The sequence below is a fragment of the Lissotriton helveticus genome, chromosome 1_1 (assembly GCF_964261635.1).
Source record: "Lissotriton helveticus chromosome 1_1, aLisHel1.1, whole genome shotgun sequence".
Taxonomy (NCBI): Eukaryota; Metazoa; Chordata; class Amphibia; order Caudata; family Salamandridae; genus Lissotriton; species Lissotriton helveticus.
Genome location: NC_136057.1, coordinates 1128375755 through 1128519933, shown reverse-complemented (window position 1 = coordinate 1128519933; position 144179 = coordinate 1128375755). Strand labels below are relative to the sequence as shown.

Below are 144179 nucleotides of genomic sequence, written 5' to 3'. Positions count from 1 at the left end.
TTGCCACGCACGCTGCTTGTATTTTTAAAATTGAAGAATCTTTCCCGACCTGAGAACTTGATCTGTCTCACTTTTTAAAACTGTAACGATTTAATTTGAATCACCTCGCTTCACTGAAATTCATTGCTGGCCGACTCACTTCCTGTTAGACACGCCATTGCAGAGCGCCAATCAGGGAGAGGGGGGAGGAGCCAAGGCTGCCTACGGCTACTAATGCCAGTAGCAGCGCGGGAGCGCAGCGGACGCGCGCAGCGGGCGGGCCAAAGGCAAGCCCGTCTGTGCCCGTCCGCGGCCGGCAGGGGCAAGTCACTATGACAAAATCACAACTTACTCCTCGGCTGAACTAAAAAAACTTCTTTCAAACGAGTTGCCAGTTAACAACCTCACGCTAACCAGACTAAGCATGTATGGGATAAGGAAATCTAGATCTTTCTTCCCAGAATTTAACCGGCCCACGACTTCCATGGAACATATTGTCCCTCAAGCTCGGAAAGAAGAAAAAAGCTCTCTCGATTTTATACTGAAACACCCGCTCCCTGCCCAAACACCAACTTGACATAAATAACCTGCTAACGTCAGAAAAACCAGATATCCTACTATTAACTGAAACTTGGCTAACACAGAAATCTGCTCCCGATATCTTGGCCGCACTACCTGACGAGTACTATATCATCCAAGCTAACCGTCCACAGGGTAAAAAGGGAGGGGGAGTAGCAGCCATTGTGCATCACAAACTTACCTTCACGCCACTCACTCCCCTAGACCTACCCCAAACAGACAATTTAGTACTAAAATTAGAATCCGACCTTACCCCGCTGGTCTGCATGTTACTCTACAGACCGCCACAAAACATGCCGCAGTTCCCAAAGAACCTGAGTGAACAAAAATCACAACTTGTAACTAATCATGCTAAAACACTGATGGTCGGCGACTTCAACTACTGGGCCAATGACTCAGCAGGAGGACCGCACTCACTCGAACTAACGGACATACTTACAGGGCTCAACCTGTGCCAACTGATACCCACGGCGATCCACATTAAAGGGCACATATTAGACCAGGTATGGTCTGACAACCTGTCTAACAACCTGTCTATAACCAATTAGATGTCACCCCGTGCTTATGGTCCGATCACTATCTTATTAAATTTACCATAAATATCATTACCCACTCCAAAACATCTCATCACAAGTCAGGCCTACGTAGGAGCTGGAACTCCACCAATGAAGACCAATTCATAGAGTCACTGACCAACATTATCCCCACCGCCCACTCATCTATTAGTCAAAGCGAGAAAGACCTTGCAGACTGGCTAACAACAGCCAGCAACAAACACGCCCCCCTCAAGAAATTGCACCATGTTCGCCGACACGATGCCCAAAGATGGTTCTCGCCTGAGCTAAAAAAACTGAAACTTGACTTACGGCACGCAGAGAGAAGTGAAGAAATAAATACTCACCCGACGACAAAAGCACTTACTTAGAAGTACGAGGCACTTACAAAAAGGCAATAATGACTACTAAGGCCAAATACTTCTCGTACAAAATTATTAACTCCACAAACTGCTCCAAAGACATCTTCTCTATCATTAACGAACTATCCAACCCAGATAGGGTAACTATGAAACCCACACCCTCTCAATCCTTATGTGAATCCTCAAATAACTTTTTTATTGAAAAACATCAAAAATAGTATCCCCAACTGCCCGAGTCGGGCATGCCCTACTAAACCCAAGAGCTCTCAAAAGTTAGAGCAATTTCCATTAATAAGCCAAGAAACATTCACAGATCTGTTAGCTAAAGTAAAATCGGACTCTCCGAGGGATTGCTGTCCCCCTTGGGTCCTTAAGGAAGCATTCAAGGCCTGCCCAGGTCCAGCCGTGACCCTCTTAAATGAGTCCCTGATCCAGGGTCAGTTACCAGAGACCTTTAAAGAGGCCATAATCATTCCCCTGATAAAGAAGCCAGGAGCTGACCCAAAAACACTCACCAACTACCGTCCGATCTCATTGCTTCCCTACCTAGCTAAACTGATAGAAGCCCATGTAGCTAAATGCTTATCCACTTTTCTGGAGCAATCGGAATATCTAGATACACACCAAGCAGACTTCTGTCCAGTCCATTATCAGTATTGGATACGCTGAAAGAAAAAGCAGACAAGGGCCTCGCTCAAGCCCTGGTGCTACTTGACCTCTCAGCCGCCTTTGAAATGGTCGATCATAACATCCTGATCAACCGTGTCAGGGATGCAATTATCGAAGGGCCAGCTCTCGAATGGACCAGATCATTCCTTACTAATCGAGCCCAATCAGTCCAACTTGGCGGTTTCATGACCCCCATGATTAAAACTACAAGCGTAGTCCCCCAGCGATCCTCACTTTCACCTCACTTATTCAACCTCTACCTCCTCCCTCTGATCCACGTGCTAAAACAAAGGAACATTCAAACCTTCAACTATGCAGATGATTTCCAATTAGTCTTCCCTATTGATAACTCCCCGACCTCCATCCACGAATTTCAGTCAACAAAGCTGTTCATCCGTGATTAGATGAACAGTAATCAACTGAAATTGAACCCAGACAAAACAGAACTGATTCTCACGGGTGGCCAACTCAACCCTTGGAACTCTCAATTCTGGCCTAAAGAACTGGGGAAAACACTGACTCCATCTACTCATGCTAAGACTCTGGAAGTAGTGATCAACAACGACCTCACCATGAAATCTCAAATGGGCTCTGTCACCTCTTCCTGCTTCTTCCAACTAAGGAAAATAATGAAAATCAGTAGGTTCCTAACTCAGGAAGCCAAACTTCAGGCAGTCTTATCCATGGTGATCTCACATCTCGACTATGCCAACTCCCTCTACTATGGCATCCCGGCATACCTCACCCACCGTCTCCAACTGATACAGAACCAAGCGGCCATATTGATCTTACAGGAAAAAAAACGCCAACATGTCTCACCCCTCCTGAAAAAACTCCACTGGCACCCTATAACACAGAGATGCGCCTTCAAGCTAGGATGTATTATCTTTAAATCACTGAATGGCAGTAACCCCAAATTTATTAACTGTATGATCAACAGACATATCCCCACCCGCAATCTGAGATCCGCCCATTTGCATCTCCTGACAGCACCCTCCTTCAAAGAGAAACGATATGGGGGATCAAGATTCTCCACACTGGGCCCAAGATACTGGAACTCCATGCCCCTGGAAATCAGATCATGAACAGACCTCATGACCTTTCACAAACTCCCAAAAACATGCTGTTTAGACAGGCATTCGAGTAATCACGCAAATGAATTCACCCCATCTCCCTTCCAGGCAGCGCCAAGAAACCAACCCGGTGAACGTGCGCTATATAAGTTAGCTATAACATAACATATAACATAACATAATGTTCCCCTGCACAGGCTTGTGGACTGCGGTGAAGGAAGGATCCTGAAATGTTCTGAAGAAGGAGCTTGTATCCTGTCAATGATGGAGCCTTTGGGGTGCAATTGAAGAAGCCAGTAAATTGGCCAAGAAGCAGTGAGGCATTGACTAGGGAACATATGAGGATCTGTGCATAAACATAAGTTGAAAAGAGCCTGTGGGGTACAGGTGAATGTTCTCCTTAGGTGTTGAAGGAGGAATAAGCTTGTAAACTGTTAGAGAAGGACCTTGTGAACTGGTGAAGATCCTGTTCTGCTCCGGCAACCTCTCCAGAGGGGCAAGATGTGTCCGAACTTTATTTACCACATGTGCTTACCTTACAAGAAAGCAGCGCCTCTCACCAGTACTTTTCAAGATGTAGTCACCATACTAGGCACCTGGGCACCCAGCTTTCCATTTCTCAGTGGCCTCCAGTTCCTGATTGTTCCAGCCTGATCCAGTTGCCATCTTTAGACCAAGTGGCACTTATGCTTCCCGGGTTCTTGCACAAGGGTTTTCCGCTCACCATTTTTCCTGCCAACAGAAGCCCCACACACCCAAGCACCTACATAATGCAGGCTGCAGTGCATCCACATTATTAGGCGCCTGGTCACCCAGTTTGCCATTTGCCAGTGACCTCCATTTCCTACTTGTTCCAGCCTGATCCAGTTGCCACCTTTTGACCAAATTACACTGTGCTTCCTGCGTTTTCCCGCTAGGGTTTTCTTGCTCACCGTTCTTCCCACCAACAGAAGCGCCACCCACACTAGGACCTCCTTAATGCAGGCTGCAGCATAGCCGCATTAGTAGGCACCTGGGCACCTAGCTTGTCACTTGCCTATAGCCTCCAGTTCCTGCCTGTTCCGGCCTGATCCAGTAGCCTTCTTTTGACAAAGTGACACTGCTGCTTCCCCTGTTTTCCCGCTCACAGTTTTTCCTACCAACAGAAACCCCACCTACCCATACACCTACTTCATGCAGATTGCAGCACAGCTGCATTAGTAAGCAAGCACCTGGGTACCCAGCTTGTCGCATGCTGGTGGGCTCCAGTTCCTGCTTGTTTTAGCCTGATCCAGTTGCCACTTTTGACCAAGTGACATTGCTGCTGCCCAGGTCTTCATGCCTGGGTTTTCCTGCCCCTCGTATGTCTGTGTCATCTCCCACCACAAAGTCAGACACAAAACCCTTGAGTATGTTGACCCTCCTGTTAGAGGGCACTGAAGAATTGCTGAGACTACTGGACTCTACTTGCATAGCCTTTATGTCTAGTTCAGAAGCCAATTGCTCCAAAGCAAGCCTCGCCTCAATGGCCAGTTTGTTTTCGTCAAAAACCCTAATATATTCCTCTTCCTCCATGGCCAGTCTTTCCTCCTCTAAGGCTTTCTCTTACTCCAGTTTGAGCTTGGCCATCTCCAATTTCAATCAATTTTCTTTCCTCCATCTTGCCATCCAGCTCCTTTGGGAAAGGCCTCCAGATGACACAAAGCTCCCTGCCCTAGTGGGGACCACTGCTCCAGGCAGGACATTGCCCTCCTGTCCCAAAGGCAATCCCAGATCCTCCAGTGAGTCCGGATCCAGCTCCTCATCCTCATCCAGTATCTCCTCCTCCTCCTCTGTGGTCACAGGTGCTGCATCATGACCTTCTATCTAGGCCCTCAGCACATTTTGCAGTTCATCCTTCCTGGTGAAGCCTTTTGTAGAAAGCTCAAACCCCTTGCAGACATTCTTGTGCAGTGTAATTGTCAAGTTTGGACAGCTCAAAAATCTATTTTTGCAGTTGCAGGTGCAAATGCAGAACCTTCAGTCAGAGACATGATTGTAGGAAATATAAAAAATGCTAATCAAGCAAATAAAGAAAACTGGAAAACACAAATCAGCAAGAAATGGGGAAAAACAAAAAAATACACTCAATGAATTAACTCATATTGGGTCTTAGATGTAAATGATTGTGTACACCAAATTACTGTAAGGTACTGTACAAACACAAGTCCTATCCTCACCAGTAAACACCAATTTTAGAAATTGGGTCTCTAGTTGGCAGAAGTAGGGACCACAATCCTAGTTAGGTTAAGTCAGTTACACACCCTAAATTAACTTGTGCTCACCCTCTGATAGCTTGACACAGAGCAGTCAAGTTTAACTTAAGAGGCAATGTGCAGAGTACCTGTGCAACTACAAACAGTAAAACTGTGAAAACACCACACAAAAATAATCCACACCATGTTAGAATAATAGAGCTTAAATTAATGAACGGAAAAAGACCACAAAGACAAAAATCTAATAAGTAGAACCGGAGTTATGAGTTTTTAAATAATATCTTGTAATATAGGGCTTAGGGCCATATGTATCACACAAAATAGCATTCGCAAAGGCCGAAATTCGCAGACTTTCGGCCTTTGCGAATGCTAATTTGCTAAATGGAATGTATGAAACATTTTCGCAGCAAAATAAGGAATCGCAAAATTTGCCATTCCTTATTTTGTGATTGCACTTAAGGAATCGCAAATTGTGCGATTCCTTAAATGCAATGTATCAAATAAAAATTAATGCAAAAATGCCCATAAGGATTCGCAAATTACCACCAACTTCTAGTTGGTGGTAAGTTGCGAATTCTTTTGAAAAAGCTATTCATTTAAAATCCAAAGGTGGCATATGACGCTCATAAATGCCCTTAGGGCATGTATGTGCGCCATATGCCAACACATATCATTTTCAGGGGTGCAGCAGGGTGTTCTTGTGACACCCCTGCACCCTTGAAAAAATTCCTAAATTGCGATTAGCAAATTGCTAATCGCAAATTTCCCCTTCATTCCTATGGGCCTCCTGGCCCATAGAAATGAATGGGAAATTTGCGATTAGCAATTTGCTAATCGCAATTTAGGAATGTTAAGGAATCGCTAAAAAGAAGAGATTTCCTACATACATACCGTTTTGCGATTTCTAAATAGCGATTCCTTACAAATCGCTATTTAGAAATCGCAAATGGTGAGGATGATACATATGGCCCTAAGAAACATAAATCTCAAACCGGGGATATCTAGTTGCGCTTTGCCTGGGGTAAGTCCAAAAGTTTAGGCCGACCGCGATGGAGCTCAGGCTGGATACAGGGACCAACTTGTCCCACTGAAAAAGTACTTTTGGATTGAGGATGCGTCGATGTTGAAGATTTGATGCGCAAAGCAGAGGAGATAATGCGTTGGTGTTGCTCCCTTCAGATGTAGGTTATGTGCTGGCTCCGATTCATGCAGTTGGAGATGCATCAGCAGTGTACCCTTGACGATAAAGTCGTCATCAAGCCAGGCAGGTGGTGAATCGATGTCCTCATCCAAAGCAGCTATGAGTTGGAGCAGAGTAGAGATATGTCAGTTCTGACTGGTGCAACAACGGCGATGCATAGATTTTGTAGGGAAACAGCCAGAAAAACATACTTCCAAGGGCACAGGACTGGATTGGCACCACTTAGCAAGGCAGACTCACAGAGGCTGTAGAAGAGTTGTTGAAAGTCTATGATATCCCTGACACTTCAGAACAGGGGTTGTGTAGTTTCCACTAATCAGTAGGAACTGCGTGTTTGTGAAATGCATAAACTTGGGCTCACCAGACTTATTCTATGCACCCCGCAGCATATGTAGCTCCTTTGACCAGCTATCTCACAGTGCCACCGGTAACCCCCCTAAGCTTAGGTAGGGAGCAAACAGTTCTGGCAACTACTGAAAATGACAACGCTGTTCCCTCAGGAATTGAGGTGACGGACCTCAAAACTTTTAGCTGAGTCACTCGTACTCTCTTTCCTTCAGAGAAATATACAAAGAATACACCAAGGGACGTTTTTCAATATTTATTGAACCATAGTGATTTTTGTATAGAAGATATGTGCGCAATGATTAATAGACAGAAGAAAACAAAAGTTATAATGATGTCAAAAAAGTGAATAAAACAAAGAGTTCCACCATCTGGTTGAGACAGCTTATACATGCATACATGGTTACTGAGATGGGTGGCAGACTCTGGGCTTTAATGCTACTGTGGTCTGGGCCCAATGTTGAAGGTGACAAGCCTCACAAAAGGCTACACCCAAGAGCCATTACGGAGTACAAGTTTAGGTAGTTGGCGGTGGATGTGCCTTCTTAGTGAGTTTCTCGTAGGTTGGAATTAATTTCAGAATTCATTGGTTGGTTCCAAACATAGGGGTCGATTCCGATTCGGGAACAACCGCTCCGAATAGCCGTTTGGAGCGTTTTTCCTGTACGAATCGTACCCTGCAATGTCCCGCGTGCGTACGTCGAAGTACGATTCGTACCAGATTCGTACCAGGACCATACAACTCGAATCCCCGTACGAGTCTCCGTCGGAACCCGCTATACGCGAGATCTGTACGGCTCGCGGCTGGTTTATACGACCCAGCAAGTACGATACGTGTCGGGTACGCACCGTACGACCCTTTTTTACGGGAGCTGAAAACAGCCGTAAAAGCAGAGTCCACACCGAAACAGGTACGTAACGGCCCCCCCGGGTACGGTGCGTACCCCCCATGATCGCAGGGGTACGCCCCGTACACCCAGCGTACATGGTGTACGGGGCGTACCCCCCATGATCTCAGGGGTACGCACCGTACCCCATGTACGCTGGGTGTATGGGGCGTACCCCTGCGATCATGGGGGGTACACACCGTACGGTGTGTATGTGATTGTGCGCTTTTCCATACGAATCGCCCTTACCTGACGTGGACTGTACGGATCCTGTCCTGATGCCCCAGTCCGGATCGAACTCGTTGGGTCGTACGGCGTGTGTACGAGTCGTATGGAGAGGGCTCCGGATACGATTCGTACGGACGTTTTTTTTACCGGATCGGAATCGACCCCATAGTATGTTTATTCAAATTTTTCACTGTCTTTTGTTTGATGTGTGAAAAATTTGAATAAACACACTATGTTTGTAACCAACCAATGAATTCTGGAATTAATTCCAACCTATGAGAAACTCACTAAGAATGCACAGTCCTCCTACAACTACCTAAATATATATGCATACATGTACAGTAGTTATAACATTGTAGCATATGATGCAAACCCTAACATACATGTCTAGGGTTTGAATGTATGGTCTGCCAAGAAACCCCTTTTTTAGATGAACCAACACATTTACCTGGTGGATAAGAAATGTAGGACCACGTCTTGGTCATGTACTAGACACCCGTCACAGAGATATCAGTCAGCTGCTAGGCAAAAGCTTCAGATTGGAAGGACCCCTCGAAGTCAGCAGAAGTGTCTTCTAGAAAAGGGCATCCGTGCCTCTGTCAGTGATTGTGTTCATGCCACCTAATGTTTGTAATCCACAGATAGCTGTTTCGCCATATGGACTTAATATTAAGCATTTGTATTATGCACATGAATACCGTGCACATAATGTCAAGGCAGTATGATAGTGTCCACACAAAGTTCTTTTGTGTAAGCAAGGTCAGTGTTTCTTGGAAATCGAACTCAAAGCATTGTAAACACAAATGTGTGTCTAAAGTCAATGTGACAAAGGGAAGGCGACTTTAGGAAAGAACTGTGTACATGTAAGTTGGTACTATTTCATACCAGGCCTAACTCGGACACATGACACAGGAGGCAAGCCAGCAAGCTGTTTGAGTAACTCTGGTTCTGGCGACAGGAAACCTATTGTCCAGGCCTCCCCTGCCGGAGTTTCGGTCAGCAGCAGGAGGCCAGACTCATGTCTGTGGCTGCAGCATCCATTTTGTGATGCCAGGGCTCTTTTAAACTATTACCGGTTAGACCAGTGTGGACATGTCTCTCCCTCTAGAAGGGTGGAATTCTACTGGCAGGACTGGTGGGGGGGTAGGATTCCAAAGTGTTTTGACACCAAAGACGACATGTTTTCATGCAGCCATTCCAAAGTTAGCATCTACCACGAGGTTATAATACACTTAAGAGTATATGTTCTGGCTGCATAACAGAACTCAGAGAATAGGCTCTGAATGCTGCAGAGGGGCCCAGCTCATGCATGGGCACCCTCTCACACAAAACCAAGCACTCTGCCTTCAGGATTAATAAGGTCTGCAATAGGAGTGGCTGATAGGTTTATATGTGTCAGTGATTAAAGGTAGATATAACAGTAGCCTATTTCTTAGTAAGGGGTGTATGCACCACCTTACCCAAGCTGCAGTAGCAGTCCTCCTGTGGTGTCATTTTGGAAGGCTTCCCAGGGGTGGCATAATACATGCTGCAGCCCATGGTAGGTCTCTGGGGTACCTATTCCCTTAGTACTTAGTGTACCATATACTATGGACTCACAAGGGTACCCCAGTAACCAAACTGGACTGTACCTAAAGTACATGCAATCAATTTAGAGAGGAAGCAGCTAGGCTAGAGTCCTGGATAGCAAGACCCCAGCCAGACTAAAGTCGAAAAACAGTGAAACACCAGCAAAAAGTGGGAGTAACCTTAGTAAGCAGATCCTACTCTCCTACACACTGCACCCCCTCCACGGACTCGGACACGTCATGGAACACCACCACTTCAACATATGAATGGACTACACTGCCACCCTTAAGGGAACCCACTCCCACTGCACCCCAGACCCCTGAATGGAATTCTCTGACCACATTGCAGACTTCATTGCTCCCTTCTCCATTGGATCAACCAACTACATCCTCCTCTGGGACCTTAATTTCCACCTGGAAGACATTACAGACCCTAACAGCCTGATTCATGAAAAACGGGATTTGCGAGTCTCAAATAGCGAAAAATTGCGAATCGCTATAGAGAAATCGCAAATCGGAATTCATGAAGATTACCGATAATAAAATGCGATTCGCACGCGGGCGCAAATTCCGTTAGCGATTAACGATAATCGCAGAAAAATCGGTATTTCCGGCTACTCGCGTCGGGATTGCGAGATCGCTAATACACGTGATCGGGAAAACGGGAAGTCGCTTTTCGAGCACAGTGATGACATCACAACCAGGAAGCAGCCAGTTCCCACCCCCATTCACCACAGTGAGGCAGACCTCGAGTCAGCAACTGTGAGAGCTCCTGCTATCCCATTTTTGATTCCTACTCTGCAACAACAGTGCTGCCATGTCTGAGGAAGCTGTCCCTGGCCCCTGCAACACCACAGGACGGAAGAGGAAACTGAAATTCTCAGAACAGGAGCTGGAGCATCTGATAGAAGGGGTGGTGGCCAACCACTCCAAACTCTTTGGCAAGGACTCCAGGAGGGTGCCGGAGCAGGAAAAAAGGAGGATCTGGCAGGGAATAGCGTCCACCGTCAACTCCGTGGGTGTGGCCGATAGGTCACTGGACGAACTGAAAAAAAGATGGTACGACCTCCGAGGTCGTGCCAAAGAGAAGGTGGCGGAGCGCCTTGGAGAGGCATCGGGCACTGGAGGGGGAGGACCTACAGTCCCTCCAAACACAGCCTTGGAGGACCAAGTGGAAGACACGCTTGAGAGGGAGGTGTGCATTGGATTCACGCGTCTGGACTCATCCCGCCCCACCCAAGACACCCAAGGTAAGTGGCATGCGACTGCGACCCTGTCCCCTATGAATGTCCATGACCATATAGGCTCCCATAATCTTCCATAGTCATGCCATTGTTGCACATCAGGTAATGCCCTGAAGCATTGTGGGACATGTAGTGTGGCCACAATGTAGTAGTACGACAATGCAGCCAGGCAGGTTCCAAAGTACGCAAAGCCATAGCCAGTCAGGGAATGTCACCCAGCATGCATGTAGCAACTGCACGTCTGACAGATACATGCAACTAATGATCGTCCACTTACCCTCACAGGTGGAGCTGAAAGCAGCGACAGCGAAAGGCTGCTAATTGCTGAGGAGGCCCATGATGATGAGGAGGTGCCGCCACAAACACAGGCACCAGCCCCTGCCGCAGCAACAACACCAGCAGCCAGGTCCACGACTAGTGTGCCCCCAGCCTCAGCCGCACCAACTGCAGCCGCAGCCAGGCCCACGACTAGTGTGCCCCCAGCCTCAGCCGCACCAACTGCAGCCGCAGCCAGGCCCACGACTAGTGTGCCCCCAGCCTCAGCCGCACCAACTGCAGCCGCAGCCAGGCCCACGACTAGTGTGCCCCCAGCCTCAGCCGCACCAACTGCAGCCGCAGCCAGGCCCACGACTAGTGTGCCTCCAGTCCCTGCCGCACCAGCAACGCCTGCTGTGACACCACCAGCAGCTGCTGCGACTACATCAGGGCCCGCGACAGCGGCAACACAGTGGCCAGCCACTGTGTCAGGCCAGCAGAGCAGGCCTGGCAGGTCTCGCCAGCACACCAATGCAGCAATCAGCAGGAGGGGCAATGGACAGCGGCTGGCGCGAATGAGCGTCGAAAGACGCATGCTGCGTATTCATCAGCGGCAGGCACGGCAGCAAGGTGCCATACAGCTACAGCTGTACAACATTGGGCGCAATGTGGCCGGAGTGGGGGACCGCATGGACCGCATGACGGCGGCCATGGCAGGTGTGGGGGAGGGAATGGCCCGCATGACTGCAGCCATGGAGGCCAACACTGCAGCGATGACAACTCAGCGCAAAGCAGCACGCCGGCGCCACCATCAGATTTTGAGCCGGCTGGCGGCCTACACCAGGTCCAATTATGTTGCAGCCAATGCCACATCACAGTTGTCGCGGCGGTCCCTTGCACAGCAGCACCAACTCATCCAGTGCTGTGAGGATATGACCAGGGTCCTGGAGCACCTGACCACGGCGGTGACAGCACTACACCCTCCTGCTCTATCTACCACTGTTGGGGGTGATGATGTCAGTGAGGGGACATCGAGCATGAGCAGCCACTCAGCCACACAAGTAGGGTCACTCAGGCGCAGCACCAGGCCAACGGCAGGAACACGTGCCTTGGAAGAGGATGAGCCTCATAGGCGCTTGGGTGGTACGCGCAGGAGGCGCAATTGACAACATATGACTATTACAGGCACAGGCTGAGTATAAGCCTGCCCTGTCCTTTCACACAGCAGTATGCAGTAATACTGTTCGCAATGACGTTATTCAAAGTGGTACCATTATTGTGAAAGAAACAATAATATATGTTTTTGCAGCACACATTGGCGTTGTGTCTTTATTACATTTTGCATGCATTTGTGATTTGTGGGGTGAGGGAAGAGGGTGCACTAGAAACTGTTCACTGTGATGTGGTTGCGACGTCTGTGGCCTTCAGCTGGGTTCTCCCCGTGTGCATGGTGCGCATGTGCAGGTGGCCGGTCGTCCCCTTCAGATTCACTGCCAGAGATGTCGACAGGTATCCGGCGCTTGGTTGCAATGTTATGTAGTATTGCGCAGACAGCCACAATGCGGCAGCACACTGCAGGACTGTAATACATGGCCCCACCTGTCTTGTGCAGTATGCGGAACCTGCTCTTGAGCAGCCCAAATGTCCTTTCTATGCAATTCCTTGTCCGTATGTGCGCAACATTGTAGCGCCGTTGCTGGGGTGTAGCAGGGTTGAGGTATGGGGTGAGGAGGTATTCACTGAGGGCGTAGCCACTGTCACCTGAATGAGAGGAGCAGAGGGTGAGTGCCTGTGCTGCGCTGCTACTTCATAGCAATGTGACATTGTCGACAAAGTGTACTTACCAAGTAGGTGTCCTTCCCCAAAGTCTCCCCTGGCCAGTCGTGTGTGGATGCCGCTGTGCCGGAATATGAAGGAGTCATGGGTACTCCCTGGGTACTGGGCAACAATGTCAGTGATGTATGTCTTAGCATTGCAGACCATCTGTATGTTGAGGGAGTGGTAGGACTTCCGATTGCGGAACATATACTCCGTGGCAGCTGGAGGGCAGATGGCGATGTGGGTACAGTCTATGCATCCGAGGACATGTGGAAAATGGGCTACATTGTAGAATTGTAGCTTGGTCAAGTCCAATTCCTTTTGGCTGGTGGGAAATTTGATGTGTCGGTGTAGCTGGGTAAGCATGGCGTCAACAAAACTCTTGAGGCAGCGTGACATGGTGGGCTGGGAGATCCCCCCAGCAACCGCTACTATCCCCTGGAAGCTCCCGGAGGCCAGGAGGTGCAGGCTACACAATACCTGCACATGTGTAGGCACCGCATTGGTACGCCTTGTTGGGTGCTGCATCAGGGGGTCAAGGTCCTGTATTAGCTGGATTATCATTTCCCCATTCAGCCTGTATTTTGCATATATCTGCTCTCTGGTTTGGCCCAGCAAGGTGACCCGCTGGCGGAATATCCTGCCCTGGATCCTGCGTCTCCTCCGTGCTGCTCGCTGTAGCCTTCGCCGCCTGACCACCATGTACATTCCTGGCATTGTGGAACTCCTAATGCTGCTGCTGAATGTCCTTATGTGTGATTGGTCAGGCCTGAACCTGTTACTGATTGGCCAACGGTTTTTTGAAAGCAATTTTGTAATGGCTTTTATGGTTACCACCTGCTTTGAGTTGTCCTTAATTTGCGCCGCGCAAACTGCGATTTTTGGGTTTTTCGCTATTTTCGATTTTTCATGATTACCGATTGCGATTGTTTAACGAATTCGCAATTTATTTCGCAGAATCCGTGAATTGTCGCATTTTCCGATTCGCTAATGCTCTCCTCCCGGGATTCTGCGAATATTATTGCGATTTCGCTATTATGTGTTTGTGATTTCGCTATTTTCGTGTTGAATGCCGATTACGGACATTGCGCCCGCAATTGCATTTTCGCAGCGATTGCGGGCGCAATTTTGCTTCATGAATCAGGCGGTAACTCCCTTATCCTCCTCAACAGCCTCATCAAACTTGGACTCACCCAGATCATCAAAAGACCAACCCACACAGCAGGTTATATCCTCTACTCTATTGTTTCCTCCAACAAAAGCAACACCACCACCCCCATGACCATCTGACATGATCTGACTACTACACCATATATTTCAAGATACCCGCCCACCACGCCAACTCACCTAAAATACCATCAAGACACTGATCAAAATATTCATAAAAAAACAAGACCAAGATCCTAAAGAAATGCCCAACCAACCAAATTGGGAACCTCAATGTCGACACCAAGCTCTTCAATAAATGACTCAATGACTGCACCAATGGCACCGCTCCCACCAGAAACAAGACCTATAAAACCAACAAATGTCCCAGCTGGTACACGAGCGACCTCACAGAGTCAAGTGCTACTAAAAACAACTTAAGAGGAAATGGAAACTTGACAAAAACACCACCGCAAGATCCACACACAAAAGAGAAGCAAAGAAATAATTGTAAAGGACTATTCACCATTGCCAAGGATTTTTCCAGTCCTGCAGCTGCCAACAAATACATCATCGCATCCCAAGCACTTTGCAATGGACTCTCAAACTTCTTTGAACAGAAGATTGATAGGATCTACAACACATTCAACCAACAGAATACAGATAGGAACTCCGCTGACCAGCCGGACACCTCTTCACAGTCAAACAGCAGCTAGAAGTTCCGCTCAAAGATCCCACCGCCCTGATGAATACCATCCACTCAGAAGACCCTCAAACCCATGATCCCACTTCATGCGCAACCTTGGAAGAACCATCATCTCCACCACCATCATCAATATAATCTACACCTCCATAAGCACCCCCACCTTCTTGTCTTTCTGAAAAAATGCAGAAGTCAATGTCAAATGGAAGAAGCCAACAGAGGACCCCAGCACCCTCAGCAGCTACAAACCCATATTGCTCCTGCCTTTTCCAGCTAAAGTCATGGTGAAAACCATGATTAGACCACCAAGAACTCCATACCCTTGTAGATAGCTCTCAATCACAATATTGCACCGACCTCAGCACAGACACAGCCCTCATTACAGCCCCGATGACATCAGAAACATCCTCAACCAAGGAGAACCGGCCTCACTCATTGACCTATCCACTGCTTTCGATACAGCGTCCCACAAGCCACTCATCAAAAAGCTCCAACGCTTTGATATCTGCAGAATGATATCCTCCTTTCTCACAGACAATCTCAATGAGTTAGACTACCACTCTACACTTCAGAATCCAATAAACGTATCTGTGGAGTCCCTTAAGAATCGCCTTTCACCGCAGCACTCTTCAACATCTACATGAAGCCTCTCATGGATATCATCAGAGCCCACGACATCAACATAGTATCCTAGGGTGTGGTCTGGCCATGAACTAAGATGGCTGCTTGATTCAGGAGCTTTGCGCTGAGACGGGCCCTGGACGATGGCAGCACCCTTAACATGTCTGGGGCTCTGTAACAAGCCCTCACACCATATTGGCTGCAAGAGTCCTGCCATTTCAGCTGCTTATACCGGCGCTTGGCTGCACCAGTTTTTCTAGGCCGGTCCTGTGTTGAGGTGGGGTCATTCATTGGGCCTGGAGCATGATGGAGAGCCACGGCCTAAACAAGACAATGCACCGACCTCCTCAGCCTGCAGGGTGGGCCCTCACACCGGCTTGCATCTGCCACATGTAAGTGGTGTCTGCAGCACGGCGGAAGCCCTGCAACCTGTCTCACCATCACACTTGTTGTGTTTCCAGCTGACTCCTGCTCTCTGGCCGCCACTGGCAGCTATGCATACGAGAGCAGCCCTTCCACACTGGAAGCTTGATACACCTGACCCTGCTGTCCCTGACTGCCCCCACCACTGCTGTGGCCGCACCAGCCCTCCCACCTCCGTCTGGACTGGCACCGAGGTGGAGCGCTGGGCCAGAGATCCGATGGAGTGCTGCGGCCCACAACATGACGACTCGCCTGATCCATATAACCTGCAATGGGGGCCCTCGCCCCGGCTGATATCTGTCCCATTGAGGCGGTGCTAGCGATACAGTGGGGGCCCTGGGATCTACTCCCCTGCCACCTTGCTGTGTCCTCTGCCCGATTCCTGCTCTTTAGCCGACATCTATTTTACATAAACAAGGGAACCCAATTTAATGGTCAGGGAACTTGGGAACAAATTATTTTTCAGACACAATGGTCCCTCGCTACACAAGAAATGAGGGCTGAAATTCAAATAGAGATACAATGAAGGCTATTTTTATCTGTCCAACTGGACGTAACCATTTAATGTGAACAATTGTAAGAATGACATATAAAACGACAGTATACAACTGGAAAGAAGGGCATTTGAAGTAGTGAGGCCTGAAATGCAGTACAATATTTAGGCCAACGAAAATACATCGTAGCACCATAGCACATATTAATAATAAAGGGTTTAATATAGTGTCAAGGTGCAAGAAGTCGACCACATTTCGATCCCTTTAGCAAAATACGGGGATCATCTACAGGGCATATCAATTGATGTCTGAGACGGATGCCAAGGTAGGGTAGTAGGCCCAATCAAGCACGGAGGGGTGGAGGCAAATGTCTGGTATGGGAGCTCCGGAAGTTTCCTGAGGGGCAGTAGAATAAAAGGTAATCAAGGTATGGTTGCCGATGTTGTGGAGAAATATGCAGGGTCTGGTCAGATGTAAGCAATGGCTCATGGGCAATGGAGCAGTTACCCCAGTTGTGAGCTGTGATCTTCTGTGTTAGTGTTAATGCTGGCACGCTGAAATTCACATTAATGGCAGATTAATCTGCATCAGGGGCCTCCACCCCGGCCGGCATCTGACTGCAACTCACTTGGCCGTCAGACTGTGACTCGACTGTGACTGGACTGATCAGTCTGGCCAGAACATCACCTACTGCGTGGGGTCCCAGTGTGTGTAGCCCCTCTCCCCTGCAGACTGTGCTTCACCCCTCTGTACCAGACTGCCTTCCGCGACCTTCGCGGCAATGCTGGCTCCTTCCGGCCAGGTTTAGAGGGGAGATTGTTGAGCATGTGGACACATGAACTGCCTTGGCCCCTGCATTGTGCCCTGCCAGCTGATCCCCTGTGACGGGGTGCGGTAGTCTAGTCATTGGGACTGCTTAGTAATGGTCTGGCCACAGATGCATACGAGTTGCCCCCTTGGAGTTGCTGCTCCCTGGCCTCATCGTCACTGGAGGACTGCTGTCCCCCCACACTGGCCTCCCCTAGCAGCCGTTGTGCTGCACAGCTAAACAGAGGACCACATGCATTGACACCTCTCTGGCCACAGATCCCTGAGGCCTCTCACTTCGCCAATCCCTTGATATCCGCTGGGTGGTTCTCACACACCGCAGCCATACAGGGCCCTCTTCCCACACACAAGGAACCAGGGCTGCAGCTGGAGATGTCTCCTGGCAAAAGCACTGCAAAACCCACACTGCAGCTTCTTCATTGAATCCCCCAACCAACCCCTCTCCATGGCTAACTAGAAGGTTGACTCCTTCAGGGCCCAGGCATCCCCAACCAACCACGGGCAGCTCTCATGAAGTCACCATGGAGCGTATCCTCCAGGAAATCAGTGGTGTGAGTCGTCGACTGGAGGGAATGGATAAGTCTATTTCCACACTCGCAGTTGAGACCAAGTCTATGCGTTTGCACATTGCAGGCTTTCAGACCCATGTGGATCGCTTGGACCAACAAGTTGCCATGATGGATGAACGTCGCAACACCTAACTGAAGTGTGACCAAGAACGCCTATTTCTGCGCAGCAAGGTCATCGACCTGGAGGACCGCAGTCAATGTCCTTTTTTTGGCTTTCCAAATTCTGCGGAGGGGACTGATGCACAGTCCTTCCTCAGGGACGTCCTCCTGAAACTCACGGGCTCATATTTGACCCCACCCGTTGGAGATGCAGCAGGCCCAATGCATCAGTCCACCATGACAGGAGACCTCTACATGCCACGGCCCCTCATTGCCTGCTTCCTCCTGCATGAGCAGGCCTGGCAAATGCTATCTGCAGCTCACATTCACGGTCCATATGCTTATGACGGCCACAAGGTCAGGATGGTGGCGGACTTCTCCAGGGAGACCAATGACCGCTGTACAGCTTTTGTTTCTCTCATACATCAACTCTGCTGGTTAGACATCAAATATGGCCTCTTCGAACCTGACCACCTGCGGATCACCAAGGATGGAAGCTTGAAAGAATCCTTCAACCAGGAGGAACTCTGTACCAATTCCCAGATGGCCATTCCATGCAAGACATGGACACCGCCTTTCCCGCAGCTGCAAAGGAGCACCCCACTGCGTTGGCGGTTCTAATCACAGGTGCAGCAACCCTGAGAGGTTGGTGCGCTCCCAGGACGATAAGTCTGAAGTCCTCCAGGGCAGAGACAAGTTGAGCTCTCCCCTGCAACCCACCTCCACTGCAGATTGACTGCCCTGGGAACTGCCAAGCTGTGTTGAAAGCATTGTGGCTGAGGTGCTACAGCAGGATCAATGTGACCAACAATTGCTGGACAGCTGAGTATCGCAATGCATGTATTTGTGTTAACTGTTATGCTTGTAATCATTGTGTGCTATGTGCACTGCGAGTCGCTTTGCCCCGGCTCGCCAGTGGCTGTTGTGTTATCCCCATGGCTTGAGGTGGCTTGATGGTACCACCTTCCTCCTTACCCCCTCCCACACTCGCAGGCATGGTTGCTTTGTTGTTGTTGGCCACCCATCCACACTGCTGTTTTGCCCCCCAGCAGGTGTGAAAATACCTGCCCCTCTCCACTGTTTTACTGTTCTACTGCTACGTTCTGCCTGGGGTCGCATAAGGTGTGGGCACTGCCACCCTCCCTCCCTTGCCCTCCCCACCTGGGACCGCTCCCTTGTGCCAACCTCTGCCCCCACATCATGTCCTCCTGACGGGGGTGGTGGGCCTGTGACGCTCCTGTGACGCCTTGGGCCCGTTGACGTTCATCCACCCTTCCCCCTCCCTCCGCTGGGCCATCAGGGCGTGTTTCTACTTACCCTCAGCCTCCACTTGTCCTCCTCCACTAATAGATCCCACAGCACATTCTCTGAACCCGCACCATCACATCATGTTCACCCACTGTTAGAAATGGTGGTCTATACTTGGCAAAGGTTGGTACCTTTGTCCAAAAAGGGACCCTTGCTTCTAGTCAGGGTAAGGGAGTTCCACACTTTACATAACCCCTGCTCACCCCCTGATTAGCTTGGCACGAGCAGACAGACTTATCCCGAAGGCAATGTGTAAAGTATTTCTACTCAATACACACAGTAATACAGTGATAAGACCACAAAAGGACACAACACCAGTTTAGGGTAAAATAAAGTATCTTTATCTAAATTCAACAAGTCTAAAACGGAAAAAAACCAACATGCATGTAATAAAAATATGACTTTTCAGAAAGTTTCAAGTAACTGGGTCCATAGAAAACTATGGATGCATGATTCTACACAAAGTACCTGTAGATGCATCAAAATTTACAAGGCCAAACAGCCACAGAGATGGAAAGCGTTCAGAAACAAAGAGATGCATCAGTTCCTTAGACCTTGGGGAGACAATGCGACAGTTCTGCTGAATGCAGGAGAAGTGAATCATCGGATCCGGTCTGCAGGGGGAAGTGATGCTTTGACTCCAAGACAATTCTGGTCTGCAGGGGATGCATGGGAAACACTTGCCGCACAGGTACAATACATGGAAATCTGGGATGCGTCGGTGATCGATGTAGCAGCATCGAGCAGACTTGCTTTGGTTTCTTCAGCCGCGATCCCAGGATGCGTCCGTTTTTGCAGCCATGACAGGTGCTGCGTCAGTTCTGCAGCGGCACAGTGATGCGTGGAGCTTCTTCTCACACAGCGAAGCTGCGTCAGAAAAACAGCTGCAAGAAGAGCGATGCATCAATTTCTTCAGTACTTCTTTTCTTCCAGCTCCCAGTAGCAGAGGCAACCTCCAGAGGCCCAGAACTGGAATAGACACCTCCTGGCAGGTCAAAGCACTCAGCAGCAGAGTACAGGGGAGCTGGGGGTGAAGTTATTGTGTCCCTGAGACGTCAGAACAGGAGGCCATCACACACAGACTTTGGAGATCTTCTTTAAGCAGGTTCACAGTTCCAGTCTTTGTCCTTTCCTTGGCAGAAACAGAAACTGCAGGCCAACCCCACACAGCACAGAGCAAAGGGGCAGCACTCCTCCTCACAGCACTTCAGATCTTCTCCTTGGCAAAGGTTCCTCCTGAGTCCAGAAGTAATCTAAAGTTCTGGCATTTACGGTCTACTACTTATACCTCACCTTGTCTTTGTTCTCTTTGTGCAAGGGTCTCTGAGCCCAGTCCCAACCAGTTCTTTATTTATTTTTTTGCAGAGTTTCATATAGTGCAAACTAGACCCAAACCGAATCGGGTATCAGAGCGCTTTACATAGCACCAGTTACATGAGGACACACATTCATTTTTATGCACGGGGAGATTAAGTGATTTTTCCAGAATCACAGGAGGTTTTTGGCATTGTTACCGAGACTCGAACCCAGTTCTCCAGGTCTGAGGTCGAGCGCCCTAGCCGTTAAGCCAACTCCTCACTGGTGCAGTATGACCACAGGGAGTGGAGACAACATTGTGGAAGGGGGAGAGGAGATGGTGGGTGTGGGACAGGGTGTGGGAGGGATAGGAAGGGAGGGGGAAGGCCATGTCAGGCAGAGGGGACTGGGGTTACAAAAAGAGGGGTGGGACGGAACAGTATGTGGGTGGTGTGGTAGGTGTGGCTTGATGTGAAAACTCTCATGGAGGCACCCAGAGTCATCGGCATGGCACCAAGTGAGCTTGTCCCAGCGCACCAGTTGAGTAACAGATGAGGGGGCAAGGTTAATATCTCCTGCCTCATGGGCCATCCTTCCCGTAGGGAGGGGGCCCATGTCTGCATGAACACTTCAGCCTTTTCCTGAAAGTTATAAATTACACACTCATGCATCACTGTCTGTATCATTGCTACTGTCCAATCTTCCTGTAAGGGGGCATGGGTGACTTACAGTGCCGAAGGATACAGATCTTGGCTATGGCAAGAGCCATTTGGATGATGTAGCGCTGAGTGCGCTGCAGGCGAGAGAGTTCTGCGGATTCTCCAATATCGTGGAGGAGGTTGACGGGTGGGGTAAGAGGAAGTGGCAGTGGCATGCAGGCTCTCAAGGTGTCGCAGACATGAGACTAAAAGGGCCAGGTCGAGGAGCGTTTGCAAAGAATGTGGGTGAGGTCACAATGGGTGTCTGAACTTCTTCAGCAGTTCATGTGGGGGGAGAAGGCCAGCCCTAGACAGTTTTGTCAGGGTCCAGTGCCCCTTGTGAAGTGTTTTGATGAGGCAGAATTTCAACCAGGCTGTCCTGGTGTGTTAAAGTTTGCAGGAATTGCTGTTAGCATGAGCAGAAGCCATGTGCTTATGTGGCAGCCATCTTAGTTAGCCACGTAGTCACCATGTGCTTTCTCCCTCTTCCAGAGCCTTGCACAAGCTCAGAAAGACCTGCAGCTGCCAGAATGCACCTGCTCTTAGTGTATAACTGTCAGGCTGTTCTCACTGATGTAAGGAGAAAAGTCTCCCCTCACACTTTGCTGAGCAAGCACATTTTGTTCACCCATATTAGTCAATACGTATTCTTGTATGTGGCAGGACCTCATATAAAATGTCCCTGTTCTCTGTACTCCTTAGACTGTCTCATACAGCGGCCTGAGGGTACTGTATGATGCAGTCTCCCTCATGTGAGGTAAATAAAAACTTATTTTGATATTGCAGCTTCTGTGCTAATCTCTTCTTTGTTGGTTTAAGGACCAGGTGTATCAGTGAACCCCTAAAAAGGTTTTTATTTCTACAGGTGCACCTGTCCAGGGCCTCCAGGATGTCCACCCAGTCCTCCTCTTTGATGTGAGTATGCATGCGGTCCTGCCACTTGGTGCAGATGCTCTGAAGGATGGGTTGGGAGTAAAGAGGACTAGTGAGTGTGCTATAGAGTCTCAACATCACACCGTTCTGGCGGCCCCATATGACTAGATAGGTTACCACTGGGGTAGATTGTAGGAACCACAGCTGCAAAGTCGTCACTAACTTCAAATAGAATGGTAAAGAGTGGTGGAGGTCCATGAGGGTGAGCAGGACATCATTGGCACAGAGGTATATTTTGGTGAGACTGCCCATGAGGGGCACACCTGCAATGTGCAGTGAGTGGCAGATGACAGGGGCAAGGGATTCCATGGCCAGGAACCCCCCACTATTGATTCGAGCTGTTGGGCAATCATACAGCAGCCTTACTTTAGCAATGAATTGGTCTCAAACCGTTTCATGGCAGCGAAGAGGTACCCCTACTCAATGCGGTCAGATGCCTTCTCAGTGTCTAGGGACAGGGTCACTGTATCGACCGGCAAGTCCTTGGCAGCCCAGAGGTTGTCCACGCTCTCCAAAAAAGGTGTTGACTCATTCTGAACTGGCCTGTGCCTCTGGCGTGTACAGTGTTGTGTAGAATGACGTGAACTCATTAATTATATCCTGGGGGTGAGTGAGTACCTCCCGGCTTGCTGAGTGTATGGCAGGGATGGCCATGACAGCCTCATGTTGCTGCAGTTGGCCCGCCAGTATAGGGCCCGCCCTCTCCCCCTGTTCATAGTGTCTCCCCTTCAGGCGTTAGAGGGCATATTTAGCTTTGGATGTAAAAAGGCTGCTGCGAGCCATTTGTGCCTCTTCTAAATGTCGATGGTTGAGCAGTGTGGGGTGGGAGGAGTAGAGTTGAGAGAGGGAGGCCACTTGGTCCTCCAGTTCTGTCCGACAGAGAGTTGCTATTTATTAGATATGACAGCATCCCCCATGAGCTGAGCCCTTATGGTAGCCTTCGCAGCCACCCAAAGCACTCTGTGGGAGTCCACCAAATTGTTATTGTCTAAGATGTATGTAGACAAGTGGGCCTTCAGTCAGAACTTACCCTCGGAGGATCGATACCGCTGCACATTCAGCTGACATGGTTTGTGACCAAGGGAGGCACGGCCCATGTCGAGGGACAGTAGGACTGGAGAGTGGCGAGAGAGGGTGGCTTCCAGAATGTGTCATTCACCAACTATGGCCACCGTGGACTGGGAGATGAGAAAGTAATCCAGCAGGGATTGAGTACCCTGGGCTGGGGAGGGGAAGGTGTATTCCTTGTTTGACGCATGGCAGAGACACTGGTGGTCTATCAGGCCTTGGTACAAGGTCACGTCTCCACACAGAGCCCTGTTTGCATCATCTAGAGGGCCAGTTCCATCCACAATTGCATTCCGGGCAAGGTTCTAGTCCACGCGAATTACATACTGTGACACTCCTATCTCTATGAGGAGGTGGTTCAGCTGAAAAAGGAAAGAGCATTTCTTCCCCGTCGGGGCACACACCGATCCCATGGAGAGGGATCTCTCTCCCAGCTATAGTTTGGCAAATGCGTATCTGCCATCCTGGTTGGACCATGTTTTTACTACAGTAACAGGCAGTGGTTCCAGAATAAAGAATTGTCACTCCACACTTGCGGAGTGTCCCTCACTCGGCTGGTAGCAGTTACGAGATGCTGCAATGAATCACCCTACCCACTCAGTTTCAGCGCAATTTGTCAGATCCTAGTCCATCAGGTGTGTCTCTTGTAGGAGGGCCATATCTGCCCTCTTTGCCTGAAGGTACAACAATAACACCTTTTTTGGTTTGTGTCAGGATATTAACGTTCCATGATAGGACACAATGAGGGTGGAGGGGCATGTATCTGGAGCAGGCAGGGTCGCTCAGGGGACCTGCAGTGGCTCCTGTCACTTGGGAGGGTGCAGGTGGTGAGGACCAGGCACTGAGGGGGGGCATGATAGGAAGGCATCCAGTGTCGCAGTAGATAGTGTAGCCGACGAGGCGACATTGTCAGTCAGAGAACCGTGCGAAAAAGACTGGGAGGCAAGGGGAGAGCCGGCCCAGGTGAGAGGGTAGGATTGGAGGGAGAAGCTGGCATGATAGGTGGGAAAAAAGGGAAAAGAGCGAGGGTGGAAAAGGTTGGGCATCCCTTAGAGGGTGAAGTGGGAAGGGGGATGGAAGAAAACGTGGGCAAAATGTGGACACGCAAGAGGAGTGCCGCCCAACAGACTCGTAACCGATGTAGGGCGCGGGCTACCAGGGGGCACCTAATGGCTTACAATAAAGAGAAGAGAGAGAGAATGGGGGAGCAAAGAGGGTAGCATCAGGGTAGGCATGAAAAGGACAGCGTGGGGGCAATGAACTGGGTACCTTCATGCATAGGCTTGCAGAGGCTGTGCATTGAGGGGACCCCTTCCGTGAAGCAGTGCAGTCCGAAGAATGGGTGTAAGAACTTGCATCTTTGGTATGGTTTCCCCTGACGTTTTGCCTCTACCTCCTGTATTTTTGATGCTGTGCTGGATTTCTTTTTTGCTGGCTTAGATGCTTCGAGCACTTTGCCACTGCTGATCAGTGTCAAAATACAAGTGCTGCCTGTGCAAATTGGGATCACAATTGGTTTTTCCTAATTGGCATATTTGATTTACTGGTCAGCCCCTAGTAAAGTGCACTGAGTGTGCCAGGGCCTGTAAATGAAATGGTACTACTGGGCCTGCAGCACTGATTGTGCCATCCACATGAGTAGCCCTGAAAAGGTATCTCAGACCTACCACTGCAGTGTCGGTGCACTGTTTTTAACTGCTAGGTACCTAGCAAGTGCACCCACTTGCCAGGCCCTAAGATTCCCTTTTCTTACATGTAAGGTACCACTATGGGAGACCCAAGGTACCTCCCCTTCTCCTAATTAGCCGTCATCAGCCAGGCTAGCTTGAATCCGGTGCCAAAGTGAGCAAGGGACCCACGTCTGGGCATATGTCCCATGCCTGCACAGCTCTCCAGAACACTGGTCCAGCTTACCTTAATCACCGTCTTAACTTCTTCCAACCCACCAGAAAACTTTGATCTGCACCCCAAGGAAGAGCACACCTCCCTCGCATTAGGAAGACCAGAACCAGAGGACGCTCTTTCTCATACCTCGCAGCCAAGACCTGGAATGACCTCCTGAATCACCTCAGGTCTGCCCTACTCAGCACCTGGATACCCTCACAGGTGATTAGTCGCGCTTTCCAATTCACATAACATAGTCAGAGTGTTATTACAGAGCTAGCAGTGCCAATGACTTCTAAACTTACTTCCCAGAATACAACTGCAGCAAAACCTGCCTGCTGGTCAGGTCTTCAGGAAAGTCCTGGGCCAGTTGACCCCGGGAGATGTGGTGCTTAAGAAACATTCTCCTCTTGCTGCACTCTGGAACTAGTACTTATACATGACAGCACATGCATGGAAGGTGCTGTGTACACACACCGGTTATGTAATTAGGGCTGTGTTTATGGGATATTGGTGTGCTGGACACGGCTGGTGGTGTCAGATACTGCAGCCTTTTCCTTGGAGGCGGAGGGGACAGCCCTAGTATTCTGTGAACGTGAGGTGCCGAGGGTGAGCAGACAAGCAGCCGTGCTTCCTAAATAAAGGGGTCTAGAAGGGACAGAGAATTGTACATTTTTAGTGTGGGGAGCTGTCCCAGCCATATACTGGGAAAGTGGCCTGGGAAAGGGCAGACATGGAACTGAGCTTGTGAGGTGCATTGACAGACACAGTTTTCTGGTGCGGTGCAGTGGGGCGGACACCGGTAATTAGAGGTGCCAAGAGCAGGCACATATGCAGCCGCACTTGAGGGGCAGGCATGCATGTTGCTCTGCATGTGAGGTGCATGGATCAAACTCACATGAAAATAAATAAAGGTGCAGGCACATATGAGGCTGTGCATATGCGGTGCAGGGAGCATGCAGACATGATGATGCATGTGAGATGAAAGTAGCAGGCATGAAGCTATGCATGTGCGGTAGGACAAATAGACATGATGCTGTGCGTGTGAGGTGCTGGGAACAAACAGACATGATGATGTGCATGTAAGGCACATGGAGCAAACTCATGACTGCATGTGAGGTGCAAGGAACATGCATACATAAGGCTGTGCATGTGCAGTGAAGGGAAATGGCGCATAATGCTGTATCTGCGATACAGTGAGTAAGCACACATGAAGCAGTACATGTGAAAAAAGCTTTATTTTAACCTGTTTTTTTAGTGAGTACTTCACTCTAAATTATTGTGTTTAATAGAAACTTCAACTCAATGTGGAAATATTTAGTAACAAGGACACTCTTTCAGGTTTGAGGAGTTCTTAAAAACACAGAAAAGAGCTAGTATGAATTGAAGCAATCATGACTGTAAGCAGAAAGAAGAATAAAATGCCCTGGAATCGGGTCATTGAGCTACAAATTTAGGGGTGTATTTACAACCTTCTTGTGCCACCCCTACATCACTTTTCCCATGTTAAAAATTATGCAAAAATGGTGCAAAGGGCTTGAAAATATGCCCGTAAGCTTTTTTAACTAGCACACAGATATCAACAAACAAATGCAGTTGAAATAATAATGCTGTTGTCGGATTTTAAAAGTGTGTTTGTGTCGTAGATGAAGTAGTGATTTTATCTCTGATTGTGATATGCTCCCTTCTGTTCCCATCATGAAGGACACTTTAATCTGTGACAGCCTTTCCATTGAATGCATTTCTTTTTTTACCAACTGTGCCTTTCTGTGCATTTATTTCTTACCACAACAGTGTGTTTTGTATACCTAATGCTTCCATACTCTAGCCTCCATTACTGCTTTTCAAGTAAACTTGTCAAGCGTTTTATTTCTGCTGGTTTAACACAGTGTGGAAGTGCTTTGAAACAAGGCTGATACATATTTCTAAAGCCTACATCTGCAGAACTACTTTGGAGAAGTTCCCCTTTAAATTATCCTTTTCTGCTCTCCAGAAACATCCTTTATGAAGAGATGTCGCTCACAGCAGGGTAGGTACCAGCCTGGAGCACCTACAACAGAGGCACAAAGAGGTGTGAGGTTTTGCATTGGGCTGACATCAGCCCAACTGAAAGTGTGATCAATGAAGACAAATCACTGATCCTCCCCTAAGGGTCCCCTTCACTGTGCACAGCAAATCTACCATTTATCAAATGACAGAGCTTCAGGAAGTCTAATCAGTGGCCTCTTGTTTACAACATCTTCATTGAAATCAGTATTTGGACCTCCAGCCACGGGAATAAAGGCAATAGAATACTGCAGAAACTGTACTCTCCCTCCATCTTGTAAGGGTGTCAAACCAAAGGCATCCAAAATGGATCCTACCTTGTTTTACAATTAATACTAAGAGCAAAACTTGAAATCCACTCCAGCATTATCAGAATCTCCTTTACATGTTTGTGTCAAACAATCATTTTAAGCATTCAACTCCTGAGTCGATCGGTTTTGCTTGCTGAAGCAGTTTTCTAGCAGTAGCCTAGCATAGCACATACTGTTTGCCTAATTATAGAACGTAGCACAACTACCAAATATTGCAATATCCTCACATGTAAATCATGTAACTTCTGTCTAGAGCCTAGCATGCTCAAATTGCATGCAGTCCTAAAAAGTATCTTTCTTTATTCATAAAGTCTGGCATGGAAAACTGATGTTTTACTTTTACTGAAAATGTAAAATTGTCGCATTAGTTTCTTCTGTCAAATTACCAATGTTATCTTTCCCATCCAGTGCATGTCTGTTCTTTCTATGTCTAAGCTTCTCTAATGTTTGCCCTAATCTCTATTAATATATTTTTCCAAATTGCTCACAGTTCATTTCAAAGATCACAACCACTCCTATTGTAAAAGTCATATCCCTGCAATCTAGCAACATTTAAACTCCTCTAGCTCATCTATGAACCCCACCAAACAACTGCGCTACCCTTCCCCCAATGATAACATCTAACTTCTATTCATTTTATTTATCACAAAGAGCCTGTGGCAGATGCATGGAATGTTTGGTTTGAGCACACAAGACTAATCCTCAGTAATACTAGATTAACCACTAGCCTTGGATTCCAAAGCAGTGGCGTTTTAACACCTCAAGGATAGTAAGGGCTATACAATGCTATTATAATTACAATCACAAACAAAAACTAAGATATTGTTTCCACTTAATAGACCCCAAGACACTGTGAGAGACATTTCTGTGTGGTAAAGGCATCCTATTTGGAAACCACATCTTTCACTGAAAAACCCTGTGAAAGAAAAAAACAAAATCGTGCTTAACATGCTGACTGAAAGACTGTTGTTAGAAGACATTTCTGTTTCATTGGTTTTGATGTACAAATTCATGAACAGTCCTATGATTATCATCTTTGGACTGTTGTACAATTCTGCATCTAATATTTTTTTATTTCTCTTGTAAGTTATACAAATGCAAATGCACTCAACTCCATTATCTTGCGATTCAAGCAAACCCACTGATGAGTCATTAGGGACATGTTTAGGATCTTCCAGTTATGATTCCCTTCCATTCTTATACAAAAAGGAGCTATAGGGGTAGTGAGCAGGTCATCCCCCACTCATAGTCTTATACACAACAAAGGACCTGTTCACACGGTAATTCTCATCCTCAGATCCACACCTCGATTCTGAAATATCTAAGGGCACAGCGGTTACAATTTTAGCGTCTGTGTTTACCAGATCTGGGTCACCACTTTTAAAACACAGTATGCTGTACAAGTTGTTGCGCTGCTTCAAACTAATGTATCCCCCACGCTCTCCCTCCCCTAATGTGAGAAAAGTGCTTCTAAAGAGTGACACGGAGATGCATAAAGAAAAAATGTGTGAAGCGGATGGTGGTGCCTCACGAAACTAACACCATGGAGGGAAGTAGGAAGGTACTCGCCTAATACCTCAGGTTCTCATCATTAGCAACCACCAACCTGAACATAAATTGTGAAAAAGGAAACAAAGGGTGAACACTGGTGCTAGGATATTGAATACTAAGTTAAAACCAGGCTAGATCACACTCTCTATAGGAGTTTTATTCTGTGCTGTGTTTCTGCCCCTTAAAAGCCAACATGTTTCATTGCCCAAGGAAAAACTCACGGCAACTTCCTCAGGTCGTGGGTTCTGTCACTCCACCCTGCACCAATTTAGTTTTTATCTTAATGTTCTGAGATAAAGCCCATTGCGGGCATACCTGTACCCATCTGTGAGTCTGTGCTAAGTCACTGTCTCACTGGTTATCACATCAACTGCCACCGTCAGTCGTGATTCTGCTGGCATTTCGTATTGACTCAGCAATGATTCTCTTCCAGCCATAATAAATTCTGCTCAATTCTCGATTTACTGAAGGCCTAGCAAGCTCCACACCAGGGAACAGATGTATTATACTTTCACTCAACGCAATGCTGCAAGACACTTTGCTGCACTACTTGAAGGGAGAGCGCAGAAATGCACCGTAATTCACATCATATGGCGCATTCCTGTCCTCTTCTTGCATTTGAGCACAATGTGCTGCTTTGTGACAACACTGGCTTCACTAAACCATAGTTCATTAGTGTCTGTGTTGTAGGATGGATTGTTTTTTTCCTGCAAAAAAACAATCCTCCGAGGCTTTTACCTCTTTCTATGTGTGCTGCAGAATGCATCACAAGTAGAAAGAGGAAGAAACTGGAAGAAATAAACGTACTTCTTGAAAAGCCTCCAATGGAAGGTGTAGCATTTTGATGCATTCTCAGTTCTACCACTCATGGTAAACCTGGGAATACACCAAAATCCATAGCTGGATGCGTGGAAACACCCATGCTCCACACATGGGACACCTCCCTGGAGCAGAGGAACACAGGGCAGCGACTTGTGCTGCTTTGTGTTACTCGCTTTACCAAGTATCGCAAGGCCAGGCAAGGTGGCCTTGCATTGCTTGGTAAACCTAACTTTACTGCTGCATTGGCGTGTTCTGTACCAGGGCGGTGTTCCACCGTGAAATCCATACCCTGTAGGGAAATGGACCACCTCAATAACTTGCGATTCTCACCCCTCATCTGCATCAGCCATCTGAGGGGTCTGTGGTCTGTCTGAACCCGGAAGTGAGTCCCTAACAGGTATGGTCTCAGCTTCTTCAGTGCCCAGACCACAGCAAATGCCTCACGCTCAATTGCACTCCACCTTTGTTCCCGGGGAAGTAATCTCCTAGTTATGAAGGCTACAGGTTGGTCCAGTCTCTCCTCATTTACCTGTGACAGAACAGCCCCCCACCCCATGCCTGTAGACTGTCTGTTGGGAAATGATTTAGAGAACTCCCCGTGGGCTACGGTGGAGAGGAGTGCTCACTTGCAAATGTTGGGTCTGCCTGAATGGGCATGTGCTACCACTAGGTCCATGGCAGCCAAGGAGGGTGTTGAGAAGAATCTGGAGCCTGAGAGTATGGCCCAGATCCCTGCCTTAGAGAGAAGGGGCAGGGGGCACAGGAAGCCGGCCCCCTTCGCTCCCATGGCCCAGGAGGGAGCAGCCCCCGAGGGGGATGCCCTGGAGCCTACCGGGGAGAAGACATGCAAGAGAGAGGGCAAAGGGGAAAGGAGTGCCCACAGACAGTGGGCACACAGAGGCGAGTGTAGAGCAAAAAGGGGTGCAACCAAATGAATGGAGAAGAAATAGAGGGAGCAGAGGAGAGAGTTGCCCAGTTAAAAATAGAGGTAGGCAGAGAGGAGGGGAACATAGCAGAGTCTAAAGATAAGGGAAGTAGATGAGGTGCAGAGAGATTAGAAATGGAGAAAAGAGCCATGGAGTAAATGAGGTATACAGAGACACTGGGCGATGGAGAAAAAGGAGGGTAGGGGGTGCAAATGATGGAAGTGTTTTGGTAGAGGAAGGAAAGAGAATAGGCAATTGGAAGATGCAAGGAGGGTGGTGGGGCGGGAACAAGAGTGGGGTTGAAGGTGGTGCAAAGGGGACACCACACGGAGAAACAGTGGTGGAGAGGGGAAACCAGTAACAATGGTTGCAAACATTTGTTGCACACATTTGCCTTGGAAGGCCAGCAAACAGCATTCCAAGAACATGAGCAAAGGCACCAAAAAAATTGTCAACGAAACGGACCACAATAACCAGGAGCAAAATGAGACATGTAACAGGGGGGGGCTACATGGGAGGTTCCAAAACACCAAAAGGAGGGACTAATAAGCATATTCACCAAACAAAAATAGGCATTTATGAAAGGCAATAAGGGGAACCAATGAAACAAAATGGAAGGTGCTTGAAGCCCACATTGTAAATACAGCATGTCTTAAAGAGATAGTGCATGCATCGCATCCGCTGCCTATGCGAGACCTAAAAAAAGGAGGAATCACTATTTTATAAAATACCCAGGCCATTTGAATGGTGTTATTGACCAGATGCCTACCTCTTCAGGTGGTACAGAATGCAAAAATGCAATTAAAAACTTCAAGAGTTTAATTAATTTAAGAATCCAGAAACACACATTTCATTTTTTTATTGCAGCACACTCCAAAGTAATTTTATCTCTTGTATGTAGTGTCAGCTGCTCTCTCCATACCCTCATTTTCTGAACTGCCACTTCCGTCTTAAGTGCGAGTACATTAATGCACTCATGAATCCTCCAATTTATCGCTGTATTTTCTCTATGACTGTAAAAGGCACACTTTTGCTGTAATTTACATATACACATCTTCTTCTATTTGCTTCCATTCCTTCTTCGCTCTAAAATTAAAATATGTGCAAAACAACTGTATTATTGTCTTTTATTTGCATACTATTTCAACTGAAAATATCTCAAGGTGTAATGGCAAGAACATTTAAAGACATATTTGAAAGTCCCCTGTCTTCGCTCTACATGTAAGTATCATAAGCAGTGTAAATAGTACTCACAAATAGCATTTGTGGGAAATTCACCCTTTCTCAGTGGTCACCTTATATTTTCTGCAATTTTCTGGACCCTATTTTTTCTGTCTTTAGAACTGTGTGCATTTTATCCCGGCTAACCAAGAATAAAGTGTCTGCGCTTCCCCTTTAAACAGGGTTAAATTGACTTACTCACGAGTGGCACCTTCATCTTGCATGTACAAATCTATTACACGGTGTAGAAAGTACACCCGGGGCTGAAAGTTAGATACCACTTGTGGACTGTGGTACTTATTGTGCCATCCACTACAGCAGCAGTGTGACATGTCAAAATATCCCTTTTTGGATAGTAAGACCTCCCTTTTAAATATTAGTAAGCCACCCTTGAGTAGGGCTTGTAGCCCACAGGGCAGGATGTATGTTATTTGAAAGTGGGACATTTACAAACTTATAATACAATGTTCCTAGAGTGATAAGGTTGAAAGATCTTCACTGTGGCAGGCCTCACTACTTAGAAGTGCTGATTGAAATACTAATATTGCTAACTCTGGAAATGGACCAGCTAGAAAAATTATTAAACCACTATTTTAGTAGAAATTACAAATACAACTCAATGGTAAAGTCTCATTTGTAATGGGTAATAAGAAAAAGAAACTTTTAGAAAGTTACCTTTTACCTGTCTTATATTTCAGAAGGCTAATTAGCATTAGCCTCTGCCAACTCCCAGTCTATGCTCAGCCTTGAGTGAGGTGCTAAATTCCACACATGAGCTACATAAAAGGGTGACTTGAATGGGCAGGGATGACTCAACTGAGATCTACAGAATCTTCATACTGCAGGTTGTAATCATCCTGTTCATACCACATAGTCAAATCCTTCATGACAAGTTTGTTTGAGCAAAATATAACACTTAGATCGACTTGAAAGGAAGTAAAGAGGATGCCAGGACACTTTTTGTCCATCTCATGTATGAGTGTTGTAGGGTCCTGTCTTTGTCCTACCAGACGTCTGCCTCATAGTCTGTAGTGGGTACAAGACCTGCTTCAAACTGGATTTAATGGTTGGATGTGGAAGGACTCCCTTACACACCCACAACGCTCAATACCAAGTGTAGTGAGGCCAAAGTCTTTCGCCATCTTGAAAATGCCTTGACACATGACCCTTTAAGTCTGTTTGAAGTAAGGCAAACAGGTACTTCTGAAAAAGGGAATAGGGTTGCCCTCAGGAACTTATACCACAGTGGTTAGAGAATTGTCAGAAGGCATCCCCAACCATTTGCTTGTGCCAGACATACATGTTTTCCCCCCAAAAGAGGACCCCCATCAGAACCCTTTCTGGACTTGTGAAAGAATGGAAGAAGACTGAATGTGCTGTCAGTATCTTGAGATGGCCTTAAAGGACTATACCTGCTCCTTCTTGTACCCATGACAAAGATGTAGACTCCAAGGGACAGTTGAATGACTTCCTGGGTGGCTCCACAGACACAACAAGCTTCAAAAGGTATTTTTCCTAAAGTGCCGAGCTAACCACTGACAAATGGACTTGGACTGGATTTTGTTGTTGGCCTCTGCCTGATACTCTGGGAGTCTGTATATTACCTCTACTTGGGTTTTGGGTCCTTAAAAGTGTACTCATGTGGTTGTTCAGGCACTAGAAGAAAGTTTGGAAACTTTGTGACGAGGGCTCCATCGCTGCCAGCCTCAAATTGCGCACTGGCCCCAGTCTACCACTTCCATAAGCTATCATTAGCTCTTTGAGCTGTTTTCCACTATTTCTACATAAAACTTTAAACAGTCATCTCCCTGATTCCCCTATTTGATTTTTGCTATTTTAGTATCATTCTGTTAAATAATTTTTACTCTGTTTTCTAATTCAGTTTGGAATTTGTATTGCTTGGTGCTTGGACTTTATTACTACTTTGATACTGCATAAATACTTCATATATTGCCCTAAGTTAAGCCGGTCCGCGCTGTGTCATATCTTGCAGGGGTTTGAGCTCAGGTTAATTTAGTAGCTTTGAGGGTTCACCTTGACAAGAGTTGCAACTATTCATTGAGGCAGGACATTTATCACCAGGGCCGGACTGGCCATAGCGGGCACCGGGCAATCCCCCAGGGATGATTTTGCAGCTATAGCTGCAAAATCGTCCCTGTACCAAAATCGTCCGAAAACCGGCCCTGGCAAAGAGCTCGACGGCACCTCCAACCCCCCGCCCGATCCTAGTGGGGAGGGGGGGAGGCGGCCAAGCACTTTGCCAGGGCTGGTCGTGGTTCTCAGTCCAGCCCTGTTTATCACAGCAAAAAAGTATCAAATTGTTTACAGCATTGCTAAAAGTTTATATGGATAAAATATGCATGTTAATGTTGAGCAGGTGAAATATATATGTCGCCTGCTTGCAAAATACCTACATCTTCAGTGTATCCGTAAGTCCTCTGGATGCATAAAAGGCATTGAGATAACCACTAGGTAAGCAAGGGTCTCTAAATATGGGCAATTAAAAATCAAAGTAAAAATAAGCCCATGCCATTTACAGATTCGAAACTGCATTTGAAGACAGCTGAACCAGATGAACACATATACACAGAAGCCATCTTAGAATATATTTTGTGTTATTTTAAGAACATTATTCTAAGATGCCACTGTAGATGTATGTGAATCTTTGAAGGTGATTTATTATATTGCAAGAACTCCATTCAAAGATGCAAGCCATAGATGTGCACACATCCCAGGTAGCTGTCTTTGAATGTGATTTTGTAGGAAAAATATAAAAACTGCTTTGAAGGATGCCTGCCTGGTATGCACTCTTGGCCATCCTAGAATGGTTAAATACATATTTTCAGGTGTTCAACTGCCGATAGAATGGCAGGAGGCACTGAAGGAACAAGGAACCTGGAGGGGGCAAGCAGATGATGGCAGGGGCATGGAAACGTCAGTTTAAAAAGAGAGGGTTAAGGGCGAGGTGAGAGAACATGGAGTATGAATGTACAGGGAGTATGCATGTAAAATTAATTGAGTTCCAGATAGAAGTACAAGATTTATTAGAGAAACTGTTGCATTGAGCAGACGTTTTGCGGAAGCTGAAACTTAGGGGCAGATTTATGAGGCACTTGCGCCACGTTTACGCCGCTGTTGCGTCACGCAAGGCGGCGTAAACGTGGCGCATCCCTACGAACGATTTACAACGTGACGCATCTAGGCAGATGCGTCACGTTGTAAAGCCCTGCGCCGCTTGTGGGCGTTCCGGCGCAGGGTGGGCGTTCTGGGGCAGGTGCGCCTCGCAAAAGTGGCTGAGTGAAATCTATAAGATTTCACTCAGTCACTTTCAGGCCAATGCTGCGTCAAAAGCCTGCGCCTGCTTGAAGCAGGCGTAGGTCTTGACGCAGCATTGTGGAGATGGGGCACCCCCGAGCCTTGCTGGAGCTGCGTCGCGCTTGCGACGCAACTCCAGCAATGCGTCACCTTTACGGCACAGATGCGTCACGCATCTGTGCCGTTTTTGCCCCATGGTGCGCCGCATCATAAATGCGGCGCACCATGGGTGGCGGAGCTGTGGCGCACTGTGGCGCATGTTAACTGGCGCATCCCTGGGGATGCGCCAGTTAACATAAATCTGCCCCTTAGTGTTTTTATGAAAAAATTGTTTTAAATCGTATATCTTCCATGAGCCTGTATTTGAATTTGTATATACTTACTTTAGTCTTGTATCAGATTAAGATGGCGGCAGAATAAGAAGGGCTTTTAGTCCAACATGAGTGTGTTGCAGTCAGCATATTTTAGCACTGGGAATTATTCTGCTCATGTTTATAGTCAAACCCCAGATCCTGTTGGGGCTTGAGTTTAGCATCAGCTAAGTTAAATTACCTGATCGTGCCCCATATAAATAGAGCATTTAAGTTGGTGTTGTCTTTTTTTTTTATATCATTGGGATATTTGGGGAAGGCTGACATGTTCTTAAATAGGTGAGGAGCGAGCTAAGTTGTTATTTTTAAACAGAGTGCATAATTTGACATTTTTAAATAGATTTAAGGGTAAACAACCTTTACAACGCAACTTTCACCACGCAGTGCCTTTACAACGCAACTTTTACAACGCAAACCATTACAACGCATTGCGCTGGGGGGCGCTCTAGGATAGGGAATAGGTTTAATGTACTGTCCAACACCTTCCCTACTATCCACAGGGACTGGAGTTGGAATAGTAAATTAAACAATTCACTATCCAGCGCCTAAAAGCACTATGCGTTGTAAAGGTATGCGTTGTAAAACTTGCGATGTAAAGGTAGGCGTTGAAAAAGTATGCGTTGTAACGTCATACATCCAGATTTAAGGCCTATTTTTTACATTAATTTCTACCAGTAGGCTTTCAACAAAATATTTTTCACATAAGTAGTGGATAGTTAGAATTATTTATAGACCACCAACACAATAAATTAAGATTACAGAAAAAAGAGATAAAATAGGTAGTAAAGGGGGCGTGGTCAAGCCGAGGACCAAGATGGCACTTAGTGCTGAAGCTCCGAAGAGCTCACCACAATCTTTCACTCCACCATCACGGTCTTTGAGGGTGGGGGTGCCCTTAGCACAGGGAATCTGCGTTCCTGATCCAGGACCACTTGCTCACCTGGGAGCAAGATATCAGGTCTGCCGGCGGTCATGGCCCGATGCGGCCCTAGGAGGCCCAGCGGCGATAGTGGCCAGGCCAATTCCTGCCTGTCCTGATGAGGGCCCCTCTGGGCTCACCTGCCTATGCCTGTTGTGCCTGCAGGTGCCCGTCTGCTAAGTGAGCATGCATGACTGGCTTTGAACCTACTCCACCACTGGATGCAAGGTGTGGTGAGTAAGCCTAGCCCTAAACCTCTCCTGAATATCAGCCCTTGCCCACGAGGCCTTATGCATTCCCCTGGATGATACATGTGGGCTAGTGGAGTCGCCTGTTAACAACACATTAAACCATCCTGTTAGTCCCTTGCAATGTTGCTGTGCTCCTGTCATAAATAATGTAACTATTGTCTACTGTAGGGACCCTTGTGCTGCAGTGGTTGGTGTTGCAGCTTGGGGCAGTGGTTAGATTGGCGCCTCCTGCCAGTGATTAACACACACCACTCGGACAAGGCAGATGCTTGGCCGCAACCTATAGTGCTTGCCTCATTGGATCTGGTTGGCACTGACTGGGAGACCACCTGTCAATGCGGGCACGGCAGACTGTCCTGGTGCTTACCCCTGGTTATCTGAGACCACTGGCTCTGCCTCCACTGAGTCTCGGCAGGCGCTCCTGACTGGGGCTCTTTCTCGAATTTGGCAGATGGTTGGCATCTCCTTCCTGCCCTGACTTGTCTCTACTGGGCCTATCTACTACACAATGGGGCGCAACGATCCTAAACAACGACAACTAAGCTTTGAATACTTAGGGGAACTTTGGCACCACTGTGGCTGAATCCCTTGCACTAGAAGGCGTTGCTGACATAATGGCTGGACTAAAGGCCGGATTCCAATCCGTGGATTGCCACTTTGAGGCTCTATCTATCCACTTGGATGGCATGGATGAGGGAATGGATAGACATAAGACAAGATTATATGCCGCTGAACAACGGATATCCGACATTGAAGACACTAACATTACAGCAAATAAATGTCTTGCGAAGGTGGAGTTGTTCCTCAAGGTGATGGCCGCCAAGACCGAGGATTTGGAGGCACGCTCCAGACATAACAATATTTGCATTGCGGGAGTGGCTGAGTCACCAACACTGGCCGCATGGACACTTTTGTCGAGAGTCTCTTGCTGGAACTGTTTGTAGAAGAGGTATTCTCAGCCACCTTTACAATTGAGAGAGCACATAGGACCGGTTGGCCAAAGACCTATATAGTGGCGCCTCCACGTCTCATTATTGCCAGACTCCTGCACTATTGGGACCGGGACACTGTCCTTCACCTGGCCTGTCAGAAGTGGCTGCTACAATACCAGGAAATGGCTGTGACCCTCTATCCCGATTTTACCCCATTGGTGCAGGAAGTGTGCCATAAATTTCAGTGTAAAGTGAAAAGTGAAAAGTTGTATCCAGGAAGGGGGACCTTCCTGCACATCAAACAAACTTCCCTTCATCACAGGCACCCTTGAACTATGGTGCTAGGGTGCCTGTGTTGGCACTGGGCAGCTAAAATTAGCACCAGCGCTGGGGAAACGCAGGGCTGCAACATATTCTAGTAAATATGGTATAGCCCTGCATTTCTAAAGAGATGAAGCATGTAGTTATCCTTCTTGTCTTAATGACACGCTTCACCACTTTATTGTGCATGACCCTCAGTCTCTTACCCATTCATGCAGTCACAAATGTATCCATCCATCAATGCACTCACATATTTGACCACTCATACCATAGTTATCTAAGCATTCAATCACCTCCAATCAATGCATTACATCCAAAAGTTGACACATTATCACATTGACTCACCCACCAATTTCTCAATCTAAAATAGCCAGACACATAGGCTTTGCCAATGTTTGTTTACTAAGGCATTGTAAGGGATTGGGCAAAGCTCCAAGAAGCCTGTCGTTCAATGAATTGGTCAAGCTTCACTACTAGTAAATCCTTTACAGTGACCACATTTTTCTAGATAAACAATTAACTGTGAAATTGCTATCCTGGGGAACATATGTAACAATTTGGGCTGCCTAATTTAAGATTTTGTTTTTGAGCCATCTCCGAAAAAAAATATTTTCATACCCTTGACTATAGTGCAGGATGGCAAAACAAACTTCATCAAAAACACAGCTAATGTTTTTTGTAATTATCGTGTATCACTTGTGAGGTTAATGACCCTGTACATTTAATATAAAAATAGGTGCATTTATGGGGAATAAATGATAAAATATTGGGTTTAATAGGCAGATTCATTAACAACATAGATTCATTTTCACATTCAGTAGACTCGTCCTAAACCTGAACAGGTGGATTTGTAATTTTCAAATCACCAGTATTTAACATAAAATACTTATATTGCCCCCAATCTTTACAGGAATTTTAAATACAAAATTCATAACGTTCATGATATTTGTAAAATGTTGTAAAAGGATTCATTATATTGGCAGAATATTTATTACTCAACTGTCCACATCCCTTTTTGAAACTTTCTAGATGACTAATAGTAAACATATTCAATTACAATCAGATAAGTGGCCAGTACAAGAATGTTTTTTTAGGATGAAATAGAATGCAGAATACAAATACTAAGTGGCATAATATGTACTGTAAATATTGCCCAACTAGACATAAAAGGATAAGAAAACAATACCTAATTGGTACATTTTGCAAAAACAAACTATAGCTTCTAACTGTGTTTCATTAATAACGTACATATTTTGCTTGATATACAGTGAATGTTTTGTTATGTACCTTACTCCCATGTAGATATGTTAGGAAGTTTATACTATCATTGTCCAGCATTGAACCGATGTTATTTTCTTTGTTTTTATGTAACTTTGACACCTACCCTGTAAAGCGCTCTGATACTCGCAAGGGACTGGTTCGCGCTATATAAAACTTTCAAATCAATAAATCTTTGACAATAAAATGAAATGTATCGATTGTGAAAAGTAATTACCATTATATGAGTTCTCAGATTTATGGTCTGTCTTTGTGTAGGAGATCCTTTTTCTCCAGGCTGGTGCCATATAAGGTGCTTCATTGTAATTGTCTGGAAAAATAAACATATGGTTTAATGGCAATGGTTACTTAATATCAAAGTTATGATCATGAGTTTTATACTTCTTATACCCAAGGTAGTTAGTAACTAAGGAAACAAAACTAATAAAGTGTGAGTACACTCTTCCTTCATGCAGGTCCCTATTAACAGAACACTGATCTAGATTCAGAGTCTATTAGCTTCACATCACTGAACATCCCTTCCCTCCAATCAGAATTAAGGACCAGAAGTACTCCAATTTGTCGTTGGCATCCGTTAAAATGCCTTTTCTTATTTACTAGTCCCCTTTTAGGAAAACACTCTTCCCTCATAAACAATCTTCTAAAAACATATAAACTTTTTTTTAAATGCAGCCCTGTTTCCTTTAAGTAAAACGCCCTGCATTAAAAAAACAAGTTTACTTTATTAAAAGGCAATCACAGATATGGTGGTCTTCTGACTCCAGCAAGGCTTCCGTTCCTGTGATGGTCTCCAATAAGAGTGCCTTGAAATTTGAGGCCTACTTCATTAATATACATGTTAGGTTAGACTTTGACCCACAATTATTTCGAAAGTTGAGAACCGACATTATTAGTACATGGGCCAGTTCTTAAAATTCTTTACTGGTCACAAAAATACTGGTTGTAAATTGCAGCCACTATTTTGCAAAAAGTAAATATTACATGTGGCCCAAATCTCTTGGCAACCACTAAATACTTAACTAGGCTATGGACCCAAGTCAGTCGGCCTCCGATTGGGTGAGTGTATTTCCCTTGATTTGTGTTAAAGGGCCCATCTAGGACAACTATAACAGTCAGGTCCGGCAGTGGGAGTACCTGCAGGGCGGTGACGTGGGAAGGGGGAGGGGCAGGGTGTGGGGTAGTAATGTATGGAATACGGAGTTTTATAGGTAAGTAAACATTTAAATAAATAAAACGAATGTCGTTGCGCGCACTGCATCGCATTTGGGGATGCAGTGCACTCAACGAAATTCGTTCCATACATTACTACCCCCCACCCTCCCCCTCCCCACATCACCGCCCTGCAGGTACTCCCACTGCCGGCCGTGGCTGAATTATAAGAATTTTACATCTGCCTCTGCTTAGGCAGTAATCATTAATACATTTTCTACAACTCTTATACCCGCACAAGAGTTGCAAGTACAGGGTACACATTACGAACAGGCTGACTTTCTTGTGTGTTTTTCTCCTTTCCCTGTGCCAGTCAAGTTGAAGAAGGATCGGCATGGATGGCTCAAAAAGAAACATATCTTTGTAAATAAAAAATATGCTGGCTTCGATGTCCACCTCATCCCTAGCAAGAGCCAGCAAATCCTGTGCAGGCATGTTTGTGTGCACAACTTCAGATCTTGATGAGGCTTTGGATTTTTATTAAAAGTGAATACATTTCTGGCCTTAATCTGAGTTCCCTGTTATGCCACCCAGTAACTCTGGAGTTACTTATGCAAGAGTGTGTGGAGTTAGCATGTGATTGCAATGCCTGAATGACCTACACAACCTCCAAAAAACATATTTTACTCAACATCGAGTCACTTGGATTAACTCAGGACCACAACACCACAGATAACATTTTGAAGAAAGCAGAGGTTGCCTGGTACCTCTACTGAAAAAAAGGAAAACCATTCGTCCCGGAAAGTAATTTCAGAATTTCTGTTCTGTCCCTCAGGCCTTTGCATCTGGATGGGGCAATACACCAGTCCCCTTTTTGTGCATCATACAGGCCACATCCCTAATTAGTGATGGCCAGTAGGACTATCACAACATTTTCCACATCACCTATCCAACACAGGGTAGAGCACACCACCCCAAAACCAACAGCACTAAAAACCAAAGGCATATGAGCATTATCCAGAGAACCGTATTTTAACAATGCATTGACCACATTTGAAAAAAATGCCTTCTTGAACTTAAATGAAACTAATAAAAACATTGGGGCATATTATCAAAGACAGGCGATACATTATCGCCGCTTTTATCGGCAGGAAACTGCCGATAAAGCGGCGATAATGGCCTTGATAATATGCTCTATGAATTCCAATTGAAGCCCATGTTAGATGTGTTTCGATTAAGAGTTCCCATGGAGCGGTTGTGCAAGTTGTAAGGTGTTTTAAGGAGCCACAAAATGTGAACTACCAAAATATTTTGGCAATACTATCGTGATTTACAAATATTGTGTCAAAAATATGTACTCAACAATATCATGGGGCAGAATACAGAAGGTAAGAATATCATGTTTGGGTACATAATATAGTTTTTTATTGTTATATATAGTTTTACTTAATGTATTTGTATAAAATACTGGCCACAGCTCATTACACTTTAAGCCATCTTGTGATAATCACAATTGCACTAAATAAGCAAACTATCACTAAACTGGCTGGTTGGATAGCCACTGGCCCCATATTTTCTGACATTTGCTTTTGCATCCCCTCCATTTATATACCATTCTTTCCTCAACTATGCAGTAGTCCATTCCTGCATACCAGTCTCTCATTTGGGGGGAACTCTTGCAATGCTAAAAATGTGCTATATCACATTTTGCAGCTAGAATGCCCACCCTTGCTAATGTTCTCTGTGCTCTGGTATTCATAAAACCATCCACAATTCCCAAACGTGCTACCATGTTGTCTGGGCTGAGCAGTGTACCTATACACTCAGCGAGGGAGTCACGCCATCCCCTGCCAGTGTCACTGAATACACAGGCCATCTCTTGGCAGACATTTTAAGGATTTTCAATCAATTTCAATCATTCACTGGAAACAGCTATCCAATTCTGCCAACCAGCCATCTGTGGAACCACAGCATCTGACTACATGAGAAAGTTCGAATTTATGGTGCCTCAACTACTGGTTGGAAAGAGGATCCCTGGCTCATGGGCATTTTGCTCCAAACATCCATGGCCCAGGTGAGAGGTACGAAATGGCAGCAGGTAATCCTGAAGTCAATGGAGTCTCCTCTCACACAATATAAGATTAAAAGAGAGTTTTAAGACATCAAACCTCATATCCAGAATCTCCTCCCAAAATGCAGATCCGAGAGTCATGCAACTGAGGGAGCAGCTACAGCAGAGCTATACTTGACTCCCTTGTGGGAGTAGATTACCAACTTATTAAGCCTTATCAATATTGAGACAATACAGGGTGGGCTGAAGCAGGAGGAAAAGAGAATCCTTGTGAGAGCCTGACATAACTTGCTTGCACCAACCAACATACTCCAGGTAAATATGACGAGCATTAGGGAACACTAATGTCATGGGCACATATTCACTTGTGTTAGTATAGTGTTGCAAGATTGTCCAGTGCGAGATATGTATTTGCATCAAGCAGGTAGGACAACCACATGAGAGACACATTATGTCTCTTTGAAACAATATTACCTTGACTTATAATGGACTGGAACATAAGCCACCGTGTGCTGCTGGAAAAGATATCAACCTGTACAAAAAGTGGAGGCAGTGTCTGTAGGTCACTGACCACTGTAAATTTGGACATTGCATCTCATGATGGTGGCAAATGAAACATTCCTTAGATGTACTTTACAGTCAGACATCACTTGTGGTATAATGTCATAATCATTGCATGTCGTGAGTTGCAAACATTATGTCATTAAATAATCACTGCCACTCAGCTGTGCCTCACCAGCTCACTGCAACAATCAACCAAGCGACAGCCAAGATGCCTGCCTCTGTGCCGAGTCCATAGGGCTTGAAGACTCCTGTGTCCTAATGTTTACCACCACTTCAGTATCCTAAAATACATCTACTACTATCAGGGCCCCAACTGCACTCACTGTTGCTATTATCATTACCTCAAATTCTCCCATTCCACTACTTGAAGATAAAGTCATCATGAAGGAAGGGAACGACTGGGAGGAAGATGTACCAATGCCAGATGAATGTGAAGCCATAGGGGCCTTAGGACCATATGTCGAGATTAACCCCTGCAGTGTTGTTGAATGCTATTTATGCAGTGCCTTTTTCAATTAAGAGCAAACTGTAATGTTTTTGTGGCACATGAATTTGAATGTTGAAATTGATTTTGTATGTCATGATTAAGTGCTGTCACAATTTATGGTGAATGTGTCAGTGTTGCTAAAGTCATTTGCGAAAGTTACCGTCTGCTCTGAGTTGGAATAATGTTCTCAGATCCTTCATAATTCAGGAACTTTAGAGCTTTCTGGGGCTGGTTAAGTCGTTTGCCACCGGCTGAACAGGAAGAGTGGAGCCTAGGCCATTCCTTGGTGTCTGGCTGATTTGTGGTTCGTGGTTGATCAGTGCCGGACACTGCACAGGTCGTCATAGCGAGAGCCACGAAGAAACTTTTCCACAGTACCTTCACGGCTTCAACAGTTGCACAGAGGTTCATGCTACAGCAGACCGCACCTGGGACTGGTTTGTAGTTGTTCAGTTGTTTAGCTCCGGACACTATGCCACTCAGCGTAGCGTGAGCCCCCTAATTAACCCAATAGCAGCTGCTTGGCTCTACTAGCTGTATGGAGGTCGTTGCAATAGCGGAGTAACTTTTTTCACCACTGTTGTTCTTTTGTCTCCACTCAGCTCAAATTTGCAACTAAAAATCTGTTGAAAGGCTTCTCTGCTGCTCCTGGTGAATGATTATCTAGAGTGCTTGTGGAGATAGAGATCTACGGATAATGTAGTGTTTACCACTTTTGCTAACTCTGCTTCACAGGTCCTCACTGGATGATTCCTTGCCTGCACAACCTTTTCTGGACTTCATGGCCTTTTATCTCTTTACAGCATTGCTCTTCACTAGGAGGTTTGGAAGCTGTGCTTGTGCGCCCGCCTCCACTTGACATTCGGGCTGCTGCTAGCTAGGCCTTGTCTAGACCCTGTAACTCAAATCCTCATAGCTTTGTTACACATCAGCAATATGGCCCAGGAAGGGCATCAAGACAGAGGAGGCAAGGTGAAAGAGGAAAAAGAGGTCTGCTGTTGAACACTGGCAAGGGGAGAAGGTTGAAGCAGCCAGGGGTTGTAGCCCCACTGGAGAATGACTCCTCACTCCCCCCCCCCCAGAGAGTGAAGCAACTAAACTAAACTTGTTCTAAAGGATTATTTGTGATTGTCTGGACATTAGAACAGGGCCAAACCATCTTTTTAGATGCATGGAGGAGCTAAAAGGTGGAGGACAGCACACACAGCAACTTAGAAACAGGTGACCTGCATGGGACATGACCGCTCTTCAATGAGGAAAGAGAAACCCCACCAAGATGATCCACTGCTCTGCTGGCGATCATTTTTCTGTGGGACCCCCTGTGGACCTTTTAAGGAGGCTGGAGCTTTATTGGAGGTGCTAGCAGAATGGCGGAGATGGGTGAGGCCAAGGTGTGCACTTTTAATTTGATAAAGCATCCAGGGGCACAACAGATTAGAGCACATCAAAATGGAAAGTGAGAAGCTGAAGTCACATCCCAGGTGATGGTAACAGCAGACTTTGTGGGAAAGGGCCTAGAAAGACCATTAATTAGTCTCACTCTTCTGATATCCCTGGTGAATACCCCATAGTAGCTTCAAAAGTCCAATCTTTTATAGATCCAATTAAAGGGTCCACCAGACTATTGTGGCCTCTGCAAGGCCAAGACCAAGACTTTGGTGATGGGAAGGAAAGGCCTGATACAGATTCTGTTCATTGGAGGATTTACGTATCTACAACTGAGAGAGGGAGGAATAACCCTCTCAGTCCACATTAAACACTCTGCAAACTCCCCCTCCGAGGGAGATGTTCCGAAGGGAGTAGAGAAGCCAGCCCATTATCGACGTTTTAGCGGCAGTTTCCTGTCGCTAAAACGGCGATAATTTTAACGAGGTTCTTGCTAATATGCCCCTATAAATTTACTGATGTGATAACAGCTGATGCTAACCCGGCTGTAATTATTTTAGTGGATGCCAAAAAAGCTTTGGATCTGCTTATTACAAATTCCGGGTAACTTCCAATTTCCACCCCATCACATTAGGTCCTTTGGCACAGTATATCAAGGGACGACATAAACGTTGATTATTAATAACATTCTAGTAGGTCAGATAATTTTAAAACGAGGCCCTTGTCAAGGGTACCCGCTCTCTCTGTTATTATTTTCCCATTTTACTGAACCCCTAGCCCAGCTTATTCAACAAAATAAAAATATTTTAACTGTACGCCAACGACATTGCCTTACTACTATAGATTTGGCCTTGCGGACAAACTCATCGTTTACAAAGTTGGGTGGAGATAACATCAATGAGGCAAAGAGAGAATGTTTACTGTGTAACACTTCTCCAGCAGTCCTCCCTACAGCCTTAAATAATTACAAAGATGGTCCGAAATTATATCTAGGGTCCAACAAGCATTGGAATCTGGGGAATTGTTTCATAATAATTATAACCCAGTGATGAGGAAGGCTTTCAACTTTCTGGAAGGATGGAGGGGCCTATAACCATCAATTATCTACTGTATAGCATTGAATAAAATGTCTATTTTACCTATGATTTTATTCTTTTTCAAGGCTATCTCCTGTGAATTTATCTTTGTTAAAATGGAGCGCACTCTGACATCATTTGTTTGGAATTAGAGTTTCCCCGGGTTAAGCTGAAAGTGCTACAAATGTGTAAGGATGAGGGCAGTCTGGTGTTTCCAGACTTTTGGTTATATCACATGGCTTCTTTTATTTTACAATTGCGTAATTGTTCTATCCAAAGTGCCAATTTTGACTACTTGATTATTCATCTGATGTTGAAGAATTATGATATATTGGACCCCAGCTGGTTAAACCCCCCGAATCGCTGAGAAAGTAAGATGCAAATATTTGCATTTTATCTGGAATATGAGCACAATTTATTTTTTGAAATATTAAATCCTCATTGCAAATTCCGAAGCACCTCTGTGGCATTGTTGCCATTTTTCACTTAGTTTGACCCCTGGAACAATAAACAAATTGGCTGATTTATCAATTATAAAAATAGGGGATTTTTACGAAGGGGCTAGTTTAAAATCTTTTGAAAACCTCTTAGAAAAACAACTCCATGTGCATTTTCATTTTTATGAACGCCCAAATAAGAAAATTTTTACAAAATCTGGTGGGGGCAGATATAAGCTCTTCTTGGAGTCCGATGAACAAGCAGTTTAATGTAGAAAAATCTCATTTAAAACTTTGCCTCTGTTATAAAGAGCTGCACACGAATCCAGAGTCAACCTTGGAAAGGATGAGATTACAATGGGAACTGTATAGCGCAATACAGTTAGGAGAAGCTCAATAGTAATGTTATTTCGATTTACAGCTATTCAAGTCTTAGAGAGGCTAATTTTCAATGCATGACATTTTTCAAAGGATGGCTACTTCACATTACACAGTGGACTTTGAAAAATGTTTACTGTATTGGCCAGAGGACTGGTTACATATACTCTGGTCCTGTAATAGCTTAAATATGTTTTTGGGAGGTATATTTCAAGCGCTGAGTAATACAAAGAGGAGGGACATTTTAGCTTCCCCTGTAGTGGTTGTTCTCGGACTATTGGCCAAAGAGGGGCCAGTAGTCCATGACATGACATTTTATTTATATAACCATATATTTACCTTGATCGCTGCTACTACTTTCTGAAAATCTCCAACTGACCCAAGGCTGGATGTAAGGGTTATCAAAGTGCATCAGGGCCCGTATTATAAATTGTGCACTAGGCACACAATGGGCATCTGTGCCAGCTTTGGGCACCCCGGGCACAATGGCTTGTGCGTCCCCATCTGTAATACAGATAGCGCTGGTGCACATGTTGTGCTGGCGCTATTATGAGAGGGCATCCACTCACTTGAATGGAAGTGTGGCCCCATGCAAATGACAGAATAACTTAGCTTCTGCATCGTAATATTGACGTGGGCGCAGAGGCAAACATGCCTTTAAGAGGTGCACTGAAAGTGTGCCACAAAAATGTGGTGTACCTTTAGTGCTCCTTTTAAAGGCAACTGTCATGGGGGGAGAAACCAGATCCCACGGATACCTCAAACATCCCCCTGAAAGCGGGTGCAGTCAATTACTGCACCTGCTTGCAATGGGATCTCTAATCTCCTTGAAAGTGCAAGAGGTTTGCCGCGTGCACAGTGAAATATGGAGCAGCCTTCAAACAGCTGCTCCGAATTTCACAGTGAATGCGATGCCGCCAGCCAGGGCAGAGTGAGTTTATAGCTGCCCTGGAGGCCACAGCATATATTGTAATACAGTGCACTTTCCTTTGTACGCAGGGTGCACCTTTTGAGAGGCGTACTGTGGGGCAAACAAGGAAATTGCAACGTAACCATATTACAGCCCTAGGTCAGTGTCGGGCTCAGCCTTCTCCGCAAAACACATAACAGTGGCTTACACCCAACTGGTACTGCATGTACCCAGGCCTGAAAATTAAATGCTACGAGTGCACCTGCAGCACTTACTGTGCTACCCAGTTGAAAAGGCTTTTTAACCATGTCTCTGGCCTGCAAATGCAGCCTGGGTGTGCAGTTATAAACTGCCATTCCTACCTGACAAAATACAAATTTTCCCAGGCCTAAACTTTCCCTATTATACATATAAGTCACTCCTACGGTTGGCCAAAAGCAGCCCAGATGGCAGGTGCAGTGCATTTAAACAGTTGGACATGTACTTTTAAGTTTTCCATGTCCTGGTGGTGAAAATCTCTTAAATTCATTTTTCACTACTGCAAGGCCTACCTCTCCCATAGGAAAACACTGGGTTGCTGTATTACATACAATGAGTGATTCAAATGGGAGCAAGAAGGATTGTTGAGTTTGGTGTCTAAAGAATTGAAATTGAAAACCCTCTTTAATGGTTAAGTTGGATTTTAAGTCACAATTCTCAAAATGCCATTTTTAGAAAGTAGACATTTTCTTGGACTAACCATTTGGTGACTGCAGCCTATATCCTGGGTCACATAACTAGGTGTAGCTGGCAGTTCATTTTTGTGTATTGCTTCCAGACAGTGAGACGAAGGGGAAACAAGTGACAAATAATCGCCGTTTGGGGCCCCAATGCAATGTATCCTGTGGCAAATTTCTGCTGTCAGAATCAGTGAGAAGGTTAGAGCAGCGTGATCACTTTCATTTTGCTGGTGCACTGTGTAGTTTGACATCAGGAGTTGTAGTTTGTCACTTAAAATAATATAATCAATTGTTGTTTGATTGTTGTATGTTGGGGCAATAAAAGCCCCAGGTTTGTTGTTTAAGAGGACAAAGTGAGCTGTTGCCAGATTGTAAGATTTTAATAAAGCATTAAGTGCATTAGTGGCTCCAGAGTGGTGATTGTGTTTGGTGGTAATCCCTATATTGTGTATATTGAGGTCGCCAAGGATGATGCAGTCTAATAAAGGGTGTTGTAATAACAGTGCTTCGAGCTGATTTATTAATGTGGGCAGGTTGTCCTTAGCTGTGAGTCCATGCGGGTTGTGGTAGATGTTAATTACCAGGATTGGGCATGGCCCGTCGGACGAATAGGGACCTTTCAGGATGCCCGCCAAGAACATATTTGGTAAGTCTTTTATTTCCATAAATTCAAGGTTCAGCGAAAGCTTGATGTAAATGGCTATCCCTCCAGAAGGCCTTCCAAATGTATTCGTCTTTGTGGCTGGTTTGCCATATTCTGCATATTCTCTTATTGATGGCAGTTTTGTCTCCCAAGTCTCTTGAATGCAGATTATGTCTGCCTCTTCCAGAAAAGTTACTGCAGTGTGGTTTTGGAGAAGCTTTGTAATCCCAGCAACATTCCAGGTCAAGATATTCAATCTCTTGATGGTCGGTGGTTGATTTGTGTGAGTGTTCTGGCCGGTTGTCGAGCAATGCTGAATTTGACCCTTTTTTCCAAGGGGGTGGATGTTAGGAGCTGGAATTTAAAGCTTGTGGCAGCCAAGACCAGTCTTTACTTGCGCACCCCCTAATTGAGCAGGAGCGTTTTCCCTGGCCCGGATTTGTTGTTATTTTAATAGCGGTTTCATTAGTTAGGCCTGTGTGCGTGCCGCCTTTACTCCCCTGGAGAATGGATCTCACGTGTCGAATGCGGCCAGGCAGGGCGTTCATGCTTGAGTTCCTCCCAATAGTCGGTTCCCGGGTGTCTATGCCAGTCATGGAGTGGCATGTTTTTAAAATTGAGGGGTATTTTAATGCTGGCTGGGTTTTTATTGTTAAGCCCCAACTTTCCAGTAGCGGACGGTTTCTCTTCAGGACCTCTGCCATGCTTGTACTGGCAAAAGTGAGCTCTGTAGTCTCGTTTGGCTCGTTGGAGTCTGAGCTGAAAAAGGAGACAGTCTCGATGTCCGTGGTTTTTAACCCTTCCAGGCCGGGGATGTTTGCACAGAGTGTTAGAAAATTGCTGCGATTGAGGATGTCCCACTTGCCCTGTGAGGCGTATTCAGGATATAGCAGTATTTTCCTGTCCTGGGGGTTGTGTGAGTTGGATTGTAGTCCGGAAGAGCACCCTTTGTTGTTTCGGCCTTTGTGCAGGTGGCGATTGCATTTGCCGTGTTAGTCAGGCGTACTGGGCCCTGATTTAGTAGACATTTTGTCTGCTGTGATGTCATCTGAGTAGGTGGGCTAGCTGGCCTGGGGTTCACAGCCCAGTTCCCGTTGGACTCAAAGTTAGCTACAAGAGTGCATTGGGGTGCACTCAGGACTTGTTCCGACATTATAGGAGGGTTGATGGTGTTTTTAATGTCTTGAGGTGCTTGGGTCATTCCTCCAATTATTATCTTTGTTTTTTCGCGAGGCTGATAGCTTTCAAGGCAGGCTTCGCGATCTCCTGGTGAGGCCTGAGTTGTTTCCCCGAAATTGTGTCCTTGTGGGTCCGCTTGTTTTTGTTCGTTCGGTGCCGGGTCAGGTATACTCGGGCTGATGAGGAGGTTGGTGGATTTTATTACTTTCAGCACTTCCGCGGTTTTTCCTTTCATTTTGTCAGTGGCTAGGGGGCAGGTCGCCTTTTGGGTGTCAGTATGAATGGCAGTCTTCTGGTTAGCAGGCAGTAGCCAGTGCCTGATTGTGCTATTAGTGTAAGGATTGTTTTTTCTCTGCTTATTAAGTTTTCTTAGTTTTTTCTTGTTTTTTCTAGATAAATTCTGAGTTTCTGGGGAAGCCGGTTTAAGTGTGTGGTCAGTTTCCTGATTGATATCGCGAGTGGGGCTGGGTTCTGTTTCAGTTTCCAAAGGCCCAATGCCCAGGTTCTTCGCTTCTTGGAGGCCATCTGTGCCGCCAGCTTGTGAGTTTATTTTGTGTTTTATTATTAAAAGGCGCATCTGCGATTTGCTGTACAGCTGATGTCTTCTGGTACTTGCTAGCTTCAGTCTTAAGATCCTCAATTAGAGTGCTCATTATGTTTGGTAGTTTTTCTAAGTTGAGCAGTATGGGGCTGCAGCCACATGTTTCTGGCTTTGGTATTAGGGTTGTACTGTCCTGAGCTCTATGTATTAATGAGTTCAGGTGGTCCAATTTTGAGTTTATCCCGGAAATCAATCCCGCGGCTATTTGTAAGATGTTAATTTGGGCATCAAGCTTGTCTGCATGCAGTATTGCTGCATTTGCCATTGAGATAAGGGCCTCGTGAATCAGTGTTAAGTGATTTGCAATCAGAGGATGCTTTTCGTCCTTATCCGCCCCTCCTCTCTTCGGGCTTGGAAATTGCGCCTCTTTATCTTGTGCCTGGGTACAGGGTTTTATCAGGTTCGCGGGTTGATTTAGTGGGGTGGCGGGGAGTCTGGGAGTTTTAGCTCCAGTGGCTTCATAGGACCTGTTGATTTCATGGGCCGCAGTCTTTCCGTGTGTTGTGAGGCTCAGATTGCGATCTTCCAGCTGTAAGGGTGGCAAAGTAACTGAGCTTCTGTTGGTGGGTCTGGGAATGGCCATGTTTAATGTCGAAGATTATGGAGTTCCTCCCCCTTGTAGAAAGATTATTTTGGGTGAGAGTGGAATGACCGACCGCCTCGGAGCATTGGGGCTTGGGGTTTTCCCATCCTCCATAGGCGTATCTATATTCCCAGTTAGTTTTCCCAAACATGAGGTCGGTTGAAAGTTCAGAGCCCCGCTGGGTTCGCTTATTGTGGATGGTGTGCGATGCAGAAATTCTCTTATATCTCTATTCCCTGGAGTTGATTTTGTGGCACTACGGTTGAGCTTACGGGTCTTGGCGTTAGCTGTGCTGGAGGTCACCCTAGTGGGGGTGCTGATATCGCTGACGCTGATTCCGGTTGAAGCGAGGTGGCTCCAATTTAGATAAGGTAAATATCAGCAAGTGACGTTATGAGAAAGATGTACAAATGAATTTAGACAAACAGTTCATAACCTGCATCTACTCCTGGGAAAATAATAAAGCAAATAATATATTGCTGCTTGAAGAGAATGGAAATTTTCATGGAGACTCAAAGTAACGGCAACCAACAGCGCATAGATCACTTATCGTATTAAGTAATCAATTTACAAAGCCGTCAACGGGTCTTCATCTATTCTTCAGAAGATGTGGTCAAAACAAGTTTCTATAATTATTATTTTGCCAAAAAGTTCCAAGCACTAGCGATTCCGGCAGTAACTCGTCCAGGCATACGCCTGTAAATTGATTATTTAATGCGATAAGTGATCTATACGCTGTTGGTTGCCGTTACTTTGACTCAAGGTTAATTGTGTCACCTTGTAAATTTATTAGAAGGTCTTTTACTTGCAAAAAGTTATTTGTCCTGAGGATGGTCTAATGGACTGATGCCACACAGAGCGAAACGTCGACAGTCCCGTCATCTCCATGAGAATTTCAATTCTCTTCAAGCAATATTTATTGATGCTATGATAATATTGGCTTTATTATTTTCCCAGGAGTAGACACAGGTTATGAACTGTTTGTCTAAATTCATTTGTACATCTTTCTCATAACGTCACTTGCTGATATTTACCTTATCTAAATGTACCCTTCTTAATTTTCAATGTGTTTTCAGATAAATTGATTTTATACGAATAGGACCACTCGTGTGCTTTGTTTCTTTGATCCTTTGTAATTTACTTCCATTTAAGTTGTCTGGTTGGACACTTAGGAGTCTGATGATAGACAATTGACTCAAAATATTCGAAGTAAGAAAAGATACTTAACACACTAGAATAGTGGACATCATATGCCAGGCTAACTTCTCACAATGAATGTTTTCGGGAAAACTGGGCGAAGACCTGATTTTTTATCTTGGGTCAGTTGTTTGAGTGGGGAGACTTCCTCTCTTTTGAGGATCTGCAGCAGTAGTTTTCATTTCCTCGTACTGGTTTTTATAGATATGTGGACATACAACATTTTATTTCCAGTGTTAATAATGACCAGATTAGCTGCTCTGACAATCCCCTGCTAGAATTAGTAATGAAAGCTCCAGTGAAGTGAAATATTGGTTTGGTCAATAAGTTAATCTATTTTTTCGCACGCTTTCTTGTGGTTAATCCTTTTCAGCAGAGGGGGGACAAATGTTATGTTATGTTATGTTATGTTATATTTAGTTTGTAGAGCGCACGCCTACTTGGGAGTGTCCCGGCGCTAAAATGGAGCAAGCTCCTGAAATCGGAGGTAACAGCTGGGGACATGAGACAATAACTCCCTGGCACAGACGGATTTTAATGTGTCGAGCATTAAGGATCATCATATTAAGTGCATCAATGATTTCTCCTACACTCCCTACCACCCTAGGGTCATGAAACTTCCAGCAGATAATTGCTGCTTTCACTGTAGGCTTGAGGGGGCCGATGTGGTTCATGACTTTGATTCTTGTCCTACCCTGCATTCTTTCTAGGCTTTCATTTTTGGGAAAACTAAAAGCATTCCCAAATCTATGGGTAGTGTGGGACTCGAAGTTGATCATGCTTCGGTGATCCCTGAACCCGTAGCTCGCTTATATTATTTTCAATCTTTTTGGCCAGACAGGTGTTGGCTCTTGAGTGCCCCCCCTCCTCCAATCCCTGGAACTGGTGGAGGGAACTTCTGAACATCTGCCTGTTGGGGAGGACTTTGTTAGAGGATGATGCACGTAGATGGAGGTTGAGCCAGATGTGGGACCCAGTCAGGCTCTGGATGGGCGAAAGGCTTGCTGTTCATGAAATGAGTGCTTGACATGGGTGTTTAGCTTTTATTTATTACCGTTATGATCCCCCTTCTTTACTAAATTTTGATACTGATCATTTTGTGGCTTCTTGTCATATGTTTTTTCACTAAAAATGTGTTGTTTGTACTTTATTTAGCAAATATCCCCCTTTGTTCCTCGGTTTGAATTCTTCCAACAAAACAAACAAAGAAAACCATAATTGGAATGTGTATCTACAAATTTGTTTGTAGAAAGCTTCGCTATTCATGTTTAAATTAACTTAAAACACATTAGGCGTGGAACAAAAGAATAAGTGTTACTTACCATAATGTGGTTTGTCGTTTTTTGACGGTGCAATTGTAGATTGTACTCTTTTCCTCCATCTTTGAGCATTATTGGTCGGGAACGTTGAATGCCCTAAAAATATATAAACATGCATTAATATTTAGCAAACCATTTAATCAACGGTATTGCTTTGCTTTCCTAGAAGGAAGGTTTTAATTGTAATGAATTAAACGCACTAACGTTCTACCACATGCTCTTGGGATCTCAAATGTCAATGTCCGTGTGAATATTACCATCCGATCTGAAGATCAATACACAGGATAATCATATATGTTGAGAAAGATTATTCCATGTATCTCTGTTTAATATCTTATTTTCACCCTGGAAATATCACCCCATTACAATATTTACCTTTCCGAAAAATAATACGGTCCCAAAACATACATATGCATTTTGTTTACACTTTCAAACTCTTTTTTTTACAGATAGACCTATACAAATAATGTGTCCCTGTTTGACTCTGGCAGACCTTGACTTCTGATGAATGTTTGTGAGAAATCGAAGATTCACTCAGATTTTATTGTAGTTATTACAACAGAAAGTAGGTCTATAGAATAGGCTGGCAATTAGGTTAGATCAAAATGTACCTTCTGGATGTTATACTGAGTATTTTTAAAGTAATCACTTTAAAACACCTTTCTGTAAATTAACCCTTCCCAAATAAAGCCCATTTGGCCAGATAGCATTTTCACAAAGGTTTGATACGTAATTTTGAATTATAGCCACCACAGAGATTGGCTGCAGTCTTCCAGTTCTGAACCCAAGTATTTTACTTATTTTATTTATTTAATGCGATTTTATATAGCGCAAACATTACCCAAACATGTCAGAGCGCTTTACAAAAGAACCAGTTGCGTTACATAAGGACTTTGGATTACATAAATTAGATAATAGATATAGACAGGACAAAAATTGCAAATGTACAAGTGGAGTGAAAGGAGGGAAAATTGCAAATGTACAAGTTGTAAAGTCACTCAAGAAAGAGATACAAAAAGATAAACTCTACATAGGAATGGTAGTAAGTACAAAAGTCTACTACATATACTAGTGGTTAGAGATAGAAATATATACAAATTGCAAATTCACTCATATAATATTTTATCAGCGATTAGGCTTGGACAATTAAATATTGCATATTTACAGAGCAGGAAATTCTTGCCATCGTTCAGCCAGGTGTTCAGGTGGTGTTGCACTCAAGGGTCTTGGGTCTGGAGGGATCCATCGAGTTGGAGATGTCCATGGGGTAGAAGGTCGGATGGTGGTGAGGGAAGCAGCATGCTGGATACAGGTTGTGCTGGGCCACACAAGTAGGCAGAGTCCGCAAATGTGAACAGGGGGGTGGACGATAATCTCCCCCCTCCGATCCCTGCTATTTTAGATGATATCTGCGCCAATTGCTTCTGGGAGGGGGAGGCTTCAAGTGAGCAGATCCAGCTTTAAGTGCGCAGATCCAACCATTTTATGGTCAGGCAGGCCTTGTAGCTGCTTCCCAACGAGTCTCTATGGGTGGGGGAGGGGGTGTCTGCTGGTCTCCTGGATAAGTTTGCCAACATTACGTGCTGCGCGCCAGGCAGACTTTAGTGTACACAGTTTAATTAGTGCTTTGCGGCACGCACAGTCTCATAATCTCCGATTAATTATTTCAGTCTGACACACATAATCAAGTTAGTTTAAAATCTGCAGGCAGGGCTGCTCTGTGTCATCATCCTTCTGAGTGAGCCTGGTTTATCAGCAGATCTGATTTAATCCCACTAAATCTGCAGGCCCGGCCGCAGGGCTGCTTTGTCTCCTCACCCTAATCATGTGTGCCCTGAATAACTGGGTTTATTTATCATCACAGACTACGGGTCTCTCTGCTCTGGGGCCCGCCGGGCAGGAGGGGAAGGGGGGGGGGGGGAGATACGATGTGCGTCATCATTCCTCAGAGGCCTCTTGTCCGCTATCATCAGTTGTAACATGATTACTTCACAGCGCGGAGCGCACCACGCATTGATCTGATAATTAATTGAGACACAGTATCTGCAGGCGCAGGGCTGCTCTGTCTCGTCATCCTTCAGGTTTACATCTGCAAGAGATCTCAGATTTCATTTAATTCTGCAGACAGTAATCTCAGCAGGCCGCATGGCTGCTCTATCTTGCCATCCTTGGGTGCCAGAGTACTTCACTTGAGGCTGAGGTATTATCTTTAGACTGCGGGTGCCGGTGCGTCTTTTGCCACTAGTGTCCTTCCATTTCTGGTGCTCTGCAGCAGTTTCAAGAAGTTCTTGGAGTTTCTTGTTGCTCAAATGTCTTTAATTTCTGATATTTATAAGTGTCCCTAGTCTTCATTGCATGATTTTCGCTCGCGACAAAGTGTCACTCATAGTCGTTCGAATGTCACTCACAATTTCACTGAAATGTTTAAAATGTCACACATGGCAATCTGAAACCTTGGCAGCTATGCAACATTGCTGGGTCTCCTGATGTTGTTTCTCCCCCCAAGTTGAGACAGGGGAAGCTACGGGTTTGCCGAGATCAGTGCTGTGTCGGACCTTGATAAATTTGGGATATTTTGCCTACATATCTTTATTGAAAATCTCGGTGGCAGCGGAGCCGAGACGGACTACGTCCTCTCTGCCATCTTGGAGCGCTGTAATCAAAAAGTATGTGTCCACTGTACCAGCGTGTGACATTTTCCGTACCACACCAACAGAGCTACCATACTCGCGTCTTTAAAATCAGGTCCCAGATTTACTAATTGTTATGTACAGTAGCCCCGCATCCAGCTTAGCTGTGGTGCATTGCGCAAGTGAGAACGCACAGCACAGTGCCGTATCTAAGAGATTACTCTGCTGCTGCTGTCATCTACCGGCTGCACAAACAGGCTGCCTTACATGATCGCGCACCATGTCCCAAAGGTGAGCATTCGCTGTCCTGGTGGTTTACCCTTCAGGTCAAATTTGTATAAACTCTGAATGTTTCCCACAGTGGTTGTGTGCTGGCCCTGCAGCTTGCATGCCATACTTCATTTTCTTTGAGAAATGCATATACTTTCCATATCTTGCACCTGCTTCAAGTGGGCATTAGATTTCGATGCACAGTCAAGTCAGTCTAGTCTAGTTATCTTAGAAAATCGGGATTTTCATCAAAAGCTATAGATGTTTGCTTTGAACCGCGCCAGTAATGCCCACTTGACGCAAACAGACGCAAAGTGTTTTTGTGCTGTGAAAATGTCACCCTTCCAGCGCTAACCATTTTTTTGTCATGGACAGCACATAGAATGTGTTGCTTTGAGCTGCTCTGAATTGCATTGCATCTCACTAGCGCCAGCAAAATACCTTAGCAGATTTGAGCCCATGCATTTTTCTATGACTGTTCCTGCATGTGTTTTACATACTAACGAAAGACTATAAACGTCTGTAGGTATAATGCATGCCAAATAACTTACTCTCCATTCGGTTGTGCGTTTATTGTCCCTTTCCATATGCATTTTATATGCCCTATAATTCATTTCAACAACTTAACGTTTCAAGACACACAGTGCCAAAATACATTATTCAATGAAACATATGAATGTAAAAAGTTACCTGTATAAGCATTGGGATTTTGTTCATCTGACATCTTCTCTCTCAAGCTAGTGACACTTGTTGCAGGTGTTGGCTTGTTTGGCAATAATGTTTTTTGATGAGGGCTCCTCGTAGAACCTTTCTGAGAATGATTATTGTTAAAGTTCTGTGGTGATTTGTTTTGATCACTTCTTTCTTCAAATCTTTGACAAACTACTTTTCCTTTGCAATTACGGATCAGTAAGTCTAAAAAAAGAAGAAACATTCTATTTCAAGAACAGCTCCCTATGTTTGTGGACCTGAATGCAATACTAGTGACAGATCCACTTTGTGTTTTTTTGATACGATAACAACTTATTATTGGAACACCATCAAAACTGGGTGATTATTCTTTGCAACAGAGTAAGCAGCAGATACACCACAAAGAGTTGTAAACATGCGTTGCGCCAAAACAGTGCGCTTGCCTGATGATGGCGTAACAAAGAGAAATTTCTTTATATATCCTTGTAATTTCCTCTTTGCATGTGTGCTGCATTGAAGGGGGATAGTTGTTCGGTAATTCTATCTACAATTTAAATTTAGTGGTCACAATTGGGTAACTCGTAAATTCTAAAACAGCTGTGTTAATTTTCAAGTTGCAATGCATATGCATTAAGACCATCAATCAGGACTCCATACTATCTCTCCCGGACATCTACACAAAGTAGGGCCAATGCTGCTCACAGGCAAATAAGGAGCATTATTGAGCAGATATTTGAGTTACATAAAGGCATATTCCGATGTTTACAGAAAAGCATTCTGCAGCACACATGCAAAGTGGAAAAAGCTTTGAAGGATCTATTTTGTGTAGGAAGTTACACCTTCCTGTACAAAAACTCTCCTGACCATAACGCAGACTCCCTGGCACTATGTCACAAGGGTGCCTGCATTGGCAAAAGGCTGCTAAAGTGTGTCAGTGCATGTAGAAAAAAAACATGAGCCATTTCTTTGAAATATGTCACAGTGCTGCTTACTTTAGGTAATGCAATGCAATGCAGCAACTTCATTTGCTGTGATGAATTGTGACATGGAATTTGTAAACATGCTCCTCAGGGACCGGTATACAAAAAAGTAGCTAAACTGCACCCATTGAAGTACACCTTGAATGAGGACCTGATTCAGGATTTAGAAGATCGAGTAAAAGCCAAGAGGGTGGCGGAGGACTCATAAACTCTCTATTTGGATAAAAGAAAAATATCCTTAAAAGCATTACAAATTGAATCCACAAATCGGTACATTGTAATTAAAAAAAACGTCAAAACATATTTTTTCACAGTTGAACAGTAAAAATCTATCGACACCTGTTACTCGATTTATATTACACCTTAAAAATTAAAAAATTGAGTATTAGGCAGCGATAACACTTAGCAAAAGAGCAGGGGGAATTGATGTACTGGCGTTTAACAACTAAGGGCCAGATGTAGGAGGCCATTTACCGACCTGTAACGGCCGAAATCGGCCGTTACCGGTCGGTAAATGGCCTCCTACATCTGGCCCTTAGTTGTTAAACGCCAGTACATCAATTCCCCCACCTGTAAATGGGTATTTGGTATGTAGGGGGCCATTTTTACAGATTCAGTAAATTTACCGAATCGGTAAATTTACAGATTCTGTAAAATACCGAATCGGTATTTTTACCGATTCGGTAACGGCCAGATGTAGGTGGGACTCTACAGAGTCCCTAAGGCCTTACAGATTCGGTATTTTACCACCCAATCCAATTGGGTGGTAAAATACCGAATCCAGGTGTGCATGCACATGTGTGCATGCACACCTAGCCATGTGACAGACAGACATGCCCATAGGGCATGTCTGCGTGCCACATGGCACACATGCCCGTCTTTGGGGTGCTAGAGGGTGTCAAAGTGACACCCCCTGCACCCTTGCTGGAATCGGTATTTACCGAATCAGTAAACACCGATTCAGTATTGCCCATTGATTCCTATGGGCTTCAGGGCCCATAGGAATCAATGGGCATTACCGAATCGGTATTTACAGAATCGGTAAATACCGAATCTTAACGATTCGGTATTTACCGATTCTGAAATACCTACATCCCCCCCTCTATTTTACCACTTCTTAAATACCAAATCTGTAAAATTCGGTATTTAAGAAGTGGTAAATAAGAATTACCTACATCTAGCCCCAAGACTCATAATTTTATTCTTCTTTTTTTTTTTTTTTTAGCTAAAGGCTAAAATGCAGCTTGGGTTGGGTCACTGGACGGGACAGCGCGGGGGATTGCTGCTCCTTCCGCCTTTGCTGTAAAGATGCGATAAGCATCCCAAATATATGTTGTAAAGGCGATATTCAGAGCTATGTTTTCTGGGCACAGAGAGGTGATAATTGCCTGTCTACAGGTCCGAACACCCAACCTGTTCACCTCTGCTCTGAGTTTACGTCTACGTTGGGACGTAAGTGCGGGGCATAAGCAAACCACGTGCTCTAGTGTTTCAGTTGTCATGCCGCACCCTCTGCAAGTTAGATCTTCCGTGGTACGCTGCCATATATGGTGGAGGACGTTACTGCCTTCACTCCATTCCAGAGATGTCTGACAGCCAGGCAGACATCTCTGTACATTGGCAGGAACTGCCGTCATTGTGGTTCCTATCAATGTAGGAAAAGTATAAATGGTTGGCTCTGTCAAACTTCGTCTGACCATCAAACTTTTTTGAAAATCTTTTATTTTTCAAAACCAAACTCCCAAAATGGGAGTTTGTTTAATAAAAATAACTAGTGACCCCCACACCTGTTTTCTCCCACGGGGTAGGGGTAGTATTATTTTTTTTTACTGGCCCCTGGATATACCTAGTGGTGACGGAAAGTATAACAAAAAAAGCTATCTGACAGTGCACTCTAAACAGGGTGCACACCAGGATGGTTTACATCCGATAGCTCTTACACCATCTGGCCGTCGAAGGAAGATTTATACTGACACAGTAAATTTTATTCCATCTGTGATAATTTGTGGTATGCCTGAATCACAATTGGGGGTGGGTGGAACTTAAGTGTGGCGGACAGGGTACTTTGTGTCTGTTGCAACAGAGCACCTGTTCACCAAACTCTAAATCACCACCAAGGCCCACCTAATGCAAATCAGCACTGACTCTTCACTTGGGAAAGGGGGCGCCAAGGAACCCGTGGTCACCTCACACATTCCCCTTGAGGCCCAATGCTTTTTAGTTGGGAAATTTCCGATTTACGCCTCCTAAATCTAATGACCAATCTAAGCCCCTGAGAACCATGTGAAGCACTCTTCAATGAGGATGAAGTTCATTTGTGTAACTAAATAGTTTAGTTTTCAGTTAGGACCCTCACTAAGCTGATGGCAGGCTAGGTTTTCAGACTTTTCCTACCTTTGTTGAAGTACATTTTCCCCAATGTAGGCCTGCACAATGAGGCTGTTTTCCAGTCACAGGAAGTCCCGCCTTTCAAAGGCAACAGATTTCTAGATATACTATAGAGATTTATATCAAGGGATGGGTAGGGGGCTAGCTGGCGGAGCAGTGCTCAGGAGATGGTGAGTAGGGGAAGCATTCACACACAAAGACCATAACATTATATTTTGCTAGAAAAGGTCCAAGTGGCAAGAGAGATGAGAGAGTATGTAACATGGGTTAGGGTTCTGATGGGCACTGACTGCCAAGGAGCACCAGTTCACCCACTTCGCCTCACAACTTTGCGGAAGGTCCCTGTTGCTATGAGAGGCCCCTGAATCTACTAGTCTTTTTTAAATGTCATGAGAGTCAAGCTTTGAGAATTTCATGACGTTTAAAAAAGTCTTCAAGTTGTGAGTCATCTATCTTCACAACTTACATAAAAACTTTATCTTAACATGATTGAGATGCAAGGTAAGAGGTTTCTATGTTTATGGCCTCAAACTCGTAGGGCCATGCTATGGAAGACTCACTTCCCTCATGGGTGGAAAGTATTTCTGGTCAGTGCAAGTATTTATCCCCAGTCTTTCCCTGCGAAATTGACATTTCCATTTTCAAAACTGGTAATATCCTTATTCAACCCTCTGAATACCACCTCAACATCTTTGAGCACCATTTCATTACCCTTGCCAAACTACTATCCAATCAAAACTCATAACCCTTCTTCAGCCCATTTGTCTGACACACCTATCTTCTCTTCGTCTCGCATGATGCTGACGCCCTCCCTCCTAGACTTCTCAACTGCTAACACAGCCACCCAAATTCCCTCCCTCGCTGGCAACCAACCTCCTCAACCCCCTCTCACTACATTTAACCTCTCTCCTACCTCCCTTCCCCCACAACTTGAAATTCCGATTATATCCCCCTGCAACAATAACCCCCTATCTGAATTGCCCTCTCTCCCCTCAAATGGACTTAACTTCCCCACACATCCCTCTCCCCTTCTTTTCATCTCCTTCCTCATGCCCTGACTCTTTGAATGACCCATTCCTCTCCATTTTTATCAAACTGAACACTCCTCTGACTCCCCCTCCCGTCATTCCCCCTCTATCCACATCAGTCTTACTCCCCGGACTGACAACAAACCTACTCTACCCTCCTCACCTGAGCTCCCCAACAACCTGAACACTTCTCTAACGCCCCTCCCGTTATTCCCCCTCCCTCCGCATCAGCCTTCCTCCCCATATCGATAACGTATCTACCCTTCCCTCTTCACCTGAATTCCCCCTCAATCTAATTGCCCGGACACTGTCTAACATTGAACGCAGCCTCTCAACCGTGAAGTCTGAACGTACTCGACTCCATGATTTTCCTGAATCGTACTGCTTTCCTCTGTTCTTGCTTCCAAAACATCACCCCAAACAACCGATGGAGAACCACACCCCTTCGCAGCCAAGCTCCTTTGCCTCTCCGCACTATGAACCACCTCTCCTCCTCTGACCTTACTGATCTTTGCAATTCCTACCTTCCCAATCCTTCAATTACTGATCTCACCCTCCATTACTCCAGCATTCCTGTGATTTTGGGTGGTATCCGAATCCCCTCTTCTCCCATCCCCCCCAGACCCCCTGCCCAATTTACCTCCATCCACTATGTCTCCCACAGCAAAGACAACCCTAATCCCCTCTTCTGCATGCTTGTCAACTGCCGCTTGGCTGTTCGACACTCGACTGATATATCAGAAACCATCCTCAGTGAAGGGGAAACAACCTTTACAACGCAACTTTTACAACGCACTACCATTACAACGAAACTTTTACAACGCAACATCCATTACAACGCATGCAATTACAGCGCAACCAATTCAACGCATGACACTACAATGCACACCACTACAACGCATGTCATTACAACTCAGTCATTACAACGCATACCATTACAACACATAACATTACCATCCAACACTTCCCTACTGTTGCACCCCCTGGAGTTAGAATAGTAATTTTACCCCTACACTATCCAACACTTACCCTACTGTTGCACCCCCTGGAGTTAGAATAGTAATTTTTACCCCTACACTATCCAACACTTACCCTACTGTTGCACCCCCTGGAGTTAGAATAGTAATTTTTACCCCTACACTATCCAATACTTACCAAACATGCAATGTAATGTTATGCGTTGTAATGGTATGCGTTGTAAAGGTATTATGCGTTGTAATGGAATGTGTTGTAAATGTAGTTTTTAAAATTTCGTTGTAATGGCATGCGTTGTAATGGAATGGGTTGTAATGGATGTTGCGTTGTAAAAAATGCGTTGTAAAGGTATGCGTTGCAAAAGTGTGCATTGTAACGTCATACATCCTCAGTGAAGATATCGACATAACCTTTCTTACTGAAACCTGGCTTAATGACCACTCGACGGCCATCCTAGACTTACTCACCCCTCCCGATTACTCTATTTTTAGGAAAGATAGACCTGACTGAATAGGGGGTGAACTCTCTGTGCAGGGTTCTTCCACTCTTTTTCTACATAACATCTACCACCCACCCAGCGATCTTCTTCTGTTTGCTGAAGAGCTATCTTACCTTATCACATAATCCTCATTTTTTAACTCCAAAAACCTCTTTTTAGGAGATTTTAACATCCATTGGAACAATGTTGATGATCCCACAGTAAACCACCTCACTAATCTTCTACAGATAAACAACCTTACTCAACTAGTTACCTCTCCTACTCACACCAAAGGGGCCACTCTCAATGCCATCATTTCCAACAATGACTTAGCCTCCCTCTCCAACATCATTCCCATTGACTGGATTCATCATCACTTCATTCTGTTTAAGATTATTACCACTCCCCTACTACCCCCCCCCCCCCAAAAAAATGTCAAACCCTTCCCTCCAAGGAAATTCAAGTTCCCACCCAGTGAACTTGAATCTAAACTCCAAGCACAACTTCTTCTTACCCCTACCTCCCTAAATGCCAACTAACTCACTGAGTTTTTCAATAAGACTGTCACTGATGTCTTAGACCAACTAGCCCCTCCTAAACTAAAAAATCAAATAAATATTCCCTCCAAATCTTGGTTCAACACTGAGCTTAACAACGAAAGACACTCCCTTAGACTGGCAGAAAGAATTTGGAGGCAACACCCCTCTCCCTCCCATCTTGCCCGCCTCCGAGCCACAAGATCGACTTACAAGAAACGCATTTTCAATGAAAAGGCAGCCTTCTTCCGAGCACAACTGGATTGTGTCAGAAATAGACCCAGAGAACTATTCAACATTGTTAAAAAACAAACTTCTTCTCTCCTCCTCAAGCGGACTGCCTCAACTGACAGATGTGAGGAAATTGCCAACTTCTTCTCTGATAAAACCGCCAAAATAGATCAATCCATTCCATCTAACCCAGATCCCACTCAACCCCTGTTTTGCCGTTAATGCTTCTCTAGACTATTCTTCCTTGCTTTCACTACCCCCTGATTCCTCCCCTCACCGGCATGATAAAACCCCTTTTCACCCTGTGACTGATACCGAAGTCTCTAACATCATTGCACAAACTAAAGCTGAGTTCACACACATAAGACCTGCTCCCCTCTAACCTTGTTCAAGATTTACATCACATCATTACCCCTTATTGGACTACAATCATCCACACCTCCTTTGCCACAGGATGTGTCCCTGATTCCCTCCAACTTGGACAAATCATCCCCATTCTTAAACACCTCACTGCTGACCCCAATGACCTGAACAATCTTCGCCCTATCTTTATCCTCCCCCTTATTTCAAAAGCCCTTGACAAATGTGCTCTACTCCAACTGGGCAAACACATTAGCAACTTTAACTTACTTGACTCCCTGCAATCCGGTTTCAGAAAAGGCTGCAGCACCGAAAAAGCCTTGATTAATATAGGGGATGACATCCATTGTTCCCTTGATAATGGTGTATCCTGCCTACTGATTCTCCTTGACCTCTTCTGCCTTTGATACTGTTAACCACTCTTTCCTACTAAACTAGCTTTGATCTCAACGGTCTTGTCTTCAAACGGTTCTCCTCTGATCTCCAACACAGAACACAACAACTCAAAATAAATGAATGCCTATCAAACCCTTCACCTGTCTCCCTAGGTGTCCCTCAGGGCTCTATTTTCTCCCCCTCTCTCTTTAACCTCTCCATGAAACCCCTCACCCTCATTCGGAAACAAGCTGGAATCAACTATCACCTCCACGCTGACGATACTCAACTTTACAATCAGATTAGATCCCACTCTGATGTACTTCATCTAAACAACACCCTGAGTAAGATCCAATCCTGGTTCCACTCCAATCATCTCAAACTTAAACCTAAAAAAACTGAAATAATTCTCTTCTCAGCTAAAAACAACCAGCTCCCCATTGAATCATGGATCTCTGGCCTCAATGCCCTAAATTGTTCTCTTTCCTTACCTAACTCAGTGAAATCCCTTGGTATCTCCATTGACAAAAACATTACTCTCAACGTCCTCATAAAAAGCTCAGCTAAAGGAGCTCTCCTCACTCTCCATCATCTCAAAAAAATCAAACACTTCATCCCTGCTGACGAGTTCAAATGGATTGTTAAATCCCTAGTCCTGTCAAAAATTGATGCGGTAACGCCATCCTCACAGGAACTCCTAAAGTACACCTAGCCCCCCTCAGATCTGTGCTCAGCCTAGCGGCCAGACTAATCACTGGCTGTAAACACATGGACCACATTTCCCCAGCCCTTAAAGCCCTTACTTGGCTACCCATTGAAGGCAGATCTTTCTACAAGACAGCATGCATTACTCACAAAGCTCTCCATCAAAAAACCCTGCTGTACCTAACAAACAAACTAAAAAAAGCAAATGAGAAGCACTAATACTCTCCTCCCCGTTCCCCCGTTAAACAAGAAAACCACACAAACACGCTCCTTCTAAGGAAACGCCCAATCATCTGGAACTCTGTACCAAAGAACCTGCGATGTAACCCCTCCTACCTCAGCTTTAAAAAAAGACCCCAATATCTCCTTCTCAGCAAATACTGGGGTCCTTAACCGCACTATTGTCATAACACTCATCTGCTCTGTTCTGTTCTCCCTTATTTCACTCCTACCTCTCTTTTTTTATATTTTACCTTCTGTTTTCTCTCTTACTACCCCCTTCTTACCCCTCTCCTTCCTCTCCTACCCTTCCCCAGCTCATTCGTGTACACCTCAACCACTTTCTGTCTAATCTCCCCTCGACCAGCAGTTCCCTCCCAATGATTTTTTACCTTTCTCCCTCACTCTATTGTGTATCTTATCTTCTCTTCCTGTTATCTACCTACGTAATAATTTCTTTCCCTGGCTGACGTTCTCATGTACATTTCTTTTGTGCCTTTTTTGTTAATTTAATTTATTTTTATTGTCCTGTTTCTTAATATTTTGCATTGGCAATCCGTTTTTGTTTGTTCCTGTTATGTTAGTGTAATGTTATTTGCTCATGTAAAGCGCTCTGATACCCCCGGGTCGAGCCAGTGCTATATAAAACCTTTCAAATAAAATAAAAAATAAAATTCAGTAGAGGAACTGCATAAGGTAATCTACTATTAGCACTCAAGCTGTGTATGTTGTGCCTTCATTTACAGCTTGGAGGGGGTGTACGGAGAAGCACCCACTTGCATCTCTCAGGTAGATGTGTCAGTGTCTCCAGCTCAAATAATTCATTGAAGGGCAGAAAAGTTAGTGGACTACTTGGGTTGATATCTACTACTTGGTCCTTTGCTCATAGCTCCATAATGCACTGTCAGTATTTGCGCAGGTGGCAGAAAGAGACTGGAGTTTTCATGATTGCAATTTACTGGTAAAGATAATCAGTGTGATTAGCTATCAGACACTTTCATGTTTGCGTAAATTACTGCCCATATCATACCACTAAACGGATCTATGCCATCCTTTATTCACTCTGGGCCACATGACTTTACCCCTAAAACATGTATTTCACTAACTGACTGGAAGGAGAGGTAATTTTAGGAAGCCTAACTGCAGGCTTTGGCACTTTTAGATGGAGAGCTAGTGTGGCACCTACTCATGCAGGTTCACAAGGCTGTTGGCTTTAAAATTGAATCATTTCATTTCATAACAATGACTTAGCCTCCCTCTCCAACATCATTCCCATTGACTGGTCTGATCATCACTTCATTCTGTTTAAGATTACTACCACTCCCCTACTCCCCCCCCACAAAAAATGTCAAACCCTTCCCTCCAAGGAAATTCAAGTTCCCCCCGGTGAACTTGAATCTAAACTCCAAGCAAAACTTCTTCTTACCCCTACCTCCCTAAATGCCAACGATCTCACTGAGTTTTTCAATAAGACCGTCCCTGATGTCTTAGACCAACTAACCCCTCCTAAACTAAAAAAGCAAATACATATTCCCTCCAAATCTTGGTTCAACACTGAGCTTAACAACTAAAGACACTCCCATAGACTGGCAGAAAGAATTTTGAGACAACACCTCTCTCCCTCCTATCTCGCTCGCCTCCGAGCCGCAAGATCCACTTAAAAGAAACGCATTTTCATTGAAAAGGCAGCCTTCATCCGAGCACAACTGGATTGTGTCAAAAATAGACCCAGAGAACTATTCAACATTTTTAAAAAACAAACTTCTTCTCCCCCCCTCAAGCGGACTGCCTCAACTGACAGCTCTGAGGAAATTGCCAACTTCTTCTCTGATAAAACCGCCAAAATAGATCAATCCATTCCATCTAACCCAGATCCCACCCAGCTCCTTTTTTGCCGTTAATGCTTCCCTAGACTCTTTTTCCTTGCTTTCTCTACCCCCTGATTCCTCCCCTCACCGGCATGATAAAACCCTTCCTGACTCCAGACCTTCCAACTCACTGCTGAAAAACAACGCATCCTGGGGAAATTTTCACCCTGTGACTGATCGCGAACTCTCTAACATCATTGCACAAACAAAAGGTGAGTTCACACACAAAAGACCTGCTCCCCTCTAACCTTGTTCAAGATTTAAATCACATCATTACCCCTTATTGGACTACTATCATCCACACCTCCTTTGCCGCAGGATGTGTCCCTGATTCCTTCCAACTTGGACAAATCATCCCCATTCTTAAACACCTCACTGCTGACCCCAATGACCTGAACAATCTTCGCCCTATCTTTATCCTCCCCCTTATTTCAAAAGCCGTTGAAAAATGTGCTCTACTCCAACTGGACAAACACATTAGCAACTTTAACTTACTTGACTCCCTGCAATCCGGTTTCAGAAAAGGCTGCAGCACCAAAAAAGCCTTGCCTTGAATAATATAGGGGATGACATCCATTGTTCCCTTGATAATGGTGTACACTGCCTACTGATTCTCCTTGACCTCTACTGCCTTTGATACTGTTAACCACTCTTTCCTACTAAACTAGCTTTGGTCTCAACGGTCTTGTCTTCAAATGGTTCTCCTCTGATCTCCAACACAGAACACAACAACTCAAAATAAATGAATGCCTATCAAACCCTTCACCTGTCTCCCTAGGTGTCCCTCAGGGCTCTATTTTCTCCCCCTCTCTCTTTAACCTCTTTATGAAACCCCTCACCCTCATTCAGAAACAAGCTGGAATCAACTATCACCTTTACGCTGACGATACTCAACTTTACAATCAGATTAGATCCCACTCTGATGTACTTAAACTAAACAACACCCTGAGTAGGATCCAATCCTGGTTCCACTCCAATCATCTCAAACTTAACCCTAAAAAAACTGAAATCATTCTCTTCTCACCCAAAAACAACCAGCTCCCCATTGAATTATGGATCTCTGACCTCAATGCCCTCAATTGTTCTCTTTCCTTACCTAACTCAGTGAAATCCCTTGGTATCTCCATTGACAAAAACCTTACTCTCAACGTCCCCATGAAAAGCTCAGCTAAAAGAGCTCTCCTCACTCTCCGACATCTAAAGAAAATCAAACACTTCATCCCTGCTGACGAGTTCAAATGGATTGTTAAATCCCTAGTCCTCTCAAAAATTGATGCGGTAATGCCATCCTCATAGGAACACCTAAAGTACACCTAGCCCCCCTCAGATCTGTGCTCAGCCTAGCGGCCAGACTAATCACTAACTGTAAACACTTTGACCACATCTTCCCAGCCCTTAAAGCCCTTACTTGGCTACCCATTGAAGGCAGATCTTTCTACAAGACACCATGCATTACTCACAAAGCTCTCCATCAAAAAACCCTGCTGTACCTAACAAACAAACTAAAAAAAACAGGCTGCTCCAGACCAATGAGAAGCACTAATACTCTCCTCCTCGTTCCCCCCTGTTAAACAAGATAACCACACAAACAACGCTCTTTCTAAGGAAACGCCCAATCATCTGGAACTCTCTACCAAAGAATCTGCAATGTAACCCCTCCTACCTCAGCTTTAAAAAAGACCTCCAATATCTCCTCAGCAAATACTGGGGTCCTTAACCCCACTATTGTCATAACACTCATCTGCTCTGTTCTGTTCTCCCTTATTTCACTCCTACCTCTCTTTTTCTATATTTTACCTTCTGTTTTCTCTCTTACTACCCCCTTCTTACCCCTCTCCTTCCTCTCCTACCCTTCCCCAGCTCATTCTTGTACACCTCAAGCACTTTCTGTCTAATCTCCCCTCGACCAGCAGTTCCCTCCCAATGATTTTTTACCTTTCTCCCTCACTCTATTTTGTACCTTATCTTCTCTTCCTGTTTTCTGCGTAATAATTTCTTTCCCTGGCTGACGTTCTCATGTACATTTCTTTTGTGCCTTTTTGTTAATTTAATTTATTTTTATTGTCCTGTTGCTTTATATTTTGCATTGACAATCCGTTTTTGTTTGTTTCTGTTATGTTATTGTAATGTTATTTGCTCATGTAAAGCGCTCTGATACCCCCGGGTCGAGACAGTGCTATATGAAACATTTCAAATAAAATAAAAAATAAAATTCAGTAGAGGAACTGCATAAGGTAATCTACTATTAGCACTCAAGCTGTGTACGTTGTGCCTTCATCAAGCTTGGAGGGGGTGTTCGGAGAATCACCCACTTGCATCTCTCAGGTAGATGTGTCAGTGTCTCCAGCTCAAATAATTCATTAAAGGGCAGAAAAGTTAGTGGACTACTTGGGTTGATGTTTGGTCCTTTGCTCATAGCTCCATAATGCACTGTCAGTATTTGCGTTAGTGACAGAAAGAGACTGGAGTTTTCATGATTGCAATTTACTGGTAAAGATAATCAGTGTGATTAGCTGTCAGACACTTTCAGGTTTGCGTAAATTACTGCCCATATCATACCAGCCGCGGCCAGTTGCCCCACCGCAACTCCCTCCACGGGTCGTGGCTGTATCATACCACTAAACGGATCTATGCCATCCTTTATTCACTCTGGGCCACAGGGCTTTACCCCTAAAACACGTATTTCACTAACTGACTGGATGGAGAGGTAATTTTAGGAAGCCTAACTGCAGGCTTTGGTACTTTTAGGTGGAGAGCTAGTGTGGCACCTACTCATGCAGGTACACAAGGCTGTTGGCTTTAAAATTGAATCATTTCATTTCTAATATTGAATAAATGGTTTTTAGGGAGGTAGGTGAATAATCAATATGCCAAAGTGCAAGGATGTGTTGGATGTATTGGTTGCAAGATTGTTCACTTTTTACTGATTGGAGTGTGGACCCAAAGAATGCTTTTGGTGTACTTTCTGCTGGACAGTGCCACAATGAGGATGAAGGAGTTGCATTGGCATAGATACCATCATCTAAATTCTATAAAGGATGAATAACTAAAAGAAGAATACAGGTGCATGTTCTGAACATACCGTATATATCCACATAAATTAAAAGCGAAATAGAGATATGGTAGCAAAGAGAAATAGACACACAGTCATGGAGATGGAGAGGCATCGGAAGGGACACAAAGACACTGGCTAAATAAACAAAAAATCTAAAATTAGGGATTCCTGGGTACAACCAATGAAGAAGGGATTGATGAACAATTGGACAAGGAGACTCATACAATATGGTAAGGAACCCATACATATGAATACTAGAAAAGGTAGGCACAGAGATTAGTCTTAGGACTTTGACATAGAAAATGCAGCAGAGTGATATGAATACTCAAGCCAGTAAACATGCACAGGGTGGCACAGACAAAGACAAAGGGCAGACACAGGGCAACAGAGACGCATACTCAAGCTCATTAGAGACATGGACTCGGACTATGGGGAGAGTGACATAGATTTATACACTGGGGCTTGGAGATGCAGGAATGGAACAATAATACTGTATCATGGATGCACAGGCCCAAACATCAGGGCAGGAGGACATTGACACGAGCATGGCCACAGTGCTTCATCATATGAAGCTTTATATTTATTTAGCACAGCATGCCCTGACATTACTTACATAGGTAATATGAGCCTTCATATGGCCTATCCTCTCCCTCTTCTATCAAACTGTTACTGCATAAAAACCATGAATCAGCAGCCGAACCGAAAAGGTTGTCCGCATCAGTAGGTCATGCGAATTGCAAATGTCAAGATTCATAAAAACATACCATAGCAAAACAGTCATGAATCATCAGTTTGGAACCAAAACAGTATTTCGTTTGCAGTATTTCTCCTCACATTTATAGGATAGAATTGCAGTTCAACTTTTATTGGCGAACTTAAAGCAAATCAAATATTAAAGCTCCTTTGACCTTATCTCTATTGATGTCATGCCTATATTCAAGCTAATCTATTAATCTAATCAGATTCATATAGCAGGTCATCATTGACTCCCAATAGCAGTAAAATTGAAAATAGGATATTCAAATCAGAATCTTTTCAAAATGATAGGTGGTGAAGAAACACTGGGTCTGATGCACAAAAAAAGTAGCCAGTCGATAACTAGTCACAATCTGGTTAGCGATCACCTAATAGGGAGTTTGAGATTTGCAATTGCAAACACTTGCTGAAGCCATATTTCTTAAAATAGCACACTGCACTGTATATTAGAAATTCCTTATTTTTGAGAAAGAACATACAGAATCGCTAAATGTGATTAGCAGTAGATTCCCAAATAGGAAATTTGTCAAAGCACAGCCTTTTGCACATGGGAAATATGTATCTAATGAAAGCAGGTGATAACTAGAGGTAAGGTATAAAAGGGAGCCAAAACTGCATTGCAATCTTTCACAATGGTTGCACTCTCTGCTCTAGTGAGGAGGATGTGGATTCTTGGAGCTCAACAGAGAAGGAGATGAGAAAGGATTTTCAGATGGAGGGTGACTCTAGTCTACCATATACTGACTGGCGCATCCCTGCAAATTAAGAGGGATGCGCCAGGAAAGATGCATGACGCAAGTTTACCCTTGCGCCACCACAGATGCGCTGCATTTACAATGTGGCGCATCATGGCGCAAGGATAAACAGAACATTTTTCCAACAAAGGGCACACAGAGAATGAAATTCGTTGGACTGTAATCACCCAAGTTATCATTCCACCAAGAGGTGGTGACCTGACTCGAATGCTCAACAAGGAAGAGCTTAAATGGATATTGAAAACGGACAGCCTAAACTCTGGACTAAATCTTCAAGAGGATTGGACTGCCCTCATTTAAGTCTGACTCACATTTGAACTGAAACGCTCTAATCGGGGCTTCCCAGATGCATACAATGTCACCTTGTGACTATTCCTCCTTGCCAAGTTACTCTTGTTTCATTAAATGTCATTTGAAATGTAATGTTTCATGTTTTAGTCACCCTCACTGCGCACTATTCACTTAGCTTAAAATCACTTTTATCTCCCACCAATATGGCCGCTTAGCCACGTGTCCGTCTTCTATTTTTAGTGCCCTTGCACAGTCCTGGGACCACTACCCAATCAGAACCCTCCCGCCCCCTTTTTATCTTCACCGCCTCCTTCCCCACAAGGAAGCCAGGAACCAGACCGAACTACCGACTGACCCGGTAAGTCCTAACAGCCCTTGGGCTACAAACTCCTGTTATCCTCCACCCGTGTGAATCTCCTAACGGCCCGTTTTTACCTGCAGGTAGACTCCTGGTACCGCCTGATTACACTATTGTAACGCGGTTTTAACTCATCATGCCCGATTGTGGTAAGAACCCTCATGCACCGACCGAAACCACTTAGTCTGCGACGTGTTCTTTCAATTAATAACGCCCTCCCTTATTTTAATTACAGGGCTATTCCGCCTTCACTAGGCCACCAATCAATTGCCTGCACCGACCGGTCTTGCTATCCCGGTAAGCCCCCCAGCTCCCCTGAGCATCCACCTCCGCGCCTTGGATTCCCGCACTCGCCGTATTATCGCATAAGTGCACAGCAAGCTTGAACCTGTTCACCGTAATCCGGTCTAGCTGCCCCCACATTCAACCACTATGGGCACAATTCTATGCACAACTCTCGGCCACTGCGATAGTCTCTACCTCATTGCGCCGAATCTACTGCGCCGCCCACATTACCGGCACAACTGAGGAAATTATTCCCACCTTTCTACCACACGGTCCCGGGTATATTTATAGAAACGATTAGCGGTCTCTACCCCCGCAGACATGTCCCATGGCACAGAGCGTAGCGGCTCTCACAACCTTAGCCTCTTGTGTATATAACTTAATTAGGCTCACTGTTCACCTAAAGTCACCTGATAAATTATGTAAATAATTCTATGATTATGTTTCTAAATGTACATATGCCTTTTCTCTTACTCCCTTCTTTAGGCATTTAGAAGCTTTAAAACGTTAAGGCATTTATTAAATGTCCTGATGATGGTCCCCATGATTAAGTAGTGGGACTGAAACGCCGTCGACCTGTCTTGCACCTTATACAAAACTTGATTTATATGTGATGTATATGTAATGGTGCTTTTTTGATATTTCTGTACATTTGAATCTTTAACAGAAAACGTCACTTTTGTCTTAAAAAGCCCTTTCTCTGTTCTCTGTCAACCTTCTGTAATTGATCTGATAGTGTCTGGGTACAGGCTTGTGCCACACACTGGTGATTTGTTGAAGGTATTTCTTCTGTATGAATTAACTTTTCATTGAGTAAATTTGAAGACCTCTGTCCGGCTGGATATGTCGCTCCAAATATAGATTTGATTCTGACTATATTTATTGTTTCGCATATAACTTGTATGCATGGGACCGTTGTTGTTCTAAAAAGTATGCTCCCCGAGGTCCTATGCTGACTGAATTGGGGTCCCTTGTTGTTCCTAACGCAAGGATAAACAGAAGCGTGTTGTATCTGCAAGCGTAAGTTTGGTGCAGTGCTGGAGTTGTGTCGCTGGTGTGACGCAACTCCAGCACTGTTCCAACCTGGCCTATCCTCAACATGGTGTGTCACGCCTTACGCCTGCTTCAAGCAGACGCAAGGTTTTGACGAAACGACGTGGTAAAAGTCACTGTGTGAACTCTTGTAGATTTCACTCAGGCACTTTTCCGAGGAGTTCCCGCGACGGAACGCCCCCCACCGCGCCGGAACGCCCACATGAAACCTGGCGCAGGTTTCATGTGGCGCAGGGATTTACAACGTGACGCATCTCCCTAGATGCGTCACGTTGTAAATAGGGCGCAACGTGGCGTATGGTTTACGCCGCCGTTGTTTCACTTCTGTGTGGCAGATGGGGCTGGAAAATCTGTCCCCGAGTCCACAGCCTGTAAGGATGGTGTAAACTGTCTGCTTTACACTCATGCTCTTACTCACCAGTTTATCTGTTAATGCATCAATTCATACACTCTCACCCATTCATCGACTCATCCATGCTCTGACATAGTAATCCATGAATACATTAATTGGCTAATGTCCCCATACACTCACTTGCCCATACCACCATTCAATTATTCTCACATTCATCCACTCTACTATTCACACAACCAGACGCACAGAAATACCAATCAATGAAAAAACACTTTAATTTATAAAACACCCAGACCCAGTTGTTTTGGCAATGCTTGTCAAATTCATGTCAAAATGAGGCAATCTATAGAAAGTATAGTAAAAGGTCAGACCGCAGTCATTTGTTGCAATAAACGTGATTCACAAATATATAAGCCTGCATTCTTTCACCTTGCTTGCCTGTTACTGTCAGCCACGAAATATAGCATTTTGTTTAAATTGAGTTTTGCTTGCCTACCATGATAATTATTGTTGAAGCCGTTGTACAAGTCTGCAGAAGAGGGTGAGCTCCCAAAGCAAGTGAGGCTCTTGCTACCTCTGATTCTTTGCTGTAAAGCTTCTCACTACAGTGCATTTACATCACCAAGAGAAAGCTCTCCTGCACTTAGTTAGACCTGGCACCATTGGTGTTGGTCTCCCTTTCATTTTTGTTGTTGCCTCATGTGTTTTTGCTGGTGTTCGATGCTTTGGGCACTGTGCCTCTGCTGTCCAGTGCCACAGAGCAAGTGCCCCCTACTGTAAATAATGTATTGATCAGTGGTTCGATGATTGGCTGGTTTGGTTTACCTGTCAGACCCTAGTCCAGTGCACCAGGAGTGACCAGGGCTTGTAAACCAAATGCTGTTGGTGGGCTTGCAGCACTGGTTGTGCCACCCACAGAAGCAGCCTATAAAAGTGTGTCTAAGGTCTGCCATTGCAGAGCCCACGTGCAGTGTGGTACTGCCATGCTGACTGGACAAGTGCACCCACTTGCCAGTCCCTAAACCTTCCCTTTTCTTCATATCAGACATCCCTATGGTAGGCCCAAGGGCAGGGTGCATTGCAAGTATAAGGTAGGACATGCCCCGGTGTGTGTGACATGTCCTAATAGTCCTTTTTGTTTTTCACTATTACAAGGCTAACTGTTCTCCATAGGCCAGAATGGGCAGTTAGATTATTACTTTCTTATAATCCTAACTGACTCAGGGAACATGGTAGAAATTCAAGTTTAGTATGCCTGAACTCAGAATGATAACATGCATCTTTTAGTGAAGTTGATTTTAACATTCTGTGTTTGAAAATACCACTTTTAGAAAGCAGGTATTTTCTTGTCTAACTATTCAAAGCCTGCCTCTGCTAAATTGTATATTCCTTGTCTGGAGTTTGTGAGTGACAGGGCTGGGGATTCCAAGAGACAGAATGAGTCAGCCCAGTGGTGAATAGAGAGATCTGCATCTAGATGGGTGGGAGGAGTAGCACCTGGGTCCTGATTAGGGCTGTGCCTGCCTTCCACAATGCTGTCTCCACCTCCTGGGGTGCGGCTGATGTCTCTGCCCTGCACAGTGAAAGAAAAGAAGGAATCCTGTCAACAAAGTGCTCCAAGGCTCTGATTTCCCTCCACAATGCTGGCTCCACCTTCTGTAGGGCATCTGATGTTTTGCCCTGCATTGTGAAAGGAAAGAAGGAGTCATGTAAACAGAGTGCTCCAGAACTGGTTTGGACTGGGCACAGGCACTTCTGCTCTCAGAGGACAAAGGATTTTGGGATATAAATATTGGGACCCTGGTCCCAAGATATTAGATCACTTTTGGACTAAAAGAAGAAACCTTTGCTGAGGAGAGGAACCTGAAGAAACAAACTGAAGAGAGACTATCCCTATGCTGAAGTGCTGCTTGGAGGATTGGCCTGCAGTGGTTGCCTGACTGCCAAAGAAAGGAGAAAGAACTTTGTGTGCTTTATTTTCAACCTGTGAAGGATATCCAAGGGCTTGGAACAGAGCTTGCCTCCAACAGACTTCAAACCCAGGCTCCCCAGAGTTCTTTGGAAGTGCCTGCTGTTGTTTGGGGCCTTCTGCGGGACTGCGTGTCGCAAGAAGCTGGAAGCGCGACTCAAGAGGAAGAATTGTGTCGCTGTCACTGCTGTTGCCGACACAACTCCGAAGGAGGGTGTCACCTCTGTAGCTGTCGAATTGCACCGCATCGAGAGAAGTGTCTCGCAACGAGGAAGAAGCGTGTCGCCGTCGCTGCTGCTGCCGTTGCATCGTGGATGTCGCCGCTGTAGCTGTTGTGTTGCACCGCTTCAAGAAAAGCGCCTCGCATCCACGGAGAAGCGTGCTGCTGTCAGAGCTGCTGCCATCACATCTTGGATGTTGTTGCTGTAGTTGTCGCATTGTGTGGAAGCCTCTCGCAACGTAGGAGAAGAGTGTCGCAGCCAAGGCTGCGGCCGTCGCATCACTGAACCAGGGTGACGCCACTGCAGCTGACGCATCGAATCGAGACTTCTTGCATCATCGGAGAAGCGTGCCGCATCTGGAAGATCTTCATGTCTTTATTTCTTTGCACCAGAACATTACCGCATTTCCATCGCTGCAACATTGCTTGTTATGGAAGCGTCCCGCATCAAAAGGTACCATTGACTTAAAGTGTTGCATCTTAAGAACTGAACTGAACTAAGCTAAAACTACCATCTTAAGTATAGTATTGTGGAATTTTGTCGTTTGTGGTCTTGTGTTAGGTCTATATAAAGAATACTTATTTTTTATATAAACCTTGTGTGGTGTCCATGTGTAGTGTTGTCACTGGGTTACTGTATGTGGTCACAAATGCTTTACACACTGCCTCTGAGATAAGCCTGTCTGCTCGTGCCAAACTACCAAGGGGGTGAGCAGGGGTTATTTTAGGGGTGTACCCCCTTATCCTGACTAGAGGCAAGGGTCTCTATTTGTAACAAGTACCTACCTGTGCCAACTAGAGACCCCCAAATCTAACACCCTTTATTTGAAATGCCGTGAGTTGAAGGGAGACAGATGAATCCTCTGTGTGCACCCCGTGAGGAAGGATGCCATCCATCAAAGAGCATTGTCCTTGATGCCGATCTGGTACTGACTGTTGATGAGTGTTTGGAAGGAGATGGTGTTGAAGGTTTGGTGAGTAGAAGGTTGATGGCCTTCTCCAGTACTTTGGCAGGGAATGGAAGCAGGGATATGGAGTCAGACGTCTGAGTGTTTCCAGTCATCGGGGAAGGTGGCTATGGAGATAAAGGAGTTGAGGATGGTGGTGAGCTGGTGGATGATCTCAACGCTTCCGAGGTTGGAAAGTAGATGGGGGCACAGGTTGGTGGGTGCACCTGAGTGAATGTTATTCTTTAAAACCTTTATGTTCGCTGTGCTCAGTTCTTTCCATGTGGTGAGCAGGTGGTCAGCGGCAGTCTTTGTGGTATTGGGGATGCTGAGGAGGTCAGTGGCTTGGGTCTCGAAGTTTCTGTAAGTGGCAGCTATCTTGTTGTGGAAGTGGTATGCAAGGGTGTCACAGAGTTCCTGTGAGGGTGGAGCTGAGTTTTTGGTGGCTGATGGGCAGTTGAATTCTCTGATGATAGGGAAGAGTTCCCTGCTGTGGTTGGCGCTGGCCTTGATGCAGTGTGTTAGGGCGCTCTTTTTTGTGGTTTTAAGTAGGTGGTGGTAGCTGTTGAGGGCCAACTTGAACATGGCTCAATCACTGTAGTTTTTTGCTGGAGTGCCATCTTCTTTCTAGTTCTTTGCATCGGTTGCAACTCAGTCGATGGTGCAGGTGATCTAAACGTTGAAGTTCCCTGCTGCCTGGTTCAGGTTGGTGGAGGCACCAGGCTGGGAGAGGATGAGGGTGTCGGTCATTTGTTGCTGAGTGACCTTGGTCCAGCTATGGAAATGGGCGATGTGGTGGTTGGGGATGGTGCAGAGGGATCCAGTGATGGTAAAGTGTATGATGGAAGGATTGGACCAGGTGAGTTCCATGGTGTTGTAGTATCTGATTCTGTTGCTGGACCTGAAGATGGGTTCCAGCATGTGTCCAGCTCTGTGTGTAGGGTCTGAAACCAGCAGCGTGAGGCCAAAGTTGTCCATTCCTTTCAGGCAGGATGTTGTTGGAGTTGGTGTCTGTGGGGTCATCCAGGTGAAAGTTGATGTCTTCCAAAAAGATGTAGTGTTTGGATTTGATGGCAAGAGAGCTGATGAATTCATTTATGGCATTGCTGAGGCCAGTTTGCTGGCCTGGGTTTATGCAAGGATGCCTCTGATGGTGGTTTTGGAGCTGGAAATTGAGGTGTCCATGAATGGTGTGGTATTGTCTCCGGTAGGCGTACATATGATTGCCTCTCTATGTACAATGTTGACGCCCCTTCTGTGTCTTTTGGTGCAGCCACAATGTTTCATCTTGTAGCCGCTGGGAGTTGCAGAGGTGATGTCCGGGGCTGACGCCGGAGGGGGGGGGGGTCGCTGTGATGAAGGTCACATCTGATCAGGGTAAAAATTGTGTCCCAGACTTCATGGGTGTGTTTGCACTGCAATCTTGCTTTGATCAGGGGGCATCGAAGTTGATCTTGGTTGGGGGGCTTGGGTGGCAGGGATGGTGAAGTGCAGGATCCTACTAGGGCAGTCATTCCTATGGGGGTGGTGAAGTGTCAGTGGAGACAGGTGAAGGGTCCTGCTGCAGTGCAATGTTTGCATCATACAGTGAGATGGTTATATTCTTTACCGATTAAAATACAAATGGGAATTCAAATATGTCTGCTATGCTGATGTACATGCACTGCACACTGAGGTGCAAAAAGAAAATATTCAAATGTATACTACACGGCATAGCTTGTGCACTAACTAAATCTTTAATTTGTACACTACTCAGATGTACGTACATGGTATAAAATGAGGCAGTTTTGCTGCATAATAAGAAGCATACATTATATATTTATATGCTTGTACTAAAATACATTCTATAGTATGGGTATGTGCACGCACTATATGAAGGCATGTATATTAAATGCGTGAAACCAGATTATTACAAATTGAAACCCCTTATTCTCTGCACCGTGAATTTGGTACTATTTGTAAGACAGTTCCTAGACTGAACAGGGACTCTCCTAAACGTTCTTCTGAAAATGTCAGATGTCTTGCAAATACACCCAATGATGCTATTGTAAGATACTAGCTTCAGTGGCCTAATTTTAAATTTTTCAACCTTTTATACAGAGTGCTTGCTTGGACTTCAGGGACCTTCTTGAAAAAGTAAAAGGTTAGTCAGGAATATGGAAGCAGGAATTGTTGACTATATCTGTGATGAGCCTTCAGAATAGTACAAAACAAGGCATGATGCAGGAGCACTTAAAGTAAGCATGAGGAGTGCTATTTTAAGGCAAGGAACAGGCAATGGTTTTCGGATGACTGGAATATTAAACACTAAAGAGATGAAGCAATCTTTCCTTACCACCTTTCACAATGATAAATGCTGCTTCCATCTTTAATGCTATCAGCCTTTGTTAAATAGTTAAAACAAATTTCGAGCTAACACAATGGGGACCCACAACCGAATGTAGCACGACAGTAACACAGTAACTACAGTACAATAAAAACACACCATAATAGCACAAAAAAAGTAATTTAACACCAAAATACGACAGCATTTACACTTTGTATACCATAAGCACAATCAAATGCAAGGCAATTTCCAAACAATAACGAAAGAGCAACAAAAAAACCAAAGCACAGTTTCAACTTACCACAACAAAAAAAGAGACACACAACCCAACATAACACAATAATGACACAAAACAATAACACGCCACACCAAAACATCCTTTCAACATAAAAACACAATATGACATAACAGTATAACAAGCATTTGCAATGCAATATGTCTTGCATTTACATAAGTTTGAGCTACTGACATTGCAAATGGCAATGCCTTTTTTTTGTTTTTGTTTTAAAAACATAAACGTTAATAAAAGGCATTGCCATTTACAATGCCAATAGCTTAAACTTGAGAAAATGCGAGACCTATTTCATTGCAAATGCTTGTTTTACTCTATTATATTGACAAAAGTCTCTGCAAATTAAATAATTGAATTTATAAATGTTAGACCTGGGGGTCGCTAGTTGGATGAGGTAGGTACGTTAGGCCAAACAGGGACCCTTGCTTCCACATCCGGTAAAGCAAGGACACCTTCTCAGATCGCCCCTGCTCACCCCCTCGGTAGCTTGGCACGAGCAGCCAGGCTTATCTTCAAGGCATGTGTGCAAGCAGGCTCTCAGTAACCCAATGATGACACCACAAATGGACTCCACACGAGTTTCATAGAACCCGAAATGCATTGGGTTGTTTTGATTTGATTAATATCTTTTACTTTTATGAATCACAGACTTTCATTTGAATATCAATGAATGAATTTATACTTTGATTTAGGATAATTATGTGAAAAACTTGAAATAAATGTGCATAATGAATGTGTTTAACACTAATTGATGTTGGTTTAAATGATGTACTAAGAATTCTTTAGGCATGTTTGCCAGATAGCTGTGCGTCGCATAGTCCTTGTCTTCAAGTACTCCTTTCAACATATGGCCCGGACATGTGTATGATGTAAACCACAGTGCAGCTCTGCACTCTGGCGCCGGTACTGCCACTCCTCTGCAACTACAGGCCGCGATGCGAGCTGAAGCAGAGGCTCGTGTTGCAAGAATGGGAGAGGCCGAGAGCTTCCCTCTCTGAGCCCACACCCCGCCCCAGTCGGCGACACATGTTACCTGGGGGGTGCGAACTCGCTCTCCCCTCATCTTCTCTCGACTTGGGCCTCCGATGCGACTTTGTGGATTCCGGGCAGTTACGTTAATGAGGATCTCAGGCTGCAACTGGGCACACGCACACAGAGTTGCTGAGACTCACTTGAGTTTCATGTGTGCATGATCACGGGGCAATCCTCACAAAGGTCTCAGGCTACAAGAAGCTTACGCACACAGCATCGCTGAGACTCACTAGAGTTCCGGGTGCACACAATCACAGGGAAATCCTCACGAAGGTCTCAGGCTGCAAGAAGCACATGCACATAGCGTCACTGAGACTCACTTGGACTCCGGGTGTATGATAACAGAGCAATCCTCACAAAGGTCTCAGGCTGCAAGAAGCACACGCACACAGCGTCACTGAGACTCACTTGAGTTCCGGGTGCATACGATCACAGGGAAATCCTCACGAAGGTCTCAGGTTGCAAGAAGCACATGCACATAGCGTCACTGAGACTCACTTGGACTCCGGGTGTATGATAACAGGGCAATCCTCACAAAGGTCTCAGGCTGTAAGAAGCACACACTCACAAAGTTGCTGAGACTCACTTGGACTCCGGGTGCACGATAACAGGGCAATCATCACAAAGGTCTCAGGCTGCAAGAAGCACACACACACAGCGTTGCTAAGACTCACTTCGACTCTGGGTGCACGATAATAGGACAATCCTTACGAAGGGCTCAGGCTGCAACTGCACACACACACAGCATCGCTGAGACTTGCTTGGACTCCCGGCGCCCACGATCACAGGGCAATTCTTACGAGGGTCTCCGGCTGCAAAAAGCACACACAAACACAGCATCGCTAAGATTCTCCTGTAAACTTTTGTGTTCCTGAGTTTCCACAACAGGTAGCCAGCTCTCCTCGGGCCCTTGGGGTTAAGTTACTTCAGGACACAGCACATAGCAAAGTCCTTTCAAGCAGGGGGACACAGCACACAGCAAAGTCCCTTTAGCCTCTCCTTGGTTAAAACAGCAAACTGCAGGCCAGCCCCATACACACAGCAAGGGTCTCTCCTTTCCTTCAGTCTCTTCAGCTGTTTCTTCCTTGGCAGAGGTAATTGTTGACCACAAAGTAGTTTGAAACCTTTTCAGTCTTGAACAAGCCACTTCCATCCCAAAGTCCAGGGTTTTAGCTCTCCTAGTTATACCCCTCAATGTCTTTGATGTATTTGTGTTCAGGGGGCACTGACCCCTGTCCAAACCAGTTCTGGGTGTCTCCCTGCCAGTGACACCTTCTTCCTTTGATAGTGGGGATCTAATCACTCAGCAGGGGATGGAGCCATTGTTTTATGGTGGCAGCCCAGGCCTCTTTACCACCGGGGGCTACTCCCCCCCCTACACTCCAGATGCAGGTCAGCCTGTTGCTGGCTCACCTCCTCCCCTGGGTCAAGGCATTCCCCAGAGCCTATTACTTTCAGATCCAGAAAGTCAATCCACAACCAGGCAGAGACACACAGAAATGTTAGAGCACAAAAACCCAACCACTTCTAAAAGAGTCGTTTCTAAACACACAATGCAAAAACCACCTTCACAAAAAGATGTGATGTTGAATTGCGAGTTCAGGTGAACTAAACTTCACCTCTCCAGCCTTTGGGAAGATAGGCTGGAAACATATCACACAGCCTACCCATTCTGTCCTATGGGCAAGATGGCCTTTCAACAGTGAAAAACGAAATTATAGAGTATTTCACTGTCAGGATATGGTACACATCAGTACATGTCCTACCTTTCACATACACTGCACCCTGCCCAGGGGGTACCTTGGACATACCATAGGGGTGTCTGATGTGCATAGAAAGGGATGGATAAGGCCTGGCAAGTGGGTGCACTTGTCAGGACAACATGGCAGTTGAACATACTGCGTGCAGGCACTACAGTGGCAGACCTGAGTTCCCTCTTTAACCACATCGCTGCGTGATAGTTTTCCCTACTGTGCTGGACAGCAATGAAAACGGGTGTGGTCATGACGAGCTCAGCTCGTCATGAACACCTGAGAGGTATATGCCATGACAAGCTGAGCTCGTCATGAGCATGGAAGGGGTTAAGGCTACTTGTGTGGGTGACACAATTGGTGCTGCAGGCCCACTAGTAGCATTTGCATTACCAGCCCTGGCACACATAGTGCACTTTACTAGGGACTTTACTAGTAAGGCAAACATACCAATCATAGACAACCAATCACCATTATACTTTACACAGGGAGCACTTGCACTTTAACACTGATCAGCAGTGGCAAAGTGCCCAAAGCATCTAAGTTGGCAACACCATGTCAGAAAAAAGGTCTAGGGGGAAAGCAAAAAGTTTAGGAAATTTTACCCAAAAAGGGCCAAGTCCAACAATAAACAAACTATAGGAAACACAAACTAGGAGGGTTGCGGTAGACCCATTTTGAATCACTGGTCAACGTAAATGCATTAAACCCTTGTATTTCTCTTCTCTTTTTACCGTAGGTGAGTTCGGATGAGATGGGCCATAGGGTGCAGTAATGCTTTACACAGTTATTTCCTGAAAAATGACATTTGTTTAGGGATACCTTTGAATAAGAACTTAAGTAGAATTGTCTTATGTTAAATCATCAACTGTTGCATGGCCGAATACCTTTATTTACAGGAACTAGGGTTTACTTTGATTTGTTTCTTTAAAAAAGTGACAAAATCATATCTGTGTGGAATTGACCTCAATAGGTGCAGTTACACAAAATAATCAGAGAAACATTTGGTACTGCTCTCTTCCTTGTGTGGACGTTTAGTTGCCTGTTTTCGTGGACGCTTGATGTGTCCGGACAAACAGGTGTCCTTGTTTAGCAAGAAATGTTTACATTTGTCAAAGTTAAGGAGTTGAGTGAGCAGCAATAATAATGTTGGTCAGTTTGTATTATGTAAGCAGTCTTAAATCATCTATAATGAAGTAATAATGTGTCACTTTGAAGTTTTTGTTTTTTGGAGTGGGGAGGAGATCAAAGGGGGCAAGGCACAGGGGCAGACGTGCATCAAACCTGTGGCATTTATAATTTGTGATGCTATTCTGGGGCATTTAGTATTCCGCAAATTGAAGCGGGGAAAAATCTTTAAATGCACCTTGTACCTGGGGCTCTTTAAAAAACCCATCCATTGCTCTGTACTTCTCCTGGAACCGACCCCAGTCCGCCGCAGCTGCTGTGCCATTTGTGCGGAGGGCAGTTGCTGCCATTTTTTACACAAATTCCTACTTCCGGCACGACGCGGTCTAGTCGTCCGCCGGAAGGAAGGTATTTAACCACACATGCACCGGACGCGCAGCGGACGCGCGCCGCGGGCGCACCTAAGGCAAGCCCGTCTGCGCCCGTCTGCGCCTGGCCCGTGCCGAGTGCACGAGATGCTGCCAGTTTGCAGAAAAACAGGATATTGTACTCTAAGGAGGAACTTTGTGACATGAATCAATCTAGGGAGGGATGTGAGGTATGCCCTCTTAATGCTAACTGTAGTTGTCGTGGCTGTGGTTTTTCTTTTTTGACCTCAAATACAACTCACATTGCTGCTTCATCTACGTCAGAGGGCAGCCGGCGATCCAAAATTTTAATGCAGGGAGGGCTTGTCAATGCCCGTTCACTGGGGAAACATAGGTATAAAATAGCCCAAATAATTGATGATATGAGGCTGGACAAGCTCTTCATTACAGAAACATGGGAAGATGTGGCCTCAGATTCCGATTTTATTACCGCCACCCCAGTTGAATACAGTTTTGTAAAGGTGGATAGGCCTTTGGGCAGGAGAGGAGGAGGAGTAGCAATTATTTTTAGAGATTGCTACACTGTTACGGTCCAACCTGTTCAGTTATCTGGTTGTGAAGCATTACACTTCACGGCCAAACTTAGCGCCAACCTTTCATTTAAGGGTATTCTTGTGTACTGGCCACCTGGGGCTAGAGCCACGTTCTTAAACAATCTTGATGAAATGCTTGAAACAGTGCTAGTTATCAAGGAATTTACCATTCTGGGCGATTTTAATTTTTATTTAGAGGACCCTGCAAATAAAGAGACTGCTGTGCTCCTGGACACCCTGGGTGCTGCAGGGCTAGCTCAACTGGTTGGTGTTCCCTCTCATGATGCGGGGCACACACTGGATGGGATTTTCTCTTCTTGCTACAGTCTTAAAGTTAAAGAAGGGATTCCACTCCCCTGGTCGGATCACTCACTTATTAGTTTTACATTCCCCATAAGCTTTTGCCGGCAGGACAACAAGGTTATGCTTCAGGTAGCCCCCTGTAGAGCCTGGAGTAGAGTGGATAAAACCGCTCTCCGGACTACACAGGTTTGTTCTGTTCCCCGAGATTCTGCCAATGTGGACAAAGCAGTTAATAATTATAATAGCTGGCTATCCGATGCCATTAGCGTAGCGGTTCCTATCAAACACATTTCTAGCAACCGGATGGCGCAAACCGCACCCTGGTTCTCTGACCTCCTTCGCAATGAAAAACAGAAATGCCGTTGCATGGAACGTCGCTGGCGTTTGAATTATCATGACTCTGACAAACAGATTTACAGGACAACCCTCAGGTCCTACAATGCACTAGTGATCATTGAGAAAAGCAAATATTTTAAATCTCAGATTGATTCAGCGAAACATTCATCTAAAGAACTGTTTGCAGTCATAAACAAGCTAACGGTTCCTAAATCATTGAATAAACTGGGTAGTCAACAGTTTGTGGATGATATGGCATCCAATTTTAAAAGTAAAGTACTGGATATTGTCTGCAATTTTAAAAACAGCTTAGGTGCTCAGTTGGCCCCTAGTATGCAGGCAGCAGTTGCCGGCTCTAGCAGGTTCTTCGAGTTTTCCCCTGTGGGGATTGATACAGTGAGCCATTATATCTTGGCTTCGAAATCAGGCTCCCCATCGGACCCATGTTCATCAGCTTTTCTGATGGACCTAGCAGACCTGGTGAGTCCTGTGTTGACAGACATCTTCAATGGGATGTTTTCTTCAGGTAGTTTTCCTTCCAGTTGGAAGGATACCTCTGTTCTCCCGCTTCTTAAGAAACCAACTTTAGATGCCTCTATGACATCCAATTCTCGCCCCGTCGCACGTCTTCCTCTTCCAGCCAAAATTTTGGACAAAATTATGAACGTCCAATTAGCGCAGTTTATTGATGACAATGGGCTGTTGGACCATTCTCAGTTTGGCTTCCGCAAGGAACATAGTACCGAGACAGCACTTATTAAGGCGACCGAAGAAATTAGATCGTTATGGACGGTGGAGGCTCTGCGGCACTAATCCTACTCGATCTTTCCGCCGCGTTTGACACCGTTGATCATACTCTCCTGATCCACCGTTTAAAAACTTTAGGTGTGGATGGCATGGCGTTGGCCCTGCTGGCCTCCTTTTTGCAGGGAGGAGATCAACGGTGTCACTCGACGGGTTTAATTCGGAGCCTTACGTGCTGCCTTGTGGAGTTCCGCAGGGAAGCTCATTGAGTCCATTGCTGTTCAATGTCTACGTCACCGAACTTGTGCTGCTGGTCAGGGATTACGGCTTCTCATTAACATCATACGCAGATGACTCCGAGATTGTGGTTGCAGCTCATAAAAAACAGAGCTCCCCTGCTGTGCAATTTCATAACTGCATTGCCGCCATTAACATCTGGATGAGTAGTCACTGCTTTAAACTAAACTCCGAGAAGACAGAATTGTTGATTTTTGGTAATCTACAACCTTCCTGGAGCAATCTTTGGTGGCCTGTAGAAATGGGCTCGCCGCCCATTCCAACGGTAAAAATCTGGGCATTTTGTTGGACAACAGACTGACGTTCATTCAACAAACTAATGCCATTGTGTCTGCCTCTTACTTCCTGATAAAAAAATCAAGAAGGTTCTCCCTTACATCCTTGAGGAAACCAAAAAAGTGGTTATCACCTCCCTTATACAGTCCAAGTTGGATTATTGTAACAGGCTTTATTTGAATGCCCAGAAGCAGTGCCTGAGAAAACTTCAGGCAGTCCAAAATTCAGCCGCTTGCCTTTTGCTGAGCCTACCTCGGCATAAATCCATCTCAGAAGAGATTCGGAAGCTTCATTGGCTTCCAGTGGTGCAACGGATCAAATTTAAGGCGCTTTGGGTGGCCTTTAAAGCCCTGACACAAAAGAGTCCGTTGTTCCTGCAGTAGCTTTTCGTGTGGTACCAGCCAGGCAGATCACTCCGCTCTACGGGTGCAAAACTACTAACAGTGCCAAAAATTCGGACTCTGCATTGGGGAGGACGGAGTTTCCAGCACGGCACTTCTAACCTGTGGAATCTGCTGCCACCTGAGATTAGGAAGGCTAGCTCTCTTACGAGTTTTAGAAAAAACTTGAAAACTTGGTTGTTTCAGTGAGGGGTGTTGGTTGGGGTCTCCTCATGGTTCTAGCGCAGAGACACCATTTTTGGTATTTGCGCGCTTTATAAATATCATTATCATCATTATCATTATCATGCAGCACAAAGCCCTGCACCCTCCAAGGGCACACCCCTTTATCACACTACAAATTTTATTTTCACATTGCCAGGTCTGTATATGTGAATCCCAAAAATAAAATACAATGATTAAACTTCAAAAAAGAATAACGATCAGCCTGTGAATAAATAGTTGCTCCAATTTAAAGTTTTGGAATTACAAATATCTATATTTATTGTGCAGACGTGAAGGAAATTGTGAGTTGTGAGTGAGAGTTATACATTTCCGGCCATGTAAACCGCTGAGGATAAATGCTTTATATGGTCCACTCGCTGAAAGACTGTTTATTACGCCTTCCAGTGAATTAGGTCCCACAACCTGTCAGCAGTAACTTGCCCTACAAGAGATCTGTCTAATCAGGGTGCTGAGTTGCTCCATGATCCGTGGGCTCAGCTATCAGAAAGCCGAGCCGACCACGCCCATGTTACAGTCGAGCACCTCTGAGAAGCCCTGGGCTGCGCACTGTAAGCACGTCCTCTCAGTGCACACACCGTAATGTTCCCAAGGAAGGGGGGCACCTCGAGTATGTGCTGCAAAACACGAGAGGGACTAACAAGCCTCATAATGAATCATAAGACAACATTTACGAAGGACAAAGACTCAAGCCAATGAAAAAATGGGCGGGGAAGTGGGCGAGGCTTCCCTCACATACTGAACTACCCCAGATCTTCCCTAGAGCAGCGCTTGGAAGTTTGAGGTTTGGGCATTTAAATATTTCCCACTTGCATTATCTATGGCTGGCCATGCATTTGTGAATCTCTGCTGCAAGATATTGAATGTATTGAAGTGTGGTGGTGTTCCTTATTTGTTGAGTAAACAGCAACCTGTGAGAAAATGACTCTTTGTGCGTGGTCACATTTTCTGCTGACTGGTATTGCTGGTATTTAACTCTGCACACTGCGGTACTGCTGTCCAGACACCAGTGTAGGTTCTTTGACCCTTTGACCACTAAAACATGGTAAAAATATGCTAGCTTCCAATTTCCATATTTAACGTCCCAGTAAGACCATAGAATAGGGAGCAGGAAATGCACAAATGTCATGGAAAAGTTAAATGTCACCTGTGGACTGCACCACATGTTGTGCCATTCACTAGGCTGGCAAAAGAAACATGGCTTCAGGTCTGTTTGTGTAGCCTGGCTCCTGCAGCTTTTCAGCCTGTAGGCAAACCTGCCAGAAAACCCCTTTTTGACATGAAAGAACTCCACTTTTAAACGTTAAATAAGTCCCCTAAAGTAGGCCTTGTAACTCACAAGCTATAGTACCCAGTATTTATAAGTGTTATATGTAAGAATTTAATGTTAGTATATATCTACAGTGACTAGCCCCCAAACACGTTTTCACTGTGAAGGGATGTAGCTGGTCAATAAGAAAAACCAAAGTTCAGAATTAAATCATAAATCTCCTGACTTTGGTTAGGGAGAAGCTACCAGAATAAAGAAACCACTATTTTTAATGTTTACTAAAAATCCTATTCAGTGGTGGTTAGATTTTTAATAAACAGTTAGGAAAGAGGACTTTTAGAAAGTTAGACTTTGTCTGCATGAACATCTAGTAGGCTATTTAACATTAGCTTGCCAACAGCTGGCCTGTCAGCGCTTCCCATTATTTAAGTGTGAAAACAGCGCCACGGTCAGAAACAATGACTTTGGCATTTTGCCATGAAGACTTGGTTATGAGGCATGTGACAGCAGGGGAAGGATCACAAATTTGATTAACTTGATTGAAGCAGGTGAGGCCTGCTTATTCATAGTTACATTTGAAGGGAAACTTAGGGAGGAAAAGTCTTCTCCACTGGGCTCCCTGTAGCCAGTTTGGCACCAGCCTGGTAGAAGGGGGACCTTGAAAAATGTTGGTGTAGCAGTGGAGAAGGAGACTCCTAATTTACATGCCACATCCCTAGCAGGCACACACGCCACCTCTAAGGACAGAAGGACTGTCAGATCTTGTATTTTACTTGGAATACTGCACTGTGGAAAGTTTGCAGTAAGGCAAGCATGATGTTCTGCAAAAGTGGGAAACTTTGCCCTTCTGAACTTTTTCCTCATTGGTTAGGAAGGGTTATGGGATCTCTCCCACTCACTGGCTAGTGGATTTTACAAAAGTGACACCCATGAATATGGGTGCATCAACAACATTTTTTCTACCAGGCTTATTACTAGGCATCCAAACATGTGGGCGAATGCTTTAAGACTTCTAATTGTCAAGCGCTGCCTTAATATGGTGGCAATCAACAACATTGTCAAGGATGACAACCAAGCTTAAACTGATTCTGCCATAGCGTGCATAAGAAAAATAGTTGCCCTGCCGTCTGAAGCCACTTCTTGTAATCAGAACATTGTGGTAAAAAGTTATGGGGCAAGCCAGATATAATTTAGTTTGAACCAAAAGGTAAAATCATTATTTCAGTTATTAAAACATCTCTGCTAAAAAGAAATAAACTATGCCTCAAACACACAAAACGAAGTGGTGTACCTACAGCCAAAAACCTCTGCAACTGATGTGCCCATACTCAATTGTACTATGTTGCTGCAGTTAAACAATATAAAGTTTTGCAAAATTGTTTGTACTGAAAAACTATTTCAATTCTGTTTGTACAGTACCATTTTCTTTTGGCGGGCGAGGTGAAGGTTTGGGTTCTTCATAGGTCCATTGCTTTTTTCTCACTCTTTTACATGGCTGTTTCATTGCTGGGTCAACATTCCTTGTGTCAACATTCCTTGTAGCTATGACAAACAGACACCTAATATTACTTATAAGTATTTATAAATGTAAAGACAATATCCAACACATTTGTTCGGCTTTGAAATAATCTATTAAATCTACGGCTTGTGAAGCATGTGTTTCAAAGAAAAGAGATCTTTTCTGCTGCACTAATATGTGTGACAAGTAATCTGATAACTCACATGCAGTTTCATAATATAATGAAGTAAGATAATTACCAACTAATGCTCGCTACACAGAAATACTCATATGTCCAAAAGAGCTCTACATATTTTATTTTTAGTTTTTTATTCGGTTACTCAGAATATAACATTATTAATACATAAAAAAACTCTTAAAATGTTCAGTGCTAATAAGTTACAAATGATCTGTAAAAGAAATATCCATGATATGAATATTTCCAGATTATCTTTGCTATTTAGACATAGTTATATGAACAGAAAATTGATCAAGCACAGTTGTACAATATTAATTTAAAGCACCATCAGATTTGTTTGAATTTATGAAACAAATTCATGCTTTTAAACTACATTTTTGCCAATACACGAACTGTTACATTTAATGTTCATAATTGAAAATGTGGCAGGTGTTTTGCTTTCCAAAAACGTATACAAATAACAGATATCTGGAAACTAACATACCTATAAACTACCACCTGCACATTCTGAAAGAGGATCCTACTTTTGTTTGGAACTCCCTAATAAAAACTAAGGACCTGATTCCGATGCGGTTAGAAAGACCTCTTAACAGCATTTGATCCGTCCGAATTGGATCGGAAACGTGTCTTTACGGATGAGGGCCTGATTCTGATGTGGTTTGGAAATCCTCTAGACCGAAACGGTTTGGGAATGGTTTCCGAACTACTCGAGTGCGACCGACGAATTACGATGCATCCGGATGCTTCCAGATACGATTTGGTTGGACTCCAATTGACTTCAATGGGAACCTATGTTCTGACCAAATTCACAGACTCCCCTTGAGGAAAGGAGAGGCTGGGGAAAATCGGGCACCTGTGGCGGGCACCCCCTGGTGCCTACCACACTGTGCATGGATGGTAAGGGGGAATCAATTGGTACCCCACGGGCCCAACTGGGAAGGCTCCGGTTGTGGGGACCCCCTATGGCGGGCGCATTCCGGGGCTTTAAAAGTGCGAATGGTGCTGCTGGCTGCAGCACTGTTCGCAATGTTAAAATGACATGCAGTGCATTTCCCTGCACTACGTGCTGAGAAATGTTAGGGGGTACCATAGGTAACCCCCAGTGCACCCCCCAACACAGAGGGGGCCAGCAACAGACCCCCAAATCCGATCTCCCCCAACCTTTCCATGGCGGTTTCACCGCCATGGAAAGGCTGGCTGAAGACATCATTGCAATCTGGCGGATGGTGCCTGCTAGATACCGCCACCATTTTCATTGTTCCTGTCCGTCTGCCAGGCAATCGCAACTATTGCCTGTGGCGGAAGTGTAGCGGGCGCTTTTTGCACCCGCCAAGCTTGCGGAACGATTCCCCTGACATCGTAATGTGGCGGGTTGAAAAAGGCAGTCAGATGGCAGAGGGCCCGCCACCGCATAGCTGGCGGTGGCGGGCCTTCCGCCATCATGATGACCCCCTATTTTTTGTAAAATTATATTTATGACTTCAATGTTTTCTTTTCAATACTTTTGTAGTTACCATTAAATATATATTTTTTACATCAATATTTTGGTCACGATATTTTTGTATGGGGATATTTTGGGTGTCGATATTTTGTCATTGTACCAAATTACAGATTAGAGAGCTGATGACCATAATCAAGAAATGGAATCTGGATTTAATAAAGAAAGTAGATGAGATAATATAACTATAACTACTAACACATTGCCTAAATTAAATCCTTGGATATCTACTGATAGAAGGAAAGAAAATCCTAGAAGGAATGGCTTCATTAGCTTTAGTCTGTCAATACAAAGGTAAACTTCAGATACATAGAAAAAGATCAATTATTATCAGGAATTTTGTAGGTTCTAGGGAATGTGAACAAACTTTTAAAAGGTGTGCGAACTGGGAAAGATACTTAAAGGGTGTTGATCCAATCTTTCCTGGTGTGTATTATATTTGTGAAAAGAATGTTTTTTATAGAGTACTGAGAGGTTGGTATGGAATTTGCAATATGGGAATAGTTTATCCAAAAATGTATCAAGGCAAAGATTTTGAGGCTAATCACAATGGTGGGAGGACTTGGGCGGTCCGTCACTGTAGCGGTAACGATGGGACTGCCACCGCTGTGGTCGGATTCTGCACCTTTAACATTGCGGCGGTGGCTGCTGACAGCAGCACCGCTGCGATGTTAAAAAGAGCTTGTACATTTCACTGCACTACATGGCAGGCACTACACTGTCCCTGCCACTTGGTGCAGTAAAATGTAGGGGGGTACCATGCGTTCCCCCCAGTGCACCCACACCTCCCCCCAACACAATGAGGGCCCGCAAGGGGCCCCTGAAGACATTCTCTGCCAGCCTTTCAATGGCAGTTCAACCGCCACGGAAAGGCTGTCTTCCGCCGGCATCATAATTGTGCCAGCGGAGCATGCTAGGCTCTGCCACCATTGTGAGCATGCTGATGGCTCCGGCAGGCAATCGAGACGATTGGTACCAGCGGAAAAGTGGCGGATCGACTTTCCGTCCGCCGCGATACCCAATGCCATTCGTAATGTGTTGGGGGATAAATCTCATAACGATGGCGGAAAGATCGCCACCGCCGGCCCATTTTTCCACCATCATAATGAGCCCCATTGAAAGAGAAAAAAATTTGAGAACAGGAAAATAAAGAAAGTTATGTGTGCAAGTGAAATAGTAGGTGATATTTTGTGAATGTTATTACCTTTAGTAGGAGTAGCATTAAACTCACATAAAATGAGACTACTTTCTACTATAGTTGATAAATTAGCCACCAGTACAGCTGGGGACTGTTCTGTTATAGATGTAGAAATGATTTCAATAAGAGTGATGGTGATTTAAAATTGACTTTCCCTTGATATCATTTTCATGAAGGAGGATGAAGTCTGCAGATTATTAAAGGTCCGACGCTCTTACACTAATATACCAGATAAAAACAGAGACTTAGAGAGTTACATCGAAATCATTTCTGACTTAAATGAGGACTTAAGAGATGTAAAAGCTGATCGTACCTTGGAAACAATGGGTAAGGGATTATGAATTGTTAGTAACTGGTTAGGTTATTTAGGAAACTGATTGGCAATTTCTATCCTGAGACCTTGAGTGGCAATCTCTTTGAGCATGATACTGATGATAGTATCTATCAAATTTGACAAATATCGAAAATACAAACAAGAAGTGAAAAGAAAATCTGATCTTGAAATGGAAGATGGGCAATGTAAATATTATGACAACATTAACATCTTAGAAGAAAGTAGAAGAAAGAGGTTAAAGACAACAAACCCATACTCTGTGATCAGAGCTGATGATTAGATATTGTAATGGCTTGATTTGCCATCAGAGGGGGGCTTGATAGTGCAGATATTTCAAAAACACTTTACATGTCACATTACCGATTTAGACACAAAAACCAGAAGGTGCATTACACAAAATGACAAAGTGATACAGCAATAGAGACAAGGAAAGTAACAGCATTATAAAAGCATACTTGAAGAGGTAGAAAATGTGAAAATACATTGCTAAATAGTCATAACACGTATTAATAGAATTTTAATAACAAGATTACTCATGAAGTGATGTTTTACTATTCACATACTGATGAAAATGAATGGATCTAATGATGAGGCTGATGAGGCAGTTCTATTGCCTTTCATTGCAAATGTATTATGAATAGATCGAAGTGAAATTATGTGATAAAATTAGTTAGGAAATTGAAACTTACAGATGTGAAAGTAGAGACCTGAATGCTTATAAAAACAAGGAAATTATTTTAGCAAAATGTTTTTCAAGAATAATTTAAATGTATGGATGTTGAAAAATGTGTAGCAGTAGGCCATAGCTATCGCTAATTAATTTTGTGTAATAATACATTGGTGAAACATTTATTATTATTCTGTTATTATGAAATAATGATTCAATGCAATATATTTGATTCTAATCAAGTGTAATTCATTCAAAGCTGATGTATGCATTTTAAGCTTTAAATGTGTTCTTTCCTTAGTTGCAAATATCACTTAGCTAGCAAAATAAAATATTGTCATTTCTGCAAATGTTAAATTTTTCTGTGCACATTTCATCTTACATACAAAGGACATTCTTTCGAAGTTCGCTGTGAGATGTCTCGGTGGGAAATCCAACTCTAAACTTACACCATAGTCAGTTACATTGTACATTTCTTACTGTTTACAAACCTATGAGACCTGGAAAGCCAAGTTGTTCACAAGAAGTGCTTGGGAAAGAATGCTGGAGTAACTAAATGTATTTGGTGACTACATATGTAAACTAATCATATGATGGACTGACTAGTGGAGTGACACATGTCATTAAAATGTCATAAAGACTATAAAGGAAGAAACCACAAAGGAGGGGTAACACCATACCTTTCTACCTCTTTGATGCAAGGCATCGTTTTAGTTGCCTTTTTGCTGACGCTGCTACTTTATTGCAGTTAACTGGGAATCCTTCTTTGCCAAACTAATTGATCTTTGCTTCATATTTCCTTTTTGCCAATGTTCCTGGACTCACCTTAGAGGACTTTAAAATTGATTCCTTTAACATTGGTAAGATGGAAGGAAATACTCCCTGTTGGACTTGGCCCTTTTGGCAGGTTCACCTCAAACGTTTTGCTTTTGCCTAGCCTGTTTCTGTAACCTGGTGTTGGTGATTTTAGGCCTCTGCGCACTTTTTCACTGTGGTCCAGTGTAAAGTGCGTGAGGTCTCTGTGTATGTGTGGTGAGTGGCCTGCCCTCCCATAGGAATGCATGGGGAATATGTGTGTCCATGGTAGTTCCTGATGTGTGGGGAGTGCAGGGTCGAGTTTGGTATGTGCGAACTCCTGTGATTAAATGCTGTGCGATGATGTGCGCGGATTTATTGTGTCTAGTGTGGAAGTGCCACTTCTAGAAGTTGGCATGTCTGTGCAGTGAATGTGAATTGGCTGTCTGGCTTTTGATTGGCTGGAGCTGGCTGGTGTGCCTGGCTCCAGGAGTCAAGATGGGTCTGCCCCGGTGGTGAATGGAGAGATCTGCATGTTGATAGGAGGGAGGAGTGCACCTGGGACCTGAATAGGGCTGGGCCTTCCCTCCACAATGCTGGCTCCGCCCCCTGTGGTGCATCTGATGTCCCTAGCCTGGCCAGTGAAAGGGGGAGAGGGGCAGAGCAAAACAAAGTGCTCAGGCGTTCCCCATAACCAGTTGTAGCTGGTTCTCCCATTGCCTGCACCCTGCTAGACAAATGATTTTGGTGTATAAAAAACGGGCTGTGACCCCATGAAAATGTTCTTGTTCTTTTACTGGAATCTAGTAGGGGCGTGCTGCTGCTGGGGTTCATGGGAAGGCTTGCCTCCCTGGGCCCTGCCCAGCCCATGGATGCCCTGCCCCTGGATGCTGGAGGATTTCTGGGGACCCTGCTACTTGCTTAATTATTTTCCTGGACCTTGGAGAGACTTTGGGGCTGCCCCAGCACCTTGTGAGTGCTGGCTTCGGTTCTTTTTGATGCCCCTAGTTCTTCCTTCGCTGCATTTCCCTCTGGGAGTGCTTTTTACCATTGCAGCACTGGGCTGCAGCTTGTGTGAGGGAATCCCAACATGGGGATCCCCCTCCCTACCGCTTATTTTTGATGTTTATTAGTGCAGGTGCCCACCCTGCATGATGTGCGCCTTTAATTTGATTTGGCGGGTCTGGCGAGTGCCCACCTCGCGTCATGACTGCCTAATTATGGCTTTGCAGGCGCTTCCTTGGCATTGTGAACGCCTGCCCCTTTTGTGTAGCGCAGCCGGTGCCCACCCTGCATTTGCCTTGTTTGTCTGGTGCGCGGGTGCCCACCCGCGACTTTGCCTGAGTGTTAAATTGGTGTTTGTGCCACCCCGCTCCCGTAGTCATTTGTCCAAGTGGGTGCCTACCCTGAAAGTCACCGCCGCAGCCCGATTACAGAAATGCAGCAGGGAAGGAAGTCAGGCAATGTTTCGCCTGACGGCGGGTGAGACTTCCAGTTTCTAAAGTGAAGTCCCATGCCCACCGCCAGAAAAAGAGGAGAAGCTACCCAGAGGAATGGCGCTGCCGGTGTGGGGCTCGCATGCTTAAGTGAGAGCCTCGAAGGCGCCACCTGGTGCAGCTCAACGGCAGAGGGGGCGCGAGGCACATTGCCGGTGCCTGCCCCCACCGCGGGAGCAGCGAGGAAAAGAAGCTGCTGAACCCGGCAGACGGCCGAGTGGATCGGAGTCCCCGGAGAGTAACCCGGTAAGTTTAGCAGGGCTGGGGTCTCCGTAGGCGCTTTTCCCATACCAACCGTGGCCCCGTGACGGTGGCGGTGCAGAGTGGGCCCGCCCGGGGGCGGACCACTCCAACGGAGGGTATGATCTGTTTCAAGAGCCAGCGGGCTCCAACTAACAGGGCATTATTGGGGGAGAAGCCCCATGAGGTGCCAGTGAGGGCCCCGTGCCATCCCTGAGCGGCCCTGTCCTGCAGCGGGCCACTCCAATGAGGCTCCCAGTTATGTTTAGAGTCCCCATGAGGGACTTGCGGCACATTTAATTTAGAGCCCATTTTGGCTCCAACCTGTGTTTTGCTTCTTCAGCTGCCCAGCAAGTAATGAGCAGCTGCACTGTTTAGGCATTTCTGTTCAGGGGACATGTCTTTGGAATCTCGGAGTGAGTCGCACTCCTTCGCCCTACCTTGGCCTTCCCCAGCTGCGCCGCACTTAGTGCCAGCTGTAGCATTGAGGCTCCATGTGATGGATCTCAGCTGCCCAGCAAGTAGTGGGCAGCTGCAACGTTTCGGTTTGCGCCGGTGGCGCACCCCTGACTGGCGCTGCGTTGGCAGCGCGCCCTGACATTCTGGACACAGGGCATTTGAGCCCCTTCTTGAGATGGCCAGTTGGCCAGGGGGCTGGGAGAGGTAAGGGCGCAAGGCCCTTATGTGATTGATACGTCCTTTAAATGTGGTGCTAGGAAATGTAATGCATCTAGTATGTTTTACGCACCCTGTGTTGATACCTCTAGAGATGGTTTTACCTATGGAGGTTTGTGTTAGTAAGATTGTGCTTCACTGTGATTTACATCCCTAAATGTGAGTTATGCTTAGGGGGTAGGGTCTAATGTATTTACCCTATTGACTTTCCGAAAACTCCTGAAAACCTGGCTTTTTAACAAACCTGAGTGATCTTCTGCGGCTCTGTCTCAGGCCTGACCTCTTGCAGCGCTGGGACACCTTAGGGAGCCACCGCGCTTTACAAATCATCTTTTCATTTCATTTCATTTCATTCAGGAGATTGCCTACTGTATTTATACTACTTAGGCCTAATGTGATTTATACGTAATGTGCAATGCCGTTATGCCTGTGATACCTCTAAATGTGTTTTGATGCTTAGGAGGTTGTTGTGCCTAGTATAGTTTATATTAGTGAATTTATGTGTCCATGCGTGATCTATGCCTATGGTGGTTAGTATTGCGTAGTGTGTACCTACCTTTTACCAGTGGTTACTGGTGGTGTTCTACAATTGTTATTTTGTGCTACACTTATTCTATGTTCTAGAAGTACTATTTCTGCTAAGTGTTGATCCTGACAGTGGCCCACGTGGCCCTGTCCTGTGTAAATAATCCCTTGTGAATATTGCCCGTGCCAGTTGGCACAATGTATATTGTGTGATTACTATCTGATGCGCTTTGACAATACAAACGTTATTTTTATATAACCTTGTGTGGAGTTCCTTTTGTCGTGTGCCTGGGATGTTGTTGCTGTGTGCGTGAGCAAATGCTTTACACATTGCCCCTGGGATAAGCCTGTCTGCTCGTGCCAAGCTACCAAGGGGGTGAGCAGGGGTTATCTTTGGCGTGTAACTCCCTTGCCCTGACTAGAGTGGTGGTTTCTGCCTGGCTTTGGCGCAAGCCTTAGCCAACCAGAAATCCCAATTCTAACACTCCCCCAAATAATATTCAGAGCCAGTGGCATGTATGGTGGCCTAGGGGCTGCCCATGGCCATGGTGGGTTCTTCACCTATGAGACCGGTACAGCAGCCACCGAAAAACAGACGCGTCAAGGCAAGTACAGCATGAAAAATATATTATTATTATTTTCTTTTTTATTACCTCTTTGACTGGGCAGAGAAGGCCCGGCAACGCTCCACAGAGTTTATGCCATTAGCCCACGAGTAGTGGGCGCGCGCGCCACAGCGAGCAATCTGTTTTAAATTATCGCGCCCGTGTCTGGGCACGATAATTGAAAACAGATGTGGCCTGAGCGGGTAACCGCAAACAATAGGCGGTGGGCGGAGGAAAGGCAGGACATGCACCCGCCTTTGCCCAATTGCATGCTGTCTTTATTTGAAAGACGCATGCAAAGCCCATTAGCCTGTGAGGAAAAAAATACACACGCACGAGCGTGTGGTGAGCTTGGGGAGCTTTCTGAAGCCCCTTACTAAAAGTCGAGCAAGCACTGCATGCGCGCTGCTCTAGACTCGACCTAAAAAGACTCTTTCCTTAGTACTGAGATCAAAACTGAAAATCTATATTGATCAACCTGAGAGAGAATATTGCACTGATGAAGAAGGTCTGAACAATTTCAAACATAGGAATAGTACATAAAAGAACTGTACAAATATATAGAAGGGACAATTCATGGAGAGGAATAATCTGTAATTGAATACAACTGTAACAACAAAGTTTAGTATAAGGACTTTGCTAATGTATAAAAATCATGCATTTTCTGCCCTAATCCCTATTGAAACACGGGGTGCCAGTGAGAAATACTGATATATGTAGATAGGGAGGGGGCTAATGAGTAACCGGGGATGAAACTCCAGCATGTTGGCAAGAAGACCATGATCCGAGCCATTGCGCTGTCCGTCATTCCATTGCATAGTTTGTTAAAAATCCCGTATTAAAGGTGAAAACCCGGCCACCTCTAAGTTCTTATATCTGGATCCCCCTGTTTTGTCCAGGACAAAATCTCTTCTAAGAAATCCCTCCATCGGGTCCACTAGGGTGGTTAGTCCTCCCTGGTCGAATTATCCTACCAGGGTGGGCAGAGGGTGCCTATGACGAAGCATGTCACATTATGCGAGTAAGGCTTCCTTTATCAAAAAGATTGGTCTTTCTTCCTCTTTTATGTTACCCCCCTCAACAGCAGAATTAGAGATATCAGTGATTTGTGCATATAACACTGATTTAAAGCACTACGTAGCCACAATAGCTTTTTGTATTTTAGGTCTTTAACTTTTGGAGAAGTGTGGTGGCTTATACTCCCCCCTCCTTCCTTGTGTTTTTAGAGATAAAAACCCTGCACACATTGAATGTGCATGATTTAGGAAACACTCTAAGGCCAATGTTCTCTTTGAAAGCTGTTGTACATTTTTGACTTTTAGCTATACTAAAAAGAATTGCTCACAAGTTCTTTAAAATAAATTACTCAAATATAGAAACTAATGAAAAATATAGTCAATTATAAATACAAATGTAAGTAATACTGTTTCAGAGATTGAAATACTTACTTGTAGAAGGATTATCTGTGGATTGTTTAGTTGTGGCATTTGTAGCAATGCTGCACATAGCATTATGACCAGCAGCTGATGAAACAGTAGGTGTGTAGGGGACTGAATTATGGTTCTTTATTGTGCCTTTCTGGGTAAGAACTGTACCAGGCACATCATTATCGTTTCCAAACCTGTTCCATCTCTGGTTTTGAAAACCCCCTTTAACCTTTGGTCTTCCAGAGGGTGCTAGACAAGATAAGACAATAATATAAAACAATACCATCAATATTATGTAAAAATTGTGAGAACTACTGCTAAAGAATTGCACAATGTAGTCAGAAATTTTAGATAACAAATCCTATTCCATATATTACAAGGATATTGCAAGTTACAAAGGAATTCCATGATTTGAGAGGAACAAGACCAAAAGCCCCTTTAAAATGCCATGGACCATTGAGTGACTTGTATTATTCTTTTAATGTATTGAAGAAGGTATATTATTTCCTATAATATATGGTCACACCATCACCCTTTCCACAAACCACCTAAATCCATGATGTGTTGGTCTTCTACATGGAAATGATAGTTTGGTTACAGGCATAAAAAATAAAAGCAATATTTGGACTGCATATTTAAACAGACCAAAAAGCAATTAGTAATTTGTTGCAAAAAAAAGAAAAAAATCAATTTACTGTGTGGCAGATCAAAAATAATATAGTCAGAAGGTGTAGAAACATGTAAAGATGTTATCTTTCCTGTAATGACGCACATAAATTAAACATGCAAATGCATCTTCTTTTTGCCAATCACTGTTCACTTTAGAAAAAGAGATTAGAAGAAGGAAAAACAGATCTCATTTTTGCTGGTTGAACTGCAGCTTTAATTTTGCTCTGTGACCTGCCTTTCATCTTGCTGGTGGCTCAGCCATCAGGCATTATGACTCACAACTCAACTGTAACAGCTTATTTCAATTGAGCAGCTTTATAATTGTATTACAGGTGACTAGAGACATCACAACTTGATAGTAATAATGAAGAGACAAACTTTTATGCAGGGATTGCAGGCACCAAAGCATTATATTTTTAATATTGATTTGTTAATACTGCTGAAATAGGTCGACCTCACCTCATATTGAGCGCATGCACAGTGGTGACACAAGATGGGTCACAGCAGGTACTTTATGCTGTCCAGGTATGTGCAGAAAATGTGATGATCATGTACTGGTGGGAAAAAATGATGTGAGACAGTCATTCTAACCATTGACTTTGTTCAATAGGGGTTGTTGTCATCTACTATTTTGCCTATGTTCCTCTAGGTAGGAGAAGCAGGTTGTGCGTCAAGTCTAGTTTTATTTATGTTTTATTCTATCCATTATATTTGTACGGTTTTGTAAAGCAATATGTAAAATTGCAAAAGCAATTCAGAAAGCACTGGGGATGGGGACCAGAGGAGTTATATAAGACCCAGAGAGGCAAGATGGCTTACCTAGAGTCAATGGAGTCTATTCACAGGGACATGTAATGCAGTCCTTACGTGGCACTCTTTTGCCTAATATTACATGTTTTTGGGAATTGGACTAAAAGCATCGACAATGGGAGTGTTTAGCTAGTATCCAGATACAGATTCAGAAAAAATCAGATCCAGTGTACCCACATCAATGTTCACACAGCAACCCTGATATGAGAAGATAATGTTGAAGCTTTAGTATCAAGGGCTGAATAAAGGTCCTCCAATTCCTGAGGATGATTACGTAGACGAATCCTAGTCAGTGTGCCCCATGAATATTGAAGATAGAATATTGTGGTATGGAAATATTGAGGCCATAACATAAAAAGCAAGTATATAGATTTTAGATACCTAACTTCAACTATATATATGTCTCTTCAAGGTACATAGATGTAGAGTTTGGAATAATTAATCTATACTTCTATTTGCCCTTACCTTTTGATTTTTTGGTCTTCGATATTTTGTCCAAAATATTCTTGGATCATGATATTCATATTCTCGATATTCAGTGGTACAGTCATCCTAGTCATATGACCAATAGGTTGAAGGGCAGAATGGGAAGTCTGAATGCCAGTAAGTTAGCATGTTGAGATTTGAGGTAGGGAAAAGTAGTAGCAGCTCCTCATCATATTTATAGTGGGAAAGATGAATTTCCGTTCTGCATGATCTTTCACCTGACAGTAGTATATGGTGGCAGGATGTTCTAAAGTGCCTTTTTTGAACTTGAAGAGATTTCACATCAAATGTTATGTACCTGGCTGGGTGAGTGCCAAGTAAATCAAATCAAATCAAAACGAGCTTTATTCGATTTCAAGTAGTAAAATCAAAAAAGCATACATACAGAAAAAAGAGTTCATCTTCAAGGTCACAGTAAAAACAACTATAAATAACGATCCAATCAATTATGCTAACAAATTCATAAAAAGAGGTTGTAGACATATAATGCTCCCTCAAAAGTTTTCAAGTGGGCTCTTCCCCGAATTCACTGATAAACCCCTTCGCTGCGGGGGTTATTCCCCCGCTGTGCTGGGGGGGGAGGGGGGCACGCACAGCGCCCCCATGCTCATGACGAGCTCGGCTCGTCATGAGCTACGGCGCTCCGGTGCTCATGACGAGCTGAGCTCGTCACGGGTGCATTGGCTCCTGTGGAACGCTCAGCACAGCGGGGGAATTCTCCCAGCACCTGAGCTCGTCATGAGCACCGGAGCGCCATGGCTCATGACGAGCTCAGCTCGTCATGAGCGTTGAAAAGGTTAATAGCTTTTCTAGTCCTTATTACACTCTTTAGAAATCCCACCATTGAACCAATAGAATAGAAACTATCCAACATCTGCAAATAGATAAAAGCAGGGCGGCATTGCCTCCAACCTCCCTGTTTAAGTAACGGCTTTAACCATCTTGACCTTTCAATAGAATACAACTTGCAGAATAAAACCACATGTATCGTGCTTTGTTGTGATTCGCTGTCGCAAGGGCATTGGGGTAATACTCTTGACCAGTCGTTAATATTCGGGTACGAGGTTAAATGATGAAAATTCCCAAATCTAAATCTGGTCAGGAGAAATCTATCGTGTCTATTCAGATCATAATGCAGGTAAGGTTGGATGTTACACGTAATTGTTATTATTTGGTGATGGATCGTCGTAGGTTTATTCATGACAAGTCCTAATCTGATTGCCAAGTAAACAAAGGGTAATAGATTTCAAACTTATGGTTGGCTGCCAAGGCTAGAAAACCTCAGCTAGGGAGCTAGGGGTAGAGTTGCGGAGAGCCTTAATAACTAGTATCCTCTCAAAGGGAGCCAATTTAAGGCCAATTCATGTGGCTTTGTTATATTAAGCCTGGAGATGCCTTTTTAGCACTAGGTGAATTAGTATTACTATATTTAGGCTACACCAGAATACATTGAGATCATAAGTCAATTTGTGCGGCAGATGTAAAATAGGGAGAAATCCTAATTTCTATTTATTGTGACTCCCTTTTGATACTAAGAAATTCGGTTTAATTCCTGGCTTATGAGAGCAACACAAACTGGAGATATCTAGTCATATTACTGGCCTTTAGGTACAAGGTGATTTGGATTGATTTGGTGCCTTTTTGATGTAGTTGAGCCTAGAAAAAGTATTCAGATGGACAAGATGTTGGTATTGACATTTGATTGTAACTTTACCATGACTAATATTTGTTTTGAGATGTAAAAAGGCTATGTACCGTGGAAAGTGAGGTATCAAAAAGGCTGTTGGTGGCAGGAATCCGTGTAGGAAGGATAAGATTTACATTGCAGGTGTGTCAAAGGACTGTTTATTCAAGGAGAATAGGATCTTGGCAGTGCTCTGGGGTAGAACTAGGATGAACTCAAGGAACTCTATTAGCTGTTTCAACCGTGGTGCCAAGGTGTTATGAGGTAGAGCCATTCCTGACTAGATGTTTACTGTGACTGTGTCCATTTTGTTTTCTAAGAACAGAATAAGTGGTTACCTACATTGGTTGAGTATGTAAGAGTACAATGTTCCAGATTTAGAGCCAACAATTCCTTGTACATCCAGAACAATGCTTAGTGGAATTTACCTCATCTGCCAAATAGGACTGGGTGCATCTGCATTTTCCTTGGTTCATACAGATCTATAGTCATAAGTATGCTGCTGACTGATGGAGCCATATGCTACCCAGGATTTCAATGTGTTCATTAGATTGGTTCACAACTTACCAAATCGTAGTCGGTCGCAATTCAACCTACCTCATTAATATGCTGCTCTTTAAAATGGTTTTATCCAAATTCACAAAAGGGAAGTGGTCCTTGGGCTTCTCTTCCCATTTGCGAGTGGTCATTTTAAGAAATTGGATTATTGGTTGAGGTGGGTGGAAGCCCTACTCTAGCAACAACCACAATCCAACCACAAAAGTCACTAAACAAACCTCTGCTTAACCCTCTTTTAGCTTGGTACAAAGCAGTCAGACTTCACTTAGAAGCAAAGTGCAAAGTATGTATGCAGACACGGAAAATAGCCACTACAACGAAGCCGTTTCCACAAAATCCTTAACCACGCATGCAGTACAACGCATGCGTGGTTACCACTAAAGCCTTTACCACGCATACCTTTACTACGAGATTTGTAGTAAAGGCATAAGATAAATCGGAAAAAAAATCCGTTTCCTCTTAACGACGTATGACGTCACCACGCAAGTATTCGAGGTAAAGGTTATGCGTGGAAAACGAATTCCGTTGTAACGCATGCGTGGTAAAGGCATGCGTTGCAACTGAATTCGTTGTAGCGTCATACATTCGCAGACACACTAAAAGTAAGAAAGTGAAAACACATCACACAAAAATTCCCAAACCAATTTAAATCATAGCGTACATTTTAACAATTTAAGTAATACCAGAATGGCAAAAATCCTATCAGTAGAACTCAAGATATTAAACTTTAAAGTTTTTACTGAAAATAGCACTGTTAGAACTGGCTATTTCTGGTAGGCTAAGGCTGACGCCAAAGCCAGGCAGAAACCACCATTCTAGACAGGGCAAGTGAGTCACACGCCAAGATAACCCCTGCTCACCCCCCTTGGTAGCTTGGCACGAGCAGTAAGGCTAAACTCGGAGGCAATGTGTAAAGCATTTGCGCCAGCACACAACAGCAACAACATCCTAGGCATACCACAAAAGGAACTCCACACAAGGGTATATAAAAATAACTTCTGTATTGTCAAAATCACATCAGATAGAAATCACACATGTACATTGTGCCAACTGGCACGGGCAATATTCACAAGGGATTATTTACACCAGGACAGGGCCACATGGGCCACTGTCAGAATCAACACTTAGTAGAAATAGCACTTCTAGAACTTAGAATAAGTATAGCACAAAATAACAGTGATAAATCACATCCAGTAACTACTGGGAACAGGTAAGTACCACCTACGCAACCCTAACCACCTTAGGAGAATGTCACGCAGGGGACCAGGACCTCACTAGGACCACCTGTACTGGAAAGAACAACCACCTAATAATAAAATACATTTAGGGGTATCAGCAAGATCACATTACACATGATGCATCACAACATTCAGTGGTGTAGGGAAGGAAAAACACATGATGCCTAAAACATTCAGAGGTGTAAGGAAAGAAAACACATGATGCATAAAAATACATTCAGCGGTGTGAGAACAAGGCACATGATGCATCAAAACACATTCAGAGGTGCAGGGAACACAACTCAATAGCGCAAAAACACATGATGCCTAAAAACATTCAGAGGTGTAAGATCAAGGTGCGTAATCATATTAAATGCATTACATTTCCTAGCACCACATCACATTGCGCAAAACTCACATTAGGCAATTACCATCACATAGATAATCACATTGCGCCTAAATAAAAATCACACACCAGCCCCCATCTAATAAAGGGACTAAAGAGCCCTATGTCCAGAATGTCAGGGCGCGCTGCCTTGCAGCGCCAGTCAGGGGTGCGCCACCAGCGCAAAACTTAAACGTTGCAGGTGGCCACTACTTGCTGGGCACCTGGGAACATTCACAATACCTAAACGGTGCAGCTGCCCACTAACTGCTGGGCAGCTGGGAATCAAAAGTGCGACAGGGTCCTCACTGACCCTTAGGCGCAAACTGCGCCCACTGCTGGAGTCACACAGGCTCTGAAAACACTTGTGTCACCTTGTGCAGAACGTTGGAGTCACACAGGCTCTTAAAACTCCTGTGTCCCCCAAGACAGTCACTGGGCTCTAAACATAACACTCGCAGGCAGGAGGGGGCGGGCACCGGCAATGTGCCCCGGCGCCCCCTCTAACTAAAAATGGCCCCCAGTGCCTTCTCAGGGCTCTACAACAACCACGTGGACAGGGAGCCTCGGGGCTCTAAACAGAGAAATGCCCCACGAGCCTCTCTGGGCTCGCAACACAATGCCCCCTGGACGTTGGAGCCATCGGGCTCTATCACAATGGTGGGGCGGCCCACTGCCATCTGGGGCCGCCCTAATTCTGCCTCCCGCCGGCACCCCTAGGCTTCTTCTGCTCCCACGGGGAGCGAAAAACAGACATGCCCCACTCTGCCCGGCCCAGCCCTGACTCACCGACTGCTCGCGGTCCTGCTGCGGGGCTCTCCTTGCAGTACGGAGGCCTCGCGGCTCGGGCGGCTGGACTTCTCTCTCTTCTTCCGACGCGGTGGGGGCCAGGCACCGGCAATGTGCCTCGGGCCCCCTCCGCAGGACGAGAGGCCGCGCTGCTTCCCCCGGGCCCCCCTCCTCGGGACCCGGGACTCTGTCCCGACCTCCCGTGTCATCCATCACGGGGCTCCCTCTCGCTCACGGGAGCCCCGCACCGACCGCACGCCTTCTCCTTCTCTTGCTGCAGGGCTCCCTCAACTCACGGGAGCCCTGTACACCAGCCACCATGCTTCTTCTCTCTTCTTCTACGGGGCTCCCTCAGCACAGGGGAGCCCCGCTACAGGACGCCACACCTCCGGGCACATCTCCGGTCTCCCTCCATCGCATGGGAGACCGGCAACGAAAAATAAGGCTTCCCTCTCTGTCCGGCGGGCGGGACTTCCGGCTCGAGCTCAGTCTCCGCCCACGTCCTGCCCACAAGTGCCTAACTTCCTCTCTGCGGCCCGGCCGCGGCGGTGATCAACCGGGGGCAATAGGGAGGGGTGGGCACCCTCAAAATTAAAATAAAATAGAGAAGCGAGGTGGGCACTCGCAAAATAATTAAATAAACGGGCCAAGTCGCAGGGTAGGCACCTGCCAATCCTCACCCAAAATGCGTTACTGCGACACGCTCGCACGTTAACAAAAAGCGCTCTCATGCGCTAGGGGACAAAATAAAGCGCTCTCTCAGCGCTATAAGCAATAAAGCAGCCCCCATGAGTGAAGGGGGCAGGAGAGCCAGGCAAAGGGGTCCCCAACAGTCCTGGGCAGCAAAGTCCAGCAAAAAGTCCTTCAGGGGTCCAGGACAAGTCCATCAGGGGTCCAGGACAAGTCCATCAGGTATCCAGGGGCTGGGCAGGGCCCAGGTATTCCCCTGGGCCCAAGCAGCAGCACGCCCCTGATAGGATTCAAGTCAGAAAACAAGAACATGTTGGAAGGGGACACAGCCCCTTTTTATACAGAGAAATCCTTTGTCTAGCAGGGTGCAGGCAGTGTGAGAACCAGCTTGAACTGGTTATAGGGATTTCCTTTCACTGGCCAGGCTAGGGACATCAGACGCACCCCAGGGGGTGGAGCCAGCATTGTGTGGGGAAAACCCAGCCTCACTCAGGACCCTCAAACAAGACGGTCAATCCACAAGCAGGCCCAGGCTCACTCCTCCCCTCACATCAGCATGCTAAACACTCCATTCACCACCGGGGCAGACCCTCCCCGTCTCTTGGAGCCAGGCTCACCAGCCAGCCTCAGCCAATCACACGCCAGACCCAAATTACACAAATATGCCAACTTCTAAAAGTGGCACTTCTACACTAGACACAATCATGCCGCATACATCATTACGCAGCATTCAATCTCACGAGTTCGAACATACCAAACTCGACCCTGCACTCCCCACACATCAGGAACTACCATGGGCATACATATTCCCCATTCATTCCTATGGGAGGGCAGGCCACTCACCACACATACACAGAGAGCTCACGCACTTTACACTGTACCACAGTGAAAAAGTGCGCAGAGGCCTAAGATCACCAACACCAGGTCACAGAAACAGGCTAGGAAAAAGCAAAAAGTTTCGGGGGGAACCTGCCAAAAGGGCCAGGTCCAACAAGCACCTAAAAGCACAAAGTGCCAGATGCGGTCCTCTCATCACGCTAGATTGGTGGGTCGGATACAGGGACAAGGTTAGTCTTGCTGAAAAAGTTAGCTTCTCAAAGTCCAGCACAAAGAGTTCCGTTCAAGGTGGAGGAGGCCGCACAGAGCAGGAAGAGAGTCACAGATGGTTGTCTCTGGAGCATGAGGCGTAGGTCTGAGGAGTAGGTCAGGCATTACAGATGGTCATAGCTGTAGCATGAAGAGCCAGTCGGGCATTGTGAATGGTTGTTCCTTCATATTTGCATTGATGGTCATAGTGGGTGTTCGTTGCTGTAGCATGAAGTGCAGATCTCGTGCTGCTTGTTTCTGGGTGTCAAGTTAGTGCAAAGAGTTGGGTTCACAGAAGATCTGTGTTGCCAGTCATCATGGGCAGCAAAGTACTGGCATCAAAGGATCAGGATTTCACCTTTCTTCACAGGAGGAGCTCAGCTGATGCCAGCTAAAGCCCAGGGCATGAGGAGGCACCTTGTTAGGATCAGGAGCTCACTCCAGCAGAGACTAGCAGGATTGACTCAGCCAGGTCCAGGTGCAGTCCAGGCAGGTCCAGTGTAGGAGGTCAGCTGGGCAGCTCCTTGATGGCTTCTGGAGCTTGCTATCTCCCTGTAGCTAAACAGGAAGCCGGTCAACTGACCTGTGGAGCCAGTCAAGTTAGCCAGGGATAGAGGGAGCAAGTCCAGTCTTCCATCTCAGAGAACAAGGTAGTCCACAGGCAGTAGGGCAGTCCACAAGCAGCAGAGCAGTCTGATACGGGACAGGGCAGTGTTCCTCTGTAATGTCCAAAGGTCCAGGAATGCATTGAAGAGTGGTTCTGGAGGTCCAATAATTCTGCCCTGGGCCAACCTTGAAGTGGGGTGGGGGGTTTCCTATATTACCCCCACATCTGGTTCAGGAACGTTTTTCCCATTCCCTTTCAAGGCTACAACAACCCTGGGGCGACAAAAGACTGGTGTCAGGTTCATTTGTATGTGCTGAAGGGAAGCCCTTTAATGTGTAAGTTGGGCAGGGAACAGCTCTGCCACGGCAATCTGGCAGGGTGGACTATCCTGCCCATACCTAGTCCCCTTTGTGTTACTGTCTTTGAAGAATAAACAAACCTCAACAGCAGAGCCATTCACATTTATGTGAAGCAGGACACTGGCAAAAGACACAAATGGTTAGGACTAGAAAATGCCACCTTTGGTGGCATTTTCAGAATTTCAATGTAAAATCTGATGCTGTCATTAAAGAGGATTTTTAATTACAATTCATCTGAGTCTAAATAGCATATCCCTGTCTGCTCTAAATCCAAAGTTATCACTTATTAAATGTCATAAGGTAACCCCATATTAGTCAATGGGAGAGATAGGCCTAAAAGATCTTTAGGAGCTTTTCACTTAAACCCACATGTCCTATTTTGTGCATACAATGAACCAAGCCCTATGAGCCTGTTAGAGCCTACCTTAGAGATATCCTAAAAGTATTGAAAAAGAAGGTTTGGGCCAGGCAAAAGATATATTTTGCCAGGTCAAAACAGCAGTTTAAAACTGAAGTGCGGCTGTAGTGGCAGGCCTGAGACATGTTTTGAAAGGCTACTTCGGTGGGTGTCACAATGAGTGCTGCAGGCCCAATAAAAGCATTTAATATACAGGCCCTGGGTATATATAGTACCATTTGCTATGGACTTACAAGTAAATCAAATGTGTCAATCAGGTGTAGGCCAATTTTACCGTGTTTGAAGGAGAGAGCACAAGCACTTTACTTACCACTGGTTAGCAGAGAAAAGGGCACAGAGTCCTAACGCCAACAAAGAAGGGTTCAGCAACAGAAGGCAAAAAATCTGGGAGGAGATACTGCAAAAGGGCCAGGTCCAACTGTTACCTTGTGTTCAGACTTGGTGCTAAAATATTAATGTTTTGTGACCAGATTTCAGCCACAAAACATTAATACATAACTCAAAGAATCAGTATTTGGAAGAGACATCCTTTACACGTCCCTTCCAAAAACTGTTTCAATATTTACTCACAAACCCAAATTGCAATCCAGTTACATGTTACAGAATCAATTGTTCTGGCTAAGCCTAGGACACACCAATTTGCTATAGTTCAACTCTTCTAAAAAAATATTTTTGATCCTTAAACGTCTTCTTCACTTGTACATAATCTGCTAACATAGCTCTTTAATAGGTTTTTCAATTATGCCTCCAAACAACCAGAATTGTTTTTACTATGAATAAAGCCAAATATTAGTTGATTATGATGTTTACTTGCACTCTACCAGATTGTTGCACCGCCATTCACTAATCCTTTCTTTAGCTGTATTTAGTTATATTTTTTGATATAACACAATCTCTAAATCAATGTTAATAGCTTCAAACAAGCAAAAAGTGCCATATTACAGGATCTTGTTGTGTGATACATTGAATGTACATTAAACTACATGTACCTTTTCCTCTAGGAAGAGTGCTGGAAGGCCTCTGTGAATCCAAATCAGTCTGTAGTTTGTTTTCAAGGTGTTCAAAAAATCTTTTCTTAAATGTTTTTCTGCCATCTTTTCCTAAAATTAAATTCAAAATGTTCAATGAGATGGAAATGCTTCTACATGAGCAATGATGGCATCAGAAACATTATTGCCATGCTAAGTACTCTAATATTGCAGACCTATTTAGGTTTGCAAATTGATGCTCACTTTGTGATGACCATAGATTGTTTGTGCTTGAATAGTCACCTGCGGAAGCGTTCTTCAATTTCCTGTGTGGTAAGGTTTTACAATGTTGCTGACTCCTCTGTCTATATGGTAACCCTGCTCACCTTGTTCTCTGGGGCGACCTGCTGTGCTCTGTGTTCCCGCTGTTTGGGACATCGCTGTTGCTGCCTGCAGTCCTCCCGCCGCCGCACACCACCACAGCGGCCGCAGGACTACAATTCCCTGGGGGCATTGCGGCAGGAGCCGCCATCGTCATTTCCCGCCACCGGAGGCGCTTGAAATTGCGCGCACTCCCCGTGTCGCGGGAGCGCCCGGGGCAAAGCCCGGGCAAAGGGCGGGCCCTCTACGGCCCTCATCGGCCGGAAGAGGCTGGGCTGGGCCTGAGGACTTTGATTTTTATCGGAGTAAGTAGTGTTCAATCTCATACCATAGCCCGCTATTGTTATCCTTGCATTATGGCCACAGCTGCTACTAGCCCTGCTTTTGCTGGATCGGAAAAAAATGGGGGTATGCTAAACCGGACCCTGGATGGCTATTTTCTTAAATCTGCTCCCGAGGGCAATAAAGAACTGTTGCTAGCAGAGCGGCGGGCAGACCGACGTCGTTCAATTGAACGTATTAAAAATAGGACCCTCTCTGAACCTATAATGTCTGTCACCTTGATAGACGACTTGAACATCACATTGACAGGCAACATATCACCAACTGCTAGTGTGCCCCTACTACTTAAAGAATGCTTAGCTCCTGCCGTGTCACCTACGCAAACTCAACCAGAACTACCAATTGTGACAAATGACCTCCCTGGTACACCTAAAACTCCCAAAACTATGATCTCGCCTACAATTAGACCAGGCAAGGTAGTGAGAGGTAAAATCTTGGGGCCATTGCCACAAAAAATATATGGGCCTCCGCCTCCTAAAAGGAGACGAAAAATAACCAACACAAGTAAGCCCAAATTAAGTCACACGGAATTTGGGACGAAAATTAACCCTGCTACTACCATGACAAAGGGAGAACTTGCCATCAAGCAACCGATAGCATCTGTTTCTACCATCCCAACATTCCCGATACCATTCCCCCAAGCTGTCATAGAGCCAGATATCACGGATATTCCAATGGAAGAAGGTCTGCAATCAGCCTCCCCGAAGACTCTTTTGGACAACATAGAACTAATTGTGTGAAGCTATATGCTCGCCTTAGCTGAAAGACTCAAGGGAATAGAATTAAGGTTGGGAAAAATAGAGGGGGATTTGACAACAATTGGGAATTCTGTCAGGTCACCAGAGCTCATGAAAGTGTCACACCCCCAAAAAATTGCTACGTCACTGTATACCCTCCCAAAAGATGTGGTGGTCGTAACATCTTCTACTACTGGCATTAATCAGATAGCAGCAACTCCAGCTGCTTCTAACCTTTTGCTCGCAGGTGCGTCATCATCTGTTAGCAAACTTCCTGACAAATCCAAGCTTAAACAGCCAATAACAACTATGGGTAAATCTAACGTAACATCGATCAGTAACAATGATACTCCAGCCAATACCAAGGTAAGGGAACCAAGTATCATTACAAATAGACCCCCAAGACTAGAAGAGAATGAGATCAACTATGTAAGAGGGGGACAGGCTAGGAGACCACCTATGGAACTCCCGCCGGAAGCACTACCGTACGTGGTTGTACTTACCGGGGTTCCAGAACTCCCAAGTGGCAAACGGGAAGGCTATTCCCAACTAAAAAACAAGATCATGCACTGGCTATCATTGTATAGACCTAAACCTAACCAGGTGAATGGTGAAATAGTCCATGTTCGTCGCTTGTCTTGGCTGGGTGGGAGAACAAAGGATATAGGGGGTGACATTGTTGTTATAAACTTCAGGGACAGAAAAGCTGTTCAGTACATTTTGAATTGGCCTTTTGGTAACGAAAATAATTGCATTATACCACGTCCCTTGACGTATTTTTATCCAAGAGCCACAGTGTTTCCCCTTCAACATTTAAATAATATCACTCACCTTACCAACCACTTTTCCTACATGGAGACTGCCAGGAATCCCGCATACATGCTCCAGTCAGCTCCAACTCCCGCGAAACATGGGTGCAATACCATACCGACAAGCCGCAATATAGGAGAAAATGGTAACATGACCCACTTGATGCCATTTACTCCTTTAGAGTTAACAAATAGGTTTGAGGCATTCAGTGGTATGGAGGAATGTGATTGATGTTTAAAGAGCGCAGAGGATGTCGGGAGGATTGAAAATGTTTTACACACCACGAGGTCGTATAAAAAAATGGGTACTGGTTGTTCAAAGACAGTGCTATGTACTGTTGAAACAGTCGATGATGTGAATAGTAGCTTGATTGTTATCCCACCCATAGGGTCTCTTGGGAGAAAAGAGGCTCCCCCATTGCTTATACCTGAAATAAGGTTAGAAAGTAGAGACGATGTAAGAGGAATTGAAAATGACCCATGTATAGTAAGATATAACGAAGAAAAAGTGATTAGTGGTCCTATGGTGGGCTTAGGTGTTGTTGGTCCAAGTAAAGATGAAGATACTAGTAGATCGACTGCTGTCTTACCTGCAGCGCTCTATGGTCCAAAGGAGGGATCCACCTTGCTTACACTTGTTTCATGGAATATAGCGGGGGTGCATGCGAAATTATGTGATTCCGACTGGAATGAATATATGAATTCCTTTGATATCTGTGTGTTGCAGGAGACATGGGCCACAGTACAGATTCACAGGGTTGGCTATAAAACTTATCAAATAGAGGCTGTGCCTTCCACAAGAGGTCGTGCATCTGGAGGTCTACTAGTGTGGATCAGTGTATCTCTTAAAATAGGCATAAAAATGCTTAACACTGATTCCCCAGACATTCTCGGTCTGGAAGTAACTACAGCGGACAATAGGGTGATCTACCTCTTTAACGTATACAACAGCCCCCAGTCTCCCCATAAGGAATCATTGTGCATAGGGAAGCTAGACTCACTTATGGACTTATTAAGACTGGGCGCAAGTGTCATCCTATGTGGGGACCTGAACTGCAACTTCGAACCAATTACAGATATAGCACAATTGTTCGAAGACGAGGATACTGCCAATGGAATACCAGCCCTGAATGAAAATAGAATGGTGGCTGGCACTGCATTGGCTTTGCAGATCACAAGGTTGTTGACTTCCCATGGCCTGAGAGCATGTAATGGGCGCATGCCATCTGATAGCCCGAAAGCCCCTACTTTTAAGAGACATGAGTATGAAAGTAAATTAGATTTTGTCATAGTCTCTCTTGACCTGTGGCCTTTCACAGAAGATCTAAATGTTAAAAAGAGATATGAAAGTGACCACTTCCCTTTGGAAACAAGCTTTCAACAAAGAATGTTAAAGGGGTCGGAAGCTACGGAGGTAGGCCATAGCTCAGTATCCTCATCTATAAAAGACAATACTGTCCTTTGTAATAATCGCAGGGCGGTTAAATGGGCCTATGTATTGGAAAAAGAGGACCTATTAGCCAATATATACAGCACATTTGCAGACACTCTAAGCACATACTGTCCGCACAGCTATGACCCCAAAGATTTCATTAAATTGCATAAATCCCTCTTCAGCAAACTATTAGTACTCCTCACTAAAATACCTAAAAAAGGTGCAGGTATGACCAATGTAAAAGCCACAGGCAAACCTTGGTACAACAAGGAATGCCGTCTTGCTAAAACTGCACTGATTAATGCTGTTAAAAGGGAAGGTCCATTAGAAATTAGGGATAAAAGGAAGGCTTACAATAGAATTATTGCAAGAGCTAAATCCTCCTGGGATGAGGAAATATGGCTCAGTATGTTAACAGCCGCAAAAAACAAGGACCAGAGACAATTTTGGGAAATAGCAGCTAAGGGAAACAACCGCGAGAAGGGTTCCAGGGAGGTCTATCTAGATGAGGACACATGGGTAAAACATTTCACATCACTATATGAAGCCAAAATTTTAACTGGTGTTGATGCAACAGCTGCACCCACTGTCATTATACCAGCCAATATTCACCCGGTAGTGTTTAATATACATGAAACAGAGACAGCACTTGCCATGGTAAAGAAAGGGAAGGCGCCCGGACTAGACAAAATTCCGGGCGATCTTTATCTGTGCAATGTTGAGGTTTGGGCACCCTATTTGAACCATCTATTTAATATAGTTGCAGCTACCAACCATATTCCGGATACATGGAACGGCGCAGAAATTATTACCATTTTTAAAAAAGGGGATCGTGGCGATCCAGCCAATTATCGCCCCATTAGTCTTTTAGACATAACACAGAAGATCTATGCTAGACATATTTTAAATCGAATAAATTCATGGCTGGAGGATGAGTCAGTTTTATCCAAATATCAGGCGGGGTTTAGGAACAAAACAAGTACTATAGACAAGGTATTTAGGCTTTTCTGCTTGTATTGGAAATATGTCATAATTCGCAAGGGCCACTTGTATGTGACCTTTGTAGACCTGCGAGCAGCATTTGACCTAATTCCCCGTGATCTACTTTGGGAAACTCTGAATAGGCAAGGGCTATCAGGCGAATTGTTAAAACTCATAATGGGCTTGCACCAGGAGAATTATGCTAAAGTTAGGTGGGGACCAAATGGGGAACTTACAAACCCAATCCCCATAAAACGGGGAGTACGCCAGGGATGCGTACTGGCCCCCACCCTCTTCTCCCTATACGTAAATGACATTGCAGCCTATATGGAAAATTGTGAGAATGATTCGCCCCGATTAGGAGGGGAACGTGTTGCGTCCCTCCTTTTTGCGGATGATATCATTTTAATTTCGCAAACACCACGCGGCCTCCAGACCCTTTTAGACAGGTTCCAACAGTATTGTACTTTGAAAGGACTAGAAATCAATATAAAAAAAACTAAATACATGGCACTAAACCCGCACAAAACTTTTAAAAGGAATTTAATGTTAAACGGACAAAAATTAGACTACGAACATAGCTTTACATATCTGGGAGTCCTGCTAGATTCTTTAATGGGATGGGGCCCACAACTAGAGAAATCAAAACTGGTGTTTAAACAAAATTGTTTTCCCATATTGCAGAGACACAATAAAAGTGTCAATAAGGCGGTCACCCCAGCAGTGGAGCTTTTTAGATATAAGGTCCAATCAGCCTCATTGTATGGGGCGGAAATTTGGGGGCCAGTATGTAAGAAAACGTTTGAAGTACTTGAGAATAAGTTCATTAGGGGTCTTCTAAAAATTCCTAATAACACTCCGCTTATTCCCCTATTTCTTGACTTAAACATTAAACACACAGATCATCATGCAATATTGAGACCAGTATTGTTGTGGGTCAGACTATGGACAACAATTGAACTATCAGATTATAAAAATGGCTTGAAAGAGGTCCTTGAACTTGATAGTGACAGGAAAATCTTTTGGTTTAAACACGTAAAAACCTGGCTAATCAAGCTAGGATTAATGCACTTCTGGAACGAGCCAGGTTCTTTAAACTCAGTTTCTAAGAAAATAGTCAAACTGTCTTTTTGGTCATACGTGAGCAACGATTCCGTGTACATAAGAACACATGGTCCTCTTACAGAAAAATTCCTTATGGTAAAAAATGAGGCATCTTTTGAACAATTTTTAGATGAAATCGAGCCACCACTGGCCAAAACTCTGTATTTGAAATTTAGATATGGCACGCTGAGATTTAAAGTAACAGAGAAAAGTTGGGGGAAGACAGATAATGACTGCTGCAGCATATGTACCAACAATCAAAGGGAGGATATCTATCATATATTATTTTTCTGCCCTAGTTATGTAAAGGCGAGGAAAAGATGGATTGTCCCTCTGTGCCGCAATATTGGTTCTATTTCGCATAGGGAAGCTGGTAGGATCCTAAGCACGGACACCAGCCAAGTATTCGTGTTCGGAATCAGTAAATTTCTATTGTCCGTTTACTATACTAGAAGGAAATTAAAGCTTTCGTTTTAAATAAGGAAAAGTGCCATCCTGATATCTTATAAATCATGAATTATGCCTAGCCATTTGTGTCTTCTCAAACTCCCGGTTGTTATAATCAATTTAATGTTTTTTTAATGTGTTTTTAAACATTTTAACATATTTATGCATTTTTGCGCCAAATATAAAATTGTATTCTGTGTGTCCAAATATGATGAAATGTTGCTCCTATAGCGGGGTGCTGAACCATAATGAACTGTAAGCTGTATATATGGTGAATTTTATCATGTTTTGTCATATTTTATTGCATCTTTTATGTTGCAAGTCAACGAAATAAAGATTAAACTGAATATGGTAAGTGATAGGCTTCATGGGAAAATCCACCTCTAACAGGAAATAGCTTCAGGGAGCATTGGAAACCATATGCAAAACCCAATTGTATTTGACCTATATATTCAGGTCATAGAAATTCAAAGCCAACAGTATCCTTTTATTGCATCAATAAGAACCATATGTTCCTGTGCCATAGACTAAAATTCAGAACCGTTTATTTATCTGTTCAAAGTGCACATGCGTTCTAGGAAGCAACCACACTATTGGGCCTACCATTTGGCATTGTCGATCCTTGTTGCTATATCATTATTGTAGCAAACGGGGTTAGTCCATGAGGTCCCCAAGGATCCTATTGCTTTTGGTTACCCTGTTTTTGGACCTTGACTGGGGGTGAATCTCATTACTTGAGTCTCACTCACAGTAAATTCATTGCAATTGGAGTGATCCTGCTAAATGCCAGTGTCCACTTTTTAAGATAAGGTTGCTGTGGCGCAGCTAAGGTAGGAGGCACTGGACTGGTTACACATAAACTGTGTGGATACACATGTGCGGGCTGCACATGTGAGACTACTATTGTGCACAACCCAGTATCAGTGTACAGGTAGTCTTTCGCAGAAGGAACTCTGCAAGGATTGGTGCTGTCATGTGGTGGATCTTATAATATAAGTGATCATTCATAGTGTAGGTCTGCAGGGCCTACTAGAAAATCTGTGGTGTTTTAACTGTATCATACTTATAGGTGAAATCTGTCATAAAACACAAGTTTGCTCTACTTAGGCTGAAAGGGTTCAGGGAGATATCAAACTGGGAAAAACATATATGCTAATATTTAATTTGCAAACCACAACACAATATAGCCGCTCTTTATGGAACAGTGATCCAAACTATGAGCCACATGGTGATATCTGCTGTAATAAATAACCTGAAAACGAATTACTTAAGAGTGAAAATACTGACCAGACCGGACCAATGCATAAATGCCTTCTACTTTTCAAAAGTGATATGTACTAACAGCCTGATTCATGTACGGACCGTTTTGCGTGTCCCTAATAGCGATTAATAGCGACTCGCTATTGAGGAAACGCAAAACGGCATTCATGTACTTTTCGGGGAAAAAATAGCGACTCGCACGCGGGCGCTAAAGCCGTTAGCGACCTACAAAAAACGCAGAAAAATCGCTATTTCCGGCTACCTGCGATCGGGATTGCGACTCGCAATCCCGATCGCACGGGATAGCGACTCGCAATCCCGATCGCACGGGATAGCGACTCGCAATCCCGTGCGATCGGGAATGCGAGTCGCAATCTCGCGGGATCTGGAAAACGGGAAGACGCATTCCGAGCACCGTGATGACATCACAACCAGGAAGCAGCCAAATCCCACCCCCAAACACCACAGGGACGCTATCAGTCGAGTGTTCACGACGGAAAGCTGCCGCTAAACCGCCGTTAGCGACTCCCGACCCCGCCGAAATAGCGACCGCCATGTCCGACGAACCTCAGCCAGGCCCCAGCAACAGCGCTGGCCGCAAGCGCAAACTGAAATTCTCCGAGCAGGAGCTGGAGAACCTTATAGAAGGGGTGGTGGCCAACCACGACCAGCTGTTTGGTGCCAACTCCCGGAGGGTCCCAGAGCAGGAGAAGCGGAGGATCTGGGTGGGGATTGCCTCCAGCGTCAACTCTGTGGGCGTTGCGGACAGGTCGTTGGAGGAGCTGAAAAAGCGCTGGTACGACCTCCGAGGGCGTGCCAAGGAGAGGGTGGCGGAGCGCCTTGGTGAGGCATCAGGCACTGGAGGTGGTGGACCGACTGTCCCACCCAACACCCCCCTGGAGGACCAGGTAGAGGACACCTTGGAGAGGGAGGCGTGTGTTGGCGTGACCCCTCTGGACTCCTCCCGCTCCACCCAAGACACCCAAGGTAAGTGGCATGCGACTGCGACCCTGTCCCCTATGACCGTCCCTGACCAAATAGGCTCACTCAATGGCCCTTAGTCATGCCTATGTTGTGCATCAGGAAATGCCCTGAAGCATTGTGGGAGACGTAGTATGTCCACAATGTAGTAGTACCACAATGCGGCCAGAAAGGTTCCAAAGTGCGCAATTCCACAGCCATCCAGGGAATGACACCCAGCATGCATGTAACATCTGCACGTCTGACAGTCACATGCACCTAATGAGTATCCACTTACCCTCACAGGTGCGGATGATAGCAGTGACAGCGAGAGGCTGCTGATTGATGAGGAGGCCCAGGAGGAGGAATCCCCACCCGATACCCAGCCACCAGCCCCTGCCGCTGCGCCAACACCAGCAGCCAGGCCCCCCACCTTACCTGCTGCAACATCTGCAGGCCCACCGGCTGCCAAGTCCAGGCCCCCCACCTTACCTGCTGCAACATCTGCAGGCCCACCGGCTGCCAGAGCCAGGCACCCCACCAATGTGCCTCCAGTGCCTGCCGCACCTGCAACACCAGCTGCTACACCATCTGCAGCACGTCCAACAAGATCTGGGCCAGCCACATCCGCTACACAGCGGCCTAACAGCAGGAGGGGCAATGGGCATCTCCATGCCTGCATGAGCGTGGAGCGGCGCATGCTCCGAATACACCAGCGCCAGTCGCAGCAGCAAGGAGCCATCCAGCTCCAGCTGCATAAGATTGGCCGCAATGTGGCGGGAGTCGGCGAGCGGATGGACCGCATGACGGCGGCCATGGACCGCATGACGGCGGCAATGGAGGACAATACTGCAGCGCTGGTGAAGCACCGCAGTGTTGCAAGCAGGCGCCACCACCAGCTGTTGAGCCGGCTGTCCACCTATAGTCGCTCAAATTATGTGGCAGCAAATGCCACCACCCAGCTGTCGCGGCGCTCGTTGACCCAGCAGCACCAACTGGTCCAGTGCTGCGAGGACATTACCCGGGTGCTGGAGCACTTGACCACCGCCGTTACCGCACTGCATACACCTGTGTTTCCGGCCATTGTGGGGGGAGACGATGCGAGTGAGGGTGCCTCCAGCGTGAGCAGCCACTCTGCCACGCAGGCCCCCCCACCTAGGCGCAGCACCAGGGCTACGCCTGGTACAGCTGCCCAGGATGAGGAAGAGCCTCACAGGCGCCTGGGAATTGTGCGCCGGAGGCGCCAATGACATTATTGTGTCAGGGACACAGGCGCAGGCTGAAGCTAAGCCTGCCATGAACATTCACATGCAGTATGCAGGAATACTGCATTTTGTAAATAGTTGTTACCATGACCCTTTTTTCTTGTGATTCAAACAAATACATTTATTTTGCTGCACACATTCGCCTTGTGTAATCATTACAGTTTGCATGCAATTGTGATATGTGGGGTGGGGGAAGGGGGTGGCCTAGAAATTGTTCGCTGTGATGTGGTTGCGACGTCTGTGGCCTTCAGCTGGGTTCTCCCCGCGTGCATGGTGCGCATGTGCTGGTGGCCGGTCGTCCCCCTCAGATTCACTGCCTGAGATGTCAACTGGTATCCGGCGCTTGGTTGCAATGTTATGAAGCATTGCACAGACAGCCACAATGCGGCAGCACGCTGCAGGACTGTAATACATGGCCCCACCTGTCTTGTGCAGTATACGGAACCTGCTCTTGAGCAGGCCAAATGTCCTTTCAATACAGTTCCTTGTCCGGATGTGCGCAACATTGTAGCGGCGTTGCTGAGGTGTGGCAGGGTTGAGGTAAGGGGTCAGGAGGTATTCCCGTAGGGCGTAGCCACTGTCACCTGAATGAGAGGAGCAGATGTTGATTGCCTGTGCAGCGCAGTTACTTCATAGCAATGTGACATTGTCGACAAAGTGTACTTACCAAGTAGGTGTCCTTCCCCAAACTCTCCCCTGATCAGTCGTGTGTGGAGTCCGCTGTGCCTGAAGATAAAGGAGTCATGGGTACTCCCTGGGTACTGGGCCACAATGTCAGTGATGATGGTCTTGGCATTGCAGACCATCTGTATGTTGAGGGAGTGGTACGACTTCCTGTTGCGGTACATATACTCCGTGCCAGCTGGTGGGCAGATGGCGACGTGGGTACAGTCTATGCAGCCGAGGACATGGGGAAAATGGGCAACATTATAAAATTGTAGTTTTGTGAGGTCCAAATCCTGTTGGCTCGTGGGAAATGTGATGTGCCGGTGGAGCTGGCTGAGCATGGCGTCAACAAAAGTGTGGAGGCAGCGTGACATGGTGGGCTGGGATATCCCCCCAGCAGCGGCTACTATGCCCTGGAAACTGCCGGAGGCCAGGAGGTGCAGGCTGCACAATACCTGCACATGTGTGGGCACAGAATTGTTTCGCCTTGTTGGGTGCTGCATGATGGGGTCGAGTTCTTGTATCAGCCAGGTGATCATTTCCCCATTCAGCCTGTATTTAGCATAAATCTGTTCTCTGGTTTGCCCAAGCAAGGTGACCCGCTGCCGGTAAATCCTTGCCTGCCTCATGCGTCTCCTCCGTGCTGCTCGCTGTAGCCTTCGCCGCCTCACCACCATGTACATCCCAGGCATTGTGGAACGCCTAATGCTGCTGCTGAATGTCCTTATGTGTGATTGGTCAGGCCTGGACCTGTTGGTGATTGGCTAACAGTTTTTCAAATTTTGGTTAATCATGGCTTTTATGGTTACCACCTGCTTTGAGTTGTCCTTAAATTGCGCCGCGCAAACGTGCGATTTAGCGCTTTTTCGCTAATGTATTTCTTTCATGAATGCCGATTGAGACAATATTGCGTTTCGCTATTCAATTCGCAGATTCCGTGGTTGGTCGCTATTTCAGTATCGCTAATGCTCGACTTCCCGGAGTCTGCGACTATTACAGCGTAATCGCTATTCCGATCGCTATTATTTTTTAGCGATTTCGCTATTTCGTACTTGAATGCCGATTCCGTGTTTTGCACCCGCAATTGCGTTTTCGCAGCCATTGCGGGCGCTATTTCGCTTCATGAATCAGGCTGTAAGTCCCTTCAAAAGAAAGACCCACTAGATTCAGTCATGTGTACACTACCACAGCTCAGAGAGTCCTAAAGGTCGCCTTCCAACAAGACTTCTACGCTGACCAATCACCAGAGATGTTTTGTCAGATGTCTAATATTCAGATATCATGGAAATATTTTATATGGTAGCGCCCCCCACAGCAAAAGTGTGCATCTACGATTACATTTTGAAGTAGTCATTAAACATGTTTTTCTCTAATTTTTCCAACTTTTTGTGGCATTAATAGATTTTGACACCTTGTTATTATTTTGATCAAGACCTTCCGTTCTTTATTCTTATTCTGTCAACTGAAGTTCTAATTTGTTTTATCTACCACGCACTTCCCTAAAAGTATGCCATGTGATCTGCCCACACTTTCTTTACCATGCGTAAAGCTTCCTGTGACAAAGACCCCAGAATTCCCTGGAACCTTACTTCACCCATACATTAAACTTCATAGCTAGCCATAATGTTATATTGCAAAGGCCAGGCATGATGTCAAATCAAAAGGCTAATGAATCCAGAAAGCCCTAAATTCATCATTGAGATGGACATATAATGCCTTGGCCTCCCAGAGAGGCCAGTTTATGAAAAGATAACAGGGCAGACAGAAGTGTGCCACATAATCTGCAGAGGACTCATCAAATTCACCTGAATACATAGACTCATCTGGAGGCTGTGTAATACAGCCTTCCAGTATACCTTCAACTGCTGAAAGTCAATTGTGTACTTTTCCAAACAAATCGAACTACAGTAGCTTTAAAAGTATACGATGGCACTCAACAAATCCTATTACAGGGGTTCCATTCATCAATTCATCATCCCCAGGTACATATTCTCTGAGGGCGAGATAGGGCTATGCAATTGCTGAGGACCTTGCAACACTACTGAATAACGAACTGGCAGAAGACCCCTTTTCGTAGTGCAATATTATTTAAAGGGGGAATGGATCACAAATATGTGGTTTCTTAGTATGAATGTTAATTTCTAGCAGTTCTCCCAGACAACATTTTTTACAATTTATTCCTTTTTGATCGCTTTCGATTTGTTTTCTTACTCAGATTGTCTTCCATATTGCGATCACCTTTCACATTTTGGAACAAAAAATGGCTTCAGAGGAGAACGGTGTCCAGATCTATCACATCCTAAAATATAGGAACTAAAGATTACATTGTAGGTTACCTTCCATCAACGAGAATATGCAACCTTTTCATTTGCATCTGGGATACCATAATGCAACTAATTATTGAACTGCCAGTCGTCATCCGCTGTCACTTCCTGTTTGATGTGTCAAAAGCAGATTAAAAATAACCTCCTAAGGAAATGGAATACTTACTTAAAATGGGGCACGGGACAGATGCAGAGAGCTTTATAGGGCTAACATATGTAAAAAAAATAGTAGTGACCAGCATCTCAAAATATGTATGGTCCCATTAAATAAATGTTTTCCCTTACATGTGTACAGTTTGATGTATAATGTGAAAAATGATATTGAGCTTAGATTGCAGAGTTCATGAGAGTATGTGGATCTTTAAAGATGATACATTGAATCATTAGCTAAATGCAGTATTCATAAAAAATCTCAAAAGTAGAAATGCAATACCTCTTGAATCTGAATGTTTTGATGCCATGTATTCATTTTCTTCCATTAGCACTTTTCTTTCATCCAGTTTAATAAATGGATTTCTGCGTGGCACATAGCAATCGCCTCCTGTATGGAACAACCAGTAAAAATGGTGAAAAAAATGGAAGCATCATATGATGTATAGCTTTGAGCTAGAGAAAGCTTTAATTGTCGATCAATCACTTTTGCAAGTAATACACAATATGATAGAAAACATGCAATATACAGGAATATCCTTTCTTTCAGCACCCTTCACCAATTGCTTGCTTAAAGTGTCACTCACATTTTGGATTAGCTCACAAGACAGGATGCTTAGAACAGGGCAATAGCATACCCTCCTTCATGCATGTTGGAAGTGTTAGTCACATCTTTGATCAGCCCTCTGGCTAGCCATTCAATAGTTATAATGCCAGTCATGTTGAGTGGCAGCATTTTGCCGTTTTACATGTTGAAATCCACAAAGGGAGCAATGAGCCTAAAACTCAAATGGGTCGATCTCAACCCAGCACCGTGGCGCCACACAGGCTTGGAGCTGTGCTTGGTGTGATTGAGGCTAGATACTTCAAGGTGGCCGTAGCATAGGGACAGCCGCGGTCGGCAGTAGGAGTTCCTGCAGGACGGTGACGTGGGGAGGGGGAGGGGCAGGGTGGGGTGTAGTAATGTATGATTTACGGAGTTCAACAGGTAAGTAAACATATAAATAATTAAAACAAATTTCATTGCGTGCACTGCATCACCAAATGCGATGCAGTGCGCGCAACGAAATTTGTTTTATTTATTTATATGTTTACTTACCTGTTGAAATCCGTAATCCAAACATTACTACCCCACACCCTGCCCCTCCCCCTCCCCACGTCACCTCCCTGCAGGAACTCCTACTGCCGACCGCGGCTGCAAAGGGAGGGTGCCTACAGCAGCCAGTGTGGTCGGCAGTAGGAGTTCCTGCAGGGCAGTGACGTGGGGAGGGGGAGGGGCAGGGTGGGGGGTAGTAATGTATGGATTACCGAGTTTAACAGGTAAGTAAACATATAAATAAATAAAACAACTTTCGTTGCGCGCACTGCATCACATTTGGTGATGTAGTGCACGCAATGAAATTCTTTTTATTTATTTAAATGTTTACTTACCTGTTAAACTCCGTAACCCATACATTACTACCCCCCACCCTGCCCCTCCCCCTCCCCACGTCACCGCCCTGCAGGAACTCCTACTGCCGACCGCGTCTGACAGCAGCATGTATGCGGTTTTGCGGGAGAGCAGCATCTGAGGTACTTTCTGGTGCAGAGAAGCACACAGACTGAACTTTCATCAGTCTTTGCGTCACCTCTAGGCATTATTTCACTGCCTGTTGCTAAAGTATGTAACATTTGACAGCAATGTATGTACTATCAGTGACCCCTCTCCCTCACTCTCTAGGCAACTCCTACATCTGTGGCTCTGTGACTGCCCCTTAGATGCTACTCATTTTTGCCTGACCCTGACCCTCACCCGTAAACCCCTACCATTAGTTATTCTGGGATTCCCTTCTACACCATGGAATACTGCAGAAATGACAGCCTCACTGCTCGTTGTTTTTCAGGATGCAGATACACACATATTTCTACACCAACCCCCACTCGGGTTGCTGTTCCATCCTACTGCTAGGGGAAGTCTTCTGGTTTTCCACTGTGCTAATGTTTCATGGACACAAAGGAACAGGTGGACAGGTGCCAACCATATTTTAATAGTGTTACTACCTATGCTTTGTTATGCCAATCCATAACATTAAATGTACTACTAGAAAATATGAATGGTTATAGTTAATGTGAATTTCAGGAGATTAAAATCATTTCGGAAGACTATTTACAATCCTATTCAGCCAAATTGGTGCAGTATTGGTAATAACTATTCGATTTAGATTTTGTATTTTTTTAAACATATTTTCATTGTTCCAATTGGTGTCTTTCTATTCAAAGATGGCTTGGTTATTGTGGCGCATTGGACTAAAGAGGCTCTGCTCAGCTGCTCTGCAGCGATATTTTTCAGTTTTTCACATCACCTATGAGAGAGATCGCAAGACATTGTTGTCTCCGTATAAACACTGAGCTGTGCAGAGGAGGACACAGGTTTTGGACCACCTCATCTCATAAGTCGGTATTGAAATCATAAAAAATGTATTTGCATTAGACGTTTTTCTTTTTTTACTGTATTAGCAACTAACACAACAGCTCTCCTTCAGTGTGTCCATTAGCCCTCATCCCACTTTATAAGGCATTTGTCCTGGACTCTGGGTGCATGGCTATCTCGTCCTCTCTGTGCCTTGGAGGCTGCTATATGCAACAGGAGGCCCTTCACCAGAGGATGGTGCCTGCCTGCCTCTATGTACATCTAAGTCAGGTGCCCTCCACCTCTTCAGAACCTATTCTGAGAGATCTAACCAGGAACTGAGAAATGTGTTGAAGGCCTATGCTACAACTGTCCACCTCCTCTCACGAACTCCCTTCCTCTCCTTTTTCTCTTCCTCTAGTGCTCTCTATAAAAATCAAGCAAACACAAGGAGATGATGGACAGAGCACTGAAACTTTTCAGACACTCACCCCCAGTTACATATCTGGGTTGAATCCATCATCGTTCTTTAGCTCAGTTACCCACCCTAGTTCAGACACAGCTATATGCAAATTAGTCTCGACCATGTGCCTCATGGGAACAGTCCAGCCCGAACTGCCAAGCAAGCCTCCCTGGACCAGAAACATGTATCCTGTGCTCTGTAAAAATAGATGGATTTAACCCAGATCTCTTGACTGGGGGTGAATGTTTTGATTTATTCTGCATTCCGTCCATCAATTGTGTGTCTTTTGCTTTCTCGCCCTACGTGCACCAGGTATGCCCAGATGTGGGTCCTGGGCTCACTGTGTCACTGCAAACAAGCTATCCTTGATGAAGAGGGGTGGCAAAGTGAGCAAGGGACTCACGTCTGAGCATACCCCAAAACCCCGAAACCGGTCCTAGGATGCTTGTTTCTGGTCCAGGGAGGACCTGGCTTGGCAGTTCGGGGTGGACTGTTCCCATGAGGCACAGAGTCAAGACCGATTTGCATATGGCCGGGTCTAAACTGGGATGGCATGGTGAGCAAAAGAATGATGGATTTAACCCACATCTCTTGACTGGGGGTGAATGTTTTGATTTGTTCTGCATTCCATCCATCAATTGTGTGTCTTTTGCTGTAAAAATAGAGCATGTGCTTGCCTTTTTTCTTTTTTCTTTTAATTTCTTCCTCCTCGCTTTCATTTCACTCTACCTTTCATTTTCCCACCTTTTGCGCTCTCACTATTTTTCTTTCTCTCTCCTTTTGCTCTTCTTTGTGTCACAGTTTTTTCTTCTCTTCTTTCTTTTATGTTTGGCAACCAAAGTATATTTAAGTGTGACCGATTTAACTACATCTGGGTACTTCCTTGGTGTTTGATGTAATCAATGAAAATGTAATTCAGTGGTGAGCTTAGAGTTTTTTAGATTCTGACCTCATTGGACTAGAGTAAACACCCATCCAGCCAAATTAAAAATCCCCTGCCTTGATGATGATTAAATGATCTATCAGTCCATTACTTAGGAAGAAAGGCGTGAAGTGCTGAAATTAATGCTCTGACTGAAGTCAATGGGCCCTTTTCATTCAGTGGCCCCTGCTGTGTACCTTCTTTGAGGAAGACGAGCCCGCGACCCGGAAGCAACTCCGGGAACTCCAGCCCCAGCGCAAAGGACTGGGAGGTGCACGTAGAGCACAGCAGAACACCGGCTCCAAGTGAGACTGACGCCCAGCAAGCCTGGCAGGCCAGGAGACAGTCCAGGGAACCCCGCGCCCACACAGCCAGGCAGCCGGGCAGGGGGTGAAGAAAAAGCAAAGCCACTCCAGCCCAGCAGGACCACTTTGTTCGCCATAAGTTGGCAGGGTATGCTCAGACGTGAGTCCCTTGCTCACTTTGCCACTGGATTCAAGCAACCCGGGCTGAAGACGGCTGACATGCCAGAAACCGGTCCTTGGAAGCTTGTTTCCGGTCCAGGGAAGGCATGGATTGGCAGTTCGGGCTGGACTGTTCCCATGAGGCACAGGGTCAGACTGATTTGCATATGGCCATGTCTGAACTGGGGTGGCAGAGTGGGCTAAAGAACGGTGATGGATTAAACCCAGATCTGTTGACTGGGTGTGAGTGTTTGATTGGTTCAGATGCTCCGTCCATCACCACCCCCTTTTGTACCACTTTGTTCGCCATAAGTTGGTAGGGTATGCTCAGACGTGAGTCCCTTGCTCACTTTGCCACTGGATTTAAGCAAGCCGGGCTGAAGATGGCTGAAATGCCAGAAACCGGTCCTCGGAAGCTTGTTTCCGGTCCAGGGAAGGCATGGCTTGTCAGTTCGGGCTGGACTGTTCCCATGAGGCACAGGGTCAGACTGATTTGCATATGGCCATGTCTGAACTGAGGTGGCAGAGTGGGCTAAAGAACGGGGATGGATTAAACCCAGATCTGTTGACTGGGTGTGAGTGTTTGATTGGTTCAGATGCTGTGTCCATCACCACCCCCTTTTGTACCACTTTGTTCGCCATAAGTTGGCAGGGTATGCTCAGACGTGAGTCCTTTGCTCACTTTGCCACTGGATTCAAGCAAGCCGGGCTGAAGACGGCTGAAATGCCAGAAACCGGTCCTCGAAAGCTTGTTTCCGGACCAGGGAAGGCATGGCTTGGCAGTTCGGGCTGGACTGTTCCCATGAGGCACAGGGTCAGACTGATTTGCATATGGCCATGTCTGAACTGGGGTGGCAGAGTGGGCTAAAGAACTGTGATGGGTTAAACCCAGATCTGTTGACTGGGTGTGAGTGTTTGATTGGTTCAGATGCTCCGTCCATCACCACCCCCTTTTGTACCAGCAGGAGCAGCACCAGCACACCAATCATTCTGCCGACAGACAGAAAAAAGAACAGGAGGGATGCTGGGTAAGTACTGCTTATGTACTCCCGGTGGGAGGGGCAGTATTAGGGTCCCAGCATTCCTCTTGTTTTTTTCTGTCAGGAGATGGTCATCTCCACTTTGTTATGAATGGGACGAGGACATAAGGGACCTGGGGGTAATGTGTGAATCTCTAATTCTTTGTTTGAAACAATTAAAAGATTTAAGAAAAACAAAGCCCGGCACAGCAATAGACTGTATTTGTTCAAGGTTAAAGTCATACTTGTGTGTTAGCCTTTAGATCAATTTACTTAGTAAGTTCAATACTTCTCTAAGATTTTTGTGTGACTAGATTGAAAAAAGACTAAGGCCTCTCACCTCTCTAGTTATAAATCAAGTGGCCTATTATCAAGATGGGCGACAAAATTATCGCCGTTTTAGTTGCAGAAAACTGCTGCTAAAAGGGTGATAATGGGCTTGATAATATGCTCTATGGAATTCCACTTGAAGGCCATGTTAGATGTACTTCACATTTAACATGGGCTTCAATTGGAATTCCATAGAGCATATTATCAAGCCCATTATCGCCGTTTTAGCGGCAGCTTTCTGCCACTAAAACGGCGATAATTTTGTCGCCTATCTTGATAATATGCCTTAAAACAGTGGAGGGATGGTAGGAGAGAGGTTACTGATTTTCAGGCTGTGATGTATCGCCATTTTACGGCTCTACCCTTTGGTGTAGGGTGTAAAGTAGTGGGGCCCTAGGCCCACATGGCTCCAATAACTGCGACACGGACACAGTATAATGGTTGGTTAATGAGCCACGAGCTCGAGCGCCCGGCCCTATTTATTAGCTGTGTCACGTGATGTCGTGGCATCAGTGGTGGGAGGGTGTTCAGTGTAGGCTTACAACTTTAACCCTTGCCTGTGTCTGCTAGGACACAACATTCCTCCCAAAATGTAATAAAAATGAAGGAAAGACAAAAGTCCGAATCTGCGGGAGGAAGTACATAAATATACACTAATTACAAATTTACATTTAGTCTCTTCAGCTGCTTGCTTGATGACGACGGTGGAAAGTGCTGCTGAGACTTTATTTCTTCTTGGCTTGACGTCTTGGTTCTCGGCGGGCGTGCTCTTCTTTACTTGCGCCATGGAAGTGTGTTGGTCAGTCCACTGAGATCTTGCTTTTGAGGATGACGTCAAACAGGATGACCAGATGTTAGGCTTGGATGATGTTGTCTTCAGCTGGTCCGTCGGTTTCTTCACTGTAGGCAGCTTGGCCTTACTTTACAAAGGATGGAGTGTTCGAAGGACATTCTTCTCACTAGGACGCCCCTCTCGCGGGTGTTCTCCTGCCACGAGATGTCCCGGAGGCCCTTTTCACCAGGTTTCCACTAGGCCGGGTATTATTCCACAGCGTTGCTCCAACTCCACAGTCTACGTGTGAATGGAGGAGACGATGGGGGTACTACCCCACAAAGTCCGTAACTCCACCTGAAGGGTAGTTGTTGACTCTTGCCTTTGCGCACAAGTTCCTCATCTTCCTGGGACGTGCAGGTTAGACGGCGATGGACTCATCTCTCGTGTTGGGACCCTCTGCCACCGGTGTCCCTGAGGCCTTTTCCCCTTGGATCTCCACGGGCTGGTGTGGAATGGCCAGTTCTCCTTATTCAGGCCATCTGAGCTCCCTCCGCTTCCAGACTTCCGTTCAATCCCAAAGGTGGGTGTTGCCAATGGTCGGGTCTGTGCTCTCCTACTGTCCACGGGACGTCGGGTCTTGTAAATAGGTGCCTGTTCTGTTCTTGTTGCTATCAGTGTTCTCCTGGACGTGCGGGTCACTGTACACGATGTTGTGGTGTGTCACCTCTTCTTCATCTTGTAGGTGTGTGGACTTGTTACACCTCTCTTCACCTGTTGCAGAAGTTGTTGATGATGGCGTCGTGCCACATGACTTCTTACTTCTCCTTTTCGCGACACGGTGCGGTCACCTTTCTTCCTTTGTCTTGCTGACCTGGCTTCTTCAAGCAGCGTGCACTCCGCCTGTTTCCGTCTGGTCTTGTCCTGTCTTTAGGACACTGTCTTCTCTCCCTTCTTCGGTGACTGGCCCGGTCTTTACGATCTTCTCTCTTGCCTCCTATTACTTCTAGTTATTGTTGGTTTTGCGTCCGTCTCTCCAGGTCTTCTGATCTCTCAGTTCACGGACGTCTTCTGGCAGGATATATTAATCCTGACTTGGCAGAATTTCTTCGCTGCGCCTTTATGGCTGGTCAGCATTCCGGCAACCTCTTGGCATGTCGGCTTTTTTGTTTGGGCACCCCTCTGGCTTGTCGGATCATCCTTTTCTTCTTGGGCGATCTTCTTTGCTACCAGATGGGGTGGACAGCTTGCTCTTCATGAGTCTTCTTGCTATCCGCGATCATTGGGATCGCCATGTGCTTCTGCTGCAGTGCGTTTGCATTGGCGCAGTTTTGCCTGCGCTCTTCGTGTGCTCTGCTTTTTCCCGGAGGGTTACTTCACCGCTCCATGGACCTTCTCCAGTGGATGCACTTCTCGTGCTCGGTTCCGGTGAGGCTCTTTAGCTTCTTGGGGAGTTGACCGAGCTTGGTTTCTTTGCCTCCTTTTGGCTCCGGGGTAACTTTGCGTTACTCTTCCGTTGCACGTCAGTGTGCATTGCAGTGGCAAGTTCTTGCTTCACTTGGTACCGTCGTGATACATCTTCAGTGTAGCTTTGTTCCTTGCGGTTCATTAGATTCTTTGGCGTCGTCGCTCTTCCACGTCCGTATCGCACTTTTCTTCTTCACACTTGGGTACTTGCCTCGCACGTCTTCTGGTGCTTTGGGTGTGGCTTCCTTACTTTCAGGCGCTGTCCTGTACTGTCCGCGTCCGGGGTACACTTGCGCTCTTCCAGCGGTTGCCTTTGGATCTTGCTGCTTGCGGTAGACGTCTCTGACTCTCCCTCGACGTCCAGCGTGAGGTTGTCTGCTTCTGCGATTGCGGTGAGCACCTGTGGCCACAGGCGTCACTTCTGCAGAGGTGATGGGTCTCCGTCTACGTTCGCGTCGCTGCAAGCTTGCTTTACCTCTGTAGGCTTTCCCTTGTTGTGTCTTGTGCTTGTTTTCTTCTTGTGGCTTCTTTTGGTGCACTGCTCACCAAAGTCCACTAGATGGCAGTGTGGGCTGAATTCCCTTCAGCAGCTGCTTGGCTCTTCTTGGTGACTTTCTTTCTTGTCCTTTCTCTTACCGTTGCAGCTTGTAGGACCTGCTGCTGTTATGGAGTGGGCAGGAGAGGAGGGGTCAGAAGTTACTGCTGGGCAGAGGTAAGTCTCAACTTCCTTGTTTTTTCTTTTAATTCCAGCATGGGGCAGTGGGACACCAGCCTCACAGTCCTTATGGTGCGAAAGGGGGAGGGGGGGGGGTCTGCAGGGTTCTGCGCATGTGTGCTTGTCAGCTTGTATCACCGCATTTGCAGACCCCTTCACATTTCAGCGGCTTTGGCCGCTTGCAGGCATCTGTTTCTTCTGCTGGGAGACCCCCGGAGGTGTGGCATCTTTCTTGTGCCGGCGGCGGCCAACTTTTCCATGCACTACGCCCTCCCTGCCCGCCAGCCTCACAGTCCTTGCTCGGGCAGGGGGGGGGGACTGGTTCCTCTTTGCGCTGTGCGGGGTGAGCACCCGCCGGCTCAATTAAAGTGCGGCAGCCTTTATGTTGACTTTTCCCGCTCCCTGCCCGCGGCAGCCTCAGTCTCTTCGCACGCGGGTAGGGGGAAGCTGGGGGCCATGTCTGGTCGTGTCTCGAGCAATGCGGGTGGGCTCCGGTTGCTCCTGATGTCCTTCGAGGGTCGGCCCTCGCTCCTTGCACTTTCTCCCGGGGGTAGGCAGCGGCGGCCGGCGTCGTTGCAGTCCGACTGCGCTTGCTTTCACTTTCTTCTCCCCGCCCGCGGCACTTCACACACGCAGGGCGGCGGGAGAGACGCTGCAGGCAGGCCACAGTTGGCTCTGCTGGCCTTGCTGAAATCATTGTTCATAGGGGGATCGCCTCAGGCAGGCCGCGGGTGGGCTCCGCTGGCGCTGCTGTATTTAAAGTTTATTGTCGGCCGCATTGCACGCGGCAAGGCACCATGGCTGTGCGGGTGGGCACCGCGGATCTGCCGTCATGAGAGGGGGGTCGCTCCTGGCATGCGCGGCCCCCCCGGGGTCATTCACAGCCCCTGGGCTCACCTCCGGCCTACGGGCCTCTCTTCCTCTTGTGGCCGTGGCGAGTGGGCTCCGCCCGGCCAGCACTCCACTCCGGTGGGGGTCCCTGCTACTGCGGCCGACTCGGGTGGGCTCCGATCGGTCCGCTTGGGGCACAGTAGCGGCCGGTGCAGGTGGGCTCTGGCCGGTCCGCTTTTCGTCGACGCTAGGCCCAGGGCAAAGCACACGCCCCTCGGGCCTCTCTGCAGTCGCCGCCTCACCAGGGGGTGCCCTTCACACGGGCAGCATTCTTCCCCTTTCACCCACGACGAAAATGGCTGCGGCACGCGTGGACACAGCCACCACTCCTCGTCGCCAATGTAAAGTCGTGGGGCCCTAGGCCCACATGGCTCCAATAACTGCGACACGGACACCAGTATAATGGTTGGTTAATGAGCCACAAGCTCGAGCGCTCGGCCCTATTTATTAGCTGTGTCACGTGATGTCGTGACATCAGTGGTGGGTGGGTGTTCAGTGTAGGCTTACAACTTTAACCCTTGCCTGTGTCTGCTAGGACACAACATAGGGGGGCTCCTGGAAAGGATGTCTACGGCATGTATCCAATATTTTTTTCGAGGAGAAGTTGGAATTATGCAATTACGAGAAACATGGGAATTCGTATTTGTTGCACCCACGCCAATAGCGTGATATGAGAGGATATCCGAATTATTTCCTGCGTTGCACTTATCACACCTTTCAAGAATTCAAGAATTCTAGTATGAAGGATCAGGCCACCGCCAAACTTCAAGAGCCAGACTCCCTCCATTGTGCACCGTTTACACGAGGAGTTAGGCCTCAGTCCCTATTTGTGCAATCCCGAGGGGGGTAATGGTACACTCTTTGGATGTATCTGAAGTGTATTAAGCACGGATTACTAATTGGTAAGAGTTAGTGCGTCTGTGACCAGCAATATTCCCACATTTCATTGGTTAGGTGGGATTCTTGGGCGGCCTCCCTTCCACCGAGCTCTGGCCCAACAGTGACATGAAAAGACCACCCCATGCATTTCTCGTTTAACTTTGTTTTCTTAATGTTTTTGCAGTGATAATCGTTTTAAACAGTTTTAAATGATCAGGTTCCAAGGGGGATTTTCACGTGATATGATTGTATGTTACTTTTAGCCTGTCACACAGAAATTTGTCGAGTGGGGCAATAGAGCGTGCACATAGACTGTTAATAGTGATAAATGCGCCATTTTAATAAAGATCTGCGCAGTTGGTGATGTTGAGTCTTTGAAACTGGGATTACACTTTTTACTCAGCAGCCCTGCGAAAACTTGGGTGCGACAGAAGATCAGTATGGGGAGTATATAGTTATATAGTATCTTGCATCATGCCTATAGTCTGAACTTTTCACATGCTGCAATTGTGCTTTGAACGGTGCTCATTTCAGTGCTTTTTAGGGACATTTTAGCCTTATGTTTGCCCCTAGGGAAACAGGGTCCATGACATCTCTTTCCACTGATAGATGGGGCAAATATCTTTGAGGGTTAAACCAATAGTGTGCCACTGCCAAGTGCACCTGTGCGTATGTAATGCAATTCAATAATAGGAACAGCAAAGTCCCAACTTGATGGTATGGGATAGTCATTGTTTCACAAGTAATTCTGGGCTTTTTACGTGCCCAAACAAACTTGAGTTGGCATGTGAACGACTGGAGCAAGCTGGAATTGAGTGGGTTGGAAATATTGTCTAAGTAATGTAGGAATTTAGGGGCATAATATCAAGAACGGCGTTAGAATTATCGCCGCTTTAGCGGCAGGAAACTGCCGCTAAAGCGGCGATAATGAGCTTGATAATAGGCCCTTGTGAATTTCCATGGAAGCCCAGGTTTTGGTGTGAACCTGGGCTTCTATGGGAATTCACAAGGGCATATTATAAAGCCTATTATCGCCGCTTTATCGGTAGTTTCCTGCGGCTAAAGCGGCGATAATTCTAACGTCGTACTTGATAATATGCCCCTTAGAAAGTCCTATTTGGCCTGCCATTACAAGCGTCAAGTTGTAGCCACATGTTTATTTGATCCTAAAAGTTATTGATTGCTTTAACATAGTTGAGACTGATGGTTTCATCTGAGTCAAACCTAATCCAGATGCCCAGGTATAATCAGGGAGCCACGCCATTCCAGTGGGTAGTCTAGATTCATTATGTTTGTGTTCAGCGTAAGTAGGGCGATAGCAGACTTCTCCCAATTGATGGTAGGTCCAGAGAGTCCCAGACATAAAGCATGATGTCATCTGCGTAAATCGAAATTAGAAGGGGTCTATCTAGAAACCACAAGGCGTATCGTGCCTACTGCTGTCTCATTTTTGCCACTAGTGGTGACAGAGCAAAAGCAAAAAGTATCAGGGATAGGTGGCATGTTTGCCTAGTGCCCCTGGCAGTTGTAATTGAGGTAGAGATCTTACCATTCATATACAATTTACACAGACTGGTGAGGTATATAATAATTTTATTAGGGCCAGGAACGGGCTGTGTAACCAAGCCATATAACCCAGCGGTGTCATAAGGTAGCTCCACTTGACCAAATCAAATGCTTTTGTAATGTCTAGGAATACTGCCACCGCATTTGCTTCAAGATTTAGCTGATGCAGTACTGCAACAAGGGGGAAAATGTATGCATTGTCGATCTCCCATGGATGATGTCTGACTAATCTCGTAACACTTGTTACAATTTGCAACAGTCTGCCGGTTTGATAGGTTTAAGAATAGTTATGACAATAGCTTTGTGCATGGAGGCTAGTAGGCAGTCTGTTTCAATGGCTTCTGTGAAGTCTTCCAGCAAGGGCAGCACCAATAAATGAATATAAGTCTTTTATAGTTCAGAAGGGAGCCTGTCAGACCTTAGCATCAACATTGGGCAATCCCCATATCACGTCCTTCGTTACTTCTAGTGTGATCAGTAGCACCAAGAATGTTCTATGGATATTGCTTAGCCAAGCTATTGTCATGCTATCCTGATATTTGTGGATGTGACAGGCTCATTAGTGTATCATGATGCGTAGAGCTCTCTATATTATAATACGTTAGGAATCCTTCCCTATTTGCCTCAGGCTTATATTTGGGATCTCCATTGCTATCATGATGTGGGTTGCACTGTTAGTAGACTAAACATTCTTGATAATAGTGTGTCTAATGTCTTCCTAAGTATTCCTTCCTCCCTCCCCACATACCCATGCCCAAGCGTATTTACGTAGATAGTTTGCTTTGCGCTCCCCAATTTTGTTGTACGCTGTGACTTTGGTTCTTATTTCCTCTCTAGATTTGACATTATCCTACTGGACCAGGCACACTTCTAGTTATTTAATTTTCCATTCTATTGTCTCCAGATGCTGTCACAGTGATTTAGGTACCCCGTGATGATTCACGATTCATTATGCCCTAAGTACAACTATGACTCTTTCTCAATGTTGCCTTCTTAGTCACAGACATTTGTTTTTCCTCAAAGTAATTATGTATTCTGGTCCATATTTCCTCTTGTAACAGTTGATCAAATATAGCCCAAGGGGACAGTGACCATTGTCTTCATGGGATATCCCTGCTATTTTCATGCGTAGTCACACCGGGGCATGGTCTGATAGTGTACTTGCAACATGGTCTGTGCGTGTGATCCACATGTTCACATCTAGCGTGGTCAACTAGTAGTCTAATCTAGATCACATATTGTGTGTTGCAAAAATAATATGTCCCTTACTGTTGCGGAAGTGCCTGTGTCGGCATACATCCACCAGTTCCTTTTCAGCTATAATATCTCTGAGGGCAGTACTAAACATATGATTCCAGAGAACAGCAGTGGTGACCTGTCCATGTATGGTTCTAATGTAGTATTGAAATCCCCACCCCATAATTATTGTCCTGGGGGTCCTCTCTTGTATTTTGCACCAAAGGGTGTTGGAAAATACAGGATCGTTGGTGTTGGGGCAATAGGTGTTAATCGGTGTCACATGCTTACTACCCAATACTCCATGTGCTAGCCAAAATGGAGTGCGATGTTTAATGACAATGGCTACTCCTCTAGTGTAGGCAAAGTATGAGGATTGTGTGCTAATCCCTACCCATTTCCCTAGTAGGTGCCTCTCTTTGAACGGCCTAAGGTGTGTTTCCTCCGCCCTCTCTCCCTATAGATAGGCCATCTGCCTCATCTTCCTAGAATTGTTTAATTCATCCACAATTCAGGAGAGAAGAGTGTGTTCACTAATTACGTGCAGACTGGGTGCCAGCCAATTGCATCAATCAGTATTTTCTGACATGCTGACAGGGTAAGCGTGGTGAAACATATCAAGGACCGTTATATTGGTCATGTACGGTGTTGTAGCAAGATTTAGAAAAATAGATTGTTCTTTAATACATAAAACAAGACCAAAATGACAAAAAAACTCATCAGTAGAACCAGGGTTATTCAGGTTTAAAAGATTTCTGTGAAAATAGCACCAAAAAGCACACAGCACGAACTGTTGTTTTCTCGTCGCGCCTGACTGGGACAAAGTCACAAATTCAAGCTGACCATGATGGAGTACTGGCCCGCCTCAGGGCGTCAGTGAGATCTTCTGAACAAAAGTACCTTAAATCCTGGCTTGCGGAGTGTTATGAGGTACTGCGCTGAGGATGCGTCATGCAGCCGAGGCTATGCAATGGGTCAGAGGAGATGGGAAGCTACGATGTCACGTCTTAGTTCATAGTCGAGGATCCCATTGAAGACTGCTTGTGATGTAAAATACTGTTGAGGCAATGCGTCAGTTCTAAAGAGCTGCGAGGCTGTAATGCGAGACACTGCATCATCATCATGACTGCCGTTGACAAGAGATTTTCAATGCAAGGGCCTGCATTGGCAAAGCTTCCCAAAGTGGTGGCTCCCATGCAGGCTGTGTGGTCGGTGTAAAGTCCTTTACATCATGAGAAGCCGCGCAGCAGAGGCAATACTTCAGTTCTGCTTGGAATTGCACCGCATAGTAGAGATGTGTTGGTTCCACTTGCCCCACAGATGGGCTGGCAGAGCACCTTCAGGCCCACTTTCAAGGGACCAGGACTCTGGTAGCACCACTTGGCAGGGAAGGACTCACAGATGGTAGAGTCCAGGTGCTGGGTTCAAAGTTACTGGAGCCTTCTGTCCCTGAGACTCTAGTCAGGAGGTCAGTAAACCAACCCCTGGGGTCATTTTAGGGTCTTGGGTTCAACAGATGCAGGTCCAATCCTTCTCACCTGGGCAAGAGGGTAGCAGGCAGCAGGTCAGCACAGTAGGGTAGCAATGCCTTCATAGCAGCAGTCCAGCAGAGTGGCAGTTCTTTTAGCAGCACAGCAATCCTTCTTCCTGGAGGAGTTTCCAAAGATCTGAAAGTGTACTGAAGAAGTGGTGTCTGGAACACAATATTTATACCTGGTACCCTTCCTCTGGAAGGTCTGAGAAGCTTCTAGAAATTCTCTTTGACGTGCATAGGTTCCTGCCCTGGCTCCAGACTAACTACAAGGGATAAGTAGCATTTTGTGTGGAGGCAGAACACAGTCAATTTAAGTGTACGTAAGGATGTGCCCAGCTCTGCCCTCCCATCCTGCCAGTAATGGCCCATCCAGGCCCCACTAAGATCTCTACAGTGTGTGGCTGTCAAGGACGACAACTGTCAGTTACACCCAGTCATGTGACCCAGAGAGATTCTACTGGCACTATATGGCTGAGGCAGGAAATTGTAATTTAAAATCTGACTTTACCATAAGAGAGGACTTTTCATTGCAAGACAGAAGACTCCAAACATGAACATTAACCCATTTTGAAGTTACAGCTTGTTAAATGTAATAAGGTAACTCTAAAGTTATCCTATGGGAGAGGTAGGCCTTGCACTGCTGAAAAACATATTTATGAGTTTTTCACTACCAAGAAGTGTAAAACTTAAAAGTACATGTCCGGCGTTTTAAAGACACTGCAGCTTGCCCTTGGGGCTGTCTAGGGCCTACCCTAGGAATGACTTATATGTATTAAAAAGGAGGTTTATTTTTCCAGGTTGACATTGCAGTTTAAAACTGCACACAACAAGCTGAAATGGCAGAACTGAGACATGTTTAAAAGGTTACTTAAGTGGGTGGTACAATCAGTGCTGCAGACCCACAGTAGAATTTAATTTACAGGCCCTGTGTACATACAGTACCACTTTATTAGGGACTTATAAGCAAATTAAATATGCCAGTTGGGGTTCAGCCAATGTTTCCATGTTTTAAAGATTGAGCACATGCCCTTTAAAATGGGTTAGCAGTGGTAATGTGCAAAGAGTACTAAGGAAAGCAAAAACAAGATCAGCAAAAATAAGGGTAAGACGGCAAAAAGGTTTTTGGGGAAGACCACCCAAACTCTGACAGGTCTAAAAGGGGTCTGATGGAGATGTGTTTTCCCCTTTCTCCTCCAACCCACAAAAGTCCCCTTAACATGCTGGTGAATAGTAAAACCCTACCTAGTGCCCTCCTAAAAAAATCAGATTCCCACAACTTACACAGAATACGTTCTTATCTAATTGAACAGTTCTAAAGGATTCCCCAGAGGTTACCACACGGTGGGCCATCAATGCCTGGCTCGTTATTACTTTTCTTTTCAGTGTAGTAGCGGAGGGAGAAAGATCAGCTCTCATTTTGTATGGGAGTGATATCTGATATTTCCCTAATTAGGCTGGGTTCATCTGAATTTCAATTGGTTCCTTTACATTGGGTACATTAGGTTTGCGTTTTCCACATTGGTCCTCTCCAAACAGTTAATCTGGGTCATGTGTAAACATTGTCTGTGTCCAGGTAAGTTTTTATGCCAGATCATCACTGGATGGTGGAGTTAAGTTGTCATCATTTGGATGTTTGGAGTTTTTCAATCAATCAATCAGGGATTTATAGAGTGCACTACTCAACTGTAAGGGTCTCAAGGTGCTGGGGGCGAGGGGGGGAGGGGGAGGGCAGCTCCGAGGTCATCCGAAGAGCCAGGTCTTGAGGTATTTTCTGGCTCTGTGGATGCAGGGGATATAGGCAAGGGCTAGGTCGGCGTGGGCGGAGGTTTTGCTTGGGGGCATGGAAGAAGATTATTTTGTTGAGGTATACGGGTCTGGTGTTGTGGAGAGCTTTGTAGGTGTGTGTGAGCAGCTTGAAGTTTACTCTCTTTTCGACAGGGAGCCAGTGGAGGTCGCGGAGGTGCTGGATGATGAGCTTGTGTCGAGGGATGCTGAGGACGAGTATAGCGCTCTAGATGGTCTGGAGTTTGCGAAGGAGTGATTTGTTGAGTCCAGAATAGAGAGCGTTTCTGTAGTCCAGCCTGCTGGTGACGAGTGTGTGGGTGACGGTTGTCCTGGAGTCACGGGGATCCATTTGAAGGTCTTGCAGAGTATGCAGAGGGTATTGAAGCATGTAGAGGACACAGAGTTGATCTGTCAGTTCATGTTGAGTGAGGAGTCAAATATGATGCGAGGTTTCAGGCGTGGTCCATGGGGGTGGGAGGGTTTCCGAGGGCGGGGGCCACCAGGTGTGGTCCCACTCAGTTGGGGTGGATCCAAGGATGAGGACTTCCATTTTCTCCGAGTGGAGCTTCAAGCAGCTGCTGCTCATCCATGATGCAGTGTGGCCTTGATCAAGGATGGTGCAGATGTCATCAGTGGCAGCCAAGAAGGCGGTCTTGGTACATTTTCTTTTTTGACTCAGCATAAATGAGATCAGTCAAAACTTTCTACTTGCTGAAGTGTGCAATCCTCAGCTCTGCCAGGTATTGCATGGTGTGTGACATTTTCATCTATTTTATTTTTTTCTTTACTGATGCTAATGTTCTATGTGTGTCCTGGGCAATCATTGTGAAGTTGGGGTATAAAGAGATGTTGCATCCTCTTTATTGAGTTGTCTTTCTTTTCTCCTGCTAGTTGAAGCTCTAGGTCTTTGTCCCAGACATTTTGTATTCTAGCAAAAAATGATCTGGGAGGGCCAAAAGGGGTGAAAAGATGCTAGCGATTGGTGTGCTCATTTCACAATAAGGGACTTGGAGAAGTTATCTGCTCCAAACAATAATATCAGCATGTCCTCCGCAAATGGTCTCCATTTTCCCGGTGTCCGTAAACTCAGCAACTCTCAGGATTCTCTAGCTGTTTCTCCATAATATGGCTTCCAAATCATAATTGTTTGCCTTTAATAAAGAAAGTACTTCATTTGGAACACCTTTTCTGTCTCTCTGTGCAAGTCATCCTCCGTTGTATTAGGTGCTGAGGCATACCTTTGAGGAGTGCCTTTATGTCAGACTCTTCCCCAATGTCTCTGTGTCCCCAGTCTGAGTGGTACTTAAAGCATTCCCGTCTCTTTCTGCCTGCCTGTGTGATGAGTCTTGAATGGTACTTTCAGCTGCTTGTGGTCTGTGGTTTTCCCATCGTGATTGACTCGCGATTGACTGGGATGGCCTTAGATTACTATGGATCATTGCTGAAGACCGATTTTCTGATCCTTAATTGGAGTGGGTCAATGGCGCTGTAGAAGGAAAGCAGTGCACATGAGCAAGCAGGCAGAGTGAGTAAGTTTGGTCCTTTGTTGTATGACTTAATCGCTAGTTATGAAGCTCGTCTCACCGCAAGGTTGTGGGAGGCAAATGTATTCTCCTCCTATATTTTATGTTTTTCCTCCTGCCGTCGTGTTGTGTGCACAGCACTGGCCGTATGAGTCCGTGAAGCAGAGTGAGGGCCGCTGTCTTACTCCTCAACAATGCTAGTCCATGATCTTCAATATAGCAGAGGAGGATTCTCCTCTCAGGCTCTGCCCATGGCCGTCCTCATCTCGTGGCAATGGCAACGAGCTCCTAATTAGACTGCCACCAAAGCCGGAGCTAACAGTGCCACTAGTTATGTCTCACAAGGTAGTATAATTCCCATTACAAAGGCACAAATGTAGTGCCCAAGCAATGTGAAGTCAGTGCTCCCTCATTTGCAAAGGACATGGACCTATGCAAATTAGAAAACAACTCACCCCACAAGCTAAGCACCGCACATTTAAATGTGAGGAATATGAAAGCTGAAAATTGCTGACAATTAGAATGTAAGATTAACCCCTTGCATGCTGGTGACGAACCCCAGCCGTCACGCTCCGCAGTGCTCGTGTGCGGATGACGGCTGCGGTTCGTCACGGCCCGCTGTGTTCGTTTGTTTACCGCACGGCGGCGGAAACGGGCCAGCATCGAAGGGGATAAACCTGCTTCCTTGGGTAGAACATTACTGTTTAAATACTTTTCCTGAATTAAACAGCAGGTTACACAACTGTCTGCTTTCCCTACTGTAATAGGAAGTTACAGAAATGGGAGTGCAAATGCCTCCAGCATTCCTGGGGCACTCCTGCACTACTGTTTAGCTTACCTGCACATCGAATCTGCAGAGAAACAGCTGGATAAAAATGTCATTCCTTAGTCGTAACTATTGGTTCTTACCCCCTTTCTCAAAGGCCCTGCGATCCACCTTGGCTTTTCCTTCATATGGCACAAATACCTTTCCTTGTCTCCCAGATAAACTGATCTTGGTTGGAACTGCAAGTCCATCACCTGATAAGGACAAAGCACCCATCATTAGAAAATAGCCACCACCATTATCTGATGCATCTCATTTTTTTAAAAATTGAACATAACACATGTTATCACATGGAAGGCACAATAATGATCAAAGAAAAACTTATGCAAAACTATATGTCAAAAGGAAAATTAAATGCCAGGTGAGCTTTCTTTTCTAAATGCATGCTTCGACCTGTAAAAAAGGAAATCTTGGGTCAGATTCACAACATGTTTTCAGAGTGGTGAAAAATGAAAAAAAACTTCACATGTAAAAATAGATTTACAAACAGCAATACCAGGATAGATTTAGATGCAGATTAGACCTATGTGAAATTTTAACTGTGCTAAAAAAATCTTGCTAAATATTGTAACTTTCATGCCTGCGAAGTCTAGCACAATTCTATTGAGGCGGTTTGCAGGAGAATATATCAAGTGTCAGTAAAAAACACCTTGAAGGAGGCAATTTCATCTGAACCATTCACTGGCCTGAATCACGTAAACTCTTAAATGCAAGGTGTGCCTTTGCACTTAACTTTACTGCAGGATAAGCAAGATGCAAGAGAATTTTAGTTAAAACAAATTTGCAATACTTTCATGAAATATAAAATATATATGTAACAACTTCATATAGCCTTCTAGCAGATTTGCCACTTACAAGAGCAGATGTTCTTCCAGTTTGCAGATTTTTGCAACGTAGGGAAATACATCGTATGCCTTAACCACGCATTTTTTATCACACATTTTTTTTACAATGCTTATGCTTTTACAACTTATGCCATTACCTCGCATTTTTCATATATATGAAAACAATGTGCCTGGCCACCCAATCTGCTCATGGTGTTCCCCAATCTTTTTTTACTTTTTGGAACTCTGGATGTTTCCATCTTCTGTGCTATGAGTCCTGCTTGCCAACCCTCTTTCACTACATCTTCTATTTTCAATGGTTTTGTTTCACTTTTAGTGAAACATCCTCTCAAATGGGCCTGGACTAAAATTGTGCTAGGACAGTAAGTGGCAAAGGAACTGAGGGGCATATTAGCAAGAACCTCAGTAAAATTATCGCCATTTTAGCGGCAGGAAATCGCCGCCAAAACGGCGATAATGGGCTTGCTAATATACGTTATAGAATTCCAATAGAAGTCCAGGTTAGATGTCCTGCACATCTAACCTGGGCTACCTGTTCCCCACAGTACAAAATGGGGAATTTGTTTATAACATCTTATAAACATAACTGGCATGGGGAATTAGGTAGGAAAACAAAGTTTAGTAGGCCTGAACTCAGAATCTAAAGATGCATCTTTTAGTCAAGGTG

General features: G+C 45.3%; 1 protein-coding gene across 1 annotated transcript; it reads right to left on the bottom strand.

Moving 5' to 3' along the window:
• Positions 1–31705: 31705 nt before the first annotated feature.
• C1_1H12orf50 (chromosome 1_1 C12orf50 homolog) lies at positions 31706–100513 on the bottom strand. Its single transcript, XM_078656536.1, has 6 exons — positions 100321–100513; positions 90562–90684; positions 57620–57844; positions 54033–54125; positions 39548–39640; positions 31706–31808 (listed from the first exon to the last, which is right to left on the bottom strand). Exons 1-6 carry the CDS (start codon positions 100376–100378, stop codon positions 31783–31785), a joined length of 618 nt encoding a protein of 205 aa, XP_078512662.1. The 5' UTR covers positions 100379–100513; the 3' UTR covers positions 31706–31782.
• Between the last annotated feature and the right edge of the window lie 43666 nt (positions 100514–144179).

Bases quoted from the DNA above. Each gene is read 5' to 3' on its own strand.
- C1_1H12orf50 (XM_078656536.1), bottom strand. From the start codon at position 100,378: ATGTGCAGCATTGCTACAAATGCCACAACTAAACAATCCACAGATAAT. The intron at 90,685-100,320 runs GTAAGTATTTCA...TGTTTGTCATAG, and splicing joins CACAGATAATCCTTCTACAA to CTACAAGGAATGTTGACACA. The intron at 57,845-90,561 runs GTACTGTACAAA...TTCTTTTTTTAG, and splicing joins TCGCCCGCCAAAAGAAAATG to ACTTACTGATCCGTAATTGC.